General features: G+C 36.5%; 1 protein-coding gene and 1 non-coding gene across 2 annotated transcripts; both read left to right on the top strand.

The window, feature by feature from the left end:
• The first annotated feature begins 7,656 nt into the window (after window positions 1-7,656).
• On the top strand, window positions 7,657-124,700 carry ABCB5 (ATP binding cassette subfamily B member 5). Its single transcript, XM_070473281.1, has 27 exons — window positions 7,657-7,709; window positions 9,809-9,863; window positions 10,195-10,345; window positions 13,023-13,077; window positions 21,852-22,043; window positions 22,129-22,300; window positions 24,960-25,084; window positions 25,848-26,025; window positions 29,887-30,000; window positions 30,312-30,422; window positions 32,490-32,615; window positions 34,081-34,284; window positions 44,593-44,763; window positions 67,869-68,030; window positions 72,379-72,519; window positions 80,625-80,768; window positions 81,717-81,821; window positions 82,005-82,082; window positions 89,693-89,776; window positions 99,518-99,721; window positions 103,068-103,168; window positions 104,004-104,144; window positions 112,108-112,264; window positions 115,085-115,282; window positions 116,758-116,964; window positions 122,390-122,536; window positions 124,346-124,700. The coding sequence occupies exons 1-27, from the start codon at window positions 7,657-7,659 to the stop codon at window positions 124,541-124,543; spliced, it is 3,774 nt and encodes a 1,257-aa protein (XP_070329382.1). The 3' UTR covers window positions 124,544-124,700.
• Window positions 102,486-102,558, top strand: TRNAF-GAA (transfer RNA phenylalanine (anticodon GAA)). Its single transcript has one exon. It is a non-coding gene; the product is annotated as a tRNA-Phe (tRNA).
• Window positions 124,701-125,379: the final 679 nt, after the last annotated feature.

Here is a 125,379-nt window from a genome sequence, read left to right as displayed (position 1 = left end):
AGTACCACCATATTAAAGTATTCTACATTTAACAATATACTTAACCTTAACAGTGTTCTTTGTTTTTATATATTTACATTACTAGGGTGGCTCAGGCCATAAAGAATCTGTCTACAATGTAGGAGACATGAGTTCTATCCCTGGGTTGGGAAGATCCCCTCGAGAAGGGAACAGCTACCCACTCCAGTATTGCCTGGAGAATTCCATCAATAGAGGAGCCTGGCAGACTACAGTCCATAGGGTCACAAAGAGTCAGACACAACTGAGCAACTTTCACTTAGCGTTTCCCTGGTGGCTCAGACTGTAAAAAAATCTACCTGCAATGCGGGAGACCAGGGTTCAATCCTTGGGTCATGAAGATTCCCTGGAAAAGGGACTAATTAGTGTCCTTTCATTTCAGCTTTAAGAATTCCTATCAGCTTAGGCAGGTCTTGTGGTGATGGACTCCCTCAGCTTTTGTTCAGGAAAATCTTCATCTCACCTTCATTTCTGAATGACAGCTTTGCCAAGGTATTCTTGGTTGAAAGTTGTTTTTGTTTTTCCTTTTAGTGATTTAAATATATTATCCCACTTACTCCTGATCTGCAAGGTTTCTGCTGAAAAATCTGCTGTTACCTTTATCAGAGTTCCCTCATATATGAGAAATTTCTTTTGTCTTTTTGCTTTTAAAATTCTTTGTCTTTAATTTTAAACAATTTATTATATAAATGTATCTTGGAGAAGATCATTTGGGGTTGAAACTCGAGACCTATGAGCCTCTTGAACTAGAATGTCTAATCTCTCCCTAGAAATTGAAAATTCTCAGTCATTCTTTTGTTGTTGTTGTTATTTCTTTAAATAAGCTTTCTACCCCCTTCTCTGTCTCATCTCCTTCTATAACTCATAATGCTGGGTTGTTTCTCTTCATAGTGTCTTACAGTTCATGTAAGCCTTCTTCACCTTCTTCACTCTTTTTCATTCATTCATCATTTTATTTTCATTTTTTCTTTGTTATTCTCTTATCGGTAATTTCAAATGACCTGTCTTCTACTTCATAGATTTCTCCTTCTGCTTGATTGATAGGCTGTTGATTCTTTCTATTTCATGTATCTCCATTCACTGTATTCTTCAGCTCTAGAATTTGTTTCTCTTTTATGATTTTTACTTCTTTTACACTTCTCATTTTGTCCATGTATTGTATTCCTGATTTTGTTGAACTCTTTCTGTTTCCTAGTAACTCATGGAGCTTCCTTAAAACAATTATTTTTAATTCTTTATGAGGAAAATCTCAGTTCTCCATATCTTTGGGGTCAGTTACTAGAAAATTATTGTGTTCCTTTGATGATATCCAGTTTCCTTGATTTTTTATATTTCTTGAGGTTTTACATTGCTGTCTTTGCATTTGAAGAAGCAACCATCTCGTCTAGTCTTTCCTGACTGACTTCAGGAAAGAAATATACTTCTTCAGCCCTATTAAGGAATTTTAGGTGTTCTTAGACCTTTTCTATGGATATGTCTACTTTACACTTCTTGCTTCATATGGAGGGAGATTCTTAAGATTGTGTGCCTTCTCTTGATCCTCCACAGCCAGACCACGTATTGGCAGCTTCTCATTTTCTTTATCTTCCTAGGGCAGTGCTCAGTTTTGTCTGGTTTTTCACAATCCTGTAGATTTCTCTCAGTTTTCTGTGCATGTGCATGCATGTTCACTAGCTGTTCGTAAAGCCTTGCTTACACCATCCTCAGGGGTGCACACAGGGAGCCAGTCACAGATTGGGGAGTAGTAGAGAGTGGGTGAGGCATGCAGAATGTAGGGGGTACTCATGGGCCAATTGAGGAGATCCATAGGCAAGGCATCCTAAGAAACTTTTGAGCTGGCTTCTTGATATGACTAGTAGGATCATATCAAGACTAGTAGGATCTGCATCCCTTTGATATGTTCCATTCTGAGCCCTAGCTGCTATTATCCCAGCTACCCCCAGCCCCCTAGTCACGCAGCACACCTCAGTGGTCTAGATAGGGCCAGAAAGAAATGGGTATCTTTAGTGGCTTCCTGTATAGCTGAGAAAGTTAAACTATTTCTCTTCCTCTCTTTAGTCCATTTAGTCTCAGACTTTTACTGCAATAGTGAGCTGAAATTTCTCTGCTGGACCATCCCAGACATCTCCAAAGGCACTTTTGTCTGTGAATGATTGTCTAAATCAGTGTTGTGGGGGTGGAAGATGGTAGAAAGCTCCTATTTCACCATTTTGACCTCTGCCTTCACTTCTTTTTTTTTAAAATCCTGATGTTACACTGACGTCCTATGGTAATTGATATGGCTTGTTTGTCTTAAGCTGACAAAATGAAGCAAGTAGCTACATACTTCAGAAAAGGAAGAGAGGTATTGAATTGTAGACACTGTGCTTAGTGTTATAGTAAGGATTAAATGGCTTGCCCAAAGTTATATTCATGGGGAATGCAGAATTTGAGTCTAGGCAGTTTGACTCTAGAAATGTACTTTCTAATATGATAGCCACTAGCCATGTGTGGTTTTTAACATTTAAATTAGTTAAATTATGTAAAACTAAAAATTTAGTTCCCTCAGTAGCCACATTGTAGTGATGGTGATTTGGTCACTGAGTTGTGTCCACCTCTTGGGACCCCAGGGACTATTGACTGCCAGGCTCCTCTGTCCATGGGATTCTCCGGGCAAGAATACTGGAGTGGGTTGCCATTTCCTTCTCCAGGGGATCTTCCCAACCCAGATATTGAACCTGGGTCTCCTGCATTGCAGGCAGATTCTTTACCAACTGAGCTATGAGGGATACCCCTAATAGCCACAGTACAAGAGCTCAAATAGCTACACATGCCTAGTGACTACATCTTGAACAATATAGAAAATATCTCCATTTGTGCAGAAACTTCCATTGGATAACACTGCACTAGAAGCAAAACTCTTGACTTCTCTACTATACCACTTCACCTGTACTTGTATATAACATTGTCAGATTATTAAAGCAATTTTATCCTCAAATTGAAATGGCACCCCACTCCAGTATTCTTGCCTGCAGAATCCCATGGACAGAGGAGCCTGGTGGGCTATAGTCCATGGGGTCACATAGAGTTGGATGCAACTGAAGCGACTTCACACGCATGCGCGCATCCTCAAATTTTTAATTATTCATTCTGTGCAGATGACTGTCACAAGTATATATCTAGCTTAACAGTTTTCCTAATTATCAATGCCACATTTCCATCTGTATGAAAGATATGTTCACTTGGACACACTAATATTAACCAAACTTTCATTTTTAATCTGAATGTAACTTTCTCCCCTAACCAACTTTCTCTCCTGACTTCCCTATTATCATCTTTCTTACTCTTTTATTTCAGTTTCTGAAGTTTAGTTATTGAACTTGTTCTGACTCCTTATTTCTTGTTCCCTGAATCTATATCTTGTCACTCTTTCCTTAAAAATATTTCTCAGATATGACTTTCTTATTGCTGTTAAACTAGATCATAATGGGTCAACCTGAATTTTCTCTTTTCCCATGTCCTTACAATCAACATTTATCAGGTTAATTGCATCAAATATCAATGGCCCTGTCACTCTCATTCTCAGAAAATCATAACAGTTGCCCTAAAATTTGGTTCAGTGTATTCTACAATCTTATCTACTTTATCTCTTTCTTGATTTTTGCATGAGCTCTTCATCCTAACCAGACCGGTCTCATTCCTCTATTGTGAGATAATTCATCTTTGCATTCCTGAAATTATGTTCTCATTCCTCCTCCACACATCTCTACTTATTGACATATTAACCGTCCTCCAAAGATTAACCTCAGGGCCCTTCTCATCTGTGTGGTGAAACAGTTTAGGTCATAATGTTCTTCTTAGATGCTAGAAAAGTCACTCTATGTACTATTCATCATTTAACTTCCTGTCTTGCTGGGTATAATAGTCAGGATTCTCCAGAAAAAAACCTATTGGTTTTGTCTATGTCTATGTGTATCTATCTATCTAGAGAGAGAGAGGTTAGGAAGGGGGAGCATTAAGTCTTAAAAATTGGCTCACATGAGTGTGGTGGCTGGCAAGCCCAAAATCTTCAGGAAAGGATAAAAGTTAGAAACTCTAGCAAGAATTTGATATCTTGAGCCTGAAGATAGTCTAGAAGCAGAATTATTTCCTTTTTAGAGAAAAAGAGAAAATGACAAACAAATATCCCTTATGAATATTTATGTAAAACTCCTCAACAAAATACAGTAATTTCCCTATATATGAACCTAAAGCTCTGAACTTTCAAAGATGGGAACATGCATTCACATGTTGAATCACATAAGTTAGTTCACATGTCTGATGTACATTGTGATGTTCATGTATCCTCTACAAGTGTTTGTGCTTTTGTGTACAGTACTGTACAGTACTGTGTAGAGTATAGTAGTATAGAATCTTTATTTCAAGCCCAGGATGTCAGAAACAAGGATGAAAGCAGTGGTGATGTAGCTGATACTGCTAAGAAACACTGTTTCACTGTACTACTATACTTTTCAGAGTTCTGTACTGTAAGACTAAAAATGTTTTCTTTACTTTTTGTGCTTTGTTTTTTGTGTATTATTTGTGTGAAAAATATTATAAACCTATTATAGTATAGTACTATATAGCCAATTGTGTTAGTTTAGGTATCTAGGCTAATTTTGTTGGACTTAACAACAAATTGGACTTTCAAACACGCTCTTGAAATGGAACTCGTCCATATGTAGGGGATTTACCATATAGCAACCAAACTCAACAGCTTATTAAAGTGATTTGACATCTTGAACAAGTGAAATTTATTGCCAAATTGCAAGGATATGTGAACTTTCAAAAAGCAATCAATTTAATGCGTGCGTGCTTGCTAAGTCACTTCAGTTACATCCAACTCTTTGCCACCCTATAGACTGTAGTCTGCCAGGCTCCTCTGTCCATGGTTTTTCCAGGCAAGAATACTGGAGTGGGTTGCCATGCCATCCTCCAGGGGATCTTCCCAACCCAGGGATGGAACCTGCATCTCATATCTTTTCTGCACTGAAAGGCAGGGTCTTTACCACTAGCTCCCCTTGGAAAACCCCAGCCAATTTAATACACCTCATTAATAGAATGAAGAAAAATCTGTGTCTATCTCAGTTGATACAGGAAAAGCATATGACAAAATTCAATACCATTTAATGATAATAACACTCTACAAACTAAGAATAAAAGGAAACTTCTTCAACATGATAAAGACCATCTATTAAAAAACCTACAGCTAACATCATACTCAATGGAAAAAGGTGAAAACTTTCCCATTAAGATCAGGAGCAATTCTAGGATGCCTACTCTCACCACTTCTGCTCAGCACAGTTCCCAGCCAGCACACTTGGGCAAATAAAGGAAACATAAAACATCAAAATTAGAAAAAGAACTCTGTTCTTAGACAAGATCTTTTATATAGTGAATCTGAATATCTCTCTCTGTCACTCACACACACACACACAATTGTCATAGCTAATACATGTGTTCATCAACATGCAAAAATCAGTTGCTTCTTACTATTCACATTAGCCAAGATATGCAAACAACTTAAGTGTTCAGCCACCAGCAGATAAATATATAGTATAATATCAGTCAATGAAAATTTCTTGTGCAAATGTGCCATTGACATTAGAGACATTTATTTTACTTATTACAATTACTAATTCAGCTAATAAAATTATATGGGACTAAACAATAGAAAACTGGGTATATAGGCGCTACACATCTTTTTAAAAAAGTGTTTATTTGGCTCATTGAATTTTCTTTGCTCACTTTGTTTCCCAAGTACACTATGACAAGAACATAGTGTGCTTTACTTGGAAATTCACCCTTGCTGTAATCAGATATTAAGGTGTGGGCAGAAAACAGGCTTTAGCAAAGCACAGTTCTGAAAGTGCAGTTGGTGTTTTTGTTGTTGTTGAAGAGGAGAAACCACCCATGAGTTTGGTATAAATCAGCAGATCATGCACTTACCAAGGTGAGCCTAAATTGTTTTGGTTTCTTTTAATGAATTTATGAGTTTTATTATATAATTGCTAATTTCTATGAAATGCAATGATTGATAGAGTCTATTTAATTATTTACACATATGTTAAATAACTGGAGATGGTATAACATCAGTATAGCAATTATGAAGTTTTCTTGTATGAAGTTATGAACATTGGTTTCCAAAACAGGAAGAATATGCCAGTATATTTGTATCATGCCTTCCTTCTCAAGGTCTCCCCTGGAGGCCCAAATAGTAAAGAATCTGCCTACAATGTGGGAGACCTGGGTTCTATCCCTGGGTTGGAAAGATTCCGTGGAGGAGGGCATGGCAACCCACTCCAGTATTCTTGCCTGGAGAATCCGCATGGACAGAGCCATTTCTGACCCACTGGAAGCATTTCTTCATGGAGAAACTTACTATTTGAAAGTGTATTTTACAGGTTTTTACAGATGCTTAGGTAGTACAGTCCATGGTTCTCAAAGAGTCAGACACAACTGAGCAACTAACACTTTCAGGTAGTGTTTAATTGATTACTAATTCCACTCTAGAGTTTAAGTTCATGTATGTTATAATCATCTCAGTATAGATATTGAGAACACTGGAGTGGGCAGCCTTTCCCTTCTCCAGCGGATCTTCCTGACCCAGGAATCAAACTGCAGTCTCCTGCATTGCAGGCGGATTCTCTACCAACTGAGCTATCAGGGAAGCCCATAGATATTACATGGCCTAACAAATCAGATTGAGTCAAAAATATCTGTGTATTTGCAGAAAATGATAATTTAGGTTGATAATTGGAATCCTGAGACTGGGTAAGATCCTAACTGGGCTTCATTGGTGGCTCAGATGGTAAAGAATCTGCCTGCAATGCAGGAGACTAGGGTTCAGTTCCTGTGTCGGAAAGATCCCTTGGAGAAGGAAATGGTGATCCACTCAAGTATTCTTGCCTGGAGAATCCCATGGACAGAGAAGCCTGGTGGGGCTACAGCCCGTAAGGTCGCAAGAGTCGGACCCAACTTAGCAACTAAATGACCACCTAAGATCCTAAAATATCATCTAAAGGAAGAATACACTATATTTAATATAATGAGGTTTTTTTTAATATTCTAATTTTTAAAAGCTATTAATTCATATATAGTAGAAGCTCTAACTTCCTCATATTTAGTAAACGAGAGAACTCTGCTCCCTCAAACTACTGGCTAACAGAAACTATTGCATCAGGTTTTCTGTTTGTTTGTTTTTTGTTTTTTTAACAGAGAAAACTAAGCACTAGATAATTTAAAGGTTTTCATCAGTAACAAAAAATCAGTGTCAGAGGAGGAATAAAATCCAATATCCTGGGAAAACATGCCTTGTTCATGAAATCTGGCTTTTCTCCTTTTCCTTCTATCTCTAGAATTTTATTAGCTCCAAATCTAAGCCCAGAATGAAGCAAAGAAGTTATAAATTCATGTTAAATTCTGAATAGGTGAGCTAGGTAACCAGAAACTTCATTTGGTGTGTCAGGGTTGTGGGGGCACGGTGAGACTCAGCAGCAAGCTTTTCCAGAAGCCCTTAGGGATGTGAAGAATGCTTCATATCAATTAAGTGATAGAAGTTTATATTGTCATGATACACTTGTTAATATTTTACTTCAGAAGAATTAAGTTGTAAATAAGATGGCAAATTCTGAAAAAGCTGAAGAAATGCAAAAAAATTATCAGAGAAATGGGTAAGTTTTGCCTAATTTCTACAAAACATGTTCTGCAACTTCAATTATATCTTCTCCTTTTCTCAACTGTAGCAAAATGTCAATAATATTTTCCAAAAATAACAGTGCTGTTTGCATTTTGCTGGACTTTAAGATAGTCAGTGTTATAACTGTATTAATAGTAAATTTAAGAAGCGTAATTGCTACAGGATTTGATTTCACATTTACTTCAGATATTTATTCTTCCAAATTTCTTATCTCTTACCAACATGTAGAGGGAAAATACTTAAATATTTTTAATTCTTTGTGAATCCTTCATTCTATGTGGTACAGTTAATAAAAGAAAATATTGGATTCTAATTATTTTTTCAATAAGTTGGTGCCTATATGTATATTTGTATGTGTGTTATAAAATTGTCCTACATCTGTAATTCATTAACTTAGAGATGTAAAATGGAAATGATTTTAAATATTTTATTTCTATTTTTACCACAATAATTGAGTTACATTTCAGTGCATAAACTATAAAACTGTAGAGGCCTGCTTTAGATCACTAGTTATATATTCCTGAAACAAAGTTTATTAAAAGAAGATAGGGCTTACTAGATCTAGAGCTTTAAAAGTCCACATTTGAGCTGGGAGAAGGAGTTGTAGGGCTTTATAATCTTGAAGCAATAATTTTTGTCATCTATGAATTATCTCAGAGCAAACTGGCCCAATATGTTAGTAAATTATTAACTTCAGGTGGAATAAATGACTTGTCACTTATCAAAGCTGCCAGAACAGTATGTTATGAAGCTGAAGAGAGGAGTCAGGAGTTCATCCTTCTGTGACATCTTTTTTAGGAAATTTAATCTGATCCCCTCCACCCTTTTTTTAATGTTTCAGAGTCTTGTCTTGTGTGTGTGTGTGTGTGTGTGTGTGTGTGTGTTTAATGACAGATCACAGATTCATTGAAATCAGTGCACAAAAGTTTACATTCTTCATCTGGAACTCCTTGAAAGTGAGCTAAGAAATGAAATTTTCAATGGGTACAAATTTCTCAGTACACTTGTTTAATGTGTACTTAATAGAACTTCGTTCATTTAAAGCGTACAGTTTCTCTTGAGCAATTTGTTACAAAGGGTTAAAAATTCTAATTCACCACCTCATACCCATTAGGATGGTTCCTATCTAAAGATAGTAATAATAATATAAAACACAAAATAAGAAGTGTTGTTGAGGATATAGAGAAATTGGAATACTTGTGCATGGCTGATAGGAATGTGAAATGATGTAGGAAACAGTATGGTGATTCCTCAAGAAATTAAAAGAATTATCACATGATCCAGAAATTCTACTCTTGGTTGGATATCCAAAAGAATTGAAAGCAAGGACTTGGAGAGATATTTTTATACCTATATTCATAGCAGTACTGCTCACAATAGCCAAAAAGTAGAAGCAACCCAAGTGTTCACTGCGGTAAATGGATGAACAGAATGTGAGATAATACTTGCAATGGAATAGTATTCAGACTTAAAAAAGAGGAAAATTCTGACAAGTACTACAACATGGGTTAGCCTTGAAGACATTTTGTTAAGTGAGATAAACCTTTCAGAAAACAATAAAATATTGTATTATTCCACCAAAATGAAGTTCTTAAAGTAGTCAGATTCCTAGAAAAAGAAAGTACAATGGTGATTGGCAATGGCTATGGGGGAGAATTTATTTATTGGATACTGAGTTTCTTTTGGCCAAGACGAGAGTTCTGTGAGTGGTTGATGGTGATAGTAGCACAGCAGTATGATTGTACTTAATACCATTATATTTTTAAAAATAGTTGAGATGGTAAGTCCTATGTTATGTGTATTTTATCACTATAAAAAAAAATTCTACTTCAGATGTGTGTCTTTCAGTTGTTACCTAACTAATAATGTAGAGACAGCCAGTAATAAATTACTATCCCGGTGATTATACTAAAAATATTCATACTGTATATCATCATTTGATTTTAAAATTTCAGTGTTGATATAAACTTGTTACCAAGGGTAAAATTTGATACTTCAACACAGTTTTAATTAGAAAATTCTACAAATTATATTCACATTGTAATCTTTCCATTTTAAACATTTGTTTTCCAGAAAACTGCAAGAACTGCCTAATGTAAGAAAGCAAGTTGTTGGACCTATTGAAATAGTAAGTAAAATTAGTTAGAAAGTGTGTCTATGTATCAGAAAATTTTAGGGAATTGTCAGGAGAATGTAGGATAATTGTGTTTTTCTCATGCAAACATAATTTATTTTTGTGTTTGGGGGGATTTAAAAAAAATAATTTACCAAACTATTATTTCCAACAGGAAAAATGTATGTAAGTAACCCATAAATGCTGTAATAAGAGATTTAAAAAAACCCACAGTACCTGTACAAAGATTCAATTTTGCCAAAAATAATGGCAAAAGCTAAAGGTTGGTTTTTGGTGTTTGTTTTTTAACAGTATCATGCTACCATGTTTTATTCATTTTCCTCAGTTTCGCTTTGCTGATGGACTGGATATCACACTCATGATCCTTGGATTACTAGCATCACTAGTAAATGGGGCCTGTCTTCCTGTAATGTCACTGATATTAGGAGAAATGAGTGATAACCTGATAAGTGGATGTCTAGTCAAAACCAACACAAGTGAGTACAATATTTACTTTTCCATGTTGCTAGGGACTCAAAAGTATTAAGGAAAGCAGACATTAAACTCATAATACAGATTATTCTCTTGTCAAACTATGTAATATTTATTCTTCTGTGTTGCCAGGGACTGACGAACCAAAATCCATATTTGTCAGCTTTCTTCAAAGAAACAGAACCAATAGAATGTGTGTGTGTGTGTGTGTGTGTGTGTGTTATGTAGAGAGAAAGAGAGACATTTATTTTAAAGAAAGAAAAAAAAAAAAACAAGCTCACATGATTAGCGGAGTTCGTAAGTCCAAAATCTACATGTAAGGTAAGCTGGCAGACTGCAGACCCTCTGTTCCCTATTTTACTTTAAATACTAATTTATACCATCTTATTTTCCACCCAAAGTTTAATTTTTTAAATGCCCCAGTTTTGTTCAAGTGGAATAAATTCAGTTTCCATCTCTATTTCCTTCCATGTGATTATATCCTGTCTACACAGTTATTAATTTTTTTGATATGTTAATGGTAAAGTCTAAAGATGTCATTTCACTTGGTAAACAAATGGAGCTGCCAGTTCATTGAACATATGTTTGTTGACTGCCAGTTATGTCTGTCTGTCTCTTTCTCTGAATGAGTGAGTGAAGAAAGGGAAGGAAGGAGGGGAAAAAAGGGAAGGAGTGAGGACAAACTTAGCAACTTAAGGCAATCTCTTTTCGAGTACTCCTTCGGTTGCATGTGTATGTGCTAAGTCGCTTCAGTCTTAGATCTGCTGTATAAATGATTACTTTGTTAACTTTAGATAGGGTAGTCATTCGTGAAAGTGAAAGTCACTCAGTCCTGTCTGACTCCTTGGGAATGGAGTGTACAGTCCATGGAATTCTCCAGGCCAGAATACTGGAGTGGGTAGCTGTTCCCTTCTCCAGGGTATCTTCCCAACTCAGATATCAAACCCGTAGTCATGAGTATCTGACTGATACTGCTGAATTTTAATTTTGTTTTTGTTTGAGCCTTCTCCATGTTACTCAGGTTTTCATTGTGTGTTCTTTCAAATGTAATGAACACATAAAAAGGTTGAGAAATACTTAGATACATAATGGGTTTTGTTTGTATAGGGATTCCCAGGTGGCTCAGCAGTAAAGAATCCGCCTCCCAATTTAGGAGGTACAGGAGATGCAGGTTCAATTCCTGGGTCAGAAAGATCCCTTGGAGGAGGAAATGGCAACCACTCCAGTATTCTTGCCTGGAAAATCCCATGGACAGAGGAGCCTCGTGGGCTACAGTCAGTGGGGTCACAAAGAGTTGGACATGACTGAGTGACTAAGCACACATCCTATTATTGGTATAACATATTATAAAAAGAAGTGGAAATATTAAGGAGTATATCTTCAGCCTTATAACATTGGTTTTCTGAAGGATAACAGAGGAGGAATTTTTGCTCCTACAATTGAAGATATAAATAATAACTATCATTGATCAGAGGCCCATTTTTATGCTAGCACTGAACTTTTGCACATTTTACCCCTATTAATATAATCTCCAAAATGAAATTATGCCATTTTTATGTGATTATAGGTATGATTTTTAGAAACAATATGTATTCTCTTTGTTAAGTCAGTTAAATTTCCTTAAAACTTTCTACTGAGGTTTAATATTTCTATGTCAACTTTGATATTTATGATAAGCTGCTTTAAAAATGTTTCCTTTCAGTTCCAAAAATGGATAAAGGAAAAATGTGCATAAAGATCATATACATCATCATACAGGATATTATTGTGTTTATGTAAGAAATGAAGAGGATGATGTCTGTCAATTTATTACAAATGTTTATTATGATCAGAGAAGGAAATGGCAACCCACTCCAGTATTCCTGCCAGGAGAATCCCATGGACAGAGGAGTCTGGTGGGCTACAGTCCATGGGGTTGCAAAGAGTAAGGATACGACTGAGTGGCTAACACACGCACACATATTATGGCCATTTAAGAAAGAAAATTATGATAGTTGATATCAACCTCTGTTTTGTGCTGTTGGTGAAATTACAACCTTGGTATACTAATTAGGGTATGATGTAAGTTTTTTTAGAATATATATAGAAATTTTACATGGAAACAGGTGAACCAAGGATTATTTAAATACTATTTTATGATGCTGCCATTCTTGTACCCAACAAATTTCAATGAGCTTCTTTTTTTTTCTTTTTTTTTTTTTATTAGTTGGAGGCTAATTACTTCACAGTATTGTAGTGGTTTTTGTCATACATTGACATGAGCTTCTTTTAAATTTTTTCCATGACTACTACAACTTTCATTCGTATTCTTTATTTGCTGGGGTATTTCAAATGCATGAATTCTAAATGCATAATCTCAACAGGAAAGGAAATTCTGTTACTATTACTTACATGCCTGTTACCCGAAATCAGAGATATCCTAAAGAATTCTTTCCAGGTATGAGCTCCCTGGTTAATGTGTCCTTGTAATTTTTCATGTTGCATGTGTACTTCTTGTGACCAGAGATAATAATTTCAAATTTTAGGTGGAAGAATAGAAAATAAAGATGATCATTAGTTATTGTGTTAAGTCCATTTTCTTGATAAGGCATTATGTTTTGTTTGGAGGACTATATATAAAACACATCATGGCCAATTATAAATTGATTAATATCCTTTATAATTTAAAAAACTTTTTTACAGCAAATTATCGGAACTGTACTCAGTCTCAAGAGAAGGTGAATGAAGATATGATTATGTGAGTACTAATGAAATGTTAATATCATATTCATTGCATGCTGCTTTATATGGAAAAAAACTGAAATGTCTGATTATTAATATTACATATATGTAAGTAAAGTAAACATGTCCTCTTCTTTCATTAGATATATAAACATAGTTACATGTTAATTTTCCTCCTACTTGAAAGGTGTATAGCTTCATATGCTTTCAGTTTTGACGAAAGTGTCATAATAGAAATGTTGTTTTGGGATTTGCATTTTTATATCAGCTTTGTTTCCTGGAACTGAAGGTACATATCCTAGAGGTTTAGTGACTAATTTTTCCTTTTTTTCAAGTTATTTTTCTTACAAAACTTATAGAAAAAGTGCCACCTCAGTAAACTTTAAAAGACAAAAATATGCGTGCAACAAATAGTTAAAAAAAAAAAGAATAGTAAAGTTTTAGTAAACTTTTATTCAGATGAATTTTGGAAACGAACTATTCAGACTATCATCAGTTCAGTTCAGTTCTGTCGCTCAGTCATGTCTGACTCTTTGCAACCCAATGAACCGCAGCACGCCAGGCCTCCTTGTCCATCACCAACTCCTGGAGTTTACCCAAACTCATGTCCATTGAGTCGGTGATGCCATCCAGCCATCTCATCCTCTGTTGTCCCCTTCTCCTGCCCTCAGTCTTTCCCAGAATCAGGATCTTTTCAAATGAGTCAGCTCTTCGCATCAGGTGGCCAAAGTATTGGAGTTTCAGCTTCAACATCAGTCCTTCCAACAAACACCCAGGACTGATTTCCTTTAGAATGGACTGATTGGATCTCCTTGCAGTCCAAGGGACTCTCTAGAGTCTTCTCCAGCACCACAGTTCAAAAGCATCAATTCTTCGGCACTCAGCTTTCTTTATAGGCCAACTCTCACATCCATACATGACCACTGGAAAAACCAATAGCCTTGACTAGATGGACCTTTGTTGGCAAAGTAATGTCTGCTTTTTAATATCCTCTCTAGGTTGGTCATAACTTTCCTTCCAAGGACTAAGCATCTTTCAATTTCATGGCTGCAATCATCATCTGCAGTGATTGTGGAGCCCCAAAAAATGAAGTCAGCCACTGTTTCCCCATGTATTTGCCATGAAGTGATGGGACCAGATGCCATGATCTTAGTTTTCTGAATGTTGAGCTTTAAGCCGACTTTTTCACTCTCCTCGTTCACTTTCATCAAGAGGCTCTTTAATTCTTCTTCACTTTCTGCCATAAGGGTGGTGTCATCCACATATCTGAGGTTATTGATATTTCTCCCAGCAATCTTGATTCCACCTTGTGCTTCATCCAGCCCAGCATTTCTCATGATGTACTCTGCATATAAATTAAATAAGCAGGATGACAATATACAGCCTTGAGGTACTCCTTTCTCAATTTGGAACCAGTCTGTTGTTCCATGTCCAGTTCTAACTGTTGCTTCCTGACCTGAATTCAGATTTCTCAGGAGGCAGGTCAGGTGGTCTGGTATTCCCATCTCTTTCAGAATTTTCCACAGTTTATTGTGATCCACACAGTCAAAGGCTTTGGCATAGTCAATAAAGCAGAAATAGATGTTTTTCTGGAACTCTCTTGTTTTTTTGATGATTCAGTGGATGTTCGCAATTTGATCTCTGGTTCCTCTGCCTTTTCTAAAACCAGCTTGAACATCTGAAAGTTCTTGGTTCACGTATTGCTGAAGCCTGGCTTGGAGAATTTTGAGCATTACTTTACTAGCGTGTGAGATGAGTGCAATTGTGTGGTAGTTTGAGTTTTCTTTGGGATTGCCTTTCTTTGGGGTTGGAATGAAAACTACCTCTTCCAGTCCTGTGGCCACTGCTGAGTTTTCCAGATTTGCTGGCATATTGAGTGCAGCACTTTCACAGTATCGTCTTTCAGGATTTGAAATAGCTCAACTGGAATTCCATCACCTCCACCAGCTTTGTTCATAGTGATGCTTCCTAAGGCCCACTTGGCTTCACATTCCACTATGTCTGGCTCTAGGTGAGTGATCATACCATCGTGATTGTCTGGGTTGTGAAGATGTTTTTTGTACAGTTCTTCTGTGTATTCTTGCCACCTCTTAATATCTTCTGCTTCTGTTAGGTCCATACCATTTCTATCCTTTACTGAGCCCATCTTTGCATGAAATATTCCCTTGGTATCTCAAATTTTCTTGAAGAGATCTCTAGTCTCAGACTATTTATAGTAAAATTGTATTCAGACTAAAAATTGTAAATTCTAAAATAGATAATTTATAAGCACATTTTGGTTTTGTAGCCTTGTGTCTTAAGCAATATGCATTCCTCTGTCGCATATGTTGTTTGTTAGAGAAATGCAACCTTACTGGGTATAGTCACTGGATTTCTGTAGTGTCTCACTAAAACTATGTCTTATCAGACCTAAAGTGAAAGTGAAAGTGTTAATTGCTCAGTCGTGTTGGACTCTTTGCAACCCCTGACTGTAGCTTACCAGGCTCCACTGTCCACAGGATTCTCCACACAAGAATACCGAAATGTGTTGCCATTCCCTTCTCCAGGGGATCTTCCTGACCCAGAGATCGAGCCTGGGTCTCCTACATTGCAGGCAGATTCTTTACCATCTGAGCTACCAGGGAAGCCCGTATCAGACCTAGGGGATCTCTTATTCTTTTTCCCCAGAAGTGAAGCCTCCATGTTACACAACCCTAAGACATTGCAATGGCACTGTCTAGGCCATAATTCTTGATTTTCCACTCTGTTAGCACAGCCTCATGTGACTGTGACTTCATAATCTTCAATTAATTAAAATTAAATAAAATTTAAAAATCAGTTCCTCATCCTCAGTCACATGCCAAGTGCTCACAAGTCATGTAAAGCTGGCTGCCATATTGTACAGCATCAGTATGGGACATTTTCTTCATCACAGAACATTCAGTTGGGCTGTGCTATTCTGCAACTAAATATGAATAGTACTGCCTCAAGTTTTGCTTTGCTGCAGTCTCAGCTTTCTTTGAGGGAAAGTTTCCAATTTTTTCCGCAGTTTTTTCATAAAATTTATTTGTGTTGGATCTTTTGAAAATTCCTAATTAGGATCCAGGAACTTCCTTCTACTGAACACTAGTCTTACAGTATTAGAACAGGGCTCTGATGTTATAATCATGAAGTATGAGTTTCTTACAAAAAAAGTCTGGAACTTTTAAAACTGGGGACATCTATTTAAAAAACAGATAATAAAAGGGTTAGAGTAAAATATGTCTATGTAGTCTATGCACAGTTATTAAGAGATTACAAAATTTATGAGGAAATATTCCTAACATTTATAATGTAGTATTTGTTATGCTATTATTTCTCAAACTAGTGTATTGTTTTAGAAATATTTGAGGTATGTAATGAATAATGGTTCCACAGTCAAACTGATTTAGAAAACACTATATACGACACCCTTGTTGGACACTTCGGACAGATAAGCATAATTAAGGCTCAGTTTAACCCAAGTTTTTCAAACCTCTTTAACTATGGAAACTAAACATCCTGCTGAGCTAATGTTTTGATGAACAGCTATCTGGGAAACAGTTTTTTATAGAACTCTTTTGGTAGGGATAAGGTTGTGCCTCTTACCTCTCTAATAATCAGGAACTAAAGAATTTTATTCTACCTCAGTCATTTTACAATCACTCATAACTTTATGTAATTTTAATGTTTTGATGTTGTCTTTGCCTTTGTCTTACTAATTAGACAATTATTCTGAAAATAAGATTCCTCCTTTGCAATCAGCTCCCGTTTCCACCCTTAGCCCCAAGCAAATACTTCTCTGCTATCTTTAAAGATTTGCATAATTTAGACATTGCATGTGCTTACAGACATACAGTATATAGGATTTCCCACCTAGCTTCTTTTATTAAATGTAATGTTTTTGAGGTTCATCCATATTATAATGTGTATTAGTAGTTTATTTCTTTGCATTGATTAGTAGTAATCCACTGCAAGGATATATCACATTTTGTTTGTCTGTTCACCAGATGATGGACTTTAGGACTGTTTCCGTTTTTTGGGTTTTTGGGTTTTTTTTTGCAATTTAAAAATAATGTTTCTATGAACATTGATATGTAAGTTTCTGTGTGGACATATGTTTTTATTTCTCTTGGGTAGATACCTAGGAGTGGAATTGCTGGTCATATGGTAAGTTTACATTTAACTTTTTAAGAAACTGCCAAACTGTTTTCCAAAGTGTATACACCATTTTACTTTCCCACCAACAATGTGTGTTTCAGTTTCTCCACATCTTCACCAACACATGTTATTGTCTTTTTTATTATAGCTATTTTGTAGGTATGAAGTGGTATGGTATTGTGATTTTAATTTGCATTTCCCTAGTGACTAATAATGAGCATTTTTTTTCATTTACTTTTTAAGCATTCATGTATTTCTTTGGTAAAATATATATTCAAATATTTTGCCTATGTTGTTGTATTTGTCTTAAATATTGAATTGTAAGAGTTCTTTATAAATTCTAGATATGAGTTCTTTGTCAGATATATGACTGGCATAAATTTTCTCCTAGTGTGTGGCTCATCTCATTTTCTTAAAGATTCCTTTTGAGGCAGCAAAATTTTAAATTTTGATTAGGTACAGTTTATCAAGTTTTTTGTTTATGAATTTCCCTTTTGGATTTAGGAATTCTTTGCATAAGATCATGAAAATTCTCTTCTATATTTCTTCTAGAAATTTCAACAGTTTAGCTCATCCTTAGGTTTTTGATCCATGTTGAGTTTATTTTTGTGACTATTGTGAGGTAAGGGTCTAACTTCTTTTTTGCATGTGGCTATTCATTTGTCCCAAGACTGTTTCTTAAAAAAAACCATTTTTCCACATTGAATTGCCTTGGCACTTTTGCTGAAAACCAAATGCCCACAAATGTAAGGGCTTCTGTTCTCTCATTTTTGTTGCATTTATTGACATGGTTATCCTTATGCTACTGTTGGGCTTCTCTTGTGGCTCAGACAGTAAAGAATCCACCTGCAGTGCAGAAGACCTGGGTTCGATCCCTGGGCTGGGGAGATACCCTGGAGGAAGTCATGGCAGCCCACTCCAGTATTCTTGCCTGGAGAATTCCATGGACAGAGGAGCCTAGCAGGCTGCAGTCCATGGGGTCACAAAGAGTTGGACACGACCTAACGACTAAGTACAGCACATGTTGGTATCACACTGCCTTGAATACTGTAGATTTACAGTTTAAATAAATAAATTTTTAAAAATCAGGTGATGAAAATCCTCCAACTTTGTTCTTCTCTTTAGACATCTCATCTCTACATATATTTATACATCTATTTGGGGATTACCTTTCAAAATCTGCAAAATAGCCTGCTGAGATTTTTGACACAGGGGTTGATTGAATCTATAGATGAGCTCATCATCTAATCAACACTGAGTCCTCCAATCCATTTATTCAGATCTTTAATTTTTCCCAACAATGTTTTATAGTTTTCAGTGTACAAGTCTTCCATTTCTTCTTTGCATTTGGTTTTCTTAACCCATTTCCTCTTTTGATATTGCAAACATTTTCCCCACAACATTATAAAAAGTTCAGTAAGATTTCTATTAAACCTATAGCATTTTGTGGTGTCCTTGAGCAGTCCCTTCTATTAGAAAACAGTCAATTCTCATTATTGTAATAATTATCTTCTATTAAAGTCATCATGAACACTGAAATACCTATACTAAACCATTACTTCTAGGTTTCTGTGAACCTCCAGTCACAACATTTGCATTAATCAATTAATATTGAACTCATGGTCAACAGCACTGTAACTCATGTCTGAATGACACTTGCCTTTCACATGTATTTTCATGTGCCATAGGGCACTTCACAGCTTCCTGCACTTAGGAACACTAGACAGGACTTCAACTTGCCTCTTGAGAGTTATTTTAAACAGTGAAATCATCAACAAAAAACACAAAAATGAGAACAATTTGCCACTACCTAGATCACAAAAATGACATTGAAGGACAGGGAAGCCTGGTGTGCAGCAGTGCATGGAGTTGCAAAGAGTCAGGCATAACTTAGTAACTGAACAACTACAACAAAAAAAACCAATGAGAGCTAAAACAGAAAAGCAGAATGTTGCCTTGTTCAGCCTCAACTGGGAACATCTATCTATGTTGGGTGACTCAAAATTTTGGCCACTCTGCATATGTCCATAAATAACAATGAAAACAGCAATAACTGATTTTTGGATTACAAGTAAATTTTATTGAACTGGTACATTTGCCAACAGAGAATCTGGGGATAATGAGACTCAAGTGTACATTTCTTTGTGCTTTTCTTTGTACTTTACTATCCTGGCTTTCCACTTACCTCACTGGCCACTTCTCAAGCTTTCTTTACTGGTTCTTTGTCTTCTTCTTAAACTCTACTGTGTTTGGAGAGTACTTGAGCTCAGTCCTTGGTCTTATTCTCTTTTTTTATTGATATCTACACTTTATTCTCTGTCTCTGTGGATGATCTCAGACAGTAGTTTAATTGCCACCTCTCACCTGTTGACACAGATTTTCATCTCCAGCCAATACCCCTCTCATTTTCAACTTGTTACTTGATATCCACTTTGATGTTTAATAGGCATGTCAGACTTATGTCTAAATCCAAACACTTGCTATCTCCTGCAAATCTGTTCCTCTGTCAGCTGCCCACATCTGTAAATGGCACCCCGATTCACTCAGTTGCTCAAGACAAGATCTAAGCAGTTATGCTTGCTTTCTTCCCTTCCTGCTTTCCTCACATCCAGTACATTAGCAATTCTTGTTTGTTGTTGTATTTCCAGAATATAACTAGAATCTGTCTACCTCTCTGCAATCAGCTTCCACCATCTGCATCCAGGCCTCCATCTTTCTTACTCCATCTTACTTACTTTCTTACTTACCTTGCAATTGCCTCCTATCTAAACTATCTTTTTTTTTTTCTTTTGTTGTTGCCTTCATCCATTCTCCAGAGAGGATCCAGAGTAATCTTTAAAAGGTGAATAGATAAAGACATTGTATGTTTAAATGGTCTTCTGTTCTCTTGGAATAAAACTTGTGCAGTGCACCATGGCTAAGAGCCCTATGACATGCCAAATTCTCCAGCCTCATAATTTCATACCACTTTGGATTTCTTTTGTTCTGGGAATATGGTAAGCTCTTTCCTGCCTCTGAATGTATTACTTGCTCTTCTCTGTTCCTGCAATTCTCTTCTTGCTTTTTTATGGCTAATTCCATTTCTTCTTTTGAATCCCAGCCATTATATCATTTCCTCAAAGGAAGTTTTCTTAATCATTCTTTTTATCTTCACTAACTCTCCTGACTCACCTTTTTGTTAGTCGCTAAGTCCTGTCCAACTCTTTTGGGACTCCATGGACTGTAGTGTGCCAGGCTCCTCTGTCCTTGGGATGTCCCAGGCACGAATATTGGAGTGGGTTGCCATTTCCTTCTTCAGGGATCTTCCTGACCCAGGGATTGAACCTGCATCTCCTGATATATATATAAATATATATATATATATAGCCATCGATCCATCAGTGGCACTTAGGTTGTTTTCATATCTTGGCTATTGTAAATAATACTGTGATGAATGTAGAGGAGCATATGTCTTTTCAAATTATTGGTTTTATATTCTTCAGATAAATACCCAGAGTGAAATATTTGGATCATATGATAGTTCTATTCTTAATTTTTTGAGGAATCTCCATACTGTTTTCCATAGTGGCTTCACCAATTTAAATTCTCAGCAACAGGGCACAAGGATTCTCTTTACTCCACATCCTTGCCAACACTTGTTATTTCCTGTCTTTGTGATAATAGCCATTTTAACAGATGTGAAGTGATATCTCACTGTGGTTTTGATTTGCATCTCCCTGATGATAAGTGATACTAAGCATATTTTCATGTGTCTCTTGGCCATCTGTATGCTTTCTTTGGAAAAATGTCTCTCCCGATCCTCAGCCCATTTTTTATTTGGATTGTCTGTTTTTTCCTTGTTGATTTTCATTAATTTTTATATATCTTGGATCCCAGCTATTATATCATTTCCTCAAAGGAAATTTTCTTAATCATTCTTTTTATCTTCACTAACTCTCCTGACTCACCTTTTCATTAGTTGCTAAGTCTTGTCCAACTCTTTTGGGATTCCATGGACTGTAGTCTGCCAGGCTCCTCTGTCCTTGGGATTTCCCAGGCAAGAATATTGGAGTGGGTTGCTGTCTCCTTCTCCAGGAATCTTCCCAACCCAGGGATTGAACCTGCATCTCCTGATATATATATATAATATTAGGTATATGACTTGTAAATATCTTCTCCCATTCAGTAGGTTGTCTTTCTATTTTGTTGATAATTTCCTTTGTTGTGCAAAACTTTTTGGTTTGATATCATCCCATTTGTTTATTTGAAAGCTTGTCTGATTCTAAGAACTGATCTATTTCTTCTAGATTGTCCAACTTGTTGGCAAATAACTGTTCATCATATTCTCTTACAATCCTTTATATTTCTTTGGTATCTGTTGTAATGTCTCCTAATCTATGTGGATTAGGATGTGTAATGTCTCCTAATACTAATCTATGCTAATAATATAAGAGAGATATATTCTGAATGTCATACAAGGGTAACCTAGATTCCTCTATCAGCATACTCAGTCTTTCTGATGGTGGTTTATTTTTAATCATGTGCTTTAGCATAAACTCTCTTAATCAAATATGACAAATTTCACTTTTTGGTAACAAAGGAAAAAAAGGTGTGCTTCAGTCTCACTAAAATTTCCAATAATCTTTTTTTCAGGTTAACCTTGTATTATGTTGGAATAGGAGTTACTGCCTTGATTTTTGGCTACATACAGATTTCGTTTTGGGTTATGACTGCAGCACGACAGACCAAGAGAATTCGAAACCAGTTTTTTCATTCAATTTTGGCTCAGGACATCAGCTGGTTTGACAGCTGTGACATCGGTGAACTTAATACTCGCATGACTGAGTAAGAGAATGGATGTGCAGTTTATCAACTTTGTTCTTATACGTGATGTGTAAATGACTTAATTTCATGTATTTTCTTGTTTCAGTGACATCAACAAAATCAATGATGGTATTGGAGACAAGATTGCTGTGTTGTTTCAAAACATGTCTACTTTTTCTGTTGGCCTGGCAATTGGTTTGGTGAAGGGCTGGAAACTCACACTGGTGACTCTGTCCACATCTCCTCTTATAATTGCTTCAGCAGCCATATTCTCCAGGGTAGGTAAGATGGCTAATGCAGTGTTGACTGAGAGCAAGAATGTGAAGATATTTTACTGAGATTATATAAAAAGAAGGCAGTTCTATTTATTTATGTGTCCCCAAATAAGAAAGAATATTATATGCCACAAATACTTTTGATTTCATTCATCATTAACCACCTTTCTATCTTCAAGTAATTTGACTGCAATGAAGTCTTGTTTTAATATCTTACTAACATCTGAAAATATTCCTTTTATTTATAACCTAATGCAGTTTCAAATACTAGCATGGATAAAGTTTTATGCCACTATACATTGAATGCTGGGAAAATCTTGTGTATTCTAAATTCCCAGATAAATGTATTTCTATTAATTTCACCAGAACAGAATGGAGAAATCCTAAAACAGTAAACATTTAAGCTGTTATATGACTATTTTATGTCAACCATTCCAAATTTATATTTTATAAGGTTCTGAATTACCATTTAAAATGTCTGCTAATGTATATGTTTATACATCATGTATATGTTTCAATTTTTTAAAACAAATTATGTATTTATACAAGTTCTATTTTATCACTGTTATAGTGTGAATATTAATCTTTTTACAAGATATTAATCTATTTACAGCCTGGTTTTTAAATCAGTGCCCTTTGTAAAGGGCAAAATATATATACCCCTGCACCAATATATCCTTAATATTTCTCTCCGTGTTAAGTTTTTGGCAATACTACCAATGTGTATACCCATCTCCTAGATTGGAGGCACAGTGTACTCTTGAAAGATGGAGTTTTGTTTTGTTTTGGGCTTTTTTGAGTTTAAAATTTTTCAAAGCTAATTGTTTTTTATGGAAGTCAAAACCATAAAATTCACTGAGTTTCTTTGTTAGCTATATACAAATTCAACCAAACAAGAACTTTCAGCAATAAAAAATATTCTGTGATTAAAAATCCCTTCACAATAGATTTGGGTGTTTAGACCACAGATCTTTATTTAGTGAGTTCTAGTGTTGACCTTGTAACCCTTGTCAAAATCTTCATCCCCAGCTTACTAGAAATGAGGACCCCTCACTAGGAAAATTACCCATGTTACTAAAATCAGAGCTTTAACTTCCCAAGAAGTGAAGTGGACAATGAGTTTAAAAAGAACAGCAGTGGGGAAAACTAAAGTCTGCTCTTGTTATTAACTGGTTGCAATAGGAAGAAAAGTCAAAATAATCTAAATGACTGAAGAAGCCAGGCTGGATGGTTTCTAGCATCTTTTAATTCAATTTAATTCAACAAGTGTTTATTGAATACTGGATATGTATTGGGTTGGCCAAAAAGTTTGTTTGGGTTTTTCAATAAGATGTTACAGAAAAGCCCAAATGAATTTTTTGGCCAACCCATTACAAGGTTTTTTGCTATGTTCAGCTTCCCCTTCAGTGATACATTATAGAAATAGCTATCTTTATTAGTGAGTTTGGTAAATAATGAGGATTACTCAGTTTATAATACCTTCTGCTTTAGCAAACATCTGAACATGTCTTACATAAAATTAGTTCCAATTATGTGGAGCGTATTTTGAAAGTGGATTGATTTGTTATGTGAGTAAACCACAGTTACAGACTCATAACCCTAAGGACAATTTCCCTGCTTCCTTTCATTGAACTCTTATGCTAATTACTAAATTAAATCCTTCACTTATTAAAGGAATAGTAAGTGAAATGAATAATAGAGAAAAAGGCACAAGCTGATTAAATATTTTGAGAAATCAAGTAAACTTGACTAATATCACCAAGAAATAGTCTCTCTCTCTCTCTCTCATTCCACTTCTTGCTACAACTCTCTAACTCACGCTTGGGAAGTCTTTCTTTTTTCTTTATACATAGTAAGAAATCAAATCAAGTCAAATCAGGCAAACTAATTTTCAAAACATACTTAAGAAGAACCATGTCCCTAATATCCTTCTCCAAATCAAATTTTTCCAAACTGTATTGAGATAGATACTCATTTTCTAAGCTTTTAAAAATATAGAGAAAAAACAGTGAAGCTCCATTAGAAGGAAAAACAGAGATTTAAACTCTAGGTTATATTAAGCTAAGCTTATTCACTGCTGTGAGATTCTAAAACATCAGTATCTGTCATCTTTGATTTCCTCATTCACAAACTGACTGGGTTAGAATGTTATAAGTATCTTTTCAATAGTAAAATTTTGTCATTCTAGATTCTACCTGAATTAAAATCTCTGCACATTGTTAGTATCTCAGGTTATTCTTTTTTTTCTGATGATCAATCACACTTTATGTTTTATTGGGGTATAATTTACAATATTGTGTTAGTTGAAGGTGTACAACAAAGTGAATCTGTTATTCATATACATATATCCATTCTTTTTTAGTGTCTCTTCCTATATAGGCCATTAGAGTGTCGAGTAGAGTTCCCTGTGCTATACAGTAGATCCTTATTACTTATCTATTATATATATATATACGTTTGTATGTGTCAAACTCAGTCTTCTAATTTGTCCCCTTACCCTTACCCAGGGTAGCCAAAAATGTATCTTTTACATCTGTAACTCTATTTCTGTTTTGTAGATAAGTTCATTTGTAGTCTTCTTGTATCACATGTGAGTGATATCATATGGTATTTGTCTACCCTAAGTTATCCTTAGGTTAACTATGGTCTTTGTTTATTGTAGATAGTTATTTCATTATCCAATAAGGAATTAAATGCCTATTCCAAAGCTGGCGCTGTAGCAGAAGAAGTCTTGTCATCAATCCGAACAGTCATAGCCTTTGGGGCCCAGGAGAAAGAAATTCAAAGGTCTGTTTCTTTAACTATGTTAGTATACACTTGCTATGATTTTCCCCCGAGGCTATTTCCACCAGGAGTCAGTGGTCCAGCTGTGATGGCATCACATCTCTGTCTGACGTCACAGCTGCAACTTTTTTTTTTGATGGTTGTTATTTTGTTTTGTTAAATAAGATTAATAACTTTATTATTTGTGTAAAAGTGTTGCACCCATATTATAAAAATTCAAGCCATTGGAGAAATATACAGAAGAAAAATAACTCACCTTGTTTCACCCTCTTCAGAAAAACATAATTAGTATTTAGTGACTATCCTTCCAGGCATCTTTTCACATATATACGCAGACATCTGAAGAGGGAGGGGAGCGAAGAGATCAATGGAAATTATTCTAAGTGCGAGGCTGCTCTTCATCTTATTCGTAACAAAAATAATTAACTTTTACCTGAAGAAAATTAAACGGAAGTGGAATTTGAAGAAATTGTCAAAATTTAGACAGCAAATCTCTTCCCAGAAATAATCCTCATCCCCAAGTTATTCCTCTAAAGTGAAGAAGAAAATTATGGACTCATCTCACAGATAGAATCTTTGTTTTTCAGCAACTTGTTTCACTTTATCAAGGTTGGAGCAGGAAATGGCAATCCACTCCAGTATTCTTGGCTGGAGAATTCCATAGACAGAAGAGCCTTATGGGCTATAGTCCATGGGGTTGCAAAGAGTCAGACACAACTGAGCGACTATCACTCAAGCCTATTATATTTTGTTGTTTCTTTTAAAGGTATACGCAGAATCTAAAAGATGCAAAGGATGTTGGTATAAAAAAAGCTATTGCTTCAAAACTCTCTCTTGGAGCTGTATACTTCTTTATGAATGGAACCTATGGACTTGCTTTTTGGTATGGAACCTCCTTGATTCTTAGTGAAGAACCTGATTATACCATCGGAACTGTTCTTGCTGTAAGTCTTATTTGAGAACAAAGGTAACTGGCTTAGATAATCTTTTCTTACCTAGAGTTTATTAAAAATTTCTCTTTGAATGATAGTGAATATTTAAAGATGAGTGTTTTTATAAACAAATATTTGTTTCCTTTAAATGATTTGTATACACCTTTATAGTTGTCCATTGTCAGGATTTACTCATCCAGTGTGATTTAGTGTCTTCTAGAGCATGATGCTTTTGAAAGAATCATAATTGAATTCTCCACTGGGAGTTAGAGCCATCTTAATCCAGGAGTCAAAAAGACCAATCTCTTGTGAGACTGTTTTCTTTCCATCTTGCTGAGATAAGAGGGCGCCCTGCATTCACCTTGTTAAATGTCTTCTTCTGGAAATATTGTGTAGATTGGACTCTCCTACTCTTCCTCTGTACTTTCAGCTCATAGTAATGTTTAAAACAAACTATACACCATGACCAAGTGGGCTTTATCCCAGGAATGCAAGGATTCTTTAATATCCACAAATCAATCAATGTAATACACCACATTAACAAATTGAATGATAAAAAACATATGATTATCTCAATAGATGCAGAAAAAGCCTTTGACAAAATTCAACATCCATTTATGATTAAAACTCTCCAGAAAGCAGGAATAGAAGGAACATACCTCAACATAATAAAAGCTATATATGACAAACCCACAGCAAGCATCACCTCAATAGTGAAAAACTGAAAGCATTTCCCCTGAAATCAGGAACAAGACAAGGGTGCCCACTCTCACCACTACTATTCAACATAGTTTTGGAAGTTTTGGCCACAGCAATCAGGGCAGAAAAAGAAGTAAAAGGAATCCAGATAGGAAAAGAAGTGAAACTCTCTCTGTTTGCAGATGACATGATCCTCTACATAGAAAACCCTAAAGACTCTACCAGAAAATTACTAGAGCTAATCAACGAATACAGTAAAGTTGCAGGATATAAAATTAACACACAGAAATCTCTTTCATTCCTATATACTAACAATGAGAAAACAGAAAGAGAAATTAAGGAAACAATACCATTCACCATTGCAACAAAAAGAATAAAATACTTAGGAGTATATCTACCTAAAGAAACAAAAGACCTATACATAGAAAACTACAAAACACTGATGAAAGAAATCAAAGAGGACACAAACAGATGAAGAAATATACCGTGTTCATGGATTGGAAGAATCAATATTGTCAAAATGGCTATACTACCCAAAGCAATCTATAGATTTAATGCAATCCCTATCAAACTACCAACGGTATTTTTCACAGAACTAGAACAAATAATTTCACAATTTGTATGGAAATACAAAAAACCTCGAATAGCCAAAGTAATCTTGAGAAAGAAGAATGGAACTGGAGGAATCAACCTGCCTGACTTCAGACTATACTACAAAGCCACAGTCATCAAGACAGTATGGTACTGGCACAAAGACAGAAATATAGATCAATGGAACAGAATAGAAAGCCCAGAGATAAATCCACGAACCTATGGACACCTTATCTTCGACAAAGGAGGCAAGGATATACAATGGAAAAAAGACAACCTCTTTAACAAGTGGTGCTGGGAAAACTGGTCAACCACCTGTAAAAGAATGAAACTAGAACACTTTCTAACACCATACACAAAATAAACTCAAAATGGATTAAAGATCTAAATGTAAGACCAGAAACTATAAAACTCCTAGAGGAGAACATAGGCAAAACACTCTCCAACATAAATCACAGCAGGATCCTCTATGACCCACATCCCAGAATTTAGAAACAAAAGCAAAAATAAACAAATGGGACCTAATGAAACTTAAAAGCTTTTGCACAACAAAGGAAACTATAAGCACAGTGAAAAGACAGCCCTCAGATTGGGAGAAAATAATAGCAAACGAAGCAACAGACAAAGGATTAATCTCAAAAATATACAAGCAACTCCTCCAGCTCAACTCCAGAAAAATAAATGACCCAATCAAAAAATGGGCCAAAGAACTAAACAGACATTTCTCCAAGGAAGACATACAGATGGCAAAAAAAAAAAAAAAAAAAAAACACATGAAAAAATGCTCAACACCACTCATTATCAGAGAAATGCAAATCAAAACCACAATGAGGTACCATTACACGCCAGTCAGGATGGCTGCTATCCATAAGTCTACAAGCAATAAATGCTGGAGAGGGTGTGGAGAAAAGGGAACCCTCTTACACTGTTGGTGGGAATGCAAATTAGTACAGCCACTATGGAAAATAGTGTGGAGATTTCTTAAAAAGCTGGAAATAGAACTGCCATATGACCCAGCAATCCCACTTTTGGGCATACACACCGAGGAAACCAGATTTGAAAGAGACACGTGCACCCCAATGTTCATGGCAGCACTGTTTATAATAGCCAGGACATGGAAGCAACCTAGATGCCCATCAGCAGACAAATGGATGAGGAAGCTGTGGTACATATACACCATGGAATATTACTCAGCCATTAAAAAGAATTCATTTGAATCAGTTCTAATGAAATGGGTGAAACTGGAGCCCATTATACAGAGCGAAGTAAGCCGGAAAGATAAAGACCATTACAGTATATTAACACATACATATGGAATTTAGAAAGATGGTAACGATAACCCTATATGCAAAACAGAAAAAGAGACTCAGATGTATAGAACAGACTTGTGGACTCTGTGGGAGAAGGCGAGGGTGGGATGTTTCAAGAGAACAGCATCGAAACATGTATATTATCTAGGGTGAAACAGATCACCAGTCCAGGTTGGGTGCATGAGACAAGTGCTTGGGCCTGGTGCACTGGGAAGACCCAGAGGGATCGGGTGGAGAGGGAGGTGGGAGGGGGGACCGGGATGGGGAATACATGTAAATCCATGGCTAATTCATTTCAATGTATGACAAAAACCACTGCAATGTTGTAAAGTAATTAGCCTCCAACTAATAAAAATAAATGGAAAAAAAAAAAAACTATATACAGCTATGTTCAACATCACAACTTAGAGTTTTTTAAATTCTTAACAGTTATACATTAAATTATAATTTTTTCACTTATGCTCCCAAGTTTCAATAATAAACATATCAGTTCAGGGTTGAGTCATTTGTCTTGATGAACTAAATGGATCCTACCGATATACTTTAGTTCTCATTTGGCCTTCCCATTCTATGTAGATTTCTTTTCTGTCAACTAAAGTCATCTTTTAAAGTTTAGACTTTTACTTTTAAGCCTTTAAGATATACATTAATTTCTGGTAAACAAAACTTGAGTTTGAGAAATTTTTAGCACCTTTTTCCTCCTCAATTTATGTGTGACTCTAGGTGTATAACTAACTTGCTAAGCTTTAGCTTCCTCATCTATAAGACCGGGAAACTAGGACTTAGCTTGTGAGATTCTTTGCTTATTTGTCTTTTGACAGAGATGTGTCTGTCTGAAAATGGACAACTGTCCACTAATACAAGTAATCAGAAAAGTTGGGGAAGAATAGTACAGCATCTCTAAGACAATGAAATCTATAAAATCCTTCCCTTTAAAGTTAAGAAGTTAACCAGCATGCAGGAGAGTATAGCTTACCTCCTCACCTATCCAGGTTCATGTATGGCTAGCAGTCCTCAGTAAGCAGATTTTCCTGCTCAGCTTCCGCACAGGTAATAACAAGATGATTACGGGACAATTAGAAATTGTTCAACATTAAGAAAAGGCCGACTGCACTTGGATTAACCAATATTTCCTTTCTGTTTGACACATATCTTCCAATCTTTCCTATCTAATTTCTCTAAAATCCCTCTGAATCTCAACCAAGTATACACTTCATTCTGTTGTCCCTCTGATATAACTGTGAAGGATAAATATTATTTTTTGTTTCTGTAGGTTTTTTTTAGTGTAATCCATAGTAGTTATTGTATTGGAGCAGCAGCCCCTAACTTTGAAACGTTCACTATAGCCAGAGGAGCCGCCTTTAATATTTTCCACATTATTGATAAGGTAAGACTCCCAATTGCTTTGAAAGATAACTATCATTATTGCAAGAAGGAAACCAAAGAACAGGCACACTCATTTCACTAAAATGAAAAGATGGACAAAATCCATGTTGACCAATTGGCTATGGAAAGAGGAATTGTTTCAACTCTTCTATAAGGAGACTGTGTTTTATCAAAACCTTCATATGCAACTCAATGCACTTCTAAAGTAGAAAGGAAAATATTGTAAAAGAAAACACATCTTTAAACTACTTTTAGAATATAGTGTCAGCTTAGTTTCTCTAAGATTTATAATGCCCTCTTTGTTTTTCCAAGAAACCTACTATAGATAACTTTTCAACAACAGGCTATAAATTGGAATGCATAGAAGGAACTGTGGAATTTAAAAATGTTTCTTTCAGTTATCCATCAAGACCATCTATCAAGGTAAGTAAAATTTAATTACAGAAATGTACCATTTTCTAATATTACTTTCCACTGGCTCGATTACTTCTTACAAAATTGTTTAGGATTAGTCTGACCAAGATTTGGCTGCTTTGTTTAGAGATTTGAGGGGAGAGATGGAGATAGAGACACATAGAGAAAGAGGAGAAGGAAAGAAGGAACGATAGATCACAAATGCACAGATAACTTTGGAAAAACTACTTGCATTTTGCAGCCTCTTCTCCATATTCAACTGACTAACGTATTTTCACCTCCCTGGAATTCCTTCCCTCTGAATTTGAGAGCACAGAAAAAATTTTTTGAATTGATGGTGCCACCTATTGGTGGTCCCTGGATATTTTCCCACTCAGCATAGACAATTGTGTATAAGTCGTGTCTTTCCCTTTTCCCTTCTCTAAGGCCTTTACTATACCAGCTTTTGTGCCTCAGTTTCTGTCTCTTACTTTTACACAAGCACACACTCACACACACACCCGACTCAGCATAAAGTGCTTCCTTCTCCTTTTATCATTCAGTCTTGGACAAGTTCTAGTAAAAATATGTCTGTTCTGTTGTTTTCATCCTTTCATCGTAGTAGTTATTTATCTAAAAAAGTAGTTACTGTTAAAGATTGCAAGGAATAACTCCTAATAAAATACCTGTTTTATAGAAAAAGGATGATTTTAAGTGAAATAGGTAAAATTATTAATGCCATCAACCTTTACTGTCTTTTAAAGTGTCCAAATATCCCCTGCATAATTTGCATTGAAAAAAGATATTTATCTACTCCTACTACCTTATTTTTTCTAGGTCTTTGATTGAAATTATTTTTTTTTAAGATCACTATTCTTAAAAAAATTTGTTACTCAATAACCATTATTGGAATAGTGTTTTCTTCCATCATTTTTCTTAATGTAAATAGAGCATTTTAATTCCATTTTGCAACTACATTTGGGTTGGCTTCCTGGAGACTTAAGCAGCAGTTTTGCTGGTACATTGCTTGGTAAAGAGCTCTCTGGGTTTTAAACAACTATTTTTTAAATGAACCTTTGAAACATAGCCTTTTTTGTTAAATTTAAAAATGAATAATTACCCACCCCACCCCACTCCCCCGCGAAAAAAAAATCTACCCACTTTAAATAAACAAAACACAGATTCTTTGAAAGAGAGAACAGAAGTGAATTCTAGAGTAAAATTGCAGATGGGAGAGGAGGTACTCCCACCTGGGTTCCTTTATTTCTCATCTCTTTTAGAGAATTTTTCTCTGCTTGGCCCTTTGAAAGTTTTACCTTTGGTCTGTTTAAAGGGTCTCTTTCTTTACAAATGTGGAGATCAAAGTGAAAGAATTCAAGAGAATATTCCTATGTTTGGGGAAAATGTAAGCAAAGATAGGTGACAGTTTCTCAACAGGATTACTGTTGTCATTTTGAGAGGGTGGCTTTTTGGAGTTTCTCTCATAATGCAGGTTCCAGGACATTGACTGCTGGTAGCAACTCCCAGTTATTGAGAAAATTATAGAAGTACTTACTCCCCCTAAATTAAAATGTTCCTGTGAGATATACCACTAGAAAAGGAGGCTTTCTAGTGATGAAATCCTATTCCAGCAAATACCTAAGTCTGCCAGTTGTTTACTTTAGAATATATTTTGCAACAGTGTTAAATATATTCTAAGAAAGAACTTCCTTAAAGGGCTCACGGAGATATCTGGCAAGGTTTCATTCCTGTTGTTGCAAGTTAGAAGATATAACTTTCTCTAACTTGGTAGTCATGAAATTCACATGAAGTATTTTGACTGAAAATTTGAAAAGTTTGCTGTGGCTCATTAACAGTCTATGAGTACTCAAGTTAGATCTTCTTTTTATATAGAGAGATGATTAGTTTTTTACTGTTACTTTCCAAAATTGTGTAGGTAATCATACACATATATGAAACAAATATAGCAAGATCTAAATTTGTTTTTAAGTGCCAAAATTTTTCTGTTTGTAATTATACATTAAATTTCTGAAGATAGGAAAATCATATTCTTACTTATCCCACTCTTATGAATTTCCCTCCCATACATTTCAATAGATTCTGAAAGGTCTGAATCTCAAAATTAAGTCTGGAGAGACAGTAGCCTTGGTCGGCCCCAACGGCAGTGGGAAGAGTACGGCAGTCCAGCTTCTGCAGAGGTTATATGATCCTGATGACGGCTTTGTAAGTGCACCTAGCAAGATCATGTACAGTCCACACAACGAGATGTGGAAATGCCCACCTGTTACAGAGAACGTACAGCTATGTGAACTGTTAAGTTTTAACAGTGGGGCTGGGAGAGAATCCATATTGTTTTCTCTCTTGCATATTAATTCATTGAGCAAGTATTTATTGAGCACCTACCAAGAGCCAGACATTGTTCTATGTGCTGGGAATACACTGCTGAACAAAGCAAAAAAACCTCTCTGCCCTCATCAAGTTTACATTCTAATAAGCAGAGACAGACCATAAATCAAATCAGTAAATTATATAATGTTAGAAGATAATAAATGCTGTAGAGAAAAATAACTAGTAATTTGTAATACCCAGAACTTAACAAGAATTTCAGTCTCTCAAAACATCCCAGTAGAATAACATCTGCAGAAAATATGCACTTTCATTTTTTTCATCATCCATATGTTGCACTTAATTTTTTAACCTGTGAATAGCATAGAAAACAAGACTATGATAGTCACAGATGCATAATTTGTAATGCTTCTATTCAGTTTTTCAACTGTTACTTGTATTAAAAGAAAATCTACTCTTCTGAAACATAAATTTGACATTTTCTTAAGTCTTTATGTGGAGTATACTAGACCTATGTATTCATGCTAATATTGAATAAATTATTGGCTAAGCATCCCTATATAAAGCAGTTGCATGGAATACCCATTACCTGACAGAATACCAGTTGGTGTGAAATACCAGAGTTATGATTATCATACCTTGGCTTCTGTCATTGAAATATGTAGGGATAATGAATAATGGTATTTTCTATGGGGAATACAATGTTCATTTAAGATTGTTTATAGCAGGGAGTAAAATGCACTTTTATCTTTTGCAGAGGATTGTGGTGTTGAAGGGAAGGAAGGACATTTCCTAGAAAACAATGCAGAGGTCACATAAGTCTTAAAATAACAAAACTGAAGTTTTTTACATGTGTCTGCATAATAACATTTGTGACCCCTAGAGTATATATCATCATACCTAATTTGCAGATCCTGTTAGCCTTAGTGTTAGGGCTTCCCGGGTGCCTCAGACAGTAAAGAATCTGCCTGTAATGCAAGAGACCCTGGTTCAATCCGGGTCAGGAAGATCTCCTGGAGAAGGGAATAACTACTCACTCCGGTATTCTTGCCTAGAAAATTCCATGGATAGAGGAGCCTGGCAGGTTATAGTCTGTGGGGTAGAGTAAAGATATTCATACAGTTTGACCAAATTTTAAGTCCATTTTTTTAGGTTTTATTAGTTCCCAACTACCAGAAAAAGTCTATTGGCAATGTACTTGCTATACATACTTTATCAAAATATAGTCAGTCTTTGTTTCCTGAAACAACCTGCTTCTCAGCTTATGTTTTGGAGTAGTAAAAAAGGTTTTAACCCAATGCGGTGGAAAATACCACAATGATTCATTCCTTTGGATTTGTAGATCACTGTGGATGGTAACGACATCAGAACTTTAAATGTGCAGCATTATCGAAAACATTTTGGAGTGGTCAGCCAAGAGCCTGTTTTGTTTGGAACCACCATTAATAACAATATTAGATATGGACAAGATGGTGTGACTAATGAAGACATTGAGAAAGCAGCAAAGGAAGCAAATGCTTATGATTTTATAATGGAATTTCCCAAGGTAAGTACACTATGTAACCTATATTCTTAGCTTAAACCTAAAGCACTGAGATATTCCAAAATAAGTTAAATAATGATAACATCTACAGAGTAAGGGAAGTGTGATTAATATTTGCATTGTCCTAGATGAAATATCTATAAATGAGAGAGCATGATAAAACCCAAAGAATACATTGTTGAAAGGTCAATTTTTAAAATCTGTTTTGTTCTTACTAGTTGTTACTGCTAATGGAAAAGAAAAATAAAGGGTATATTAAAACATAACAAAGAAACATGAAACAAAATCATCGGTCCATCCTGAGAAATGTGTATCTGCAAAATGTTGATTTGCAAGGCCATCTTGTGGCTAAGAGTGGGAATGTCACACGCAAAGTTCAAATTGGTTCTGTGTTAAGGCAAAGGAAAAAATTTTGTTTTTGAAGTATATGGAACTACTGTTGGATAAGAAATGTGACATTATAGTTGGAAAGAGATACAATAAACTATAATTTGGGGTATTAGGACATATAAGATCCTAATGGATATTTAAAATTGATAAAGAGCTATAAAAACATTTATATTTCTTAAAGTATTTGTTCATTAGTAGCATTTCATTTTCAGTTTTTCATTTCATTTTCAATTTCATCCCAGTATCACCTGAAATTATTATGGGGAGCACCTTGTGAAGCAAGAGAGGATGATATGTGAATTTAAAATGCAAATAAAATTCTAACATCCCAGAAGGCAATAATAACAAAAAAGTTATTTTAATGACTTTATTTTACAAACCACATTCCATAGGTCATAATAATTTTGTTCTTTTTTTTTCCATAAAATGTTTGTTATGCTGTTTATGCCTCCTTCCCCCATTATTTAGGGTCATACTTAGGACAGAAAAGTTATTCTTTGAGGTCATTCTTTGCCTTATGGTTTGGGAAAACACAAACTTCCTTTTTTTGACCTTCATTCAACACTTTCACTGACTTTTTTCCCTCAAAAAAAAAAAAAATGATCCTCAGTTTTCCACTTGGAATTAAGGAGTTTTCTGGTGCCTCTTTAGTCATTTTTTGAACTGTGGTGTTGAAGACTCTTGAAGAGTCCCTTGGACTGTAAGGAGATCCATCCAGTCAATCCTAAAGGAACTCAGTCCTGAATATTCATTGGAAGGACTGATGCTGAAGCTGAAACTTCAATACTTTGGCCACTTGATGTGAAGAACTGACACATTGGAAAAAACCCTGATGCTAGGAAAGATTGAAGGTGGGAGGAGAAGGGAAAGACAGAGGATGAGATGGTTGATTGGCATCATCTAATCAATGGACATGAGTTTGAGTAAGCTCTGGGAGTTGTTGATGGACAAGGAAGCCTGGTGTGCTGCAGTTCATGGGGTTGCAAAGAGTTGGACACGACTGAGTGACTGAACTGAACTGAACTGAAGTCATTCCCTGTAAGTTATGACTTATTTTTACTAAAAGTCCAATATTTACACAAAGGTGTTCCTTACTATAAATCTAATAGTAAATGCTAAAGATATAATCCAAAGAACAAATTAAATTGCTGGTTTATTATGATAGAAGCTAAATTCCACAGCCATGATGGTTAAACTGGGACATAAGAATAAACATAATAATAAATAAAAGTTACAGAAGTGACTTCATATAGGTGAAAATTTAGGGAAAGCTATACTCAAAAATAAATCCATTTCTGGGCTTTTTATCTTGTTCCAGTGGTCTATATTCCTGTTTTTGTGCCAGTACCATACTGTTTTGATGACTGTAGCTTTGTAGTATAATCTGAAGTCAGGAAAGTAGATTCCTCCAGCTCTATTTTTCTTTCTCAAGACAGCTTTGGCTATTCGGGATCTTTTGCATTTCCATATGAACTGTGAAATTTTTTGTTCGAGTTCTGTGAAAAATGCCATTGGTAATTTGATAGGGATCACATTGAATCTGTAGATTGAATTTGGTAGTGTAGTCATTTTCACAATATTGATTCTTCCTAGCCAGGAATATGGAATATCTCTCCATCTGTTTATGTCCTCTTTGATTTCTTTCATCAGTGTCTTATAATTTTCTGTGTACAGTTTTTTTTTCTCCGTAGGTAAGTTTATTCCTGGATTCTTTTTGTTGCAATGGTAAACGGGATTGATTCCTTAATTGCTCTTTCTGATTTTTCATTGTTAGTATATAGAAATGCAAGTGATTTCTGTGTATTGATTTTGTATCCTGCGACTTTGCTAAATTCACTGCTTAGCTCTATTAATTTTCTGATACTATCTTTAGGGAATCATGTCATCTGCAAACAGTGAGGGCTTTACTTCTTCTTTCCCAATCTGGATTCCATTTATTTCTTTTTCTTCTCTGATTGCTGAAGCTAGGACTTCCAGAACTATTATGAATAATAGTGGCAAAAGTGGACACCCTTGTCTTGTTCCTGATCTTAGGGGGAATGCTTTCAGTTTTTCACCATTGAGACTGGACAGCTACATGTAAAAGAATGAAATTAGAACACTTCCTAACACCATACACAAAGATAAAATGGATTAAAGACCTAAATGTAAGACCAGAAACTATCAAACTCTTAGAAAAAAACAGGCAGAACACTCGATGACATAAATCAAAGCAAGATCCTCTATGACCCACCTCCTAGAGTAATGGAAATAAAAACAAAAGTAAACAAGTAGGACCTGATTAAACTTAAAAGGTTTTGCACAGCAAAGGAAACTATAAGCAAGGTGAAAAGACAGCCCTCAGAATAGGAAAAAATAATAGCAAATGAAATAACTGACAAAGGATTAATTTCCAAAATATATAAGCAGCTCATACAACTCAATGCCAGAAAAACAAACAACCCAATCAAAAAGTGGAAAAAGACCTAAACAGACATTTCTTCAAAGAAGACATACAGATGGCTAACAAACACATGAAAAGATGCTCAACATCGCTAATTATTAGAAATGCAAATCAAAACCACAGTGAGACAGACATCACCTCACACCAGTCAGTATAGCCATCATAAAAAAGTCTACAGACAATAAATGCTGGAGAGGGTGTAGAGAAAAGGGGATGCTCTTGCACTGTTGATGGGAATGTAAACTGATACAGCCACTATGGAAGACAGTATGGAGATTCCTCGAAACACTAGGAATAAAACCACCATATGACCCAGCAATCCCACTCCTAGGCTACCCTGAGGAAACCAAAATTGAAAAAGACACATGTATCCCATTGTTCACTCTAGCACTGTTTGCAATAGCTAGAACATGGAAGCCACCTAGATGTCCATTGACAGATGAATGGATAAAGAAGTTGTGATCCATATATACAATGGGATATTACTCAGCCATAAAAAACAATGCATTTGAGTCAGTTCTGATGAGGTGGATGAACCTAGAACCTATTATACAGAGTGAAGTGAGTCAGAAAGAGAAAGATAAATACCATATTCTAACACATATATACAGAATCTAGAAGAACGGTACTGAAAAATTTATTTACAGGGCAGCAGTGGAGAAACAGACAGAGATAATAGGCTTGTGGACATGGGGAGAGGGGAGGAGAGGGTGAGATATAAGGAAAGAGTAACATGGAAACTTATATTACCATATGTAAAATAGATAGCCAATGGGAATTTGCTGTATGGCTCAGGAAACTCAAACAGGGGCTCTGTATCAACCTTGAGAGGGTGGGCTGGGGAGGGAGATGGAAGGGAGGTTCAAAAGGGAGGGGATATATGTATATCTATGGCTGATTCATGCTGAGGTTTGACAGAAAGCAACAAAATTCTGTAAAGCAATTATCCTTTAATTAAAAAATAAAAAGAAAAATAAATAAATATCATTAATCCTTCTATGATGTGCTTAGTCACTCAGTCATGTCCAACTCTTTGTGACCCAAGGACTATAACCCACCAGGCTCCTCTGTCCATGGGGATTCTCCAGGCAAGAATATTGGAATGGGTTGCTATGCCATCTTCCAGGGGGTCTTCCCAACCCAGGGATTTAACCCAGGTCTCCCGCAATACAGGCAGATTCTTTACCATCTGAGCCACCAGAGAAACCCAACTATGATACACACATATTTTTTAATTAGTATGTTAGGATTAACTGATACTTGCTAGCTTTTCCCCATGAACAGCCATAAAATGGACTAGAATATCTGAGGCATAGGACAATTGCTTCCAAGCATTAGATAAGCAGTAGCACAGAACTATGATTCCTGAGAGGAAGGAAACTCGAAGTCCATGAATGTCCAGCATGCTTCCTGGGAACCAATTATGACCCCATCACATCTCTGTAAAATGGAATTCAAAGAGAACATGTCAGTCCCACTGAGATAAAAGATAGAGACAGAATTTCAGGGCAGCTGAAGAAATTGAAGAGCCAAAATAAAAGAGTTGTGGACATGAGATGGGGGGCAGATGTCCATGTAAGCATCCTTTGGGAATCCTTCTCAGATATAAGATTACCCCTGGCTTACAGAAGAGCAGCTGCTACAAAGCTATAGTAGAGCAGAGATACTCAAAGTTAGGCAGTGTGGTGGAGCTGTTGAAAACACAACCCAGCCAGAGTGGAGAGGTCACATTAACACCTCTTTATACCTCAGGCATATAGCTGAGACACCAAAAAAAGTCACACCTTAGAAGTAAAGACCACACCTTAGAGTAAGGCTGACTCTAAATAATCTGCTCTAACAAAATCCTAAAACCAAGTGATGACAAGACCCTAAAGGAGACAGAACTTGGATATTGGGTCCTGTCCAGTTTTGAGGCTTTCTTTAGATGAGCAAGCTCCGGGTGATGATGAAGGACAGGGAAGCCTGGCTTCCCTGCAGTCCATGGGGTCGCAAAGAGTGAGTGACTGAACAACAACAGATTCACCACAACAAAGCATAAAACCAGGATGATCAGTCAATATTTGAATTGCCTAGGAGAGTGAAAGGGCTTCCCAGGTAGTGCTAGTGGTAAAGAACCCACCTACCAGTGCAGGAGATGTAAGAGACGCAAGCTCGATCTCTGGGTTGAGATCTCCTAGAAGAGGGCACAGCAACCCACTCCAGTATTCTTACCTGAAGAATCCCAAGGACAGAGGATCCTGGTGGGCTACAGTCCATATGGTCGGAAAGAGTTGCACATGACTGAGGTGACTTAGCAAACATGCATGCACGTGAGAGTCAAATCAACATTTTCCTCAGAATAAAACAGAACGGAGTCTCTTCAACATATTATGCACAGATTTCAATGTGTATTCTACAATATCTAGATGTGCAAAGAAACAGGAAACAATGATCCATAGGCGAAAAGAAAAAACCCATAATATCGATATTTGTCCACTTAAGCAAAATTTCAAGGGACTTCTGTGGCAGTCCAGTGGTTAAGACTTCCCCTTCTAGTGCAGGGGGTGCAAGTTCGATCCCTGGTCAGGAAGTTAAGATCCCACATGCCTCAGGGCCCCAAAACCAAAAACATTAATAAAAGAAGAAGAAGAAGCAATATTACAACAAATTCAATAAAGACTTTAAAAGTGGTCCACATCAAAAAAATCTTTAGGGCTTCCCTGGTAGCTCAGTGGTAAAGGATCCACCTGCCAATGCAGGAGACCCGGGTTTAATCCCTGGTCCGTAAGGATCCCACCTGACTCGAAGCAACTAAACCCATTCACCACAACTACTGCGCCTGTACTATAGAACTACTGCGCCCTCCCGCCGGAAATAAGGAAGCCCATGTGCCCGAGAGCCCATGATCAGCAGCAGGAGAAGCCACCACTATGAGAAGCCTGCACACTGCAACCAAAGAAAAGCCCACACAGCAAAGAAGACCCAGCACGGCCAAATAAATAAATAACACTATTTTTTTTAATCTATAAAAAATAAGTCTTTTTTTTAAAGTTTCAAAAAAAATTTCAAAATGCATGAAACAAAAACAATACATCTGAAAGGAGAAACAATGGGCCAAAGAACTCAACAGACATTTCTCCAAGGAAGACATACAGATGGCTAACAAACACATGAAAAGATGCTCAACATCACTCATTATCAGAGAAATGCAAATCAAAACCACAATGAGGTACCATTACACGCCAGTCAGGATGGCTGCTATCCAAAAGTCTACAAGCAATAAATGCTGGAGAGGGTGTGGAGAAAAGGGAACCCTCTTACACTGTTGGTGGGAATGCAAATTAGTACAGCCACTATGGAAAACAGTGTGGAGATTTCTTAAAAAGCTGGAAATAGAACTGCCATATGACCCAGCAATCCCACTCCTGGGCATACACACCAAGGAAACCAGATCTGAAAGAGACACGTGCACCCCAATGTTCATCGCAGCACTGTTTATAATAGCCAGGACATGGAAGCAACCTAGATGCCCATCAGCAGACGAATGGATGAGAAAGCTGTGGTACATATACACCATGGAATATTACTCAGCCATTAAAAAGAATTCATTTGAATCAGTTCTAATGAGATGGATGAAACTGGAGCCCATTATACAGAGTGAAGTAAGCCAGAAAGATAAAGACCATTACAGTATACTAACACATATATATGGACTTTAGAAAGATGGTAACGATAACCCTATATACAAAACAGAAAAAGAGACTCAGATGCATAGAACAGACTTGTGGACTCTGGGAGAAGGCGAGGGTGGGATGTTTCAAGAGAACAGCATTGAAACATGTATATTACCTAGGGTGAAACAGATCACCAGCCCAGGTTGGGTACACGAGACAAGTGCTCGGGCCTGGTGCACTGGGAAGACCCAGAGGGATCGGGTGGAGAGGGAGGTGGGAGGGGGGACTGGGATGGGGAATACATGTAAATCCATGGCTAATTCATTTCAATGTATGACAAAAACTACTGTAATGATGTAAAGTAATTAGCCTTCAACTAATAAAAATAAATGGAAAAAAAAAAATGAAAGGAGAAACAGGCAAATCCACAATTTTAGCTGAAGTCTCTAATACTTGACAGACCAAGTAGGCAAAAGATCTAAGGATATAGATAACCTCAACAATACTATCATCCAACTAGATATAACTGATATTTATAGGCAGTTTCACTCAATAACAGCATAAAACATTTTCCTTAAGTGCATGTGGAATGTTCACTGAGATAAACAATATTTTCGACATTGAAAGAAAAAACGTTTATAATTTCAAAGGAAACATACAAAGTATGTCCTTGGGCCACAATAGAATTAAAACGTAGACATCAATAACAGAAATATACCTGGAAAATCCACAAATATTTGAAAATTAAAGAACCTACTTCTAAATAATATGTGGTGCAAATAGGAAGGTTCAAGAAAAATAAAAAACTTTTGAAGTAAATAAAAATGAAAATACAAGGTATCTGTATTTGTGGAATACACTTGATCTTTCAACAACATGGGTTTGAACTGTACATATTCACTTATTCAGGAATCTTTTCCTAAAAATACACACTGTAGTACTACATGACCCCCAGCTGGTGGAATTCAAGGATGTGGACACAGAGGACTGATTGTAAAGCTATACTTGGATTTTTGACTGGATGGGAGTTGGTGTCCCTAGCACCTACATTGTTCAAGGATCAACTGCTTGAAGAGAAACTTACAACATCAAGTGCTTACTTTAGAAAAGGAAAAGATCTAAAATCCATTAACCGAGTTTACATCTTGAGAAACTAGAGTAAGAAGAGCAAATAAAACACAAAACAAGTAGAAGAGAAATAGACTAGAGCAGAAAACAGTAAAATTAAAAACAGAAAACATTAGAAACAGTCACTGTGAAACTAAAAGCTGGTTCCTTAAAAAGATCAATAAAATCAGTAAAATTATAGCAAGCCTGACTAAGAAACAAAAAAGAGAAGAGAAATTACAAATATCAAGGATCAAAGAAGGTACATCATTATTAATCCCAAAGACATTAAAAGGTTGATATAGGAATACTATGAACAAAGATATGCTTATAATGTTGACAATATAGAAGAGGTTCTATTCCCTGAAAGACACAGACCACAAAAACTCACTCAAATAGAAGTGGATAGGTAACCTTAATAAGATGTATAACTATGAAAAAAATAAACTGGTTCTCAGAATAGTAGAAACAACTACAAATGAAATTAAAAGTGGCATTCACAATAGCATTAAAAATATAAAATAGAATAAATATAATGAAAGATCTGTAAATCTTCTATGTGAAAACCATAGAACACTGCTTAGAGAAATTAAAGAATATCTAAATATAATAAATAAGATGTATCTTATTCATTGATTTAGAGATTGAATATTTTTACAGATATGCATTCTCCCCAAACCAATCTATAAATTTAATGCTATTTCAATCAAAATCTCAGCTGTCTTTTTCATGTGCAGAAGTCAACAAGCTGGTTAAAAATTTATTTAGGAATCTAAAGGACCAATAATAGTCAAAACAATTTTGGAAAAAGAGCAGCAAAACTGGAAGACCTACAATAGTTAATTTTAAGGCAGCAATTAAGACAGTGATAACTACCTAACAGCGGGTTTCCCAGGTGGTGCGATGGTAATGCAAGACACATAGGAGATGCAGGTTCAGTCCCTGGGTTGGAAAGACCCCTGGAGTAGAAAATGACAACCCACTCCAGTATTCTTGCCTGTAAATTTCCAAGGACAGAGGAGCCTGGCAGGGTACAGTCCATGGGGTCGCAAAGGGTCAGACACAGCTGAGCATACACACACGTTGACATAACAATGGAGGTGTAAGTCAGTGGAACACAACATAGAGTCTAGAAATAGACCCACATATATCTAGTGAATTGATTTTTGACAAAGCCAGTGTAATTCAGTGGGAGAGAGGAAACTCTTTTCAACAAATGGTGCTGGAAAAATTGGATATCCATATGTTAAAAAAAAAGAAATGTGGCTCTTACCTCATACTATATACACATATAATTTACCATGAATCTTAGACCAAGTGAAACTTAAGCCATCAAACTTCAAAAATAAGTGCACACTCTGTGATTCTATTTATATGAAATTGTAGAACTAGCAAAATTAATTTATAGTGATAAATATCAAATCAATGGTATCTGAGGCAAGGTGTGGGTTTTGACTGGAAATGGCCATTTGGAACATTTCTAAGATGATAGAAATTTTCTATTTTTATTTGGATGGTAATAACATGGATACATTCATTTTTCAAAACTCATAGAACTATTCTTTTAAAATGGATGCATTTTATTATGAAAAATTATTCATCAATAAGGTGTGTGTGTATATATATATATACTTTTTTTTTTTTTAATATGGGGCTTTCCAGATGGTGCTAGTGGTAAAGAACCCCCTTGCCAATGCAGGTTAGACATAAGAGGCACAGGTTTGATCCCTAGGTCGGGAAGATACCCTGGAGGAGGGCATTAAAACCCACTGCAGTATTCTTGCCTGGAGAATCCCATGGACAGAGGAGCCTGGCAGGCTATTGCCCATAGGGTCGCAAAAAGTCAAACATAAATGAAGAGACTTAGCATGCACATTTTTAATGTAAAGGTCAAACTCTAGAAGTTAAAAGTTTAGAAATATTATTTGAAAGTAAGTCCTTGAAGAAATGAAGTTTGAATCAGGGACTTAGCACAATAGAATATTACTAATTATGCTTCATTAGTTCTAGAAATTACCTCCAACTTCAAATATCTAAAAATATCTACTTTGTTAAAGACATATATATCAAAAAACAGTAAAAGAAGGCCCAAAAAGTCTCCCAAGATTGAAAAAATGTTTTGAGGAAGAAGTTTGTTTTTGCAATAATCTTTTTCGTACTATTTTTCAAAATGTAAAGCAAATTATGGATAATACATTAAATTACTAATAAACATTTTAAATAAATTATTTGTACTACAGTGTTTCTATTAAAGATACCAGTGCATTTTAAAAGTGTCTTTAAAACTTTGAAAATTGGTTCAAATTATTGTTAATCTTCCTTAAAATCCTAGATTATGCTATGTCCTCATTTTTTTTTAGTCCTAGCCAAATTTTTCTTTGGTCTTCTCTTCAATAGATTATTTTTAAAATGGTTGTTTATTTTTACAAAGAACAAATCATAGATCAAATACTATCCAGGCTGCAGCAGTGATTAATCTGGCATTAAAACACAACTATTTGGGGGAGAATGATTTCACATATGTATTTGAGTCCCTTTGCTGTTTGCCTGAAACTGTTAACAACATTGTTAATCGGCTATACCCCAATACAAAATAAAAAGTTCAATTAGTAAAAAAATGAGAAAAAAAAATGCACAACTGTGACTGCCGTTTCCTGTTCTAATCATCTGACCATGCTGCCTTCTGTTTCTGTTTTCTTTCCTCATTTTCATTAGAAATTTAATACCTTGGTAGGGGAAAAAGGAGCTCAAATGAGTGGAGGACAGAAACAGAGAATCGCAATTGCTCGAGCTTTAGTTCGAAACCCGAAGATTCTGATCTTAGATGAGGCTACGTCTGCCTTAGATACAGAAAGCGAATCAGTAGTTCAAGCTGCACTGGTGAAGGTAAGTAAGCAGACTCATTATTTTAATATTTCTGGTTCAGCACTTTTTTTAAATACAAAAAAGTATGGCTCCATAGTGGATTATTTATTCATTTCAGAGCCCTCCTTAAGTTATGAATTCAGAGTGTTCATCCTTGTAAAAACTTTGGTAATGTTTATAGGAAGTGATTTGGAGGAGAAAAGAAGATGCTATGCTTGGTGTTAAAATATATATGAGGCTCATAACCAAGCAATCATCCCGTATATATAGGTCTGCATCCCATTCCAACAGGTCTACACTTTCCACCTCCCCAGGGTAACTCCATACCCCTACCACAATTATAATCACATCCGCCCTTTGTCTCTTCCATATACAGCTATGGGGTTCTCTTCTCTGACCATTTTTTCCTCTCTAGGGTAATCCCAGAGTACTCATTTTAACTTAATTTCACTTCAAGTGGAGAAGTATACCATGTGGTTTGCCTTGACCTTGAACCATCCTCCTCAACATCCCTAAGGCCCTGATGCTGCCTTCCTACTCACTGTGTGGATGCATGCTAAGTCGCTTCAGTCGTGTCCAACTCTTTGAGACCCTATGGACTATAGCCTGCCAGGCTCCTCTGTCCGTGGGATTCTCCAGGCAAGAATACTGGAGTGAGTTGTCATGCCCTCCTCCAGGGGACCTTCCCAACCCAGGGATTGAACCCACATCTCCTGCGGCTCGTGCATTGCTGGCAGATTCGTTACTGCTGAGTCAACAGGGAAGCCCCCTACTCACTATAAGCTGCTAAATATGCTTCATGGCCACAATGCAGAATTGGCCTTTTACCAAAATGCACTGCATCTGGGAAGGTAGTTAGTGGTGGTGTCATGAAAAACCATAGAATACTTTTTCCAGTAACGAAACCCTCTTTGCAGTCACGGTCTTCAACTTGCAAATCAGAGTTTATAAATTTTTACCTTGTTTCCATCTCACATGATAAGAGTACCACAAGTTGCTCATATTTCTTATTTTCATAAAATAAATAATATGAAAATCCATGTTCATTGTAGACACTTTGCCAGTTTGGTTCATTTTGGTGAAGAAATGATTATTTCCTCAAAAGCATGACTCATACTCTATTCATTTCTTAACACTTAATAACTAAGACAGGGCTCTATTTATAGAATACACTCAAATTGTGTATACTAATGATGATGTTTAGTTACTTAAGGCTTGAATGTACTAAAAAATTATTAGATTTAACTGTCTCAAATTACATAATTTTTCTAGTTTTATTGAAATATAATCAACATACATATATAAGATTTTTTTTAATATTATACTAGGCTCTGAAGTTGTTTACAGGTTAAATGTTGTGCCCATTGCCTTTTCATTCAATATGTTAATCACTTCAGGCAATCAAAACTTATTCAGACTTTCAAAAATACAGTAAGTCCCCTACATATGAACAGGTTCCATTCTGAGAGTGCATTTTTAAGTTCAGTTTGTTAGTAAAGCCAACGAAGATAGCCTGGGTACCCAACTAATACAATTGGCTATATAGTGCTGTACTGTAATAGGTTTATAATACTTTTCACACAACAAATCCATTAAAAACAAACAAACACAAAAAATAAAACATTTTTAATCTTACAGTACAGTATCTTGAAAAGTATGGTACAGTACCAGCTATATCACCTCTGCTTTTACACTTGCTTCCAGACATCATTGGCTTGAAATAAAGATGCTGTACTCTATATAGTATTGTATAGTAAAGCACAGCAAAGCACAGCCACTTGTAGAGAATGCACACAAGTGATGATATATATCAGACATGTGAACTAACTTACATGATTGGACATGAGAAACATCTTTGAAAGTTCACAACTTGCAGGGGTGACTTACTGCAAATAGTTGCTTAGAGTCATGATAAACTAATCAATATTTTTTTCTACTGCTTGAAATGAAATCTATATCATAAGGTAAAAGATAAAAATACAAAATGCTTGCAAATGATTATTACAAGTATATATTTTAAAAATTCAATTACTGTTACTCTTTTCCAGTTTTTAAAGGGTGTAATTAAATCAGCGTTATAGAGATGTATAGGTGTGAAACTGTACGGAGACTTTGCTGATCTTTTGTGAGGTGAGGGTAAATGGTTACTCTGGGGTGACAGCTCGTTAAATATATATGCCTTGGTATTTAATTGGCGTGTGGTGCAGAGGAGAGTTGGGGCTTCCCCAGTGCCTCAGTGGTAAAGAATCTGCCTCTGATGTGGAAGACGCAGGAGACCTGGGTTCGATCCCTGGGTTGGGAAGATCCCCTGGAGGAGAGCATGACAACCCACTCTAGTATTCTTACCTGGAGAATTCCTTAGACAGAGGAGCCTAACAGGCTGCACAGGAAAAGCTATGAACACTCCAGTGCCATGAGAGTTCTGTACACCCACTACACAGATGGTGATTGTGAAACCAAGCTTTAAAGAGGTCCCACCTAAAGAGGGTAGGGCATCCAACAGGTCTCATTTCTGCTCAGACATCTGTCTATAAATTCCAGAACCCTGTGGCATGATACAGCCTAATCCACAGCAGTTAACAGATTTTTATAGCTCAAAATATCATGTAAACCACTAGCCAGCAAAGATGGAACAATAAAAATGTATTCTTTCTCACTGGTGAATGCAGCATCCACCTCCTTCCATACCCAGCCTTCAGATATCCTCCCAACCCCTCCTCTCCATTACCCCATCGTCTTCCTTTTGTATGAAGCTCTATAACCAGCAAAACTAATCAATTGTGATAAAAAAAAAATCAAATCAGTAGTTTACTGGAGGCAGGGGGTGGGTTTTGACTGAAAAGGGGCATGAGGGGAATATTACTATTGTCCTTACTTGGATTATTGCAATGGCTATCTCCCACAGGCTTCCTTGGTGTTAGATGATAAAGAATCCAGGTTCAATCCCTGGGTTGGGAAGACATCCTGGAGAAGGAAATGGCAACTCACTCAAGTACTCTTGGCTAGATAATCTCATGAGCAGAGGAGCCTGGCTGGCTACAGTCCATGGGGTCACAAAGAGTTGGACATGACTGAGCGACTAACACACAACATGGCATCTCACATACTACTCACTTCAGTCTGTTCTCAGCACAGCACGCAGACAATATTACTAAGATGGAAATTTGGTCATGTTGCCCTTCTGCTTCAAGCCCTTCGATGGTTCCTTTCCTTCTCACTCTAAGTAAAAACCAAACTCCTTACAGAAGCTATAAGGTTCTATGGAGTTGGGCACCAGGCTCTTTCTGGAACCTCACATCCTACCACTCTGTCCCGCATTGGGTACCCCTTAAACATACCATAGCCCTTTATGTCAGCTAATACATTATACACATATTTGTTTATTTTCTCTCTTCCCCTACTAAAATATCTACTCTCCTCTACTAAAACATCTGCTCTCTATTATCAAAGGCATTGATTGGTTAACTGCAGCATACTCAGCAATAGAACAATGCCTGGCCCTCATTAGACAGTCAATAAATATTTGTTGAATAGTGTTTGGATGACTGTGATATAGAAGAGTTTCAAGGCCTGAAGTGCTCTTTTCTGGATTTTTTTTAGTTTAGGCTTGCTACCATCTAGTTTTGCTTCACTAATATTGTTCAAGAGGAGGATTTAGGATCAGTGGATAAAGATCTATACAACAGCTATAGAGTTTTACTCTGCTACTGGTTTGGACCTGGTGTGCCAATGCAGCAGGCTTCCAAGCTGTCCTACTATGAGGAGGCATGAACACCTGCGAGCCCCTGGGGAAGCAGGGAAAGCCCATGTTGATTTTAGAATTAAGCCTGTGAAAGCTCTTTGAAATGTTAAAAGTTGTATGCAAATCTAAGGAATAATTATTAAGGGAGGTTCAGCTATACCACGTCAGTGGAGAACCTTAAAAAGGCCCTTTGCTGATTATGAAAGATGGGTTTCCATCACAGGTTTATTCTTTGAAGAGTCTGAGCCACTTTGTTGCAACAACCATGGGCTTTTCTTTATCATCATTTCTGTTTCTGATATGATGCATTCTGTTGGTCTTCCTCTGAAGTCCCTTACATTGTATTTATACTACTTGGAGAATTAATAAGTAAGTTGGTATATTATATTAAGCTGTGGGCTACTTTATTAAATTAAGCCCCAAGAAGTGAGGTTAATTATATTACACCCACAGATGCATACCAATACATACACACACACATATGTTTTGGTTTGTTAAATATCTTTCTCTTTATATGTGGAATTGGAAATACTTTAGATCTTTTTCTTTCTGCCCTCCCTGTTTTTAAAACTATTTGTTAATAGTTGGGAACAGAAAGGGAATTTCTACAAGGGAAATTCCTTGGCTGCAATTTAATTAGGAAAACAAAGGTAACATAGATAATACCTCATCCCAAAGCATCATGAGACATTTTACAAGCTTGCTTAATCAAGCTCACATGCATAAGCCTTGGTGTTAAGTTATAGGCCACTAACTCCTTTTAGAATAGTGTTTTTCCCCATTTGATAGATCAAGGGCCGATTGAGAATCTAAGAAAGGGAAAAATAAACCACTGTAAATTTTCCCAAAAATCTGCAAATGCACTTGTACACCAAGATTTATGTATAATATTGAGGGGTTCATAGACCCCCTGAAGCCATTCATAAGTCATTATTTTAGGTGGAATAATGGAACAGATAAATAAGAAAAACTAATCCTTACAAGAACCCAGTGAAAGTTGTACATTTATTCTCCTGTTTCACAGATGTGTAAACTGAACCACGGGGAGGTTGAGTAATAACTAGGAAGCAGTGAAGCCAGAACCTGGACCCAGACAGTCAGCCCTCTAGCTCATCCATGTAACCCCCATGGTTCAGCTCAGTTCAGTCGCTCAGTCGTGTCCGACTCTGAGACCCTATGGACAGCAGCACACCAGGCTTCCCTGTCCATCACCAACTCCCAGAGCTTACTCAGATTCATGTCCATCCAGTCAGTGATGCCATCAAACCATCTAATCCTTCGTTGTCCCCTTCTCCTCCTGCCTTCAATCTTTCCCAGCATCAGAGTCTCTTCAAATGAGTCAGTTCTTTGTATCAGGTGGTCAAAGTATTGGAGTTTCAGCTTCAGCATCAGTCCTTCCAATGAATATTCAGGACTGATTTCCTTTAGAATTGACTGGTTGGATCTCCTGCAGTCCAAGGGACTCTCAAGAGTCTTCTCCAACACCACAGCTCAAAAGCATCAATTCTTCGGTGCTCAGCTTTCCTTATAGTCCAAATCTCACATCTGTACATGACTACTGGAAAAACCATAGCTTTGACTAGACAGACCTTCGTTAGCAAGGTAATGTCTCTGCTTTTTAATATGCTGTCTAGGTTGGTCATAGCTTTTCTTCCAAGGAGCAAATGTCTTTTAATTTCATGGCTGCAGTCACTGTCTGCATTGATTTTGGAGCCCAAGAAAATTAAGTCTGTCACTGTTTCCATTGTTTCCTGTCTATTTGCCATGAAGTGATGGGACTAGATGCCATGGTCTCAGTTTTTTGAATGTCAAGTTTTAAGCCAGCTTTTTTTACTCCCCTCTTTCAGCTTCATCAAGAGGCTCTTTAGTTCCTCTTCACTTTTTGCCACAAGGGCAGTGTTATCTGCATATCTGAGATTATTAATATTTCTCCCAGCAGTCTTGATTCCAGTTTGTGCTTCATCCAGCTTGGCATTCGGAATGCTGTACTCTGCATATAAGTTAAATAAGCAGGGTGACAGTATGCAGCCTGACATACTCTTTTCCCAATTTAGAACCAGTTTGTTGTTCCATGTCCGGTTCTAACTGTTACTTCTTTACCTGCATACAGATTTCTCAGGAGGCAGGTAAGGTGGTCTGATATTCCCATCTCTTTAAGAATTTTCCATGGTTTTTTATGATCCACACAGTCAAATGCTTTGGCATAATCAATAAAGCAAAAGTAGATGTTTTTCTGGAACTCTCGTGCTTTCTTGATGACCCAAAAGATGATGGCAATTTGATCTCTGGTTCCTCTGCCTTTTCTAAATCCAGCTTGAACATCTGGAAGTTCACGGTTCACATACTGTTGAAGCCTGCCTTGGAGAATTTTGAGCATTACTTTGCTAACATGTGAGATGAGGGCAATTGTGTGGTAGTGAACATTCTTTGGCATTGCCTTTCTTTGGGATTGGTATGAAAAATTGGTTTTCAGTCCTGTGGCCACTGCTGAGCTTTCCAAATTTGCTGGCATATTGAGTGCACCAACATGGTATATTGCCACCATGGTATATTGCCTCATTGATCTGCTAGAACTTGAGGCTAAATTTGAAACCAGGTTGCTCTTCAAATCTAGCCTCTTATGAACTTACTTAAATGATCCAGCAATTCCACTTCTGGGTAAAGTGAGTAAGTGAAAGGTCCTCAGTCATGTTCATGTCCAACTCTTTGTGACCCCATGGACTTTAGCCCACCAGGCTCCTCAGGTCCATGGGATTCTTCAGGCAAGAATACTAGAGTGGGTTTCCTTTCCTTCTCCAGGGGATCTTTCTAACCCAGGGATCAAACCTGGGTCTCCTGCACTGCAGGCAGATTCTTTACCATCTGAGCCACCAGGGAAGCCACCTCTGGATATAACCAAAAAGAATTAAAACTGGGAACTCAAATAGATATGTGCATGCCAGCATTCACAGTAGCATCTTTCACAAAAGGTGGAAACAACACAAACATCCATTGACAGATGAATGAGGGATCAAAACATGGAAAGTATACACAGTGGAACAGTTCTTAGTCTTAAGCCTGAAGAGTGTTCTGATATGTTCTGTAACATGGATGACCCTGGAAGACACATGCTCACAGAAACAAGACAGACACAAAAAGACAACATTGTGTGATTACACTTATCTTAGATACCTAGAATAGTAGAATTCATAGCAAGTGGAGTAGAGGTTACCAGGGGCTAAGGGAAAGGGGGAATCGGGAGTTATGGTTTAAAGGGTATGGAGTTTCAGTATGGGATGAAGAAAAAGTTTCTAGAACTAGAGAGCAGTGATGGTTGCACAACAATGTGAATATACCTGAAACCACTAAAGTCCACTTAAAGATGTTAAAATTAGTTTAAATTTTTGTGTTATTTTACTACACAAAAGAGGAATAATCTAAGTCTGAGCGTAGAAGAATAGTGACACAGACAAAATTGATCACTCAGATCCAGGAGGACTTTAACCTTAAAAATGCACAACACACAGTGACAACACAGCAAACATAGCTAATATTTTTTAATTTATAAATTTATATGGAATACAATCTATAAAAATATTAAATCACTGTTATATAACTGAAACTAATATAATTTGTAGGTCAAGAATATGTCAATAAAAAATTGTTTTAATGGTTAGAATGGTAAATTTCATGTTATGTATGTTTTGCCAGCATTTAAAAAGAAACTATCTTCTTTCCAAACCATACTGCCTTCTTCGAAAAGAAACCCAGACTGTACCCCAAATTGAGACTCCCATCTGAGATTATAATAAACTTGTTTTTGTCCTTTTAAGTTGCTTATTTTGATCCTATTGTATATAGCTAGTAAATTTTTTTCCACAAATGAATTTAAATCATTTTTACTTATCAGGATACTTCAAAGCCTTTAAAAAACATAGTAAGAAACCTTTAAAATATATGAAAATATTTTCTCATGATATGGGTAGTTATCTTAGTGATTTCTGTGAATTTAATTATTCCTAAGCTTTGTCCTCCCCCACAAATAAGGAAAACTTCTATATAAGATATTGATTTTCCTTGTTTTTCTTGTTGTTCAACTGCTAAGTAGTGTCTGACTCTTTGTGACCCCATGGACTGCAGCACGCCAGGTTTCCCTGTCCTTCACCATCTCCCAGAGTTTTCTCAAACTCATCTCCATTTAGTTGGTGATACCATCCAACCATCTCGTCCTCTGTTGTCCCCTTCTCCCTCTGCCTTCAATCTTTCCCAGCATCGGAGTCTTTTCCAGTGAGTCAGCTCTTCACATCAGGTGGCCAAAGTATTGGAGTTTCAGCCTCAGCTTCAGTCCTTCCAATAAATATTCAGGATTGATTTCTTTTCAGACTGACTGGTTTGATCTCCTTGCAGTCCAAGGGAATCTCAAGAGTCTTCTCCAACACCACAGCTCAAAAGCACCAATTCTTCAGTGCTCAGCTTTATTTATGGTCCAACTCTCATATCTGTACATGACTACTGGAAAAACCATAGCTTTGACTATATGGACCTTTGTTGGCAAAGTAATATCTCTGCTCTTTAATACACTGCCTAGATTTGTCATAGCTTTTCTTCCAAGGAGCAAGGGTCTTTTAATTTTGTGGCTGCAGTCACTATCTGCAGTGATTTTTGGAGCCCAAGAAAATTAAGTCTGTCACTGTTTCCATTGTTTCCTGTCTATTTGCCATGAAGTGATGGGACTAGATGCCATGATCTTAGTTTTTTGAATGTCAAGTTTTAAGCCAGCTTTTTCACTCCCCTCTTTCACTTTCATCAAGAGGCTCTTTAGTTCCTCTTCACTTTTTGCCATAAGGGCAGTGTTATCTGCATATCTGAGATTATTAATATTTCTCCCGGCAGTCTTGATTCCAGTTTGTGCTTCATCCAGCTTGGCATTCAGAATGATGTACTCTGCATATAAGTTAAATAAGCAGGGTAACAGTATATAGTCTGACATACTCCTTTCCCAATTTGGAACCAATTTGTTGTTCCATGTCTGGTTCTAACTGTTACTTCTTTACTTGCATACAAGTTTCTCAGGAGGCAGGTAAGCTGGTCTGGTATTCCCATCTCTTGTAAAATTTCCACAGCTTGTTGTGATCCACACAGTCAAAGGCTTTAGGGTAGTCAATGAAGCAAATGTTTTTCTGGAGTTTTTCTGCTTTTTCTGTGATCCAATTGATGTTGGTAACTGTTCTCTGGTTCCAACTGTTAGCAAATAAGACATGTTTAATGTATTGGTTTTTTTTGGTCAGCGCTCTGAGCTAGGTTAGACTTTATTTCCTCTTAGAAAAAAGATGAGCTAACTATTGTAACATTTTCTCTTCTTATTCACTATTTACTTCTTCATTTACTTTTTTTGGTAAGTTTATCCACAAATGTTAGCTTGTTAATAAAGTTAAAAGAAGGAAAATAGTATTAAATGATGATAATTTTATTATCTTCAATTGCCAAGTTGTTTGTTAAGTTATTTAGAAGTAATAATGAAGAGAATCTAGGATATAAAAAGAAAATTTTGTACTATAGAGTCCTATTCCAAGTTACTAACTAGGTAGTCCATATGGCTTCAACTCAGCAGAGTTTAGATTTTGAATGTGTTTTCCTTTCTAAAGGGTCTTAACCTAAGCACACATACATATTCACATGCAAGTTGAAAGAAAGAGATTGGGAAGGAGGTGAGTCCCTTATTATATATAGCTTCTAAGTGCTTAGTATTTTTCTTTTCATCACCACATTTTACAAAAGAGAAAGCATTCTTGGACAGGTGATGAGATGGGACAGTAAATTCTTATTGTTGAGCTGTGGAACCGATATTGACCCAGAAGAACACCAAGCCAATGGGCTCTCAACATCATGATGAGGTAGTTAAGACTTCCAAAATCCTGTGTTTCCTGTGTAACTCCAATACATATATACATACATATAGTCACTAAGTTGTGTGTGACTCTTGTGACCCCATGGACTGTAGCCTGCCAGGCTGCTCTGTCCATGGGATTCTCTGGGCAAGAATACTGGAGTGAGTTGCCATTTCCTCCTCCAGGGGATCTTCCCAATGAAGGGATCGAACCCAGGTCTCCCGCATGCAGGCAAATTCTTTACCTCTTTTACTCACTATGAGCTATGAGCGAAGCCCATATATAGAACTTCTTATAGCAGATGAGTTAAAATTTGGTAGCTAAGAAAGGTGGAAATTTGCAAAAGAGTAGTGAGAGGTTTGCCAGACTTTTTTTTGAAGTACTAGGGTTTTCCAGAAATCTCTTGAGGTGTGGAAGAAGGTGGGGAGGTGGGGTAGGATGAGTGGGTAGAGCTATGGTCAACAGTTCATACAGAGGAGTTACTCATTAATCTGTATTGTTTATTTAAACATATAAAGTTTCTATGTGTGCTTTCATTTGGTGAAAGTATTTTTCATCTTAAAGAAAAAGAGTTTGAAGACCACAGGCCTGGGTCATGGAGCACCTGTCATCCGTGGGCCCCAAGTCCACCTGAGGCAATCTTCTAGGAGGCAGTCAGTGAGAACTTGTGGTTCTGTAGCTTTCTTAGATCATGCTTACTGTTAGACACTAGAACTCTGTGTTTACAGGCTTCTCCAGAGAGTCTATTACCCCTGTTAATTGACCCAGCAGTCAAATGCAGGCCCTCTCAAATGCTCATAGCTTTTTATTGTTCTCCCTTCTTTTCCTGCTGCTCACTCTTGTTCAAGGCCTATGGCCGCCAATGGCGAGAAGCTAGCTGCCCTCCTCAGGCCCTTATCTCTACCCTATCAATTCTGGGAGAGATGTTTTAAAGCATGCTGTCTTTCAAAATCCAAGCTAATTACCTGATGATTTATGGTTGTGCATGAAATTGTGAAGTAATCTGAAAATGCAAAGTGTCAAGTAGAAATCTTTCTGTTGACCTTTCTTTGGTCAAATACCTAATGGTTTGTCTTTCAGCTTTGTACATACTGTGAAGGAGCAGAGGAAGTGCTAGGAAATTCATTCAAATTGGTACTTTCTAGAAGGAATAATAGCAACAATGACATATTGAAAATCAACTACACCTAAGCATCTGAAAAAAGTGTGGAATGAATTACACTACCTTCCTTATCTTTACAGTGAAGTGAAAGTCACTCTGTTGTGTCCGACTCTTTGCAACCCCATGGACTATACAAGTTCATGGAATTCTCCAGGCTAGAATACTGGAGTGGGTAGCCTTTCCCTTCTCCAGGGGATCTTCCCAGTCCAGGGATCAAACACAGGTCTCCCACATTGCAGGTGGATTCTTTACCAGCTGAGCCACAAGGGAAGGCCCATCTTTACAGTAGTTATTGCTAAAAGACAAAGCATCAGCTCAAACTTCTTCAATCAGTTTTCTAAGAGGCCTTGGCTTCCAAAATCTCTTCTCTGTTTTAAGTCTGAAATGATTAGTGCCAAAATTTTTTTTTTGTTTCCTATGATTCATATATGAGTTTTATGTCACACTTATGATGTAGTGAAATTGTATTCTTGTAGTGAAATTGTACTTTATGGGCTTCCCAGGTGGCACAGTGGTAAAGAATTGCCTGCCAATACAGAAGACTGAAGAGACTCAGGTTTGATCCCTGGGTCAGGAAGATCCTGTAGAGTAGGAAATGGCATCCTACTCCAGTATTCTTGCCTAGAAAATCCCTTGGACAGAGGAGCCTGCAGGCTGCAGTCTGTGGGATCACAAACAGTCAGATACCACTGAGCACCTGCAATACACACACAGTGTACTTTATGGTACCTTAAGTGCATACCATGATGCTTGCAGGCTCCATTTTATAGGCCTTTGGAGCAGTTTTTCCCTTTTAAAGTATTATGTATTTCTGTAATTTGTTTGAAATACTCAGATTCTGATTCATGATATCATAAATTAATTGCAACATAATATATGTACTTGTGCTCAGTTGTGTCTGACTCTTTGCAACCCCATGAACTGTAGCCTGCCAGGATCCCCTGTTCATGAGATTTCCCAGGCAAGAGTTGCCATTTCCTCCTCCAGGGAATCTTCCCGTTCCGGGGATGGAACTCAAGTCTCCTGCATTGGCAAGCACATTCTTTACCACTGTGCCACCTGGCAAGCCCCAACATAATATGTACTTTAATCAGATGTTTGTAGTTTACATCAGGATTCTGGCAGAGTAAAATGATACACATGTGTAAGCTCAGGCCATTCCTGTTGGGGCAACATCAGTGCAGAAATGGTTATCTCTTAGTGTCAGTTTTCAGGTGTCAGACAACAGTATGAACTTTCTCAGAATAAGTACACCCACACCATATGTAATGCCTAATATATGAAGAAATATGAGAATATATGTGTGTAAAAATGCCTGAGTCCCTCTTTGAAGAAAAGAAGGATTAGACAAACCTGATAAGGAAACCTTGTGATTCTGACTCTGTCTCAAGAGGCTGCACACCATTCTCAGACCTCTTCTAGCTGCAATCTCCAAACTTTGATTTTACAACATTCTCTCTCCCCACATTCTCCTTTGAACATGAGGTGTTATATGTGCCCTTTCATATTTTTAATTAAATTTCATACACATTAATTTGTTAAAGAAATATTTAATAGTACCGTGAAAACATTGAACTAATTGATAACATAGCTTTATCAATAAGGTTTGAGCTCTGTTGCTTTTAGGAAATAACATTTATAACCTCATGGAAAAGTAATTGAATAAATGGGAGCAATATAGACCAGAAGCCTGGGTGTCTGGGTATTTTCGCCTTTGTGGTGATAGTTCTAAATCATATCCACTTAACAACATTATTAACATGCTCTTTTAAGGCACTGTTGTTAACTCCTAGGGTCTCCAAGTTTGAATGAGAGAAGTGGATCAGTATAGGCTGAATACCTTGCCCCTAAAAACTAGACACATCAGACATACCCAAACTGAGGGCCCTTCTACCACATATGTGATAGATATTCCTAGATATTCCTCAAAACTATCAAGTTCATCAAAAATAAGAACAATCTGAAAAATTGTCACAGTCAAGAGGATCTTAAGGAGTCCTGATGATTAAATGCAATGTGATATCCTGGAACAGAAAAAAAGGATAATGAGTAAAACTTAAGGAAATCTGAATAAAATTTGGAGTCTAGTTAAAAATAATGTAGTTTATATTAGTTTATTAGTTGTGACACATGCACTATAGAATTATCAGATGATGATACTGGAGTATCCTATGTGCAGGTACGTGGATACTGTAGTACCCTTGCAAATTTTCTGTAAGTCTAAAACTATTCTAGAATTACAAGTTTATTTAAAGAAGCTAAAAAAGTCTCATTACATTTTTTACTAATCTTTTATACCATTCATAAGGATGCTTCCATATAAGGAAGGTTTAGAATTACCACATAAAAGTAAATAAGAGGCTGAGAAAAACAAAGCAAAAATTCATTGCCTAAATATTATCCACTTATTAGTTGAATAAAAAGTCTATGTATTTGGCAATATGAAAAATGCAGGAAGCATTAGGCACTGTAGTACTTAGACCTCTCTCCTACTACAGAATATGTTACATAAATATCATCCATAGAAACTCAGAGTGTCCATTATCAGACTTTGCTGAAGTTAAGAAAAAGAAAGCGTCCTACCTACGATGTAGTTGCTACTCAGTTCACTTTTTCATTTTATGTGCATAACATGCAACTTTCTTTCTTAACAGTTTTTTGACTTACAATAACTGCACATAATAAAGTATACAATTGGAAAAGTTTGGGCATATATGTACACCTATGAAACCATCACCACAGTCAAACTTGTCAATCAGTCACTCCCGAATATTTTCACATGCTTTTTGTAATCCCTCCATCCCAAGTCCTCTAACCTTCTTTGACTCTTGACAGCCACTGATTTGTTTGCTGCCACTATACAGCAAAAACTATAGGGCAAAAACAAGACCGAGAGCTGACTGTGGCTCAGATCATGAACTCCTTACTGCCAAATTCAGACTTAAATTGAAGAAAGTAGGGAAAACCACTAGACCATTCAGGTATGACCTAAATCAAATCCCTTATGATTATGCAGTGGAAGTGAGAACTAGATTTAAGGGACTAGATCTGAAAGACAGAGAGCCTGATGAACTATGGACAGAAGTTTGTGACATTGTACAGGAGACAGGAATCAAGACCATCCCCAAGAAAAAGAAATGCAAAAAAGCAAAATGGCTTTCTGAGGAGGCCTTACAAATAGCTGTGAAAAGAAGAGAAGCAAAAAGCAAAGGAGAAAAGGGAAGATATACCCATTTGAATGCAGAGTTCCAAAGAATAGCAAGGAGAGATAAGAAAGCCTTCCTCAGCGATCAATGCAAAGAAATGAAGGAAAACAATAGAATGGAAAAGACTAGAAAACTCTTCAAGAAAATTAGAGATACCAAGGGAACATTTCATGCAAAGATGGGCTCAATAAAGGACAGAAATGGTATGGACCTAACAGAAGCAGAAGATATTAAGAAAAGGTGGCAAGAATACACAGAAGAACTGTACAAAAAAGATCTTCACAACTCAGATAATTACAATGATGTGATCACTCACCTATAGCCAGACATATTGGAATGTGAAGCCAAGTGGGCCTTAGGAAGCATCACTATGAACAAAGCTAATGGAGGTGATGGAATTCCAGTTGAGCTATTTCAAATCCTGAAAGATGATGCTGTGAAAGTACTGCACTCAATATGCCAGCAAGTTTGGAAAACTCAGCAGTGGCCACAGGACTGGAAAAGGTCCGTTTTCATTCCAATCCCAAAGAAAGGCAATGCCAAAGAATGTTCAAACTATGACACAATTGCACTCATCTCACACACTAGTAAAGTAAATCTTAAAATTCTCTAAGCCAGGCTTCAGCAATACGTGAACCGTGACCTTCGAGATGTTCAAGCTGGTTTTAGAAAAGGCAGAGGAACCAGAGATCAAATTGCCAACATCCGCTGGATCATCAAAAAAGAAATAGAGTTCCAGAAAAACATCTATTTCTGCTTTATTGACTATGCCAAAGCCTCCGACTGTGTGGATCACAATAAACTGTGGAAAATTCTGAAAGAGATGAGAATACCAGACCACCTGACCTGCCTCTTGAGAAACCTGTATGCAGATCAGGAAGCAACAGTTATAACTGGACAGGGAACAATAGACCGGTTCCAAATAGGAAAAGGAGCACATCAAGGCTGTATATTGTCACCCTGCTTATTTAACTTATATGCAGAGTACATCATGAGAAACACTGGGCTGGAGGAAGCTGGAATGAAGATTGCTGGGAGAAATATCAATAACCTCAGATATGCAGATGACAGCACCCTTATGGCAGAAAGTGAAGAGGAACTAAAGAACCTCTTGATGAAAGTGAAAGAAGAGAGTGAAAAAAGTTGGCTTAAAGCTCAACATTCAGAAAACTAAGATCATGGCATCTGGTTCCATCATTTCATGGCAAATAGATGGGGAAACAGTGGAAACAGTGGCTGACTCTATTTTGGGGGGCTCCAAAATCACTGCAGATAGTGATTGCAGCCATGAAATTAAAAGATGCTTACTCCTTGGAAGGCAAGTTATGACCAATCTAGACAGCATATTAAAAAGCAGAGACATTACCTTGCCAACAAAGGTCCATCTAATCAAGGCTATGGTTTTTCCAGTGGTTGTGTATGGATGTGAGAGTTGGACTATAAAAAAAGCTGAGCACCAAAGAATTGATGCTTTTGAACTATGGTGTTGGAGAAGACTCTTGAGAGTCCCTTGGACTGCAAGGAGATCCAACCAGTCCATCCTAAAGGTCCTGGGTGTTCATTGGTAGGACTGATGCTGAAGCTGAAACTCCAATACTTTGGCCACCTGATGCAAAGAGCTGACTCATCTGAAAAGACCCTGATGCTGGTAAAGATTGAGGGCAGGAGGAGAAGGGGACGACAGAGGATGAGATGGTTGGATGGCATCACTGACTCGATGGACATGGGTTTGGGAGGACTCCAGGAATTGGTGATGGGCAGGGAGGCCTGGCGTGTGGCGGTTCATGGGGTTGCAAAGAGTCAGACATGACTGAGTGGCTGAACTGAACTGAACTGAACTGAACTGTAGAGCGGTTTGCATTTTCTAGAGCTCTATAGTGTGTATTCTTTTCTGGCTTCTTTCACTCAGTGTGATTGTTTTGAGACTCATCCATGTGGTGGGATATATTAGTTCCTTTTCATTGGTGGATGGTGTTCCATTATATAGATATAATACAGTTTGAGTTATTGGTATTGATGCCCATTTGAGTTATTTGGTTTGTTTGCAGGTTTTGAATATTAACAGATAAGGCAGTTCTGAACATCCATATGTCATTTTTTTCTGTGGGCATACACTTTTGTTTCTCTTAGGTAAATACCTAAAATTTGAATGAGTGAATCTTATAGTAGGAGTATGTTTAAGTTTTTCATTAAGTGCCAAACTATTTTCCTTTTATGTTCTTTTCTTTTCATAGATACCTTTTTTCTTCTTTCTTTTTTTTTATTTTTTTTTTTTGGTTAGGAAAATATGATAACGCATTTACAGGAGACTTGGATGCAGCAGAACAAAGTTATATATAGTTCCACTATATATTACAATTATTTTTAAGTAGATAAATAAAGATTTTTATTGGTGTTTCAATATCAAACTCCCAAAAATTAATAGAATCAATAGACAGAAAAGTAGAAGGATATAGTAGACCTGAAAAGCACTATGAACCAACTCAACATAATTAAGATTTATACAATTTTCACACAACAGCAAGATACAAATTCTATTCAACTTCCCATAGACTATAAACCAGGAGACCCTGGAACATACCCAGGAATATAAACAAGATGAAAAAAATGTATGGCCTAAAGATATTGAAATGATAGTCTGTTCTCTTATCAGTGTGGAATTATGTTAGAAAGCAATATCAAAAAATATTCAAAAATAACCCACATACTTTCAACTGCAATATGACATTTACCAAGACAGATCCTTGACTTAGCCATTGAAAGCCTCAATATAATTCAGTTCAGTTCAGTTCAGTTCAGTTCAGTCGCTCAGTCATGTCTGACTGTTTGCAACCCCGTGGACTGCAGCATGCCAGGCCTCCCTGTCCATCACCAACTCCCGGAGTTTACCCAAACTCATGTCCATTGAGTCGGTGATGCCATCCAACCATCTCATCCTCTGTTGTCCCCTTCTCCTTCCGCCTTCAATCTTTCCGAGCATCGGGGTCTTTTCCAAAGAGTCAGTTCTTTGCATCAGGTGGCCAAAGTATTGAAGTTTCAGTTTCAACATCAGTCCTTCCAGTGAACCCTCAGGACTGATCTCCTTCAGGATGGACTGGTTGGATTTCCTTGCAGTCCAAGGGACTCTCAAAAGTCTTCTCCAGCACCACTGTTCAAAAGCATCAATTCTTCGGCATTCAGCTTTCTTTATAGTCCAACTCTCACATCCATGCATGACTACTGGAAAAACCATAGCCTTGACTAGACAGACCTTTGTTGGAAGAGTAAGTCTCTTCTTTTTAATATGCTGTCTAGGTTGGTCATAACTTTCCTTCCAAGGAGTAAGCATCTTTTAATTTCATGGCTGCAGTCACCATCTGCAGTGATTTTGGAGCCCAGAAAAATAAAGTCAGCCACTGTTTCCACTGTTTCCCCATCTATTTGCCATGAAGTGATGGGACCAGATGCCATGATCTTAGTTTTCTGAATGTTGAGTTTTAAGCCAACTTTTTTACTCTCCTCTTTCACTTTGATCAAGAGGCTCTTTAGTTCAATGAAGTTAAAAGACTGAAAAAACAAAGAAGGCAATTGCAGAGAAGAAAGCATTTAAATGAGAAATTAATATCAAGTATACTTTAAAAACCCCGTGTATTTGGATATTAAATATCCACTTTCAAATTAAATATCTAAGGAGCCATAACAAGGAAAATTAGAAAATATTTGTAACAATAAAAATGAAGAGAGAACTTAGAATTAGTCGCATGCAGGTGAAGTTGCTCAGTGCAAGTAAATACAATGTAGAATCTTGAATAAGGTATGAAAACAATTAATGGACACCAGCACAAAATTTTGTGAATTTGAACAAAATCTGTACTTTAGTTAGTATTACTGTATCACATGTTAATTTCTGGGTTTTTTTTTTTTAAAGCATAGTATTTCTTTATATTCTCGGAATCAGATTAGAAGTTTCTAGCCTCATTCAGATTTTTTTAAACACTAAAATAATAAACTTTCTAGACTTTTAGCAGTTATACTGCTATAAATGGAGCTATATCAAAGTTTTGAGTGAATATAAATTAGAAATCTAACATTCTGTTTATACTTAGTATAACAAGTGTAAAATGTCAAATTCTTTAGCTAAGCAAAAATTCATGTTTTCTAAAATATATGTTATATATAGTATTTATATACATGTGTGGGTATACAAAAGCTTTTCTACTACACTTGATAAAGACTTGAGAAGGAACAACAAAGAAACGATGGAGAAATTGGAAAAAAACTAGGTGCAATATGAACACTGAATATGAAATAGTAAATGTGAAACAAACTAGATAAAAATAAAAGATTTTCATATAATCCAATTTTCAAACATGGCTGCTCATTAGAATCATACCTGGAGCTTTGGAAAAAAGAAATAATACCCAGGCATTTGCATTTTTCAAAAAATTCCAAGATAATTATAATGTGCATCTGGATTTTTAAAAATTGTTATAGGTTTTTCTATTAAATTAGTTTTAGTGATATAGAATTCTATTATTTTCTGTTGAACAATCATGATACAATGGAATTAAAACATAATATTTACATAATCACAATAGTAAAAGATATTTATCAGCTATATGAGAATTCCTGCTACTCCACATATTTGCCAACACTTGGTATATCCAGGCATATTAATTTTAGAACTGTTTAGTGGTGCTTTATTTTTATTTTAATCTGAATTTTACTGATGACTATGAGTCCTGGGTGTTCATTGGAAGGACTGATGCTGAAGCTGAAACTCTAATACTTTGGCCACCTCATGCAAAGAGTTGACTCATTGGAAAAGTCCCTGATGCTGGGAGGGATTGGGGGCAGGAGGAGAAGGGGATGACAGAGGATGAGATGGCTGGATGACATCACCGACTCAGTGGACATGAGTTTGAGTAAGCTCCAGGAGTTGGTGGTGGATAGGGAGGCCTGGCGTGCTGTGATTCATGGGTTCGTAAAGAGTCGGACACGACTGAGTGACTGAACTGAACTGAACTGAACTGAATGACGTTGGGCATTTTTATGTGCTTTTTGAACATCAATATCTCTTCTTTTTTTTAATTGTATTTTATTCTTAACTGGAAGATAACTGCAATATTGTGATAGCTTCTGCAATACATCAACATGAATCATATCTCTTCTTTTTTAAAGTTTCCATTCACATGTTATGCTTATACCATTTTTTGATTGGTCATTTGATTTCTTGTCATTGTTTTGAGAGTTCTTTATATATTCTTTACATTCTGAATATAAGGACTTTATCAGATAACTGGAAAATATTTCTTTAGTCTGAGACTTGTCTTTTCATCCTCTTAGTATCTTCCAAAGAACAGAAGCCTTTGATTTTGAAGTTTAGTTTATCATTTTTCCCTTTATAAATCAAGCTTTTAGTGTTCTACTTAAGAAATTTTTAGCCAAATTCAAGATCGAAAATATTATTTCCATACTTTTTCTTCAAGAAATATTATAGCTTTAATTTTTACATTTAGGTTTATGATCAGTTTTGAGTTAATTTCTGTACATAGTGCCATGTATGGTTTGAAGTTTGTTTTATTTTTGGTTTGTTTTATTTTCTTTGCACATGAACTTTCAACTGTTCCAGCAATATTTGTTGAAAAGACTGTTTATTTCTGCACTGAATTACCTTTACATCTTTGTAGAAAATCTGTTTTTCCATATATGTATGGGTGTATCTTTGGTCTCTCTTATACTGATGTCTCTCTTTTTGGCTTATTTTCCTCCTTTTATATTTAATTGTTTTCTGCTTGGATCTTTATTATTTCCTTTCTTCTGCTTTGTGTTTAACTTTCTCTTCCCTTTTTGTTTTCTTAGGTTGACTCTGAGGTCATTTACTTGAGAAATGTTATTTGGTTTCCAAGTATTTAGGGAGTTTCCAGAGATCTTTCTGTATTAAATTTTAATTTAATACTATTGTGGTCAGAGAACATACTTTGTATGATGAATATTTTCAATTTATTAAGATGTTTTATGACACAGGATATGGTCTATCTTGGTAAATATTCTGTGTAAACTTGGAAATAATGTGCATTTGCTGTTGTTGATCGAATGTCCTATGAATACTGATTATAGGAAATTGGTTGATAGTATTATTCAAGTCTTCTTTATCCTTACAGAAAGTCTGTGTACTCGCTTAATAAATTATTGAGGAAGAGTTACTGAATTATCCATCTTTCGTTGTGAATTGGACTTGTCCTTGCAGTTGCATCCATTTTGGTGCACACATTTTGGAACTCTGTTGTGATGTACATAAACATTAAGGATTGCTAGGTCTTCTTGATTAATTGATCCTCTATCATTATGGAATATACTCCTTTATTCTGGTTATATGCTTTGCTCCTTAGTTTTCTTTGTCTGACACTGATAACACAGTCCGCTCCAACTTATCTTTGACTCAGAGTTAGCAGGTATGTCTTTTTCCATCCTTTACTGTAGGCTTATTTGTGTCTTGATTTTTAAAATGTGTTCCTTGTGGTTGGCATACAATTGGGTCTTGGTGGTGTGCTCAGTCTGACAATCTTTGACTTTTAATTGGGGCATTTAGACTATTTACATTTACCGTGATTATTAGATCCCCTAGAGAAGGAAATGGCAAACCACTCCAGGATTCTTGCCTGGAAAACACCGTGAACAGAGGAGCCTGGCAGGATACAGTCCATGGGGTCACAAGAGTTGGAAATGACTTAACGACTAAACCACCCAATTTAAATAGATAATCTTTGCTGTTTTTTCTACTCTTGTTTCTATTTTCCTCATGTTCTCCCTTTACATGGATTAACTGAATACTATTTATGATTCCATTTTATCTCTTTTGTAAGTATATTAGCTCTCTTTTTTATTTCAGTGATAGGTTTAGGGTTTAGAGTATATACCTTTAACTTATCACCATCTACCCTCAAATGACATTACATCACCTCACATATAGTAAAAACTTACTTCCATTCCTCCCTTGCTGGCCTTCAAGCTATTATTATTATTTTCTAGCAAGAGATGCAAGAGACGTGGGTTGAGAAGTTCCCCTGGTGTAGGAAATAGCAATCCTCTCCAGTACTGTTGCCAAGAAAATTCCAAGGACACAGGAGCCTGGCGGGCTGCAGTCCACGGGGTCACAAAGAGTCAGACATGACTGGGGCAACTGAGCATGCACAATAATAATACACATATGTTACACACTTATGCATGTGTTATAAACCCCATGCTGTTCATACATTGGGCTTGCCCTCAGTAAATAGTCAAGGGTCTGCTGCCTGAAAACAGTTAATAGTATAAAAGCTATTACTTACAGCAAAATTTCCAACTTTGAGGGATGGTACCAAGAATACTGGTACCTCTCATATAGTAAAAAAAAAAAAACTTGCATTAGTATACTTCAGCAATTGAGCAACTTTCACTTTCACTTCACTTCACCGAGAATATTAATCTGCACAAAAACCCTAAAATATAGGTAGCATAATTTCCCCTATTTAGTAAATGAGGAAACTAGTCTAAGATCGCAGACCCAAAAAGTGACAGAAAAAAGGCTGAAACCTAGGAACTGCGACTCCAGAGAACACAAATGATGAAGAATTATTGAAAATTAAACTTCCCTTTATAAGCATGGTATCCTTCATAGTCTGTATATGAGATTGTTTACCATTTGTACGTAATGCAGAAAGTTGGACTTCCCAGGTGGCTGAGTGGTAAAGAATCCGCCTGCTGATGCAGGAGACATGAGTTTGATCCCTGGGTCAGTAAAACCTCCTAGAGGAGGAACTGGCAACCCACTCCAGTATTCTTACCTGGAATATCCCATGGACAGAGGAGCCTGGCAGGCTACAGTCCCCAGGGTCACAAAAGAGTCAGACACAACTTAGCAACTAAACAACATTATGTCCATCAATATATATGTCAGAGTAACTGTATTGTGAGTTTTAATTGAAACAGTGGGCTCCATTCCTAGTTTATTGTTTGCTTAGCTATTCATTCAGTGTGATGATCTGCTTGCAGTGTGATGATCTGCTTTCAAACTAAAAACATCAAGGGTAATTTGGTGCCAGTCATATTATCTCATATTATTTTTTAAAAAGATCTAAAACATAGGTAGGCCTGCTGAGGGTAGTAATAACTACTCTATCTAATCTATGTGACAGATGATGTGGATTAACCGTGATACAAGTTTAGATGCTTTGAATAATAATTAAAGTCTGATTATTAGAATGTTATTGAGGTCATGACAAGAAGAAACACTGGTAAAATATACATGACATTAAATTTACCATTCTAACCATTAAAGAAAAATTTACTGACATATACTTGACTTACAATATTATATAGTTTCAGTTGTACAACATAGTGATTCAATATTTTTATAGATTACACTACATATAAATTTATTCTAAAATTTTAGCTATATTTGCTGTGCTACATTTTTCTGTATGTATATAGTACTTGTTAAAAAGTTAAAAACATATATTATCTTGAATCTGTACCTTCATTTTAGAGATGAAAAATAAAATAATTAGTTACTTTTAGTTACTGATAGCCAGGCAGTTGTTAGGTGGCTCAGATTAGTCTTTCGTTTCCTTTTCAGCTCTAAGATACTGTATCAGTGTTTTTTTTAAGTATTTTTTAATTTATTTTTGGCTGAACTGGGCTTTCTCTCCTGTGTGAGCAGCTGCAGTGAGTAGGGGCTGTGTCTCGTTGCAGTGCATGGGCTCTCATCGCAGTGGCCTATCTTCTTGCTGACCATAGGCTCTAGGGTGCGAGGGTTCAGCAGTTGTGACTCACGGACCCTAGAGCACAGGCTCAAAAGTTGTGGAGCACAGGCTCAGTCACTCTGCAGCATGTGGGATCTTCCCAGACCAGGGATCGAACCCATGCCTCCTGCATTGGCAGATGGATTCTTTAACACTGAGCTACCAGGGAAGCCCTACTATGGTTTTATAAATTCAACAATTTGGAATCTAACTTCCTGCTTTTTCATTTTAATTTCTATTGGCCTTTCAAATCAGTTAAAGTTTTCAAATTTCTATATCCAAAGGTAAGATTCTTTTGTGCTTAAATAATAGTATAAGACATTTTCCTGAATGCTCCGAGTTTATTATTCCTACTAACATTCATTTTCTATGCTTATTGCTTTATAGGCAAGCAAAGGTCGGACTACAATTGTAGTAGCTCACCGGCTTTCCACTATTCGAAGTGCAGATATGATTGTGACCATAAAAGATGGGATGGTGGTGGAAAAAGGGACACATGCTGAATTAATGGCAAAACAGGGTCTATATTATTCACTTGCAATGTCACAGGTAATGTTCACATGACATATGTTATGTTTGCGTATTTTAACTTTTCAGAGATCATGCCATGCTAGAAAACAGAAGTTCTGAATTATTATCTCATGTTTCATGAGGCAATCAAGGATATTCATAGTTCCTTAGTTAAGAAATTCAGTGTGTCTAATATCCTCAGCATTGTTATAGATAATGATGGAAGTTAAAGAACTAATTACTGTATATATATATATATATGCTGCTAAGTTGCTTCAGTCGTGTCCGACTCTGTGTGACCCCATGGACTGTAGCCCACCAGGCTCCGCCATCCCTGGGATTTTCCAGGCAAGAGTACTGGAGTGGGTTGCCATTGCCTTCTCCAGTATATATATATACACACACGCGCACACACACAGACACACACACACACACACACACATATAGTATTTTTACCTAATATTTGCCATGCAGATAACAAATAGGCTTCAAAGTTTGTATGTGGCAGATCCAGAAAAATCTAACTCTGTATGCTGTGATCTTTTTGTTAAAACACAACGAACCATAACACACAATTGCTACTTAAAGGCTTAAAACTCAGCTATAGAGGTAAAATGCAGAATCATGCATACAGATGCTACAAGCTGTAGAAATAAGAAGCAAGATTAATGGAGACATGAACCCCATGAAAGTATTCGTGAAGAAATCTTGAAGGCAAGCGGGGGGTAAGGAGGAGAAATCTAGGTGATATGGAAGTAAGAAGGAACTTGGTTTGCAGATCAACAGAAAGGAGACCAGTCTTCCTTAAGTGATAATAAGTGTTGGGGGAATAAAGGAAAATTTGGATAATGAAGATCAGATCATGTAAAGATTAAGACTTCCTGTGTAGGAAGCACCTAACTCAGTGCCTAGCACATAATGGGCACTCAAAAAATATCTGCTAAATGAAAGGATGTATAATACATATCCATACTGCATAGATACCACATTATCACAGGTACACCAGAAAGCTCATGTTAGGTAATCAGGAGGATACATGACAATACTGGGGCATGCTGGCACATCCCAAATTTGGGATCCAAATTTCTGCATGTCGTGTGATCTACCTTACTGAATTTCACAGTTTTTTATTAGGGCACATTAACATAAGTGGTAGTGATTTGGCTCTAGCTATCTTCTTCATTCTGCCTTCTTCTCTTGGTCAAGAAGGCAGCCCTCTTTCCAAGGGGTCTTCTGCAGGCAACTAATATTAACCTTTTTTTTGGTTTATTTTACTACTTTAACTTTCTGACTATATTTTTATATCAACATTATTATTTCACAAATTAGGAAATTTAGAAAGCTGTGAGCCTATATCTCACAAAACTTAAAATTTCAAACCCCAGCTTTCTCCCTATGCTAGAATGAAGGATTTTTAAACACAACCTATAAAGCAAAGATCATTTTAAAAAAAGAGAGAGAGAAAATAAAAAGTTTGAAAATGTCATCTCACATTGATTAATTTTAAAATTTCTTTATTTCAATTTTATTTCATGTTAGGCCATATTCCTCTTTAAAGATAAATTTTATGTGTTATTTGCCAGTTGAATTCGCCTGATTTTCATTCCATAGTAAATTTAACAATTTATAAATTTCAATATTTTCAAGCTAACAATTATAAAAATAAAAGGAAATAATTGTAGTCAAACTAACCCTATTTTAAGATTCTTAAAAACTACTACACTGAGATCTTTCTTTGAAGCAACACTTTTTTCATTATAGCCAAACTAAAACTCCATTTTTAGGTATGAGGTTAAAGAGTTCCTCAATGTAAGGAAAACAAAAATGGAGTCTTTATGGTATAACTGTGTAAAAAATTTATTCAAAACCTTATTCAGGATGGATTAGTACTCTGATTATCTAAAATAATGTTCATTCTGCTATAATAATATAATTTTAAATATTAATACTCAATGAACAGCTCTAAATTCTGGGAACTGTATATAGTAAGCATAACATACATGATATCTGCATAAACAGTAACATAGTTCTGAAACTCTGATGGATTTATTTGCTACGATTGCCTGTAGTGTCCAAATGAATCAGTTTATGATAATTCATGGTTTTCATAAGTATTATGGTTAATGCTGCTAAAGCAGCACAGCGAAATGGTTGCAGTCATGAGCTCTGTAGACACATCAAGTGGAAATCCTTACTCTGCCACACAATAGATTTAGGACAGGGAGAAAGTTGTTTAAATTCTCTGTTCCTCAGCTTTCTAATATCTAAAATGAGGAAAATAATAGTAACATTAAATGAGTTCATTCATGTAGAGTACTTAGAACTATTATTGGCATAATAAAATTTTTTTTTAGCTGTTCTTTCATTTTTATTTTTTTTTCCATTTATTTTTATTAGTTGGAGGCTAATTACTTTACATCATTGCAGTGGTTCTTGTCATACATTGAAATGAATTAGCCATGGATTTACATGTATTCCCCATCCCGGTCCCCCCTCCCACCTCCCTCTCCACCCGATCCCTCTGGGTCTTCCCAGTGCACCAGGCCCGAGCACTTGTCTCATGCATCCAACCTGGGCTGGTGATCTGTTTCACCCTAGATAATATACATGTTTCGATGCTGTTCTCTTGAAACATCCCACCCTCGCCTTCTCCCACAGAGTCCACAAGTCTGTTCTATACATCTGAGTCTCTTTTTCTGTTTTGCATATAGGGTTATCGTTACCATCTTTCTAAATTCCATATATGTGTGTTAGTATACTATAATGGTCTTTATCTTTCTGGCTTACTTCGCTCTGTATAATGGGCTCCAGTTTCATCCATCTCATTAGAACTGATTCAAATGAATTCTTTTTAATGGCTGAGTAATATTCCATGGTGTATATGTACCACAGCTTCCTCATCCATTCGTCTGCTGATGGGCATCTAGGTTGCTTCCATGTCCTGGCTATTATAAACAGTGCTGTGATGAACATTGGGGTGCACGTGTCTCTTTCAGATCTGTAAAGTACTTAGAACTATTATTGGCATAATAAATTTTATTATATTACTGTTCTTTGTTATCCAATCAAATTTTTAAGGAAAGTTCAAACCGTGGTTATTATTGTAACCATGTACCAATTAATGCTGCAAGTATTTATCTAGAATGTACATAATTATTTACATATATAACGAGTCTGTGAGTTTCCTTTAGTGAGTTTACACACGAAAATGAAATAAAAAGAGGTAGAACTACATACATACCCAAACTCTTTGCCGTTGTTATTTTGTCTAGCAAACTTCTCAGCAAATATAATTGTTCTTGCTCTGTAAGCACCTCTTTAGAAAATTTTATTATGAGAAGTCAAAATTTTATTTTAAGCTTGCCACAAAGTAAATAGCTCCTGGAAAAAAATGCCAAATAAAAATTTTCTTTCTTAGTAGGGAAATTTATTGAAAAAGGAAAGTGATAGCATAAAGGAATGTCTGATTCAAGATATTAAGATAGCATAAGGCTGGTTAAAGTTTATGTACCTTGAAATGACTGATTACTAGTTGTTAATCTGGTTAAAGAATCACAGTGTCCCTAGGAAGCCTTATGTGTACATACTCTCCTTTGCATCTGAAGTTACCTAAGTCTTACCATCTGTACTCCCCACCCTGGTTGGGCCTTCACATCCTAACCAAGCTCTTCATTTCTGTCTTCACTGCTCTTTCCATGTCTTCATAAAGAAGTCACTAAAACTGGCCTTACTTCCTTGGAGTAGCAAGAAAAACAAAAACTAGACTTAAAGAAATCTGGTTTAGAACTTTATCCTAGTCTATGATTTAAACAATTTCTTTACGGTTAATTTGATGTCTTTGGAATTTCTCATTCTTTTGGAGCTGGCCCTACCAAATTTGCTTTTTAGTTTCTTTGAAATGGACAGCAGTGGCCAGCCTGCAAAGTGTTATTGTCTCCTGAGATCTATCTCATACCTAGGGCCAGCTTCACATTTGAGTGCCTAACTATATGTTATAAATTTGTAAGCTCCAGAAAAGGCTGGGAAGAAGGAATCAGAGAGAGAGAAAGAGAAAGTATATTTGAGTCATCACCCTCACAAAGCTCATTTTACTAAGATCTGTTCTTGCTAGTGGAATAATTGTTTTTAATTAAGGCATTATTTTCTGTGGTTAATTATACAGGTCTTTGGGGGGGAAAGACACAATAAGCTATTGTCACTCACTAACATTTTAGTATGAGTTGGACTTACTGGTTCTGTATTGAGTCTAAAAACTTCAGCAAGAACTGCTCAGAAATACACCACTTTCAGTAACAAAGGCAGTACAATTTTAGAGGCATGTTTAATAGAGTTGCGTTGAATTTTTAAGGCATTATTCTAGTGGTAACATGGGTCTTCTTCATTTAAGGATATTAAAAAAGCTGATGAACAGAGAGAATCGGTGACTTATTCTGCTGAAAAAGATACCAGCTCAACTCCTCTGTGCTCTGTGAATAGCATGAGGTCAGATTTTACTGACAAGTTTGAGGAATCCACCCAATATAAAGAGGTAATGAGTCAACTATCAACAAGTTACCAACATGTTCTCCAATGAATTTTGATACAATCCTTCTAATATATTTAGAACGTATTTATTATAAAATGTTATTATAGCACTTAGGTTACCAAACCTAAGTCTTTGCCGAACTTCACACTAACATCACTGTGACGTTAAGAAAGAAGCCTTCAAATAAGACTGCACTGATGTCAGAGGTCATTACTGGGGCAAGATATCTTATGAGAATCCTTTCCTGTATGGCAAACCATGGGTTAAAACAGTGGCTCGGGTGGTGTGGTACCAACAGTGATGCTCAAAATCCATCTAAGTCGGATTAAGACCCAAATCCACTCCACTCACTGGATGCAGATAAGCACTAGCACACAGGATCCAGTCTTTCAACCCCAGGGTACAATCCTAATAGCTTTGCTCAGCTGGGCAAGGAGTATTTGTTCCCATGCTTGCTTCCCTACACCTAGCCCCAGGCTCTTCCTGAGTCCCGATCAGTCTCCTCTAAGCCTCCTTAAGTGTCAAAACTCTCTGTACTACCTCTTCAGTCTTCATTCTTACCTCAAGTCTAATGTCTCTTTCCCATTCAGCCTCCCTTTTCTTAAAATCCCCAGCACCTTCTTTGGAGCTCAACTTCCACTCTAACTCTTTTCCTCAGCATTCTTGCATAAAACATAATTCTATCTCACCTCAGCCTGTGATTCTTCGAGCCTCCTCATTCCCTAAGTCCAGCTCTCTCCTCAACCCCCAGCAACCTCACTCAGCCCTTTGACTGCTTCTCAATTGTAAACTCATACACCATGAACTCTCTCACCTCAGCCCCTGAATATTAGCTTCTGTTTTCCTAAACTCCAGCTCCCATATCATCCACTCTTATCTTTGGCTCACTATTTCTCACAGACTGGAGTTCCCTTCTTCTCCTTGGGTTGACAAATACTTGAGGTTGAATACCCCTTCGCCATTCCCACCATCTTCCTGCCCACTGTTCTCAGTCTCATCTATTATCTGTCTGAAGCCCTGGGATGACCTGCCTCAAACCTCCTCCTCTGCCTTTCTCTGACACTGCCAGTCTGTCGCTTTTAATTCTAGATGCAGTTTTTTCCCCTCTTAGGTATGTGATCCTCCTACATAGCATTCACATTTATATGTTTGCTTATCTATTAATTTTCTTTAAAAAATGCATTTATGTAAACATTAAAAGAACATTATGTAAATAATAGCATAGGTAATTTGCTCTATGGCAAAAGGCCTGAGTAGAAGAAGGCAGTACAAGAGTTTATAAGAGTTTGTGAAATGCTGTGCAAGAGTGTAAAAAACACTATGTTGAAATATCTGCTAATAGCTGCTGGACCTCTCACTGTAATTGTTAAAAACAGAATGAAAGTCCACCTTGAAGTCTGAAAATTCACTAGGTATATAAAGAGGAATTTTAAAATCTGATAAAGGTGAAAATCATAAAACTAAAAAACAACTCAGACTTATAGAGAAAATGATAGGGTAAATTTACACTCTGATACAACTGCTCTGCTCCATACACATAGTAATGATAGATAAAACATAAAAAGGGAAAAAACAATAAGACATAGCCAAGCTCCAAAACAAGATAAATATCTCTATCTACTAGAAACAGAGCAGAAGTACCAAGTGGTTAGCTGGGCTTCCGTTGAGCACCTACTCTTGTGTTCTTATTTTTTATTGGAGTTTAGTTGCTTTACAGTGTTATGTTAGTTTCTGCTCTACTACAAAGTGAATCAGTTATGCACATACACACAGCCACTCTTTTTTGGATTTCCTTCCCATTTAGATCACCACAGAGCACTGGTAGAGTTCCCTGTACTGTAAGGTAGATTCTCGTTAATTATCTATTTTATATGTAGTAGTAAAAGGAGGCTACAGACTTGGTTACCAGTGCCTGGTGCTGTAGTGAGTAGGAAACTGAGATCCTGGAAGGAAGGATACAGTCCTACCAAGTGAAGCAAGCCAAACCTCAGCTCCATGGCCACATTTGTAAATCATTTTTTTCAGACTACAGTAACGCAATGAGAAGTGAACAGAGACTATAAAAGTAAATAATGAAATGGAAAATGTGAAGTAGGATTTTAGAACAGAATTAATAGGAGGTTGGGTTGAGTCAGAAGACAGAAACCACACAATTTGAACAGAGACAGTTTAGTGTAACGAATCATTAGGGAATTAAAGTAATGGGAATTGGCTAGCTAAAATTAAGAGAACACGAAAGAATGCAGACATAGCAGAGAAAAAGTGCCAACCACTATACTTGGGGTGAAACAGAGACCCAGGGAAGAGCCCTCTTTATTCCCTGCAACTAATTGACTCAGTGGCTAACAAAGAAGATGCCAAGGTACCTTGCTGGTGAAGTTTACTTGAAATCTGTCCTTTAGGATGCCAGGGGAGGGTCTGAGTTTCAGAATAAAAAGATTCAACATTGTTTGGAAGTCATTTCTTCCCAAATTGCGTCCATAGTTCAAAGCAATCCCAGTCAATATCTTAGCAGATTTTTTGTAGAATTTGGCAAATGGATTCTAAATGGAAATTCAAAAGGATAAAATGAGAAGAACAACTTTCATAAAGAAGAACAAAGTTGTAGGGTTTATAATTACTAATTCCAATTTTTAGTATAAAGCTATAGTAATCAAAATAATGTGCTATTGGAACAAAAATAGAGAAATAGATCAATAGAACAGAATAGAGAGAATCAAGAATTAGACCCACACACATATAGTCAGCTCTTTAGACAAAAGTGCAAAGGCAATTCAATACAGAATATATAGTCTTTTTGAATTGTATTGACTGATTGATTTTGGTTGCACTGAGTCTTCGTTGCTGGGCAGAGACTTTTCTCCAGTTACCCCAAGTGGGAGCTACTCTCTAGTTGCTGAGCATGGGCTTCCCTTTGCGGAAGCCTCTCCTGTGGCTGAGCACAGGCTCTCGAGTGTGCAGGCTTCGACAGTTGTAGCACCCTGGCTCAGTAGTCGAGACTCCTGGGCTCTAGAGTACAGGCTAGTTATGGCGCGTGGGCCCAGTTGCTCCGTGGCATGTGGGATCTTCCCGAACCAGGGATCAAACCTGTGTCTCCTGCATTTGCAGGCAGATTCTTCACCACTGATCCACCAGGGAAGCCTCAAAAATATATAGTCTTTTTAAGAAAAGATGTTGAAAGAAATACCTATCTATCCAAAAGAATCATCTTCAATCCATACTTCAAAGAACAGATGAAAATTAACTATAAATGGAATTCAGACATTACCAAAAAGCTAAAAATAGAAATTTTTCATAAGAAGATAGAGTAGAAAATCTTTATGACTTTGAGTTAAGCAAAGATGTCTTAGCTACAACACCAAAATCACAATTTGTAAAAGAGAAAGATAGATAGTTAGACTTCAAAATGAATAAAATTTCTATTTGTAAAACTTTTTTTTTTTTTTTTTTTGCTGCATCACAAGGCTTGCAGCATCTTAATTCCCTGACCAGGGACCAAACCCAGGCCCCGGCAGTGAAAGCACAGTGTCCTAGCCACTGGACTGCCAGGAAATTTCCAGTAAAACTTTGTAAGAAATGAAAAGATAGACTATAAACTGTAAGAAAATATTTGTAAGTCACATATGTGATAAAAGATTTGTACCAAAATATACAGAGAACTCCCAAAGCACAGTAATAAGAATACCAACAACCTAACAGGAAAATGGGCAAAATATTTTAATAGACATTTTGCCAAAGAAGATATGCACATGGGAAATGAGCATATGAAAATATGCCTAACATCATTAGGCATTGTTGTTTAATCGCTCAGTCGTATCTGACTCTTTGCAACCCCATAGGCTGCAGTATGCCAGGCTTCCCTTCCTTCATTAGGCACTAGAGAAGAGCAAACTAATTATAATTGAGATGTCATGATACACCTTTTAGAAGAGTTAAATCTAAAAAGATTGTACCAAGTATTGGTGGTGATGTGGAGCATCTGGAACCCTACATTTTGCTAGTGGGAATAAAAAGTAGTAATCCCAGTTTGGAAAAATAATTCAACAGTTTCGTTAAAAGTTAAACATGCACCTACTATGATGCAGCCATTCTTTTTCTTGGTTTTGTTGCTGTTGTTGTTAGTTGCTAAGTCGCGTCCAATTCTTTTTCGACCCCATGGACTGTAGTGTTCCAGGCTCCTCTGTCCATGGGATTTCCCAGACAAGAATACAGGACTAAAGGTTTGCCATTTCCTTCTCCAGAGGATCTTCCCAATCCAGGGATCAAACCTGCATCTCCTGCATTGGTAGGAGAGTTCTTCACCACTTAACCACCAGGGAAGTCCTTCTAGGTGTTCACTCAAGAGAAATGAAATCGTATCTCCACACAAAGTCTTGTATGTGAATGTTCATAGCAGCTTTATTTGTGATAGCCCATAACTTGGAATAACCCAGATTTATGTCAAGAGGTAAATTGTGGTCTATCCAAACAATGAAACACTTCTCAGCAATGAAAATGAATGAAATATTAATTCATGGAATAGCATGAATAAATCTCAAAGCAGTTATTTTGAACAAAAAGAAGCCACGTGAAAAGAGTACATACTATGTGATTTAATTTATATATATTAAAAAAAACCTCTAGAAATTGCAAAGCAGTCTATAGTGACAAAAATATATCAGTGGTTGTAGGAGAAGAGCATGGGCAGCTGAGAAGTGTGGAAGAAAGGGATTAGAAAAGCAGGAGGAAACGTACCAGGACAAGGAGTACGTTCATTGTGTTGACTGTGGTGATAGTTTCATGGGTGTGTACTGAAGTCTAATCTTATGAAAATGTACACTTTATATGTGTGTAGCTTATATGAAAATTATAACTCAATAAATCTTTAAAATATATCAGATTAAATTTTAAAATTTTAAGAGATTTTTTTTAACTTTTAAAAATCCTTTCATATCTCTTTATGAAATGACTCTAATTTCTTATATTTTTATATCAAGTTCTCTTAAAACACGCTATTAATATAACCTATAACACAGTTAGGTAGTCCAGACTCTCATGATTTTACTAAAACTTTTCATTTTGTTTTTACTTCAATTTATTCTTTTCCCTCTTTATAACATTATTTAACTAATACCATTTTTTCAATCTTTTTCATATTTTTAGAGGTAAAAAGTTATTTACAGAAGCTGATAGACCTCCTACATTAGCTGGCTCTGTAATGTACTTATATTGTGTCCTGGGACATGCTTGTAGTTTCATTACAATATGAGATAATTTTGTAAAGAGTTTGACAAAAAATAAAATTCATGTTTAGCACTTCACAAAGAGTTGGAACGGAACTTTTAAAATTTCTCTGTATTCTGTTGGATAGTGACCTAACTGAAAAGTGAAGCTTTTTATGATGATAATCCTCAGAAAACTTCAGAAGAGAAGATAATAGATAATCAAATTATTAAGTGAAAGTGTTAGTTGCTCAGTCGTGTCTGACTTTTTGCAACTTCATGGACTGTAGCCCACCAGGTCCTCTGTCCATTGGGATTCTCCAGGCAAGAATACTGGAGTGGGTTGCCATTTCCTTCTTCAGGGGATCTTTGCGACCCAGAGATCAAACCCAGATCTCCCACATTGCAGGCAGATTCTGTACCATCTGAGCCACTAGGGAATCCCCCAATATAAATTTGGTTTAGCCATCCTGAAAATAGATTTTAAAGGATTTAGAATTTTAAAAGTTCTTTTGTTCAAACAATAGAGCTTGTATTATAATTTCCAGGCTAAGATTAAAATAAGAATTATATACTATTTTATATCTTACCTGAAATCTTTATCTGATTATCAGGTTCATAAATTTCATTACTTCAACAGTGAATGCCATGAGGAAGTTTCAACATATAAAATGCCTAGTAGTTTGCTACCTACATTCCTATTCAAAAGAACTACTCACCACAGAATTTATTCACAAGGTTTTTGAAGTTTCTTAAATAAATCCCCTAGGTATTCCAGACAAGAGAAAGGAGAGATCATTATTATGTTATTTATCCTCTGATCATCATGACTACTACCTCCGCCATGGTACCCTCCATGGATCAGGAAGGACTAGCAGATACCAGTGTTACTTGCAATATTCATTCTCTGTTTAAGATCCAAGATTTTTCATAACACTATCCTTCCTTTCACAATAACATCAATAATAACTAACATTTATTTAGTATTTATTGTTGTTATTCAGTCGTTAAGTCATGTCCGACTCTTTGACCCCGTAGACGTCAGTGCACTAGGCTCCGTGTCCTCTCCCAAAGTGTTCTCAGATTCATGACCATTGAGCCCGTGATGCTATCTAACCATCTCATCCTCTGCTGCCCTCTTCTGCTTTTGCCTTCAATCTTTCCCAGCATCAGGGTCTTTTCTACCTAGTCAGTTCTTCGCATCAGGTGGCCAAAGTATTGGAGTTTCAGCTTCTGTAGCAGTCCTTCCAATGAATATTCAGGATTGATTTCCTTTAAAATTGACTGGTTGGATCTCCTTGCAGTCCAAGGGACTCTCAAGAGTCTTCTCCAACATCACAATTCAAAAGCATCAATTCTGCAGCACTTAGCCTTCTTTATGGCCCAGCTCTCACATCCATACATGACAACTGGAAAAACCATAGCTTTGACTATACGGACCTTTGTCAGCAAAGTGATATCTTTGCTTTTTAATATGCTGTCTAGGTTTGTCATAGTTTTTCTTCTGAGGAGCAAGTGTGTTTTAATTTCATGGCTGCAGTCCCCATCCACAGTGATTTTAGAAGCCAAGAAAGTAAAATCTGTCACTGCTTCCATTTTTTCCCCATCTATTTGCCGTGAAGTGATGGAACTCGATGCCATGATCTTAGTTTTTTGAATGTTGAATTTAAGCCAGCTTTTTCACTCTCCTCTTTCACCCTCATCAAGAGACTCTTTAGTTCCTCTTCATTTTCTGCCATTAGAGTGGTATCATCTGCATATCCGAGGTTGTTGATATTGGGTATTTATTGTGTACAAATACTGAGTTAAGCTTAATTCTGAAAACAGTCCTCTACTCAGCATAAAAATGAATGAAATAATGCCATTTGCAGCAACACAGATGGACCTAGAGATTATCATACTAAGTGAGGTAAATCAGAGAAAAATATCATATGATATCATTTATATGTGGAAGCTAAAAAAAATGATACAAATGAACTTATTTGCAAAACAGAAACAGACTCACAGACTTAGAAAATAAATTTATGGTTACCAAAGGGGAAATGTATGGGGGAGGGATAAATTAGGAGTCTGACATTGACATATACTCACTATTATACATAATAATAATCAACAAGGCCCTACTGTATAGCACAGGAAACTCTACTCACTATTCTGTAGTAAAAGAATCTGAAAAAGAATGGATATACATATAACTGAATCACTTTGGTGTATGTCTGAAACTAACACAGCATTGTGAATCAACTATCCTTCAATATAAAATAAAAACTAAAAAAAAAACAAAAAAAAACCAGTCCTGTAAGATAGGAACTGTTATCTTCCTTGAAAAGAAAAGGAAAGTGAACCATGTTGATCGTAAGTAACATACTCAGATATTGCAGCAATTAACTTATAATTGGGAACCCCAAAACAAGCTTTTAACCAAGGCATTAGAAAAATGTTTCCATAAATAGTCATGAAACTAGAAAACTTTCAAGCTTAAAATGCTAGAAACACTTTTACCTTCTGTCTATGCTGAGTTCCTATCTAGATTTTGTCCTATGCTAGGGCATGTTATTCAATCCAGTTTAACAGGTATAAAGGAAAATATGCCTGTCATTTCTTCTAAAGTCTTAGCTATCAGCACATGTGTGTTAATTTATACTTTTTTAATGATAGTGACTGAGTGAAATGCCAAAAGGTGATAAGTTTCACAGTCACTTTTGTATAAAATTTATTTTATGTTTTGATATTGTTATCAGTAATATAGGCAGTAAATTTTTTCTAAAAGAAATTCTGCTTTCTTCTCTATTACCTATTATATTTGATATTTTATATTATAGATCTATTCAAGATGGGCTCACTTCTTTAGATTCCATTATTCTCTCAAACTGGGGTTATAACCAAGGTATTTCATTTTATCTATAGACAAATCTTCCTGAAGTTTCTCTATTAAAAATTTTTAAATTATATAAGTCTGAATGGCCTTCTGTGGTTCTGGGGACACTGGCTTCTGTTCTAAATGGAGCTGTTCATCCAGTATTTTCCATCATCTTTGCAAAAATTGTAACTGTAAGTAAAACTAATTTGCTAATATTTTTAACCATTTTAAACAAAGTGTGAACTGAGAGAACAGACCTGGGGTACTTTAACTCAACATGGGGAAAATTGAGACGTGCAATGGGTTACCCCTAGTGTGGAATCCATGATAGAACGGTTAGCTAATGTTCTCAGGAGATAAGCCAGCCTCTATTGTGAAGTGTTGAGCTGTACCTTGTTAACTGGGCAATCAGTAAAGAAATTGCTTTGTTTTCCAATTCTAACTCCAGTGCTGTATCAGCATTCCAAAACACTGAAGTAATAGAAGAGACAAATACATCTACTCTTTCTTTCAACTGGTCTGAACAATGACCATTTTTTATTACCAGTCGAAAAGAGGAAATAAGGAGTTTTGGACTGTGCTGGGGACCCAGGAGAGCTGATGAATCAAGGATTTTATTAGAGCCATGTTAAGTCTTCAGTTTTAAAAACAGCAACAGTCCAAGACTGTTGATGCTGTGTCAACATAGATGCCAATGTATGTATAGTCACTAATTTTAGGAATAATTTCTAGAGACTTGTTAAGGTCTCATATTACAGGTGGTACTCTGAATAGAGGAATATTAAGAAATCTGAGTTATTAGAAATAATATTTCAATTAGAAAACTAATTTCAATAGTTTCTTTGAAAATATACAGTGATATTAATAGCAGATAGAGGACTCATTTCTCTGATCCCTTATTGATATATCTTAAGTGAGAGGATTTATGATGAGTTATTTTTTATTAAAGTAGTGAGTTATTTTTTATTTTACATAATGAGTGTAGAGGATAGAATAAGGTGCATTTTTTCCCCAGAAATATGTGGAAATTATTACTTTGAAATTCGTTTTTCAAAGTAATCCTGATGAATAGATATTTTAGTTCTTTTTTTTTATATTCTTCTCCAATCACCTGATTTAAAAAATCTACTCCTTTTCAGATGTTTGAAAATGATGATAAAACCACATTAAAACATGACGCAGAAATTTATTCCATGATATTTGTAATTTTGGGTGTTATTTGCTTTGTCAGTTATTTTATTCAGGTAAGCTTTTAATGAATTAACTGTGTACGTGATTACTGTTTTGTGTCATCTTATTTGAGTTAAAAATAGTAACTAGATACAACTAAATAAAATACAAATAAGTAAATATAGTAACTAAATATTCCAAAGAAATGGAAAAGATAGTTAAGAATAAATGTAAATTTTTGTTTGTTTCTTTTCCAGGGATTATTTTATGGCAGAGCAGGGGAAATCTTAACCATGAGATTAAGACACTTGGCATTTAAAGCCATGTTATATCAGGTTGGTGTTTAGTTGCTTTTATCCTATTTTATTTAAAATGTGTTTTTAAATATTCTAGGTTTTAGTTTTTTCTTCATAAACATTTTCCTGACGTAATCTTTCCTTTGATCATTTAAAAGCATCCTTTTTGTGTCCCAAGCAGCATCTGACATCAGAATTCTTGTGGTGTACTTTCCTAACAGAAGCAAGTCGAAAATTGTTATGTTCAAAAATGCAACTTACAGAAAACAAGATTTAGAGTTCACTCCTTGTTCCTTGCATTTATTTTGGCAAATCTCTTTCACTGTATAATGTTTTAGAATCAGAATGGAAGGCTGACTTAAAACTGAAAAGGAGTGTTAAGAACTACAGTATCTCGAAGAACATGTTTAAAAAGGAGGAGTTAATTTCTATAGTGCTCATTCACTGCTGACTTCTTAAAGCAGTCATTCTTTCTGCCCTCATCAGAAGAGTCCTGAATTCAGATAATATCTGTCTAGCTTGCCACACACAATCATTCATACCTATGAAATAACTAAAAATATGTGAATCAAATAATAAACTTGAAAAGTGAATCATGAGGGCAAATGGCAGGAATGTCTCAGATTGGCACCTCTAAAATTCTTTCAGGAGGCTGAGGTGTATTGGGTAACCCTGAAAGCCAGTAGTCATTTGAAGTCCTTTGCCACACTTTCTGTCACCAGAGCTCACCATGCAGGAGCAAATAGCTTCCTGCCAGGGTCATTTCTTTTCAAAAGTAGTTACTATCCCTCCAGCTGAGTCATCAAAACCAGTTTTTACATCTTGTGACTTTTAGCAGTAGTGCTCAAAGGACTGCTGAGTAGCAAAACTCCTCCACCTTTGTGTGCTGTTAGAGGATTACAGATTAAAAAAAAAAAAAAAGAGTGAGTTTCCCATAGCAACCTGATGCTTGGAAGCAGTTGGTACCTAACATCCTCTCTCAAAATGTCCTGTTGACAATTGGAAGCACTCAATCCAGAAAAACAAAAATCTACTTGATGGATCATAAAATGATTTAAAGACTGCACATCTTGTCTAATTCTCATTAAGCTTGTACTTTTTTTTTCTATGAACAGTTTATGTTTTTACCTCAGATCTTTGATGAAATTAGGTGTGATTTTAATTGGCTAATACTATATTTCACATTTGTTGAAAATTTCTGCTCATTTTTGTTTTTCTTTGTGTATTTATGTTTTTCCACATTAAAGGACATTTATTTTCAATTTCCAGGAACTTTTGAAAATGTTCCCTGAATTTCTGAATATCTTAAATAGAAGAATATAAATTTTAACTTTTCCAATTATTACTTTGAACTTCTTTCTAGAGGTTTACAGGATGCTTTTGGTGGAGTATCCTAAAGGCCACAAGCCAGTTTAACCAGTGGATATTGTTAATCCAACATCCTGATGACTGATATTGGACATTAATCCTCTGCCTAGCATTAGCTATGTGACCACGAGGAGAGTAACATTTTTGGATTAAGTAGTGTCTGCCCCTCTCCCCCACAAAAAGTAGTGTCTGCCCATGAGAATACACCTACCTGTAAACTATAAGCTCTCCTTCTTCAGAACGTACAAAGACACAAATAGAAACTGTGCTATTCAGCAGACATTATCCAATTCTCTCATAAATTCAACTGAACCCCTTTCAGCTTACCATTTGTTTTCCCTCTTCATTCTTCAGCACTCTTTTTGCTTATTTGCTTTTTTAAAATTGGAAAAAAAAAAAGAGTAATGTAATTGTCCTTTTCTTCATAAATGTCTTAGAAATTTCACTTTTGTCTCTTAGTAAGGGAAGTTCCTAACGTACAGTTTTTCCCTGACTCCTATTACTTGTTTTTTTCCCCTAAGATAAGATTTTTGTTTTTTTGGTCTTAGAAAGCATGCTGAAACTTGCAGTGCTTTTTATAACCATTTTGAAACCTCAGTTGAAGTTGAGGTATTTATGGAATCAGGTGTGGTCTTTTCGTAGGTATAAAATCTCTATTTTATTTGATCACCTGAGATCCTTCCAGTTGAAAAGAATGTTCAAATTGTTGCTGACTTCAGTGATTATAAATAACTCATTGCTTATTATGTTTAAGGGCTTCTCTTTTTATTTATTTATTTATTTTTCCATTTATTTTTATTAGTTGGAGGCTAATTAATTACCTTACAATATTGTAGTGGAGCGCATTATACAGCGTGAGGTAAGCCAGAAAGATAAAGACCAATACAGTATACTAACGCATATATATGGAATTTAGAAAGATGGTAACGATAACCCTATATGCAAAACAGAAAAAGGGCTTCTCTTATGGCTCAGCTGGTAAAGAATCTGCCTGCAGTGTTGGAGATCTGGGTCCCATCTGTGGGTTGGGAAGCTCCCCTGGAGAAGGGAAAGTCTACCCACTCCAGTATTCTTTCCTGGAGAATCCCACGGACAGAGAAGTCTGATGGGTTGCAGTCCATGGGGGTCACAAAGAGTTAGACATGACCAAGTGAGCACACAATGATAAATATTAGCCTATAGATCTATTTGGCTTTTTAAAAGATGTGAAGCTTATTTTTGCCTATTTCTCTCTAGACTGAATTGGGTAGGGCTTTGGCACGGAGGGGGAAGGGGGGAGGTGGGAGGGGGATCTAAATCATTAGATGATGGCATTAGTGGAGATCACTAAGGAATTTCCAAAAAGATTTGAGGTAACAAATCCTGAAGCAGGAAAAACATATCATGAAACTCAACTGTAATTCTTCAGTTAGATGGGAGGCAGAAAAAGGTTTTGATTAAAAATTCTGGCATTTGGTTGCCTAGGTTTAAATCCTGGCCTCAGTTCTTTCCAGCTGTTTGACCTTGGGCAAGTTACTTAATCTCTCACTACCTCCTTCTTCTCATTTATAAAATATTAATAATCGTAGTATCTGTCTTATACTTGTGATGATTAAATGAGCAAAAACATACCAAGCACTTACAATGCCACTACTGTAGTTTTTTACTTCTAGTAGAATTATTGGCAGGAAAATGGGTTTTCTAGTATCAGAAAACTTAATGAAAGTAAAAGTTGCTCAGTCGTGTCCAACTCTTTGTGACCCCATGGAGTGTACAGGCCATTGAATTCTCCAGGCCAGAATACTGGGGTGGATAGCCGTTCCCTTCTCCAGGGGATCTTAGCCTAACTTATAATCATTTTACCATTAGGAAGATAAGAAGCAAGCTAATTTTTACTTGATACCATCTGTGTTCCAGAAACTCTGCTAAGTGTTTTAGCACATAGTACCTATGCTGAAAAGCAAACCCTAGAGTGAATAATTGCTGACTTGTTGAAAAGCAAGTTTGGATATCTTGCTGATTGAACATCATCAGATAAGGACTAAGACTAGTCATATGTGTATCCTTTGCCTTATGTATTAGAGCAATTACTATACTATAGAATCAGGAGTGTAGTATTAAATAATAAATTATTTTTTATACTTCACATTGTATCTAAAACTTCTTCGGGTATTCCATGTCATGCTGAAATATAGAAATAATTGCACAGTGTAAACTACACACACACACACACATGCATATATATATACATATAATTGCATTTGTGCATGCTCAGTCAGTCAGTAATGTCCAAAACTCTTCATGACCCCATGGACTGTAGCCCACCAGACTCCTCTGTCCATGGGATTTCCCAAGCAAGAGTAGTTGGCAAACCACTGCAATATACTTGCCATGAGAACCTCATGAACTGTATAAAAGGCCTTTTAAAGAGATATGGCACCTAAAGATGAGTCCCCCAGATCTGAAGGTGTCCAATATGCTACTGGGGAAGAGTGGGGGAGAATTACCAGTAGCTCAGAGTGAATGAAACAGCTGGGCCAAAGCAGATACGATGCTCAGTTGTTGATGTGTCTGGTGATGCAAGTAAAATCTGATGCAGCAAAGAACAGTATCGTATAGGAAAACTGGATACGGTCAAGCAGGAGATGGTAAGAACGTTGACATCCTAAGAATCAGCAAACTAAAATGGACAAGAATGGGCAAATTTAATTCAGATGACCATTATATCTACTACTGTGGGCAACAATACCATAGAAGAAACAGAGTAACCCTTGTAATCAACAAAAGAGTCTGAAATACAGTACTTGGGTGCAACCTTAAAAAGGACAGAATGATCTTGGTTTGTTTCCAAGGCAAGCCATTCACCATCACAGTAATTCGAGTTTATGCCCCTACCACCGGTGGAAGAGATGGAAAGAATACATGGATGAACTGTATTAAAAAAGATCTTAATGAACCGGATTACTACGATGGTGTGGTTAGTCACCCAGAGTCAGACATTCTGGGGTGTGAAGTCAAGTGGGCCTTAAGAAGCATTGCTGTTAATAAAGCTAGTGGATGTGATGAAATTCCAGCAGAACTATTTAAATCCCTAAAGGAGGATGCCATTAAGGTTTTGCATTCATTATGTTAACAAATCTGGAAGACCCAGCAGTGGCCACAGGACTGGAAAAGGTCAATCCTCATCCCAATTCCCAAGAAGGGTGGTACCAAAGAATGTGCTGACCAGCAGACAGTTGCTCTCATCTCCCATGCTAGTAAGGTCATGCTCAAAATCTTGCATGCTAGGCTTCTTCATTATGCAAACCAAGAACCTCCAGATGTCCAAGCTGGGTTTAGAAAAGGAAGAGGAACCAGAGATCAAATTGCCAACATTCGCTGGATTATAGAGAAAGCAAGGGAATTCCAGAAAGACTTTTATCTCTATTATATCAACTATGCTAAAGCCTCTGTGTGGATCATGGAAAATATGGAAAGCTCTTAAAGAGATGGGAATACCAGACTGTCTTACCTGTCTCCTGAGAAACTGTATTCGGGTCAACAAGCAACAGTTAGAACCCCTCATGGAACAACTGATCGGTTCAAGATGGGGAAAGGAGTGCAACAGAGCTGTCTGCTGACACCCTGTTCGCTTAACCTATATGCTGAGCATATCATGAGAAATGTCAGGCTGGATGAGTTACAAGCTGGAATCAAGATAGGTGGGAGAAACATCAACAACCTCAGATATGCAAATGATACCACTCCAATGGCAGAGAGCAAAGAGGAAATAAAGAGCCTCTGATTGAAGCTGAAGGAGGAAAGTGAAAGAGCCAGCTTAAGACTAAATATTTTTTTAAAAAACCAATAAGATCCATTACTGCATGGCAAATAGAAGGGGGAAAGGTGGAAGTAGTGACAGATTTCCTCTTATTTAGCTCCAAAATCACTGCAGACAGTGACTGCAGCCATGAAATCAGAAGACGATTGCTTCTTGGCAGGAAAGTGATAACAAACCTAGAAAGGCTGTTGAAAAGCAGACATTATTCTACCAACAAAGGTACTATAGTCAAGGCCATAGTATTCCCAGTGGTCATGTATGGTTATGAAAGTTGGACCATAAAGAAAGCAGAACACCAAAGAATTGATGCCTTAGAACTGTGGTGCTGGAGAAGATTCCTGAAAGTCCCTTGGACAGCAAGGAGATCAAACCAGTCAATCTTAAAAATCAACCCTGAATATTCACTGGAAGGACTGATGCTGAACTTGAAGCTCCAGTATTGTCATCATCTGATTCAAACAGACGACTCATTGGAAAAGTCCCTGATGCTGGGAAAGATCGAGGCAAAAGGAGAAGAGGGCGTCAGAGAATGAGATGGCTGGACGGCATCACCGATACAATGAACATGAACTTGGGCAAATTCCAGGAGATGGTGGGGGACAGGGAGGCCTGGTATGCTGCTATCCATGGGGTCACAAAGAGCCCAACATGACTGGGTGACTGAACAACAACAACAAAATCAGGAATGTAATATTAAATAATAAATTATTTTTTATACTTTTACTTTATATTGTATCTAAAACTTCTTTGGGTATTCCATGTCATGTTGAAATATAGAAATAATTACACAGTGTAAACTATACATATGTATAAATATATATATGTATATATATTCTATGAGTGCATGCTCAGTCACTCAGTCCTGTCCAAAACTCTTTGCATCGTCATGGTCTATAGCCAACCAGACTCCTCTGTCCATGGGATTTCCCAGGCAAGAATACTGGAGTTGAGTCGCCATTTCCTTCTTCAGGGGATCTTCCCAACCCAGGGATCAAGCCCACTAGTATACAATAAAAACCAAGTAATGTCTTCTAGATCAGGAGCGCTGTAGTTAAAATTACCGCTCATGTGTGTTCACAATAAGACAGGCTCTTGACTTGGGTTCTGTTCTCAACACCACTTCTGTATAGTGCAGATTGTGATCTCTATAACATGCCTTTGAGCACCTAGAGCCCTAAATTGTTTGGGACAAGTTCCCAACCCAGGGGTTTACAGAGGAGTGATGTCATGCTAGGACTGCAATCCCCCGACCCCTCCCATATTTGCCCACAGGGGCTTTCTTCTTACACAGCAGCATGATTAATGCACCACCTTCTATCTGTCTTCTCTTTGTCTCCTTAGTTGGCAGAAATCCGTTACCTGGGCAATAGGGCCCTGGCTGGGTTGTAGTAATTCAACAATTCTTTTGCTCTTCACTCACTAAAAATCAATCATTTTTAGAGCCAGTCTCCACATAGTTTTAAGCCATAAGAGGTTTAAGTAGTTTGAGTGCATGGGAGGAAACATTCAATGGCTAAGGAAAGAAAATCACATTCCTTAAGTTGAGAAGTGCTAAGTGCTATCTGTATTTGATGTTGAAAATTAAATTGGTTATAACATTATGCTTTTATTGTGTGTATTTTTGACCTATCAAATTGCATGCTTTTTTTGACTGCAGGAGTTTTACAGCAGGCTTTCTGCCTTTTTAGTTTCTCAAAATGCCCAGTACTTATAAGATCTAGGTGGGAATGTGAAGTGTCAGGGAAAACTGCCTTTTTAGCTTCTCAAAATGCCCAGTACTTATAAGATCTAGGTGGGAATGTGAAGTGTCAGGGAAAATCTTGCGTATCTAGATCCTGAGGAGAAGGAAACAGATTTTTTATTTATTTATTTTTTTTTACCATTTCTAAATTTAGACAGAAAGTTTGGAAATATTTCTAAAGTGTGTTGTGCATTACCTTACTTTTTTAGTAAAATCTGCTCTTCACAAAAATTACTTGTGGAGTATAATTATCAATTACTTGGTGGTTCAAAATGATCATTTTAAACACTGATTATTATATAGTGCTGTAGCATGGTAGAGTCCAAGTTGTTGGGCTTAAGTTCTTCAGTTAGTATCTACATATAGATTTTTATGAAGTAAGAAACAAAATTTATTTGCTCCATAAATTTTAAGTGCCTGTGAGTAAAAAGGCAGGCACATAAATGCCTTCAAAGTTAATAGAGTGCTTCCCTGGCGGCTCAGACAGTAAAGAACCCACCTGGAATGCGGGAGACCTGGGTTCGATCCCTGGGTTGGGAAGATCCCCTGGAGAAGGGCATGGCAACTCACTCCAGTATTCTTCCCTGGAGAATCCCCTTGGATAGAGGAGGCTGGCGGGCTGCAGTCCATGGGGGTGCAGAGTCGGACACGGCTGAGCAAATAGGCACACAGCACAGGTTAATGTAGCACAATCACAAGTCAAGCATTTTTTGATAACCATTCTAACTCTTTTTCCTCTAGGATATTTCCTGGTTTGATGATAAAGAAAACAGCACAGGAGCCTTGACAACAATGTTAGCCATAGATATAGCACAAATCCAAGGAGTATGTATATTGCTTTTATTTTTAAATGGTGTATGTTTGTGTTAAACATGAATGCGTGTACACATATGTGTCTTTGCATATATGTAAGCTATGCTGAGATGACCCACATCATTAAGGAGACCAGGTAAGTCTCAGGGCTAACAGAGAGCTCTCAATGAAAGATATAAGGAAGCCTTTCAGTTCTGGACATTTTTAATTAAAAATAAAGGGCATTTAGGACATATAATAGGATAACCAGAGGACTACAGAAAATACCAAGAATGAGCTAGACAAAAAAGGTCAAAATTAGATAGTAATATAAGATAAAGTAACAAAATTAAAACACACAAATAACTTGGAAGTTTTAAAAGAAGAAAGTTTAATTTTTACTTTCCCCCAGAAAATAAAATCTCATTTAACGTAATATGTAACAAGTTAAATTCATGCATATCTGGAAATGGTTCTGTGCTATTGTTAAACATATCAAGTTAAAGAGTTATGTGTAATCATGACTGGTCACAATAGGTGTAAATAAAATTCACACTTATGCACAATATTCAAAATTAACAACAGAATGACCAGCATAATGTATGTCAAAGTGATGCTTAATAAGTATGGGGAGTAGGATAGTATGGAAGAGATAAAGAGTAATTTATTAGTTTTCATCCAGTTATTTTAATAAAATTAATCTTTTATTACAAGTGGGATTTCAACTACGATTGAGAAAAGAAATGCAAAACAAAATTTTTCCACTTTGAATTTAAGTGAGATAAAGTTTTTGATCTCTTTGTTAAAATAAGAATTCTACCAGAGTTATAAACTTTCCTTTTTCCTTATGCATGTGGAGAAAAGGAAAGTCAATGATGCACCTCCGAATGACAGAAAAATCTTAACAGGTTTTGGTTGTTGTTATTGTTTAGAAATATTGAAATGTTGATTACAGCATTGTTATCAGAGCAACAAATTGTCAACTAAAACAGCTCTTCAAAATTGTATTTTCTTTTGGAAGCTATTTCCACAAGACATGGCCACTATTCTAATTTTTGTAACTTTTGCAAAACCTCTTTGTTCAATATATACATGCAAGGAGGTAGATTTCTAATACTAGAAAATAGAGCAAGTTGGTGACAATTATAAACATTCACATGCTTCTGTATTGGTTTAGAAAACTAATTTTATGATGTAGAAAGACCTAGAGAGGAAAGGGGGAATCATCTTCATCGCTTCCTGAAACTCTTTTTTATCATTTTTAAAACAAGGCTCTAAATTTCATTGAATAGCATTTAAATTTTAAAGTAAGGCTGAGGAGTTGGGTTTTACTGATATAAATGGGGAAAAAATGATGGATAGAATTTCACTTAGTCATTAAATAATAAGGATAGTAATCCTCCATAGCACAATGGAATTAGATGAATGACAACATCTGTGTTTAGAAATTCAAGGGTTCACTAAATTTGGCAGAAATATCAGTCCCTATAATTCCATTTGGATCTCCATTCTACAAACCTTGTTTTTCTTTCTTTTTTTTTTTTGCTTTGCTGTGTGAATGTTTTTCTCTTACTCTCTTTTAAGAATTCAGTGAAACAGGTATTCTTACTACCAGCTATACTTGATAAGCAAGACATTTCTTTTAGTAAGTATTTGCTTGAATGAAAAGAACAAATTAGTACTAAAGACCAACATTGCTTTCCTAAAATTCCTTAGTTGTGTCAAATGATAATGTTGTCTCTCATCAAGAGAAATTAATGAGAATATTTGTCAGTGTGGTTCCTTATAAGCATTTGACTAATACCATTTGATCATTTGAAAATTCCTGTTGCAGTTAGTAAATGTTGTTCTCATGATAACTTCTGGGCAAGTCAAATCATTTTCATTGAATAAGAAGTAGCTAAAGACTAGATGGCTGGAATACCGATGACCCATTTAAAGTTGCAGAACTTGAAAAGCAAAGCAACCAAAGAAGGATACCAAGAATGAGACTGTATCTAATGGCATATAATTCACATAAACCCTTGCATTGCCATATATAGGTAGAATCATATCTAACTTGAATGGATTCTCTTTCTACTAAAGGAGGAATTATTTACAAATCCCATTTGACCACTATTTCTTTACTCACAAAGACACACTACACTAGAGATGAATCAAAAACCAATAATTCAGGGTCATATGTCCTATCATATCAACTTAAGGAAGATATATTTCCATCTCAGTTTCTTCATCATGCAATTTCAGTCACATGTTACTTTTATCAAATGTGTTAGGGTAAATGTTCATGAACTAGCCTCTTAATAAATATTATTATGAAACCCTTACTAATGACCAAAAGTCTAAGCTCCTGGTCATTTTTAGATGTTCTGATACTCAGAGTCATGAGAAAGACATGTTAGTGAACTAAGGTTATAGGACAAAATGATTCCTGAAACAGTTGATTGAATACAACCAATTTAACTGGTATTATTTCAGCCCCAAGGTAATGGCTTACTGCCAGTACAGCTGTCAACAGACTATTTTCTGTGTAAAATGTAGTTTTATTAAAGGTATAGAGCCGTATTAAATTCTTTGGGAGACTGAATTTCACAGAATTACAAGGTACTATTTCTGTATATTTTAGCAACTCCTCTTCATCAACCAGAAGTCTTACCTCACTTTTGTCCATAAGAAAGTGTTATTGATGCCACAATGTACGCTTGATATACCAGTGACAGACACAATGTTAGTTCCAAGAATTCTCCTTATCAGAACTATAGTTACATTGCCCCCCCAGAAATAAAAATTTCATTTATTAATTCCAAGAGCCCAATGAATTGATTAGGTAGAGCTTGGCTATCATTGCCTAGGCAATGGTGACCTCACTTCTTGATTTAATTTTTTGACGTGGAAAGAGTATAAAACAGCTTAACATTACTTACAATTCAAACAATGTGAGTAGTCACTGAAATCACTTTACCACAGTATAATGTTGGTGTATAACTGCTGTTTGCCTTACAATTTTAGGTTGAATTCATTGAGACATTATCAAGTCTACAGCAAAACCTAATATCCAAAACCACAATGAACAAGGTGGTTCTTTTTATAAAGAAAAATTTCAATCTCAGCCCTGAACTCAATACTCCATAGTAAAACTTTACCACTGCTAAACCCACAAATTGTTGGGAAGACAAATCAAGAAGTTCAACTTCCACTTTTGACCAAAAAAATAAGAGAAAGCTATAGGGACAAATCGACTTCATTCAGCATACTGGTCCAATAATGTGTAATAAATTCATTTAGTTTCCACAAAATATTAATGAATACAATGAATAACAACAGGCCTTAAACACCTTCATTTTCACAAACTTTATGAATTTGTCCAACTAAACCTTTTTTTTTCCTCTACAAATATTTTTGCCACAATCAGTTGTACATCTTAGCAGGTTACACTTCAGGTTGTACTCATCTAGGTTTTTGTCTCAAATTCTTTGAAAATATTCTCAACTGTAGTTGTTGCATACAGATTATCCACAGCAGCTAACTTTTCAGTCACTTCAAATTTTTCAGTCACTTCAGTCACTTCACTTTGATATTGACTCCTCAAAAAAAACAACAATTAAGCAGTATCAGTATTTAGTTCAACCCATCAAGAGCCAGGGAAACTACTCAAAATGACCTTCAAAATAATTTTCAATTGATCATTGAGATTTCTGCTGTTCTCAACTTTTTGAGCAATAATTCTCATCAAGATACTAATCATCTGATATAAGTTTATCCTCTCTGAACACATTTCTTCCACTGCTTCAATCAAACATGATTTAATTAATTCACTATCTGTGACTTTCTTGACTTAGCTAATAAATGAGCTGCTCAGAAACTTATTTAGATTCAGCCTCATTTTCACTTTTTAGTTTTATGAATAAATTGTTAAGATGTGTTATTCCATTTTAATTTTCTAATTTTTATAAATGTTACTTTCCTGTGAATTAGGAATTTTATGATGAGTGCTGTCTGCAAATGTTGACATGTTCTGTTTATTTTTAGAACTCTACAGTATCATAGCATAATAAACACAACACTGTGGCATCTAATTAGAACACAAAGTGATCCATAGCCTATTCTGCCTTAAAAGCAGACGTCCCAAAGTCCACTTTTCTCTTCCTTTCTTGTCTTTAGATGATGGACATCAATGGTAATTTTAAAAACTTGAATAAAATACCATAGTACTGCAACACATGTGGCACTCAACAAGCTGCCAGATCAGTGTCCTCACACTGAGCATCAGTGCACAGTGAGCCGCGGGGCACATGGGTTTCTCTAGCAACGCCTCAACTTCCATCAGTGCAGTGCCCAGATAGCGGCAGACAACAGGCGAACAAAGAGACATGGCTGGGTTTCAATAAAACTTTGTTTCTGGACACTGACATGTTTCATTTGTAGGAGTTTGATGTGGGTCTTTTTCATTTACCCTCCTTATCTCTTAACTTTTTGAGTGTATGCTATACAATTATAATAACTTTTAAGGCCACTGTCTGCTACATCTAACATTTCTGTCAGTTCTGAATCAGTTTCAATTTATTGATTTTTATGCTCATTAAGGGTCTTTTTTTGCTGCTTTTGGGCATACCTGATAATTTCTGACTAGATGCCACATGTTGTGAATATAAATTTTGAGGTGCTGAATATTTTTGTGTTTCTATAAATATTTTTGTCTTGTTCTGGGATGCAGTTAAATTACCTGGAAACAGTTTGATGTTTGGGAGGGGGTGGGTCTTGATTTTAAGATTTATTAAGCAAGACTGGAGTCAACTACTGAGGCAAGACATGCGCTACCCAATGCCAGGTGAATAATGAGGTTTTCCAGTCAGGCTGATATGACCAATCACTATTTCTAGCCTTCACACGTGCATCGTTCAATTGAATACTCAAGGGGGACCCTTTCTGGATATTTAGATTTCTTTCTGTATACCTTTAGTGTTCTGTATTGCAAATGCTAGCTTCCTTGGACTCTCCAGACTCTCAGCTTTGTCTATTCCACTTAGTCAGTCTGGTGGGCTCTGTCTTAGAGGGCTTAGAGTTCACCCTATCCTACAGCCTTGAAGCCCTTTCAAGGCGTAAGCTGGGGCAATCATAGGGCTCACCTTGTTTGTTTCCCATTTTCCTTGCTTGCCTTAGGTCTAGTATCTTGAAATTTATTGTTTCATATATTTTGTCTATTTTTTATTTGTTTCAGCTGAAAGGACAAATTCATTCCTTCTGTTCATGTTAGCCAGAAGCAGAAATCCTGCCATATGGAGTTTTATTTTCTACAATTACATACTGAATTTACTTCCATTTATTTTCTTATGGTACCAATTTTCTGGAATTTTCATATCAAAGTTGTATTCCCCACATTTAGCACAGTACCTTGGACAGAGTGAAGTCTCTCAGTTGTGTCTGACTCTTTGTGACTCCATGGACTGTAGCCCACCAGGCTTCTCCATCCATGGGGTTTTCCAGGCAAGAAGACTGGAGTGGGTTGACATTTCCTTCTCCAGGGGATCTTCCCCACCCATGGATTGAACCTAGGTCTCCTGCATTGAAGGCAGACGCTTTACCCTCTGAGCCACCAGGGAAGTCCCTTGGACGTAGTAGATACTCCATAATTGTTATCTGCAGAACTATTTAATTATGACTTTCTGCTCTTAATTTTCAAGGAAAAATTCTATTAATCTGCACATTGATAAAGAATCTAAAGAAGTTTAATTAAATTTCTTCTGATTTCCAGTTCTAAATTCTTTCCAGAACTACACTATTACTGTAGGCTTTAAAGGCAATTTTTTATTTTCCTTTAGTTCTTGTAGAATTTTTCAAGACTGAATTTTTAAAAAGAATTCTTCCTGGAATAAGAAAGATATATTCAGATCTTTCTTATCCTGCTACCATCACCAAAAGGCAGGGACTGTGGCCTGTCCATGGCTGCATTGACTGAATATTTCAATAAGTTTCTGGTAGCTTAAACTAAAGTACCACGTAGAAAGGTATATGATCTTATTTTCAAGAAGCAGATTAGTACAAAAGTGGATAACTCAAGTTTGTTGAATAAGCAAGGATATGCAAGTACAAGTCAGGTTATAGAAAGTTCTTATGTCCTAAACAAAACGTTCAAACACAAGACTGTTCCATCAAAAATTTGACAAGTTTACACTTGAATGTTTTTAGACATGAGGTTGGTATGCATAGTGTATAGCCTAATTTTCAGTGATTCTCAAATGTTCATCTACTGTGGCATCTACAGTTCATCTACTGTACTTCTCCCTCTCTTTCCAGCACACTGCATAATTTTATACACAAAAGCTACAATCCTCAGCATACTTTCTATCTTTCCTCTTCTGGTTTTCTACCTCTTTACTTCCTTTTGATCTACTGTCAAGAATTGTAATTTTTAAAGAAACTAGGATAAAAACAGAGGAAGGCAGTGAAGAAAGGAACTATATTATGGCCACCTAACAGGAAATATCCAAACAGAAAAGAATAACTGTCCACTAGATATATTTCATACTTCTGTTAATATAGATATAGTGCTAAGAACTGTGATCTGAAAAAGGAAAAGTCATTGACTTCAAACTAAGAAACTACAAAGTGGAAATTAATGAATGTATAAAGGCCTACAAAATATAGCTATCAAGTAATTGATGGCAAGTAATTTCTCAGTAATACCTAGATAAATTTTATATTAAAAGAATATCTTATTCTTAACAAAACCTGATTGTAATTTTTTAAAATACTTCTATTTTATAGAAAAATATATAGAGTTTATGTGGCTATAGGGGCATTCCATAGTTAATTTGATGTGGGGTGGGACCTTCAACATTACAAGTGCTTAAGTTCCACAGCCTCTTCCTCCAACTATATGATCTATATAACTCTGAAACTCATGGTGCGGGTGGAAGGAAAGAAGCAAGTTGACAGTATATTAGTTTGCTAGGTTGCTGTAACCAAGTACCACAGTCTGAGTGGCTTAAACAACAGGAATTTATTTCCTCATGGCTCTAAAGGTTAAAAGCCCAAGTTAAAAATGTTGGCATGGTTGGTTTCATTCTGCATCCTCTCACCTTGACTTATATATCGTTTTCTTCTTCTTGTGTCCCCACATGGTCTTTCCTCTGTGCAAACATGTCCACATTGAAATTTCCTTTTTTTAAAAAAGTAAGGAAACCAATCATATTGGAGTAGGGTTCACCCTCAAAAACCTCATTTTAACTTAATCACCTCTTTAAGGACCTTATCTCTAAATGCAGTCACATTCTGAGGAACTGGGAGTCAGAATCTCAACATATGAATTTGGGTGGGAGGTGTAGGACAATTCAGTCATAATATACACATCATATATCTCTGCATCATCCAGAACCCTCAAGAGACAGAGTGTGAGTAAGTATTAAATACCAAATGATGTTCTTATTTCAACCTCATTGATTAGAGTCAGTCTGTAATAAACACCTTAAGGCATATTTAAAATACATTACCTGTCTGTCTGTCTGTCTGAATTTGCAGTATTTAGTGGTTTGTTTGGTGTTTGCTATTGTTATTTGTTTTTACTTTGGGGGAGTTTTCTTTCATAGTTCAGTGAAAGATGGGAAAATAGTGAATCATTATGAAATGCAGTCTTGAAACTAAAACCACAAAAAAATTTTTAGGAATAAATCAGAGCCCTCTCTGATAGCTCAGTTGGTAAAGAATTTGCCTGCAGTATAGGAGACCCCAGTTTGATTCCTGGGTCAGGAAGATCCCCTGGAGAAAGGAATGGCTACCCACTCCAGTGTTCTGGCCTGGAGAATTCCATGGACTGTATAGTCCATGGGGTCACAAAGAGTTGGACACAGCTGGACAACTTTTTACTTCACAGAACCCTGTGGGGAAAGAAGATTTTTCATTAATGTTATTTTAATGATGATACTAATTTGGGGGGGGATATGTCAGTGAATAGTAATATCATTTTTTAGAGAAGCAATTTGACAATATCTATGAAGAATGAAAGGGTATACACCCTTTAGCATATAATTCCAGGCTAGGAATTTAATATCAGGAGATAAAAGATGAGCACAAAGATTTTGCACAAAGATGCTCATTATGTCTTTGTTCTTAGTAGTGAAAAATTGGGAGCAATCTACTAAAAATTTTTTGAAGATTATTTAATGACTCATGAAAAAGCTTGCAGTGTAATATAAAGGGATTAAAAAAGCAGGATACAATGCTGAATACACACAATAATCCTAATCTGAATGTGTATGTATTTATGTCTGGAAGGATGTCATTTTAAACATTATTTAGACCTTTTCCAATGACCATGTTTTCATGATCAGAGCAAAACATATGTTCTAAAAAGTGAATTGATATCCTAGTTGATTGTAGCTATGTTTATAGGTATATAGGGGCTTCCTTTTTTCATCCTAGCATAAAGGAGCTTAAAATTTCAAGGCATGTAGTTCTCATCAAACAGTGATGAAGATATTTCTACCTATTTTGAGTTTTTTCCCCAAATTTCTCTTATGTTATTTTATACCATAATGTTTTCAACTCCTTTTCTATCTTGATGTTGCCTCTGTAGAATTTTGCTGAGTGAAATTCTTATAAAGTGCAGAAAAGGGAAGATATTATATACAAAGGATATACTTCAGTGAATATCCTCATTCAATTCAGCACTAGTATAGTACAGTAGCTAAGAGTACCAGCCCTTTTTCGGTATAAGAGGAAGGGGCAGCACTGGGTTTTGGAGACCACATATGGTGAGTTGGGCATTCATATGAGGCACCAGCCTCATGCAGGAAAGCAAAACCAGAGTGTGCAGAGAAGAGGGTACGCTTCCTGGGCAGAGACAGGGGTCATGATAGCAGATTGGTCATGATCTGCATGATAGCAGAGAGACTGATCATGAAACTCTATTAAAGAAAATGGGAGCTAGGTTTCTTACTGTTGAAGAAGTGGATAACAAATATTAGAAGGGAGAAAGCCAGAAATAATAACCTTGTGTTTTTTTTAATTGGAACTGGATGTATTGATATAAACCCATGGATTTCAAGAAATGTAAAGAGAGAAATAAATATAGATTTCAATATGTGCATGCATCTACATACACACACACACACACACACACACACACACACTCTCCAGTTATATCCACTAACATTCCACTGATAATGAACACAACTAGTGCTATATATTGACTTCTTTTATATATATATATATATATATATTGACTTCTAAATAACATCCTCCACTAACAGGAACTCAGACTCCTTGAAGAAATGACAAATTTAAGGTGTAGGCCTAGAAAATATTTTTGTATCAGAAAGAAATATATCCAAAGAATAATAGGAACAATTCAAAGGACTTTTGACATAAGGTATACAAATAAAACATAGTGACTGCATAGTATAGGACATTTTAAAACTCTTCAGTATTATTTAATCTCTAAACAGACTTCTCTGGTGTTTTAGATGGTTAAGAATCTGTAATGGCTACCTGCTCCAATATTCTTACCTGTAGAATTCCATGGATAGAGGAGTCTGGCAGGCTACAGTCTATGGGATCACAGCCAGACACAACTGAGGGACTAAAAAAAAAAATCTCTAATTCTTGGGCTGACCCAAAAGTTCATTTGGTTTTTCTGTAAGATATTATGGAATATATTCAAAATAAAAATCTATGTATAAATCCCCCCCAAAAAAACTTATTTTGCAAGAAACTATCATAGCAATTCTTATAAACTTAAAATTAACTGGCTTTTCCCCAATTTATGTCTGATTATAGGCAACAGGTTCAAGGGTTGGTGTCTTAACACAAAATGCAGTTAATATGGGACTTTCAGTTATCATTTCCTGCATGTGCGGATGGGAGATGACACTGCTGATTCTGAGTGTTGCTCCAGCACTCGCTTTCACAGGAATGATTGAGACAGCAGCAATGACTGGATTTGCCAACAAGGATAAGCAAGCACTTACGCGTGCTGGAAAGGTAAAATAAAGACCATTGTTACCATCATAATATTTCAAGAGAAAATCAATAAGAGATTCCATTTTTAACATTAACTTCCTTTCTTAAGAATCTGTAAAGTGGTGTATATGTATTGAAATCCATACAAATCAATTTAGGATGGGTATAGATATGTCATAGCGGTAGGGGGTACATAATTTAGAGCATGGGCTATGCCGTCAAATTGGCTGAATTAGAATCCAGATTCTATCACTAACAAATGTGTGATATGAGCAAGTTATATCAACATTTCTGGACTTCAATTTCTTCCTTATAAAGTAGAAATAAAATACTATCCACTTATAGATCTTTATGAGTACTACAGAAAACAGTCTTATTAGGTATATGCAATAGTATCTGGAAAGCAATATGCACTCAATAATGTCAGTCAGTATTACTGTTAGCAAATTGTGGGGGAATTTGTTAACATTGTGATTGCCCATTCTCTAATTATTGAATAATTAAATTTCTTGAATAATTACGGGTATTCCATTTTTCAAAATAAAGAGGAAATATAATATTTACTAAATGCAAGGCAAGGTACTGCTAATGGGAGTGCCTAAAACAAAACTTTATACTGATCAAAATGAACAATGTATTTACTTAGAAAATGCTATGACATATATAACTTTCTTCCCTGGTACCTCAGTCAGTAAAGATTCTGCCTGCAATGCAGGAGACCAGGGTTCAACTTGGGATAGGAAGATCCCCTGGAGAAGGAAATGGCAACCCACTCCACTATTCTTGCCTGGAAAATCTCATGTACAGAGGAGCCTGGTGGGCTACAGTCCATGAGGTTGCAAGGGTCGGACATGACTTAGCAACTAAACCCACATGTAACTTTCCCAGGATCAGTCATATTCATAACAATCATCATTGTAGTAGAGATTTAGGGAAATATTGGAAATGTAGTACCATAATATCTAAGAATTGAAAGAGATGTCATTTGATCCAGCCACTCACCCAAAGTAGGAATCTCTTACGTAACATCCCTGTTGAGTGTCTATCCATTTCTATCCACCCTTTGCTCCAGTTGCAGGTGGTATATTACTTTCCCAGGCTGTTGCCTACCTCTTAGATAATAGTCAACTTTTTTGTTTGTTTGCTTTTGGGGACCTTCTATCCTTCTCGGTTTTCATCTCAGTAGGGGTCCAAAACCTGTTTCTCATGACTTTAGGAAGCTGCATCATGTAAATGTGAAGTCTTCTCTTGGCCACCTAGCCCAAGATATAGTATTAAAGATTTATATCAAAGTTGGTGAACATGCCTGAGTATGAAAATGATTTTAATATTCTTATGGTCTGAATCACAGTGACTGTATCAGATTAGATGTAGTATGAATATTCATGAATAGGGATTCAATGAAGCACAAGACTCAAATAAATCAGGTTTTCATGACCCTTGGGCCTTTCCACCTTTCCTGCACTAGATAAGGACCTTTAGGTTGTCTGCTGCTGCTGCTAAATAGCTTCAGTCGTGTCCGACTCTGTGCGACCCCATAGACGGCAGCCCACCAGGCTCCCATGTCCCTGGGATTCTCCAGCTTGAGCAAAAAGACTGAACCGTTTAGCGTGTATTTGCCTCAGAGGGCTGAAATTTTGTTCAGCCCTCCGTGTGTTTGCAAATTATCACAATTCCAAGTTAATCTGGTCCTAATTAATTGTATTTTATTCATCTTAATTTTTAGGTCATGAGCTTTAGTTATAAATCAAAAATCTTTGATTTTTCCTTATTGCATTATTAGAGTAACCTCAGACTATACAATTACTAATTCCAATCAAATAGGCAATGTGTCCTTTTCTCACTGGCTTTTTAATCTGTCACTTTACCAAGCACCAAAACTTAGAACATGGACCAGTAAAACATATTGGTCCTTCTTTGGTTGCATGTATAGATTTGGACAAATCATCAAATGTTTTATTTTTCAGATTTAAAATTACCATATTAGTTTTTTTTTTTTTAATTTATTTTCTAAGGCTGTCTTATTAGTCCTTTCTCCCTTGTGAAAAGTGAACCCAAGATTTTGGGTTCATTTCTCTTTATTTTCCTCAAGATTTCAGCATTCTTATCCATTTTCCTTATGTACTGCAAAATATTACAAATGGAGGTTTCTTTGTGTTTCTTTTGAAATTATGAGAATTTAGAGCAGAATCCAGGTGTCCTGAGCATGGTCTAGATATCCAATTCTCTCCCATAACCCAAGTTTCCCTTCAAATAACCTTGAGTGTCTACCTAGGTCTTCATCTGTTCCACAGTCCACTCTGCCAGTCTGGAAGCAGACTGTCAAAGCAGGAAATTTCTCTTTCAGATCAACATGTGTTCTCATGTCCAAATTATTCTAAGCCAAAATTCTCCTCCATATTTGATACCTCTTCTTTTTGAAAACTATGTAACTATGAAGAAGCATTAATATATTTAAACTAAATATCATTTTTAAGGGATATCTCTGGCAATCCAGTGGTTAAAAATCCATGCTTCATTGCAGGGAGCACAGCTTCGATCCCTGGTTGGAGAACTAAGATCCTATGTGCTGTGCGGTGCAGCAAATAATTGAATAAATAAATATCCTTTTAAGGTTACAGAAATCAAAATGAAAAATAGCCATAAAATATCTTATACAGAATTGGAAAGACATACTCCATGTTACTTTATGGCAGTGTTCCTAAGTCCTTGGGCTGCTATTTGCATTTCTGTGCTAGAATGAAATAATTATTTGTTTGATTCTCTCTGCTGTCTTTTTTGGGCTTCCCTGGTGGCTCAGAGGTTAAAGCATCTGCCTGAAATGCAGGAGACCCAGGTTCAATCCCTGGGTCAGGAAGATCCCCTGGAGAAGGAAATGGCAACCCACTCCAGTATTCTTGCCTGGAGAATCCCATGGACAGAGGAGCCTGGTAGGCTACAGTCCACCGCTTGAATTAGCTCATAATTCATAAGACAGCTCCTTTGCATAGTTACATATGGATATAATGTTCACTAATATTTGATCCCTCTCCTTATGGAACTAGTCTAAATAGAAATTCAATGAAGACTTAAAGAAGGCTAAATTTAGATCAGTGGACAAAATCTTTTCAAAAGGAATTTTCCTTGAGTGTATTATCCTGATATATTACTTTCTTATTTTGTCCATGGGATTGCAAAAAGAGTCAGACACAACTTAGCAACTAAACAACAGTCTTATTTTGGGGAAAGGAAAAAAGAAGCTAAGAAAACTTATCAGAAAAACTTATTGACTTGATGTACTTAACATATCTTCAACGTGACTGTAATTCACAATCAGAAGTTTAACCACTACTAATTTGATTTCTCTTTTATTATCTTGTTTTATAAGATAGCAACTGAAGCTGTGGAGAACATACGTACTGTAATGTCATTAACAAGAGAAAAAGCCTTTGAGCAAATGTATGAGGACGCGCTTCAGACTCAGCACAGGTGAATGTAGATTCATACTGATTGTATTAACTATAGTTTGTTCCTATAAAGACAGTACTCCTGGGTTTCTGCAGTGGTTTGCCTGCCAATTCATTTGCTCTGGAATCATTCCTAATAATGGCATATCAGAATTTCTCACATAAGTCCACCAAGAGGAGACTAGAGAGAGGAGTTGAGAGTAAGCACATTTAGAACATATGTTTTAGGTCCTCTCACATTGCCATAAACTATAACTGAGTGAGCATTTTATTATTTCCATGAAACAAGGTTGAGGAATAACATATTTAAGAAAGAAATAATATTACTTAGCCCTTTATACTGAATCTCTAAAATAGTTCACATTTAAAACAAATATATACACATCAAAGGTGATCACTTCTTTTAATTTTAAACTAGTCCTCCTTACTTTATCAGAAAGATAGCTTTGTATTCTTTCACACTTATGCTTCTTTGGTTAGTACTGCCCTTTAATTTCCACCATTTATTCTCTTAGTGCAAGATTAGGATAGAAAATATTTTTAAGCCAAATCTCTTTAACTCTTTCATTAGGTCTTCTTTAACAGACCTTGCCCATTCATTTGAAAATACATAGAGTCAGTTTTGTTACATCGAACTACAGAGCCATATAGCTATAGGGAAAATCATTATTTCTGTTGTTTTCTCTGTAATAATTACTAGTAGTTAAAAAGGTAAATTCTTTTTTTAATTCTTAGAAGAAATTCTTTAAAATTCTAAATAATAATGTATCTTGTTTTCTATATTCATTTCTCTACATTTATTTAAAGACCTTGCTATACCTCATGCCCCATTATCTGGTAAATTTTGTGCATTTCAGAAATACCTTGAAGAAAGCACAGATCATTGGAATCTGTTATGCATTCAGCCATGCCTTCGTATATTTTGCCTATGCAGTGGGATTTCGATTTGGAACTTACTTAATTCAAGCAGGACGAATGACCCCAGAGGGCATGTTCATGTAAGTCATGCAAATATATAAACTCTGTAAACGGGTTATGTACTTAAAGTAACCAGAAAGATGTCTAGTTTAGAGTGCATTATCGTTTAAATAATATATGTGCAAAAGACATACTGGGAAATTTTTTAAAAAATTGTTATTTAATAAGTACAGTCAAGTCAGTAAAATACTGATGTAACAGGTGTATGTGTGTGTGCTGTTGCTTCAGTAGTGTCTGATTCTCTGAGACCCTCCGCACTGTAGCCCGCCAGCCTTCTCTGTCCATGGGATTCTCCAGGCAAGAATACTGGAGTGTTGCCATTTCCTTCTCCAGCACAGGTACTCTGAATTAAACTCTCAAATGAATCACTTACTACTTCGGTTTACTAGATGTGGGAATGTAAGGTAGACTATGTCTTCTTGTTATCCATTATCTCTCCAGGTAGAGATGGCTTTAACAAATATGATTGTATTATTATTGAACTGTGTCCTATTTTTTAGTTTTTGAAGCAGTCTATAATTCTGGTGATTGTGTGATATAAAGAGGTGCTATGATGGTCATGCAATTAATACTTAATACTGACTCAATACACAGAACCTTATTGGAAAAAAAAAAATATGATTGTAAATCAGTGAGGTGAGTTCCTTGCTAAGCAAACACTCCAGAAGAAACACATGTAAATGAGTATTTCTCCTCAGAAAAGTCACACTGAGAATTGATCTTGGCATCCTAATGAGGCTGCCTCTTCCCAAAGCATTTGTTGGTGCTTCTATTTGAAACTCTGTTCACATAGTTATCAATTTCTTTACTTCATACAAATACCTAAATTCAACTTCTGAAATTAGAATTAATTTTGAGATTAATTCTGAGCTTCTTAAGTCTCCTTAAAATGTCAGAATGTTACTAATCTGTATCATAAATGTCATTGATAAACATTTAGAGCTGCCCTGAGATTTGTTTAGATGAAAACTAAGCAAGGAATCTTCTTAGTTAAAGAATGATACAACCTCAAAATCACACCATCACTATCATGCCTGCAAATGACATCAGGCAGGATATTTCTTGAATGGGGCCTCTCAAGACTGCCAACCATTCTGTTTCATATGATAATCACAGTAACAACAAACTTGATTGAGTCCTTATTCAGTATTAAGGATTTGTAATACATTATTTGCTTAATCTCAACTGCCCTGTGAAATGTTATGATTCCCATTTTACAGGTGGGGAAAATTAAGACTCAAGGAGGTTACCTAACTTGGCCAAAGTCACTTTATCAGTAAGTGGCAGAGCACAGATTCAAGTTCATGATTCAAGATGCTAGGGGCTTTGCTTAGTAGACACTTATTATCATTAATCATTAGTTATTATTATTACTAACTTTGTGACAAATTTGCATAGAATATTTCTACAAAATTATTATTTTTAAATTCTTATGTAGTTTTCTGAACATTTAAATATCTAGAATTGGACTAATGATTACCATAAATGGAACAAGTGACTTGCTTAATGCTATTTTATGGCCCTAAAAAGTAGGAGAATCAAAAGGCCCCCATACAAAAACTCCTCCTCCTGCTGGCCTACCACATTTCCTGAATTTTTTTTTATTAAACTCATTAAAATGGATAACTTTTGGAGACAAACTTTTTAGCTGTCAGAATATATGTAAGACTATTAACATGAGAGCATTGAGTAATGAACATATTACATTGGTATTTCCCAGTGCCCTGAGGGAAGGAAGAAACAAGGAACTATCTGAACTAGGAGCACTAGTATCATTTTTGATTTGTTTCATTCAACCAGACTACAAATAGACTAAGGATACTGATACTTTCATAGTGTAGGCATAGGAGACAGGCTGTGAAAAATATGGGAATGGGACTGTGCAAAATGTGAACAGATGATATTTGTCTTCAATAGCAAAATCTTCAGCTTTCTTGGAAATCCAAAGTGATCTCCGACTACCATGATCATGTCATGAGTGTCCCTTTATCAACGCTAAATTATCCCTAGCTTAAAGGATGTTGCGCCTTCCAGAGTAGGACAGCTTTCTATCTCATCAGCTAAGTGAATGGATGACTTTACAAAGTTAACCACTTCCTACTAGAACCCTCTTTAGGTAAAAAGAACTTTGTGCTGTTTTCTAAATCAGTGATTTCCTGATTCATTAATCGAGAAGCTGATTAAAAATGAAGATATTTGGAGCTCACCCCAGAGATCTAATCCAGAGATATGTAGACCTGGTGTAGGGTCAGGAACCTACATTTTACCAAACATTCAGATTATTCTGAGGCACAGAACCTGAAGATCACTCTTTAAGAAATATGAGTATAGGGACTGAATCCCAGGCTGCTTTCCATAGCTCCTTAAAACCTTAGAGTTTTCTTTTGATCATTTCAGAAACTTTCCTAGAATTATCTAAAAATTGGGAAATTCGTATTTTAGTTTATTGTATAAACTAAAAATGTTTTATTCACTCTATAAGATGTGAATGTATTTTCATGATTTATAGCTACCAGGATGGGCAAGCTGTCTCTGTTTCAGAAACGACAGTGTGCCTTGTAGAAGGCTTCCCTGGTGGCTCAGATGGCAGAGAATCTGCCTGCAATGCAGGAGACGCAGGTTTGATCCCTGGCTTGGGAAGATCCCCTGAAGAAGGGAATGGCTGCCCACTCCAGTATTCTGGCCTGGAGAATTCCATGGACAGAGCCTGGCAGGCTACAGTCCATGGGGTCACAAAGAGTCAAACATGACTGAGCGACTTTCACTTCACTTATAAAAGGAGATACACAAAGGGAGTCTTATCAGCAGAATTCTCTGATGTGCTCATAATATTACTTTATCAGCAAAGCTACTATCAACTGTAGCTTTTTCTTCTTAAAAAAAAAAGTCATATAGATTTCTTATGGTAGAAGCTGTCTCTATTATCAAAGAAGTTTCTCTGAAATGAGCATTTTTTTAAAAGGTGATAACATTTTCACTCTGTTGCCTTGCAGCCAATACATAAGCATTTAGAAAAATTTCTTGCTTAGGTTTTCATTACACATATGTGTAGTAAAACTCGCTGCTTCTGCCTCTGTTAGTCCTTGTAACACTTTGGGTTTACTCTACTATAAATGTACAGACTTTGAGAAATACAACATAAGTTTATTCTGTCTGAATTTTAGTGTCTTTAGGTTAGTTTCTAGCTGACTTGCCTTGTGCAATATAGTCCAGAAACCTTGGTGCCCAGCAGAGGTTTCTGTAACTCTTCATACTCCGACTTCAGAACTTGCCTCTCTCTCTGTTTCTTCCTTCTATGCTATGCATATTAGCAGGAAGTAAGCAGAGCCTATGGGTAAGGAAGAATCAAGGCATGATGCCTTCAGTATAGTAATAATAAAAGCCACAGCTTTGAAAACTGCCTGACAAGCAGAGCCAAGTAGCATATGTGTTGTGGCCTAGTCCTCCAAAAATCCAAATACAGTTTGTGACAGGAAATTGTATTGGACTGTGAATATTCAATCCCAGGTAGCTCAGTGGTAAAAAAAAATTTGCCTGCCAAGGCAAGAGACACAGGTTTGATCCCTGGGTTGGGAAGATTCATTGGAGGAGGAAATGGCAACCCACTCCAGTTTTCTTGCCTGGAAAATCTCATGGACAGAACAGCCTGGTGGGCAACAGTCCGTGGGGTCACAAAGAGTCAGACATGAATTAGCAACGGTGCAGAAGCACAGAAAGCAAGCTAGATCCTCACTATTATCTTTGCTCTGGTGAGCCAGGCAGCCAGGGAACTGTGTTAACATTATATTGATAGTTAGGAGAACAACCTTGATTAGCCAAAACAAGGAAAAAAGTCTTCTTTCAGTGTTTACTGCCTCCCAACTTCTCCCCAGAGATTATCCAGAAGAGAGGAGGACAAGATAAGGAGACCAGATAGAGGGATCAAGCATTGAAGGGATCTAAAGGAGACAAATCAAGGGAGATTTGATATCTAAGGTTGTCTGAAGATTCTAAAATGGGAATCAAGTGATAACAAACCCCAACATGCAGGACACAGTTCAGGCCAACTTTCCCCTGAAAGGAGCACAGTAGAAGGGAAAATACAGTAAACAAGGAAGTTCAAGTTCCAGGCCTAAAGTTTTCATAGCTATGTGATTCTGGGCAAATTGCTTATTTCTTTGAGTTAAGAGTCTCCTGATTTATTAAAAAGGAATAAATTTTCCTACCTTACTCCTAAGTGATCAAATGGTATCATATATATGAAAATATTCTATAAAACCTAAAGAAACAAATAAATATAAGTTGTATATTTTCTTTCTCCCTTCTGCTGAGAAAGGGATGTAGGGTAAAAAGAAAAGGATCTTTGTATTGTTACCTGGATGCAGGGAGAAAGAGTGTGAGTATAGGAATAATTGCAATGGACACCTGTGTGAGGAAAGATACTTTATCTTCCAATTCAAAAACAGAAACTTACTGGGTAGGGACTTCAGAAGTTGTGATTTGACCTGCTGCGCTAATCTACATCCATAGAAATGTGTGAGTTTATTTTCCAACAGGAAGTGTCCCATTAACTTTCAGTTCTGTGAGAGGAATAACAACAACTTAAACATTCACTGAGCACTATACTAAACACTTTACATTATTAACATATTCAATTCTCACAACAATCCTGTAAGATGCAGATAGTGTTGTTATCTCCGATTGTCATGCAGAAGCAGAAGCACAAAGAACGTGCAGAGGGTCACAGAGCTGGTACATAAGGGATGGAGTTTGGATGTAGTCCCAGTGGTCTGGCTTCAGAGTCAGTCTCAGAACCCCCTAGTATACTTCCTCTTGAAGTAAGTCACCAAAGGCATACAAACTAGATATGGGAGCAGGGTTAAAGGGAGACATACAGACAGGGACTAGTTACTATGCTAGATATTTCTATTTGGAGCAATTGTGTTAAAATCAGGATTGTTCATTTCTATGCTTTTTTATTGTTGTTCCTAGCCAAAAGATCTTTTAAAAATTTGAATTCTGTTTCAGCAGCAATGAGGGGCAAGGAGATTTCTCCATTGCTTGGAAATGCTTGAAAGGATCATTGTAGCGAGGCTGCAGTGACAATGACCCCATGCACCCATGAAGAATCCGTATAACTAGGAAAGAAGCTCAGCATGTGAAAACCCTCTCCCGATCTCTTCGTGCTCAATGTTCTCTTTCCTCAACTCTAGCCAACCTAGAGATTTTTGCTATAGAATCAGTAAAGCAGCATAAATTCAGGGTAAATCCATGTAAGGATAAGCTGTAGATAAGATTTCTTCTTCCATGGACAACTTAAATTTAAGAAAGTTATGGAAGTTAAATTTTAGGTTTTTGAATTCTTACATTACGTATTTGTGGCTCAAGAATTTTTTCTACATGCAAATCATTTCTGAACTATGTAATGTTTCTAATAATCTTATTTAGGCATGAAGAGTCTATATAAGTATTTATCATAGATTAATACTTTGATAAATGTGCTATTGGTGACTTTAAAACATTTGTCATCATAGCAAATTACTACTCTTTATATATCCTAAATGGGCAAAGCTCCCATGACCAATATTAGCATGGGAAGTTGGCCTGAACATTTCTTGGAGTAAGCTCTTAGTTCAGAGGCCTTCAGGAGCTGGAACCAATTTGAAGAGATTTAACACTGTCATGGAGTTAGAGCACTGCTTATTGTGCAATAAATACTTAAGTGGAAGTGAGTGCACTTTAGTTCATTTATCTAATTGGGCCAGATGGGGTTAGGACAGATTCCGTAGCTTTGGTCTCTTTATACAGCACCCACTGGGAGAAAACTATAAGGGAGAATAATGTCCCTGACTAAACCCCTAGACTTTATGTTTTGGGGTTCCAAAATCACTGCAGATGGTGACTGCAGTCATGAAATTAAATGACGCTTGCTCCTTGAAAGAAAAGTTATGATCAACCGAGACAGCATATTAAAGAACAGAGACATTACTTTGCCAACAAAGGTCCGTCTAGTCAAAGCTATGGTTTTTCCAGTAGTCATGTATGGATGTGAGAATTGTACCATAAAGAAAGCTGAACACCGAAGAACTGATGCTTTTGAACTGTGGTGTTGGAGAAGACTCTTGAGAGTCCCTTGGACTGCAAGTCCAACCAGTCCATCCTAAAAGAAATCAGCTCTGAATAGTCATTAGAAGGACTGATGCTGAAGCTGAAACTTCAATATTTTGGCCACCTGATGCAAAGAACTGACCCACTGGAAAAGACCTTGATGCTGGGAAAGATTGAAGGCAGGAGGAGAAGGGGACCACAGAGGATGAGATGGTTGGATGGCATCACCAACTCAATGGACATGAGTTTGAGTAAACTCCGGGAGTTGGTGATGGACAGGGAGGCCTGGCGTGCTGCAGTCCGTGAGGTCGCAAAGAGTCAGACATGACTGAGCGACTGAACTGAACTGAACTGAAACCCCTAGACAGTCCCATCACCACAAAATTAGTTTCCTCAATCTAATTATCATCAACATCAGTCCCTGTCCCATTTAACCTCCCCTCAACATAAACACAATAAAGACAGCAGCAGAGCTTTCAGCTCGTGCTCTCCTTACTAAAACTTTTCTTCTTCATCTATTTTGCATCTTTGTTTTCCCTTCTTCCCTTCTCAGTAAATTTCATTTTACGGGAGACCTAACAAAGACATTAGCCTTGGTACACTTATGCCAAATAATTAAATTGACTTTTAATTATGCAAATTTTAGGACAGTAAGATATTCTGGCACATTTCAGATACTAAGGTATGTTCTTAGTTGTTCTGAGAAGCCTACTCTCATGTGTTACCTAAATTCAGTACTCACTTCTGATATTTATAGCTGAGTATTAAGTATTTTGAATGGCATTTTGAGCTCTAAATTTCGGTAAATATTAGTACTAAAAATGCCTTGACATCACCAGTTGTTTATATATTTTGTATGGTGTTTGACCTTTATAAAGAAAACAAGGTTCAAGATCTGAAGTCTATGTTGCAGAAGAGATTGCATCAAAATCCACCCCTTGATAGGTCCCATCTGTGGAGAAATTCATGAGACCAATGTGTTTGTGTTTACCTTGCTATGATCCTGCATGGCAAACAAGCAGCTGGGTTCTATGTGTTCTTTTACTGCCTAATGTTTAAATATTGCCAGTGAAACTTACATAATTGTTAGCTGAATTACACCTTTAGCTCTGCCTCTGAGATGCAGCATTTTTCACTCCAATAATGTGCTTTAATGACTAAAATGAAAAATGAGAGGAAAAATATTTAACCATGGCCACATGATATGCCACATTTCTGTGACTATTATCCTGTGTGCTATCATCTGCATACTTACCATTTTAGAATTAATATGTTTTAAAACTGAGATCATAATCTGTAGCAGACCAAAGATCATAGCGCTTCTTCCAGTCTGGCTAAGCTGTATTTTACTCATATATTGTTTTTAGGATCTGAACAAAGCACAATCTCCATGCTTTGCTCTCTTTAAATCTTATAGCACTTCAGGCAGATAACCAATCATCTGGCATCAGTTATCTGTTCTAACTACATTATATGCAAAAAAAGGGGAAAAAAAAACACATTCATATCTACTGTGTAAATTCAGACCTCACTACTGGAGAGTCCATTCTTCCCATTGTTAGTTGAATTCTCTGTCAAATCTCCAAGCAAATGATCCTTATATCAAGGAAGCTAAGATGTTTTATATTCACTAGTTAGAGCCTTTGATCTGTCTTTCTAATTGGAAGAGAAATTTTTAAGATTACCTGAGCTCCAAAGTTATTTTGTTGTATAGGAAAGGGATAATCAATATGTGGTAGAAAATTACAAAAGAGCTATATCATTGTTGGGCCTTGAGCATTAATGGCTCTATCTGGATCAAAAGATTATATTCCAGTGCCTGATTTTTCCTTCCCTTTTAAAGCTCTTATTTGAAAATAGACCTAACTGAGATTCAAATGCTTTATCTTTTGATAGAGTTTTTACTGCAATTGCATATGGAGCTATGGCCATTGGAGAAACACTTGTTTTGGCACCTGAATATTCGAGAGCCAAATCTGGGGCTTCACATCTGTTTGCTTTGTTGGAAAAGAAACCAACTATAGACAGCTATAGTCAAGAAGGGAAAAAAACAGTAAGCACAACTATGATTTTAAATGTCCACTTATTAATTATTCATATGCATGCTCTCTAATTAGACTTAAATGAAGGCATTATTTGATAACTGCAAATGAGTGCTGTAAAGAATTAAAAGCTTGTATAAATAACTGTTATGGTTACAAAAGGAGAAAGGGGATGTTGTCTCAATCAAATTTTCACCTCTCCTACTAAAATGTACAGATTTTATATTAAAAAATATGTGCTTCTGGTTTATTTGCCTGATACCATGAGAATGTTCTTGAACACAGGATTGATTTATACATTTGATTTTATTTAGACTGCAAAAGTTTTAATATTGGATAAAGCCTTGTATTAAGATTTATTCATTTTTTTCTCTGATAACATATGCAAAGTAAATAGTATCCTGCTACTTCAGACATCATTTTTCATGGAAAATATATGTGTAAACAGAAGAGAGGAAATGGGAACTATATTAAATTATTAATATTAAAACATATGCACACATTTTAGTCACAAACTCTAAAAGATACATACATAAATATATATTCAGTTTTTCTAGACATTTTAAATTTAAAAGAATAACTATTAGGTATACACTTGAAAGAAAATTTTCATTTAAATGTATTTCCCTCTAGAATTTTAACAGTAGATTTATATGTATGATAGCTTAAAATAGTACATTATCACTAGAACTTCATAATTATTAAAAGAAATGCTAGTTGTTAGAAATAAAAAGATCATGACATTCTCAAAATAGAATGCTTTAAGATACATGAGTGTCACAATAAAATTTCATACTTGTCTTTTGAAACGTAATGTAGGAAAATTTTTAAATCTTAGGATTTAGATATTTAGTAATATTACTAGTCATTTCTTTCTAAATGTTACAATAGAGGGATTGAGCATCTCACTGATAAACATCCCCATAGAACTGTATCAAAGGGATAGAATGTGGAAATGTTTCTTATAAAGATTATAAAATTAAGCTATTTAATCTCTACTTAATATACACATACTTCTGTCACTCCCTGTGCTTTATGTTTTATTTTAATTTCTCTTCGTTTCTTTCTGGCCGTGCTGGGTCTCGTGGCTGTGCTGCCCTTTCTCGGGTTGCTGTGGGCAGGGGCCCCTCGAGCCGCGGGACGCAGGTCCGTCTTTGCGGTGGCCTCTCTTGCTGAAGGGCGCGGGCTCCAGGCTGGGCAGGCTTCCGCAGTCGCCGTCCCGGCTCCAGGGCAGGGCTCAGATCAGGGATCAGGTCTGTCTTCTGCGTTGGCAGGTGGATTGTTCACTACTGAGCTGCCAGGGATTCCCACTCTCTGTGCTTTAAAAAAGGAAAGTCTGATAAAACAAAATTGACAGACAACGATAATTACTGAGGTTGGGAGATAAGCATATGTGCAAGCAGTCCATTACATGTTATTCTCTCTACTTTTAAAGGTGCTTGAAATTTTTCCATTACAAAATGTTTAAAATAGTAAAATTTTAAATGTATTAAAGTCTGGAAGTCTAGAATATCTCTCTATACCTTTCCAAAAGGCATCAGAGCATACAGAAATAATTGCACTCTCTAAGCTTTAAAAAAAAAAATTTTTTTTTTGCAAATAATATTTGTGTGCTGTAATGGGCAAAACAGAAAGCACTGAAAAAGCTAAAAATAAGCTGCTGTTAAACTCAATATTTTGGCACATATCGTTTCAGGATTTTTTTTTTCTAATTCTAAAATACTTAACCACAAGTTAACATTTCTTTCCTTTGACAACAGAATAATTTCATTGTCAAATATTTTTCGATACTCCTCCCCTCCACCTACCCCTGCCTCCTACCTATATACTGGGCTCAGAATATGCTGAGCATGATTATTAAACCTCACTAGTTAAAATCATTTGATTGAGGGCAAACATGGAATTCAAAAGAACCTAAAATCTTATGAACCAAATATATAAAGAGAAAGTTAATCGTCGTTTAGTGATTGTTCTGGAAAGTCTTTTATAAACATCATACTTATGATATACATAAATACTGGTTTACAAATTATCAACCACTAAAGAGATTGAAGCATAAAGAGAAAAATAAATTTATAGGCAAATGTCACTGCCAAAAGATCAATTAACACATAAATCTGAATTTAAAATAGAGGTATATATAAACTGTAAATCATGGTCCAACTTATAAAAACAACATTTATACATATAGTTTATGAGGGCTCCAGCTATTCTGAGTTAAGCAATAATACCTATAAAGCGCACACTAATTTTTTTTAAAGATGTATTTATTTAGAGCAGGTGGTCAAACAGCTCTTCTGCAGATCAGACTGTGACTGGGTACTGAAGCCAAAGGAAACTAGTATTTTTAGGAAGTCTGAGAGTTAAGACCACAAAAACTACAGATATAAAAATCTCAACCAAAATGACAGAAAGTACTGATGCTGAAGCTGAAACCTTGGCCACCTGATGTGAAGGGTCAACTCACTGGAAAATACCCTGATGCTGGAAAAGTTTGAGGGCAAGAGAAGAAGGGGGCAACAGAGGATGAAATGGTTGGATGGCATTACCGACTCAGTGGACATAATAGGTTTGAGCAAACCCAAGTATATAGTGAAGGACAGGGGGCCCTGGCATGCTGCAGTCAATGGAGTTGCAAAGATCTGGACACGACTTAGTGACTGAACAACAACAATGTGCAGTCAGCAACTCGACAGAGAGGAACATGATGTTTAAAATTAAAATGGTTGTGGAAACATACACAGTTTTCAGAAAGCACTCAGCCAGTGTGCCGTAATTTGTTACACACTTTCTAAGTCATCCTTCTAAACACTGCCAACTTTCTTTCACAGGACATGTGTGAAGGGAATATACAGTTTCGAGAAGTCTCTTTCTTTTATCCAAGTCGCCCAGATGTCCTAATCCTTCGCAGTTTATCTCTCAGTATTGAGAAAGGGAAGACAGTAGCATTTGTTGGAAGCAGTGGCTGTGGGAAAAGCACTTCTGTCCAACTTCTGCAGAGATTTTATGACCCAGTGAAAGGACAAGTGGTAAGACTGAATTCAAATACAATTTATCTGTAGGTTAGTAGGGCTGTTGTGAAACATTCCCTCGGGCTTAAGTTCAGGCTTCCTGGTATTCACTCTGGCCATCTCCACACCACAATTCTCAAAACCATATGCATGATTAGTGCTCTTTTCAATCAGCTCCATTAAGTTCTGCATCCTGACCTCAAAAAAGAAATGCAACCTCTCCCTCCTTTGAACTCCAAGGATGGTTTTTCTTACCTGGCACTTTTCTTACTCTAACTTATATTCAGATTTTCAACTATTCTGTCCCTTCAAACGCCACCACATTACAAACACACAAAGACAACTTCCTGTTCTGCCTTCCCCTACCGCCGCAAAAAACAAAAAGCCCATAAAAGTCAAAGATTGTCATGTTAGTCATCATTCTGCTGCAATTTACAGTCTTTTGCTCATCACAGTCTCAAAGATTATTTGGAAAACCTAACAGTCCAAAATGGCTGCCTTCAAAGAAAACAACGAGTTAACAATGAGTACCAAAATTAGTTAACACTCAGCTGTTTGTATACAGCATAGCACATGCCTTCTTTTAAACTCTCCAATGATTTTCTATCGCAGTTAGAATAAACCAGAGTCCATACTATCAAATCAAGGTCCTTTGTGATCTAGCTCCTGCCTCTCCCTCCAAACTCATTATACACTGTGTATCAGTCTCACTGACTTCTTTATGTTCTTTAAATACACAATGTTCTTTGAACACACATTGTTCTTGCTATTCCCCTGATCAAAATGTTCTTACTATAACTTCTTTACCAACATCTTCTCATCATTCATATCTGTCTAAAAATGCTACTTCCTTAGACAGGACTTCTTAGATAGAATATAATGCATTCACCCGTCCCCTTCCCAAATCCTCAGCACATTCTTAGTCACTTTCTATCCCATTATCTTGTTTCATGACACTTTCTTTTTCTGATGTTGTGTTTGTTAGTGTGCTTATTACCTGTCTCTCTCCACTACAATACAAGCTACAGGAGGGTAAGACCTTTGTCTTATTTATTACTCTTTCCTCAGAGCCTGAAGAGGCCTCATCATATAGTAGGTATTCTTATGCCCATCAGATGTCAGTTGAATTTTGTTACATCACTAGGCTTTAATAAAGCAGGGTCCTTTACAGTGGAGGTTGGTTGTTTTTCATCTGACTTTAGTACAGAACACCAGACTTCATTCTAAACTTTGGGCAGGTCTCTAGAATATATGGCCATTCCCAGAAATGTCAAGTAAGTTTAAGAGTTGGTACTTCAGTTAGTTATTAATACATGCTGTCTGCTTTTATACAATATACGATTTATGAGCCCTTCTTGAGTAACATTTATGATATGAAACAGCTTGAATTCCTAACCTTCTTGTTATGATTTGTATATGTTTGAATACAGTGAACTGTAACATGATACAGTTTTTGGATCTTCACATACCATTCTCCATTCTGCTTTTGGCAGCTATTTGATGGTGTGGATGCAAAGGAACTGAACGTACAGTGGCTCCGTTCCCAGATAGCAGTCGTGTCTCAAGAACCTGTGCTCTTCAACTGTAGCATTGCTGAGAACATTGCCTATGGTGATAACAGCCGTGTTGTGTCAATGAATGAGATAAAAGAAGTAGCAAACGCAGCGAACATCCACTCTTTTATTGAGGGTCTCCCTGAAGTAAGAAAATGTCTGATGTCTTGAGTTAAAAGCTGTCAAGTATGCCCTAGTATTTTATTGGGTTTAAGTGGTTATTTTTATGTGCTCCTTGGATTACACAATTTATTTATTGCTGGCATCTAATGTAAAGTTAGATATAAAAAGCAAAATTTGAGATTATGTTTGTGTGACTTTTTCGAAGACCAACTGTATTAATATTCACTGGATAGGAATTAATTTTCACATTTTGATTTTATACCTTCTATTCATTTATACTCTACTCAGGGCCATACCACCATCATCCCCCTCTGGACCACCTTGAAAGTGAGTGTTAGTCGCTCAGTCATGTCTGACTGTTTGTGATGCCATGGACTCCTCTGTCCATGGAATTCTCTAGGCAAGAACACTAGAGTGGGTAGCCATTCCCTTCTCCAGGGGATCTTCCCAACCCAGGGATTGAACCTAAGTATTCCACTCCACATTGCAGATGGATTCTTCACCGTCTGAGACATCAGAGAGGACCACTTTAGTACCTTCTTGATCTGTCTTCCTGCTTCCAGTCTTGCCCCTTTACAATTCTTCCTCACATCAATTCACTTTTAAAAACATAAAGTAAATAATACCCCTCCCTGCCAAAAACCTCCTAACGTCATCCCTTTGAACTAAGAATGAAATCAAAACTTCTTGTAAGACTGGCAAGGCCTTCTGTGATCTGGCCCTGATCGCCTCTTTATGCGCTCACTCTCTCCAGTCATACTGACTTCTTTCTGTCTCAAGAACTTGCCAAGTTATTCCCTACTGCAGGACATTTACACTCATATTTCTCCAGCTGGCTTCTCCTTTCCTATGACTCTTCGAAGAGCCAGCTCCTTAAATTTCAAGCTCTTTCAAATGTCACTTTTGCAGAAGCCTTCCCTGGCCATCTTATTTTAAAGAGGGCCCATCAGCCTTCATAGCTCATCACACAGTCTTCAGAGTGCTTACCACAGTCTAAAATTACCCTGGTGCTTATTAATTTGTTTATGGTCTCCTTTTCCCACTAGAGTTTTAGGTCCTTGCCTGCCATTTTTGTCAGCTCTCTATATTGGCTATGACAGCTGACACAAAATCTCGGAAAAGTTGAAAATCTTGGCTAACTGTAAAGAGGGCTTTAGCATAACAAGCATTGATACAAATCCAGAAATAGTGCACACAGACACTAATGTTAGTTGCAAGTTATAAGTTCTTACAATATCTATTTATACCTACATACACACATACATAAAATAAAAATATAGGGACTTTCTGGTGAGCCAGTGGTTAAGACTCCACACTTCCTAAAAGGTGCACAGGTTTGATCCCTGGTGAGAGAACTAAGACCCCACATGTTGCACAGTGCAGAAAAAAAAAAAAATTATATGTATATACCTACTTACTTTTACTTATACTTACTTTTGATTAGAAACAAATTTGTATACTGTGGTTTTCTAGCTTACTTTAAAAGGAAATGCCAACGTTTAGTAAGCATTATATCAAACAACTAATCTAATGCCCTGTTTTGGGAGAAGGATAATGGTCACCATACTCTCTTTTATACTGCTAAATCATCCCTCACCATCTCCTGTCCACAGTAATTGGTTCCTCTAACTAGAAATGGGCCATTAATACAGTTTCCCTAACTTCAGTAAGGTTCTGCATTACTAACTATAATAGGAGTAACAAAATATTGTGACCCTATAGCTTTCCCCTTTTTAACCAAGACATTCACTGAACTATTGATTCAAGGACAGATTATTATCTACATAATCCTAATAGGATTTTTCTTTAATTTATGTATGGTAAAATGCTATCCATTTTGTATTTGTACCATTTGACTTTTAGCCTTAAATTGTTTTTTATCTTTCATTCTTTTCATCATACTATTTCTCAGATTTACCCAAAACTATATACTGCAGAGATTCAGCATTCTTTTTACAATCAATTTTGAGAATCATAATGTTATTTCCAAAAGAAAGAATAGTTTGTTTCTAAGTGTTTTTAAATAAAACTGTAGTTTACCTTCATATCACTCTTACCTGCAAAATATATAGAACCATAAAGAAATCTGGTGCCAAAATATCCTTTTGGAATAGGACAGGGAAATTACTAATCTAGCAGTAATGTAAATAACCATTTGGAGTGAAGAAAGGACAGGGGTTTTGGGAAATCAACTTGGAGCTATTTCCAGGGTTAAGTTATGAAGGTCTGAATTAATAAAGTAAAATAGAACAAGGAAAAGGATGTAAAAAATATCACAAAAGTGGAATTGTCAGGACTGAGCTTCAGGTTGTCTGTAGAAAGTGAGCAAGAAAGTACATAATACATTGGGCAGCTTTCTGGCATGAAAACACGAAGAGCATATGACGAGAGTACAAAAGCAGGAATGACAAAGTTTCACAGAAAACCACACCGAGGATATTGCTTTGAACTGGGTTTTGAAGAATGAGTAGCTCACTAGGCAGAGAGGGAGCAACACCGTTTCTAGGAGACAGAGTAAGCTCATGCAGAAACACATACATGTGAGAGGGTTTTATGTGTTTGAGGGAATATAAGTTTAAAGTTCTGAGCATAAAGTGGGGAATTAAGAAGCCACACAAATATGAGCATGGACTAAATGTGAAGGTTCTGAATTACCTGACTAAGTTTGGACTCTGTTATTATTGGAAAGAGGAAACCGCTAGACCTTTTTACACAAAGAAGTGACATGATCAAATTTTTAAAGGAAAAAAAAAAATCATTTGAAGCTCAGTCTTTTGTTTGCTCATTCAAGAGACGCTGTGGCCTCTGTGGCAATGGCCCAGACTACATGAAAGGGGCAAGTCCTGGTACATTACAACCTGGATGAGAGAAATTCAGGCCCATATTTTTCTTTCCCCCAGTTCCAATTTCCAAAAGTTCTTAAACGTCACACACTCCCCTCCACACACAAAGACCGTATGTTTGAAGTAAATTTGTTGGGTAGTCAAAATGACGTGAGGTTTTATGTAGTCTTTATTAATCCTACCTAGAATGAATTGTCAAATATTTCTACAGAACTTTTCACATATTTGATTATTGATTGCTACCCAGCCCTTTCCGAGAGTCTTAAATAGTAAGTGTGTGTGTGCTCAGTTGCTCAGTTGCGTCTGACTCTGAGACCGACCCAGGACTGTAGCCTGGCAGGCTACTGTCCATGGAGTTTTGCAGGCAAGAATAAGGAGCAGGTTGCCATTTCCTTCTCCAGGGGATCTTCCCAACCCAGGCAGCAAACCTGAGTCTCCTGTGTCTCCTGCATTGGCAGGCAAATTCCTCACCCCCGAAGCCTGGGAAGCCCAAAATGATATATATTGCATATTAAACATAAACAATGTATGATGTGTACAATTTATAGCATATTTTACTCTAAAGTAAAAAAAAAAGTAGAATTGTTAAACAAATATAGCCCTGTGGGTTTCAGGTAAAGGATTATGGACCTGTCTGGCAGATCAAGGCCAGAGCGTGAATAGCAGTCAACTTGGAGTGTGCTAAGGGTAACAAATCTATGGTGCATGCCATGAATAGAGCCTCCAGGCATTGGAGATATCAGCCTGGGAGGGGAGTTGAGATAACACTGGCTTGGTTGTGAGGATCCCTGAGAAATATATCAGGCATAGAAATCCCCTAGTGCCCACAATCTCACACAGTCAGCTCTGTCAAACCACCTCCTGGCTCCCACTGGAACCACCCTGAAAGTCCTCTAAAGGGCCTGCAGGGAATCTCCAGAATGTAGTTGGTTTAGCATTAGATTTTATCTGATGTTCCTTCCAGGATCCAATTGGTATTTAGACCCAGGTTTACATTGAACAGCTACTGCTTCTTGAGTATCTCATAAAACAGGTGATTTCAGGGCACTCACCATCCCAGTGTTTGCCAGAAAATTTAGATTTTCAGTTGAAACAGGAAAGAATGAAATTCTGTAGTTCTTCATTAGACACAAACAAAAAGACAAAAACCTTCAGTTTAAGTGTCTGAAAATGTTTTTAGATTACTATTGAGACAACATGTATATTCATATTTATAATCTGTTCTGCTTGAAAGTGTTAGTCTGTCAGTTGTGTCTGACTCTTTATGATCCCATGGACTGTAGACTGCCAGGTTCCTCTGTCCATGGAATTTTCCAGGCAAGAGTACTGGAGTGGGTTGCTATTTCCTTCTCCAGGGATCTTCCCAACCCAGGGATTGAACCTGGGTCTCCCGCATTGCAGGCAGACGCTTTACCGTCTGAGGCACCAGGGAATCTCCCAAAATCACAGAGGAGATAGCTAAAGTCTGTTTCCTTTGTAGACTTCACAAAGGACTCTTTTACTGGGCTTCAGTAATTCAGACACCCATTGTTTGACATAAAGTAAGCAACTAAACATTTTAAGTTGAAAAATGAACTTTGAGATTCAGGAGACATATCTGTTATTAAAGTTACTCACAAACTCTCTCAAAACCCCCTCTTGCTGGAGAAACACCTCCTGAAGGCAGCAAGGTGTGGAGGGAAAGGCAGTTGAATCAGACCACCCCAGGGTCCTAAGTTAAACAGTACATCATCACGTGCTGCGTTTCTCTATGACGATGCTACGGGATCCACATTTAGAAGGTTGTACAGTTGGACTTACTTTCCCAGTGGAGCTGATCCACCCACACATCCTTGTTTGGGTACCAATGGCATGTATTTCTCAGACAACTGGCAAGGGCTAATAGAGAGTGGTGTGAAACCCTGGAGAAAAGCAGAGTCAACAGGATAATGTAGAAAGCACGTGGGAGCCTGCTTGCTGATCCATTATGATTTAGATATGTGAGAAATTTCCTTTACCCTTCCATGGAGTGTAATACTGAAAAGGGGGTCATTAGTAAGTAGGAGAGTGTAGAAATTTGTGAAGTGCTAAATATCATGGCCTGAAAAGTTGAATGGACTGTTTTACGATGCCAGCCTAACTTATTGCTAGGATGATACCTGTACCACTGAGAATGGCATCATGACACCTGGAGAAATGTGCCCACAGAGATTTAGTAAGAGCCACAGCTAGGGAACCCAATGATTTCTTTTAAAATGATATTTTAAATCATTTTGACCTGAAAACAGAAGATACTTTAACTTAATGGGGAAAGATTTGTGTTTACTGGGAACTTTTTCCCTAATGATTTTTTTTTTAATGCTTGAATTTGAACAATTCCTTTGTAGAAGCAAAATGGCAAAGGTCTACTATTTGTGATCAGATTAGATATGTAAATGAAATGGTAGTGTTTACTGCTGGTTTAGCATTTATTTGCAACAAAGCCCAAGAATAGATTTCAGCACTTGTTGGGACACAAATTTTAGAGAGTAGCAAAATCTGAAATATTTAGATGGCTCTTGCCCACAGTTGCCATGTTAATTTAAATAACCAAGACTTGCTTTCTTAATTGCATGTTCCTGTAATAGAAATACAACACACACGTTGGACTGAAAGGAACACAGCTTTCTGGCGGCCAGAAACAAAGACTAGCTATTGCAAGGGCTCTTCTCCGTAAACCAAAAATTTTATTGTTGGATGAGGCCACTTCAGCTCTTGACAATGAGAGTGAAAAGGTAACTTTCTCTTCTTTCATCTCAGGATTAATATGAAATACAAGAGTGGAGTATTTTGGAAGAAATTAAGGTCAGTTGGTGGGGGGAAAAAAGGCCTGGAGAGAAATGCAGTCATAGGGTCACCAGTTGTAATTAAGGTTTTGACCTTTATGTAATGGGTTAGAGACTGGTGGGGAGCGGGGAGAGAGTTGGGGCACAAGGCATCTTGTGTGTTAGAAAGGTTTTCTCATTAGAATTGGTCTCATCATCAAAATGGTCCCAATTCTTGAAATGCTTCTCCACTCAAGGAAAAAGTCCAAGGAAGATTACTTTCCTGTTTTATTATTATTCTAATGATACCAAACAAAATATATAAGGTAAACGACATATGTAAGAGAGTGATCTACACAGCAGTGCTGGAGCCTGCTAGTTTCTCTACCTTCTTTAGAATATTTGCTCAGTTTGAAAAGGAAACAAGGGGGCAAATAGACATGTAACAATAGGTGTACAGTTCAAGCTTCTTCTCATGTTTAATTTTACTGTATTCTTGTCCCTTAGTAGTTCTTGCATATATAGTATGCTCTTATTTGTTAAATGAAAGCTGGTTAAATGAATAATAATCTTCAATATTTATTAAGTGCTTATTATACACTACTATCTCAATCCTCACAACAGTTTAATTATTTTTTACTATGTTCAATTTACAGATCAGCACACTAAGGCTTAGAAAAAGTTAAATAACTTCCTTAAATCCCTTGTGGCTCAGTTGGTAAAGAATCCATCTGCAATGCAGGAGACCTGGGTTCGATCCCTGGGTTGGGAAGGTCCCCTGGAGAAGGGAAAGGCTACCCACTCCAGTATTCTGGCCTGGAGAATCCCATGGACACTAGTCCATGGTCGCAAAGAGTCGGACACGACTGAGCAACTTTCACTTTAAATTCTAATAGAGTGTATCTGATCTAAGATCCCATGAGATTAATCACTACACAACTACTATTTTTAGATGATTATCATTCTTGATTTCCAAGGAGACAGTGTGTTATGAAAGAAAAAAAAAATGGGACTTTTGGAATCAGACATATTTGGGCTGTAATTCTGGATTCATCAGTTACTAGCAGTGTGACCTAAGTCAAGTGACCTGAATTTTTCAAATCTTGGTTTACTTATCAGGAAAATGAAAATACTCCTTACAGAGATACTGAAAGGATTTAAATGAGATAACCATCATTAGAATATTTTATATATTCGGCAAATAATCGGATTTTACCTTCTACTTCCATTTCTTATTTGTTCTTGTTGTTTTGTTTTTGGCTGCACTGCGAGGCATGTGGGATCTTAGTTCCCCAACCAGGAATTGAACCTGTGTTCCCTGCAGTGAGAGCACAGATCCTACCACTGGACCTCCAGGAAATCCCCTTATTTCTCATATAAAGCATTATTACCTCTTTGTAGCTGAGATGCTGTTTTAGCTAGGACAGTTTTACAACTAAATTCTAAAAAGAAAAACAGACAAAAGAAGCCATGAGAGGAAAACAAGTAAATAGACAACTGAGTATGGAAATACTACTTCCTGAGTTTGACTTTGAAACCACTAAATACAAATAACCATCTAATTTTTATTGTCACAAAAAGCTACTCCAATTAAAAAAATCTTAGTGTCTATAATTACTTATTTTAGATTTCTATTAAGATATTCCAGAAAGAAGGGTAGTTTCCTTGAACATAAGCAAATATACAATGAATGTTATTAGATTTCCTTAATCAATTTGACTTGGGCAAGTTTACTGGCATTTAACCAAAACTAGCAGTCACAGGCCTTCTCTCTTCCAGGTGGTTCAACATGCCCTTGATAAGGCCAGGAAGGGGAGGACCTGCATAGTGGTGGCTCACAGACTCTCCACGATACAGAACGCAGATCTGATAGTGGTTCTGCACAATGGAAAAATAAAGGAACAAGGAACTCATCAAGAGCTCCTGAGAAATCGAGACATATATTTTAAGTTAGTAAACGCACAGTCAGTGCAATGATGCTGCTGGAGCTAACACATATTTTGATCTTTGTGTAACATAAAGAAAGACTGCTTAATAACTATTTGGTATGCTTTGATCTTGTTTATTGCATGTATCAATAGAATCATGCTATTCAAGTAGACATGTTTTGTTCACACACCATTTTCCCTTCAGATTCTTAAAAGGAAACAAAAATTCATTTAAGTGAGATAATGCATTTATCCTTCAATTTATAAAAAGCACATTTGCTTATAAAGCAATTTGCTGCAAAGTGAGTATTTTCCTATCAATTTCTGCTATAAAATTGGGAATATATTCCTAGAGGGAAAAATTATCCAACTAACTAAATTGAAAGATTTTGGCAAATAGACAGTATGATGTAGTTGGACCTGTGGCATTGCAGGAAGAATGATTTTAATTTGGAACATCCTGAATTTTCTAGCAAATATTAGATTAATTTCAGCTGGTCCTTTTCTCCAGACCATCGGATGTTCTCTCACAGTATCTCTCAATGCTTCTTTCAGTGAATATCCACTATTACCCAAAATCCCATTATAACCTTTTGTCATGAATATCCACTATTACCCAAAATTCCATTATATCCTTTTGTCAAGAGGATAGGGAGAATTATAATGTAATTATAATGTAAAATTTCTGGCAGAATTAGGTAGTTATCTTCCACTTCAGTAAATGAAATGGTTTACATGATCCATTCTGAAGATTACACTGTTTCAAGCTTTAGGTTTGGCAGAGTAAGTCACAAGCTTACTCTATATATGAACACTTATTTACTTAAAATAAGGGCTACTTTTATTATGGTGAAAAATTTTAAATGCCTTTGTTATTATTCAATC

This window comes from Odocoileus virginianus, chromosome 1, assembly GCF_023699985.2.
Source record: "Odocoileus virginianus isolate 20LAN1187 ecotype Illinois chromosome 1, Ovbor_1.2, whole genome shotgun sequence".
Classification (NCBI taxonomy): Eukaryota; Metazoa; Chordata; class Mammalia; order Artiodactyla; family Cervidae; genus Odocoileus; species Odocoileus virginianus.
Note: the sequence above shows the minus strand (reverse complement) of the source record. Positions and strands in the feature narration are given on the sequence as shown.

Bases quoted from the DNA above. Each gene is read 5' to 3' on its own strand.
- ABCB5 (XM_070473281.1), top strand. From the start codon at position 7,657: ATGGCAAATTCTGAAAAAGCTGAAGAAATGCAAAAAAATTATCAGAGA. The intron at 22,044-22,128 runs GTAAGAGAATGG...TTCTTGTTTCAG, and splicing joins CTTAATACTCGCATGACTGA to TGACATCAACAAAATCAATG. The intron at 82,083-89,692 runs GTTGGTGTTTAG...TTTTTCCTCTAG, and splicing joins TTAAAGCCATGTTATATCAG to GATATTTCCTGGTTTGATGA.